A 144,179-nucleotide genomic window follows, 5' to 3' on the forward strand; every position below is an offset into this window, starting at 1 on the left:
TTGAATAGAAAATGGCTGCCTTTGGATTAAAGTTTAGGATTTGGAATTTTGACAATTTAGGCTTGATTATAGCGTTTATGCAAAAACCACGATACGGGTTTTGTTAGAAATGATGTTTAAAGGGTGTCGGAAGTTGTAGGGACCGGCGAAACGCCTGGAAAATAGGTTTTCCGGGGCTGTGCGTGAGCTGCACTCGGTGTGCGATCGCACACCGAAGTGTGCGATCGCACACCGAAGTGTGCGGACGCACACTTGAGCAAGTGTGCGGACGCACACTCCCAAGTGTGCGGACGCACACTTGAGCAAGTGTGCGGACGCACACTTGAGCAAGTGTGCGGACGCACACTTGAGCAAGTGTGCGGACGCACACTTGAGCAAGTGTGCGGACGCACACTTGAGCAAGTGTGCGGACGCACACTCCCAAGTGTGCGGACGCACACTGAAGTGTGCGAGCGCACACAGTGGGTCCGCAGGGACCTAATTAGGCTTTTAGCCCTAATTGAATGGGATTTCGATATTTTTGAATATTAGACCCTAAAAACGATCAAGGACCCTGATAAACTAAAAAGTAAAGTTTTAGCTCGACGTTTTACGTGAGCTATGATAATGAGAAATGTCAAAGAAATTATACATTTCTCGAATACGAGAAACAGAGTTCGAGATATCGCAATTATGATAAAGGAATAATGAGATCATAAATAACGTTAAAAATAAAACTAAATCCTAAAACTTAAAAGTATTATACGTATAGGAATACGAGATTCACGTCTAACTATTAAACGATTTATCAGACGTGTCAGCGAGTGGTGGAGTCAGTAGAAGCGGACTAACGAGAGCGTACCATCAGATCGATCTTATTATTACTTGGATTGCGGTCACTGTGAGTTGCATTTTACTTTCGTGTATTATATATATAAAGGTATTTTGTATAGATATATATACTGTTTATACGCATCGCATTATATATAATTGATCGAAATGTTATATGCTTTATTAATTTCTATATACGAGAACTAGTATGCGATCCGAAGAAACTAGCTACCTATTGGGTGTCAATAGGCTGTGTGATCACCAGTATCGAGTCAGTCTAGTATGTTTTCATTTGAGAAATGACTTGACACAGCTGGGAGCTGATGATGATTATAAAATTTACGTGGCTGGGCCACTAGCGAGTTAGACTCGCGATTGATATATACGATTGGGTTTTTGATACGAGTGAGTACTCGGCTACGGTGTAGTCTGGAGTCCCCGTATCTAGTGGCTGGGCCACCAGCGAGTTAGACTCGCGATTGATATTTACGATTGGGTTGAATGATAATGATTATTCGAGAAATATGTCGCATGCTAGGATATTACTTTCGTACGGATCAAATACATGTTTATATGTTTTATATTATTGTTTCTTGAATGTGATGCTATGTTTTTATGCTAATACCGTTAGTAAATGCACACTCACTCAGCATTTTCCCAAATACTGATCCTTCACCTTTGATGTCTTTCAGGTGCTTAGTTTGTGGATCTAGCTAGAGGCCAGTTTTGAAGTCCAGAAGTCAGCTGTATATGTTAGTTTCTGACTTCTGTGAATGTTGCAGTAGTGGTCCTGTGTCGATAGAATAGTAGCCTAAACAGCAGTTCATTTTGATTGTATACATTAACTGTTGTCATTGTTCTATATGCTTTTGATAGGCTACGTGTTATATATATGATCCACGGCCCCAGATGCCGGTGAGATGTTTTGAAACACTAACTGATGTATATAGTACCGCGAGGCCAGTTCGTACAGGGTACGGTAACTAGAGCCCGCGAGGTTTTGAAGCAGTTAGTGTAAATGTTTATATACGTTATATATTTGCTTCTGTTGTGTTACGCTGTTTGTTTATATTATTTGCAAAAAATTAATTGTGATTTTAGGCTTGCTACGGGTTCCGGAGCTACCACTCCCGTTCCCTAGCGCCGGTTGCGGCTCAATATTTTGGGTCGTGACATGCCCAGGGAAATAATTTTGTTTAGATGAGCTTTAAGCACTCTGATTATGCCATATTTGGATTCCTTTTTCGATTTTATGCGGTTTTAATACTTTTGCATGAGAAACGGACTTGACACGAGTGAGAACGAAGCAAAACAAAACGACCTCTGAACCTGCCGACGAACCGCCACCGCCGCCACTGAAATCGACGGCGCTGCCGGAATAAAGTGGCTGCACCACCACTATGAACTGTCGGCGCCGCTAGATCAAACCGGCACCATGTTCTTCATCCTCTGCTTCCCAGAATCAGACTTCCAGATCTTCCAGACTTCGATCCAAACTTTCAGACGTGTTTTCGGGCTCATCTAGACTCTGGATTAGGCTTAGTTTGATTCCAGAAATATTTGTTTGTAATAGTAGATGGGCTTAACCCGATAATTTTAGGGCCTAGAAGCCCGCTATGGTAACCTGCCTAGTCAATCGAGCCCATCGAACCAGATCCGATATAACCAGCAACTTTCAGACCAATTTCTGGGTTCAATCGGATTCCGAATCAACTCCTGTTTGAACCAGTGGTTTTGTATCGACGAGCCGGTCAACTTCCGCGTTTTGACCGAGAGCCAGATCCAGCCGGACTGACGGTCAAATAGATCCGAGTGCCATGCACTCAAAGTCAACGAGGTTTAAAAGTATTCCTAACCTTGTATGTGTATCCAACTGCCCCTAAGTATGCCTGCAATGTTTAGTGCTTTCCAAAAGCATTCCAAATCCAATAATAACCGGTTAAAGGACTAATCACCTTAAAATTGGCCCATTAATGCATTTCAGCCCATCACTTAGACATCGTAGGACTACCACGAAAAAGTAGTTAATGGTTGTATAGGTTTTTCAAGATCACCTAATAAAATCAATTAATCACACTTATACATCTGGTTTTAGACTTTGTGCATGTAATCAATCCATACCAGCCAGACTTATGTTATTTGCTAGAAACCTCTAAGGTTAAATGAATGTTTAGGAGTACCTGCTATTGTCTCAAATGCCAGTCCAGATCGAGTCATGTGCGCGACAAACATGTTTGCTGCTTTCATACTTGTTTATTTACAGCTTTCATATCATGTGAACTGAATATACTGTTGAGATGAGATATAAAACGAATATGTCCAATAAATAAAGCCGGTAACAGATAAGCCGAGCACAAGAGTCTCGAGAAGGTCCACGAACCCTAATCTTTGGTCCAATGCACGATAGTCTTACCGGAGGAGAGTAAGGTTATCTAATCGGTTAAAAGGCATTTTCTAGTCGAACTAGGTGGCGACTTCTCAAACTATTTCTAAATCGAGAAGTCAGCCATAAGCCTTGGGCGAGCGCCTCCGAACCCCGCTCCGCTCATAGTACTCCATTCATTTCCGAGTTAAATTTACTACGGTTTGAGGTCCATTCTTATACGTGAAGTAGCCTTCACAACTTGATCTATGTTATTTTCAGATTTTTTACTTTCAACTCACTACCTATTTTAATCAACCCAGCCATATTTACTTGTTCAAGTCCTAATCTGACTATCACATTTCACTCTCTGTATATCCCTTATGATACTAACTTCAAGAAAATTACGTCATTACTTTTAACTCGATCCTACATCCAAAAATTCCATTCTCGGCTGGTCAGGGACTGCTCAAGTAGTCCCCATCAAGGACCAAACTCTGCTCATGTGAGCAGAGTTTATTCTACTCTTTTGAGCAAAATATCGCTTGTCGGTACCCATTCCGACAAGCTTACTTGACAGGTAATTTGTTCCTAAAATATTAATCAACACAACACTTAGAAACCTCACGCAAACATCAATATATATCTCATATTTACAGCCACAAAACCAAAGCAGACAATCATTCACTTGAACTCAGCAAACATCAATTAAATTTCAACCGAATTGAAAACTTTAAGCTACACCTTGAGTCTGTGTGTGTTGGCTTTGTAACAAAGCTAAAATTTCTGCAATCGGTGGCCGGATGATTGAGCTTAGGTGATTAGTGTGGTGATTGCTCCAATTTGATGGTGAAGATGATGAAACCTTTCGGCATTTTTTTATGAACAAGGGTTTGAGTTTTATTCTTTATCTCTGATTTTGATATGTAAAGGAAAATAAGGAGGTGGAGGGGTATGAAGTGTCTTCATCAAATTCATTTGAAGAGAACAATTTAACATGAAATACTTTAAGTAGGAACCTCTTGCAATTCAATCCTTGGATTTTTAATTCTTCCAATTTAATCCAAATCGTATTCATAATTACGCGGAACTTTGACGATTATTCTTTATCGATAAATAATGGACTCCATCGTATTATTTATTTATTCGGGTCAAAATAATTTATTTATATCCTTTTCCTTTTCCGATAATTAAATTCCGTTTAATTAAAAATCCTTTCGTCCAATTTCTATAAAATTTAATCTTATCTCCTTAAATTTATTTTACGAACTTTATCTTAAAATTTATTAACTCGGGACTTACCACTAATGTAATTTCAATTTATTAATTTTTCCTTAGTCCCGCTAAAATTCCATTTGTCGAATAATAATTTATACTTAAATCACTAAAAGCCAACATAGAATGTGAAAAACATGTGTTATTGCATCGTTTCTTTGGGAGCAGAGTTTCATTTAAATCATCACTAATAAAAATAGTACCCATGAAATCCAGTAAGTGACTAAACTCCTGTCAAAACAATAACCTCTCTGAAGCCACATTACTTGCATTAATCAAAATATGATGATACGTAGAATTTTCAAAAATAAAATTTAAGGTCATCCATATAGAACCCTTAGTGGCCGAAGCATTACTAATAATAGCAAAGTTTCTAATAAGAACTAAACCACCCGGAGCACTAATAGACGGGATTCAGTCAAATCCAAAATTCAAATTTTCCCACAAAAGTCTAACAAGAAAATTATCCACAACTGCTTCAGAAAATTTACATATTAAATGTGGGAAAATGAACATCAAATACTATTTCAGTTTTTCTCACAAAATCTTGAACGAAAATACGCAATCATATTCTCATCGTTACAAATTGGTTAAAAGAAAGAAAAGTTAAATATATCTTCAAATCAAGCGATTAAACTTTGACAGAAAAACAAACAAACAATGAATACATTTCGTCTCTTATTATAACGAACACACAACAACTTACGAGTAGAAATTGACATTTATTCAGCTCGATCCAAATATTTTCCTCAGCTGTAAAACAAAGTCGTAAATTTTACAATGGTCGGGAAGAGAAGAAGAAACGGTCTCCTTGAGCATGCATTGTTGGATCCATGCAATAAGGTGAGGGCAATGAGGTTCAATGCTGAAGTTGGTGAGGACCTTATAGGAATAAAACTGTCACGACCCAAATTATTGAGCCGCGACCGGCGCCATGGAATGGGAGTGGTAGCTCCGAAACCCGTAGCAAGCCTAAAACCGTTATTAATTTTTCGCAATTAAAAACATATTATTATATATAAAACGTTTTCAGAAAGCTCGTTTAAACATTTTATTAATAAACATCAGAATCTTATATTACTCATTTGAAAATCTTTACAACATGATTCGCCATAGCTAGGGTCTTACAGTGCGATATCCCATATCCAACACTGCCCTGCTTCTAGTCATAATCACTACCAATTCCACATATGGTAATTGGTTGACGAAATCAAACGGTTAAAAACATTATTGTTACAAACAACTTCTTATATCAGAATTCACATTTCAAATACCGTTTGAAAGTAAACGTAAATCTCAAATAGACACTTACGGACTACTGCAGCTCTAAAGAACAACGTGCTTTGTGCAAGTCAAATGACTTCCAACACAAAGGAGATGGTCTGTCTGATCCGACTCCGATAACTTGAAAATAACAATGGTGAGGGGTCAGTATTTGGGGAAATACTGAGTGAGTTGACATTTACTAACAGTATTAATATAGAAACATAACATCGCATCTCAAGAAAACAATAATATAAAACATATAAACATGTATTTGATCCGTACGAAACTAATATCCTAGCATGCAACACATTTCTCGAATAATCATATATCATTCAACCCAATCGTAAATTTCAAGTTGTGAGTCCAACTCACTGGTGGCCCAGCCACTAGATACGGGGACTCCGGAGTACACCGTACCCGAGTACTCACTCGTATCAAATCATATACCCAATCGTAAATATCAATTGCGATTCCAACTCGCTGGTGGCCCAGCCACGTAAATTTCATAATCATCATCAGCTCCCAGCTGTGTCAAGTCATTTCTCAAATGCAAACATACTAGACTGACTCGATACTGGTGATCACATAGCCTATTGACACCCAATAGGTAGCTAGTTTCTTCGGATCGCATACTAGTTCTCGTATATAAAAATTAAATAAATATATAACATTCAATCAACTATATATAATGTGATGCGTGTAAACAGTATATATATCTATATAAAATAATTTTAATATATAATACGTGAAAGTAAAGTGCAACTCACAGAACCCGCTATCCAAAACCGCATTATTATAATCCCGTAAACGTAAGCTCCATGCGTCGTTCTCATAGCTATTCCAGCTCGTCGGTCCGGTAGCTTGTCGATATATCAATTACCTATTCAAGTCACGCGTTCATAAACGTAAACTTAGTATCAACATCCTAACCATATTCTTTATGTTCTAAGTCCATGTTTCACGTTTTCGGAGTCCGTAAGTAAAAATCAAGTTGAAACACTTCGCGTTGGACCTCGGGACACCATTCCCATTTTAAGACAGGCTTGGCATACCTTGCCAAGCCTTCCTCACGTCGTGAGGGGTCCCCTCACGTCGTGAGGCTTGCCCTCACGTCGTGAGGTATAGCCTCACGTCGTGAGGCACTCCTTCACGTCGTGAGGAGCATCCTCATGTCGTGAGGATGTGTTTTCTGACTCCAATTACGATACCGACGTGTTTTCAACTTACTAACACATATCCATAATCATAACAATACTCTAGACAACCAAAAACGTGATAATAATTGCTCAAACGAATCGAATACGCGAATTCAATGAAACCGCTCGATTCAAAACCTAGGCAGAAACTAAATCCTCATATACAGCAACCAATCATTGGTTCTTACCTTATTTTTATGCTCTAAGATGATAGATAATCCTCTCCTCTTTCCAACGCAACGAGAATCGCTCAATTCCGAGTCCGAACGAAGAAATTACGTCGATTGCAAGTTCACTCGCTTCGCAAGATTGTGTCTCACGTCGTGAGACATTGTCTCACGTCGTGAGACATTGTCTCACGTCGTGAGACACCCTTAAACAGTCCCAAATGTCGCCTCGATATGCTCCCGACACCCCTAACTCATTCCGACATGATTCTACATCAATATAACACAAAATTCAACTCAATAATCATCAAAAACGTCAAAAACAACGTGATTACGGTTGATATGATTCGATCTCGACATGGCAGCCCTATATTCTTCAATTTCAGTACTCAAAACAACAAACTTACCTTAGTTTGAAGCTTGAGGAATATAGAGAATTGAATTCCGAACAAATCAATATAAAGAACATGCGATTTGGGCGAGAAACGGCGAAACGGCGACAGATCGTAATCGATCGTCGAATTTCTCTCGCTCTGTAACATTTCTTTCTTTCCTTTCTCTGGATGGTTCCATCCCCTTCAAATCATATACATATATTTGGCTAATTAGCCATTTTGGTCCTTTAACTCTTTAACTTAAACCATTTCTCTTTTAAACTTTCTAATTTAACCAAACGGTTAAATTATCCTTTTAACTTAATTACTTATGTATTATTTTTATCCATATAAATAATACTAACTAAAAATTATCATTTTCCGACAATTATCTCTTAATTGCCATTCTCGAGGCTTCATTGGCTAATTTTCACTTTAATCCTTAAACTTTTCAAAAGTTGCAATTTAGTCCAAAACGTATCCGCGTCCAAATTTTAAAAGGTCTCCGATTGACCCGAAACTTTTACCACATATACTATAAAACATTTCGCGGACCTTGGCGAAATAATTTCCATTTTTGGACTTAACTAGTTAAATTACCAATTTAGTCCCTGAACCCTAGTTTGGGACTTTTCCTGACATTTTTCCTTTCAATTCCAATTCTGACTTTTATAATTGAAATATATTAGTAAATTTTTCGCCATTATCTTTTCCCAAAACCGACCTACTAAAACTTATTTATCTTAATTTCTGAGAAATTACTTCTAATATCGCCACTCTGGCGAATCAGAGCTGGACACCTGGTTCACTTAGATACTTAAATATTTTGGGGTATTACATTCTCCCCCCCCCCCCCCCCTTATAAAAATTCGTCCTCGAATTTTCATATACTTTCTTGACTTATCTTAGACCTTTAACATCTTGAACTTCATTCATAATCGGTACACCATGTTCATTTCATGATGCCTATTGATGCGTGGAATTTATTATTCCAGTTATGTACTTCTTGTACAATAACGTCATTCGTCATTGACGACCTTCATGTCATTACCTGCTTTTATCGTGACGTCAGTTGTATTCTTATGCCTCGTGATCCCTTATATCTAATCTCTTCACTTTAACCTTATATACATGACCTTTTTCTTCCGTTCCTTGTTTGACATTCAATATAATGGACTCTTATCCTTGTAATTGAACTTTCAGTTTATTATTGAAGCCTAATGATAGTTTATCTTAATGATGTCTTATCACTAAAGACGACAATCCATTATCTCATCTATCCATTTGTGCCCTCGTGTTCTCATGGAGATCTTTGTCTATCCTCCTAGCAAGTGTAACCATTCCTTACGACCTTTGAGGCATGCTGATCCTTATGATCATTACTGTATTCAAATCCTTCTTGCCATATTTGGCACTTTACAATCTCTTCACATCAATCTCCTCTTGATATCAATTTCTCCTTTTAGTGAGTTTCTCACTATGCGTCTCGTCATAATCCATCCTTTGGAATTCCGATATTAACTTTAGTATTAACTTTTAGCTTATACTCGTCCTTAATTTCTCGTTTACCTTTTCTTTTCATCTTATCTATGTTCTTCCTTCTTTCGTCGTCTTCTTAACGTTGATCGTCTTACGACCTTTAAGGATACTTTTAGCATTTATCGTTATGATCCATTATTCTTTTTCCGTTCTTCCTTTCAACATCGTATCTTAGTTTGACCTTTAATTCCCAAACTATTTCTCTTTTCCATATCATGGTGTAAGGTTTACTCTTTACTGTCCACGATCTTGTTATTTTCACTTGTTACTCTCTTAACTTCTTATTTTTAATTAACTAATAGGATTAATAGTCTTAATGCTATAACCTTATGGTACCTTTCTTATGTTCCATATTCACATTCTTATCATATGCCTCGATTGTCTTCTATTGCATTCTTGTTATTCTTCTTCATTATACCTTGTATTTATTGTATTTCTTGTTTTAACATCTTTAACCTTGACTATCAATAGAGGGTCGCAATCTATTCTGTTCAAATTACTCGACGTGTTACGCTCTCGACCACGCGCATATCCACTTATTGTACTCTTACTGACAACTTAACTGTCAGTGGATCCAATCCTATGTCTCTTTCCTCTTTATCCTTCTTTGTTTCTATGTGTCCGCGACTACATAGAATTCCATTTCTCTAATCTCCTTGTCAACACTCCACGTGAGTTTTCTCTTTTCTTTTCCTTGATCACTCTTATCGAGTTCCTTGCGACATACGCAGGTTGTCCGTACTTTCTTAATACTTATTACCTTAACTGGTCTCTTATTATCCATGACCTGCTTTTGAATCCTTATATCTTATTATACATACCTCATCCCTCCTTCTACATGGATACTTTCTTGTGGGTATCTTACTTCTACCTCTTGTCTCATATTTCGATCTATCTGATGTTACTTTCTTTAGTATAGCCCAGTTCTGACATTACATATCCTCTTCACATCCTTTCACGCATTTCAATGCATGAAGTTTCAATCACATACGAAACACGTTCGATGTTATATAATGTATCTTAATCCTTCATATAGTGTCTACGTCCTTACTAAAGGATTACTATTAATTCTCCAAGTCGATCGCACTATGCATTTCACCTTCTTATCATTCGAGCTTGAAGTTTGAGACTCTACACTTCATATACGTTCGTTACGTTTATACCTTTCTTGGTTTTCTAATCCGCTTCATAATTGCAATCTTGTGATGGAAATCCCAACTCCTAATTCACTTATTGCAACTCTTGTCGTTTACCTCTTGATCTTTCTTATCATGCTTCTCAAATCATTAAATTCTATGCAGGCTTGATGTTAGCTATACTTAATTGATCCAATTCCATGCTCCGTACTTCATATTCTTGTCACTCGTCTACTTGGCTCGTCACTTTATCGATATATATCCATTATCGATATTCTTATGAAATCTACTTCACGTTTTCGGTTTGCCGATCGTAACGGTTACTGCTTAGGTAACCATCTTAGGGACATCGTGTCCCAATAAGAACTCGATCTAACGGTCCAATCAGAAGTTATCACAGTTTTACTAACCTTCACGATTCGTTAATCATATCTATATCTTATCACGTCGATGCATAGTAAACTATGCATGTTCCTTGCACTTTAATATGCACCCGTCAATCTTTCAATTATATCTTCTTATATTTATATCGCTGTTTAACATCTTTGACATCTCGTCAAAAAGATAATTACTTTCCAGCCTACCACTAATCAGGTATGCATCATTTTCCAACACATTTATGATTTTAACTATACTCTAGCGCGTCAACTCGAAACTAAGTTCATATCCTAGAAGCATAACTCCTATGTTCTCGCAAATATACGTATTCATTCGCCTCGTGGCCTTGATTGTAGCTTGCTCGCGAGCACTTACTTCTGTCACAGAGTTCTGGTCTAGGTATACTTACATAAAAACAAAACTCTTTAAAACCTTTTTCAAATAAAATATCTCATTTCGAGATTTAAATCAAAATTCCATTTAAATCTTAGCAAAATTGTGCACTAGGGTGATGACGTCTCTCATCCCCAAAGAGTTGCCACAACTCACCTTTTCGTCTAAGCATAATGCATATGATGCATGTACTATTAATGCATGTCTTCATTTATCATTCTCTTTATTAATTATGTATGTAGTGATGCATTTCTATCAAAGTCGTGGCAATCACACATTTCTATATCGGGTCTAGGCACAATTATGCTTTCAAAATCGTTTAAACAAATACTTTAGAAAGTTATAAACTTTGAGTTTTGTAAGCTCTCTAGACCTTGAAACTCTGTATCCGGAAAGTTCTCTCACCTTTGTAGCTTTATACTTCTTCGTTGTCCGCCTTCTAGCGTTTCAATTGATCATTTTAATAGTTTCTGGCCTAGACATGCCAAAACATGAACTGCTTCATCATAGAATTTCGCCTCCTCAAGGTTCCATCTGGATATGCATATAACGTATGCCTATCTTATCGAGAATAAAATACGCGCATATATCTCATATACGTGTGTCGCAACAAACAAACAAGCACTTCACAAACCAATCAATTATACTTATCGCAAATAAACAAAGCAAACTACCTGGATCAGACAAAACGTAACTCTATAGCTGCAGTAGTTCCTAGGTCACTTAACCGAAAAAACACATATTAGCAGAGGTAACTGGACCAACTGCTCTGATACCACAATTGTCACGACCCAAATTATTGAGCCGCGACCGGCGCCAGGGAATGGGAGTGGTAGCTCCGAAACCCGTAGCAAGCCTAAAACCGTTATTAATTTTTCGCAATTAAAAACATATTATTATATATAAAACGTTTTCAGAAAGCTCGTTTAAACATTTTATTAATAAACATCAGAATCTTATATTACTCATTTGAAAATCTTTACAACATGATTCTCCATAGCTAGGGTCTTACAGTGCGATATCCCATATCCAACACTGCCCTGCTTCTAGTCATAATCACTACCAATTCCACATATGGTAATTGGTTGACGGAATCAAACGGTTAAAAACATTACTGTTACAAACAACTTCTTATATCAGAATTCACATTTCAAATACCGTTTGAAAGTAAACGTAAATCTCATATAGACACCTACGGACTACTGCAGCTCTAAAGAACAACGTGCTTTGTGCAAGTTAAACGACTTCCAACACAAAGGAGATGGTCTGTCTGATCCGACTCCGATAACCTGAAAACAACAATGGTGAGGGGTCAGTATTTGGGGAAATACTGAGTAAGTTGACATTTACTAACAGTATTAATATAGAAACATAACATCGCAACTCAAGAAAACAATAATATAAAACATATAAACATGTATTTGATCCGTACGAAACTAATATCCTAGCATGCGACACATTTCTCGAATAATCATATATCATTCAACCCAATCGTAAATTTCAAGTTGTGAGTCCAACTCACTGGTGGCCCAGCCACTAGATACGGGGACTCCGGACTACACCGTACCCGAGTACTCACTCGTATCAAATCATATACCCAATCGTAAATATCAATTGCGAGTCCAACTCGCTGGTGGCCCAGCCACGTAAATTTCATAATCATCATCAGCTCCCAGCTGTGTCAAGTCATTTCTCAAATGCAAACATACTAGACTGACTCGATACTGGTGATCACACAGCCTATTGACACCCAATAGGTAGCTAGTTTCTTCGGATCTCATACTAGTTCTCGTATATAAAAATTAAATAAATATATAACATTCAATCAACTATATATAATGCGATGCGTGTAAACAGTATATATATCTATATAAAATAACTTTAATATATAATACGTGAAAGTAAAGTGCAACTCACAGAACCCGCTATCCAAAACCGCATTATTATAATCCCGTAAACGTAAGCTCCATGCGTCGTTCTCGTAGCTATCCCAGCTCGTCGGTCCGGTAGCTTGTCGATATATCAATTACCTATTCAAGTCACGCGTTCATAAACATAAACTTAGTATCAACATCCTAACCACATTCTTTATGTTCTAAGTCCATGTTTCACGTTTTCGGAGTCCGTAAGTAAAAATCAAGTTGAAACACTTCGCGTCGGACCTCGGGACACCATTTCAATTTTAAAACAGGCTTGGCATACCTTGCCAAGCCTTCCTCACGTCGTGAGGGGTCCCCTCACGTCGTGAGGCTTGCCCTCACGTCGTGAGGTATAGCCTCACGTCGTGAGGCACTCCCTCACGTTGTGAGGGAGCTCCTCACGTCGTGAGGAGCATCCTCATGTCGTGAGGATGTGTTTTCTGACTCCAATTACGATACCGACGTGTTTTCAACTTACTAACACATATCCATAATCATAGCAATACTCTAGACAACCAAAAACGTGATAATAATTGCTCAAACGAATTGAATACGCGAATTCAATGAAACCGCTCGATTCAAAACCTAGGCAGAAACTAAATCCTCATATACAGCAACCAATCATTGGTTCTTACCTTATTTTTATGCTCTAAGATAATAGATAATCCTCTCCTCTTTCCAACGCAACGAGAATCGCTCAATTCCGAGTCCGAACGAAGAAATTACGTCGATTGCAAGTTCACTCGCTTCGCAAGATTGTGTCTCACGTCGTGAGACACCCTTATACAGTCCCAAATGTCGCCTCGATATGCTCCCGACATCCCTAACTCATTCCGACATGATTCTACATCAATATAACACAAAATTCAACTCAATAATCATCAAAAACGTCAAAAACAACGTGATTACGGTTTATATGATTCGATCTCGACATGGCAGCCCTATATTCTTCAATTTCAGTACTCAAAACAACAAACTTACCTTAGTTTGAAGCTTGAGGAATATAGAGAATTGAATTCCGAACAAATCGATATAAAGAACATGCGATTTGGGCGAGAAACGGCGAAACGGCGACAGATCGTAATCGATCGTCGAATTTCTCTCGCTCTGTAACATTTCTTTCTTTCCTTTCTCTGGATGGTTCCATCCCCTTCAAATCATATACATATATTTGGCTAATTAGCCATTTTTGTCCTTTAACTCTTTAACTTAAACCATTTCTCTTTTAAACTTTCTAATTTAACCAAACGGTTAAATTATCCTTTTAACTTAATTACTTACGTATTATTTTTATCCATATAAATAATACTAACTAAAAATTATCATTTTCCGACAATTATCTCTTAATTGCCATTCTCGAGGCTTCATTGGCTAATTTTCACTTTAATCCTTAAACTTTTCAAAAGTTGCAATTTAGTCCAAAACGTATCCGCGTCCAAATTTTAAAAGGTCTCCGATTGACCCGAAACTTTTACCACATATACTATAAAACATTTCGCGGACCTTGGCGAAATAATTTCCATTTTTGGACTTAACTAGTTAAATTACCAATTTAGTCCCTGAACCCTAGTTTGGGACTTTTCCTGACATTTTTCCTTTCAATTCCAATTCTGACTTTTATAATTGAAATATATTAGTAAATTTTTCGCCATTATCTTTTCCCAAAACCGACCTACTAAAACTTATTTATCTTAATTTCTGAGAAATTACTTCTAATATCGCCACTCTGGCGAATCAGAGTTGGACATCTGGTTCACTTAGATACTTAAATATTTTGGGGTATTACAGAAACAAAGAGAAGAAAGGGATCAGAGAAATATCCACATAGCCGAAGCTTTCACCTCCAAAATAAGGCTTCTCTCCGAGCTCTACTTCTATGATTTTGAAGGCTTCTATCAGTCCCTACTTTCTTCTTCGCGCTCTTCTTCTATCCCGAACAGTAACTTACTCCCTATTCCATATATCTACATCATTTATACAAGATTAAAATCTTATTTCTTTCGCACTTCTATTTAAGGATAAATATATTTATCTATTTATAATTATGTCTCGTTTGTTGAAAATATTATAATTTCAAAATTTTACCAGTCTGGTCTATTATTTTTTTGACTTTTGTCATATATACACATAATTTTTTAAAAATGATAATGGCACAATACTGTATGTATACCTATATAAAACTTATCCTATATAACATTTATAACATAACGTCACGTCAAATAAAAACTTATAGATCACTCTTGTTTCATAGTATATTTATTAGATCAAACTAGCAAAACTTAAAAACATAGTATATTTAATTAAGATACAACATGCGGATAAATAAACACATTTCGCCCTTGTTTAAACATGTTGGAGTTAATAAGATTTTTGTAAATATAAATTAGATTAAGTAAAAGAAAAATTCTAACAAAACAAAATTATAATAAAATAAAAAACCTCGCACCTTAAGAAAAACGGCAGTGGAGAACAATATGGATACTTGTAAAATGTCGTTTATTTTAAGAAATCGTCAAATAAAGCTTTAAGAATTATGAACTTATGAAGATTTGACATCAGTTTGATTTTTCATATTTATGTTTCCATTTTTTTAACTTTTATATTTATTTATATATGATTCAATCTCTCAAATTTCCGCAATACGCTAATCTACAACTTGGATAGCTAGAAAATCAATTACCCGATATTTGTCGTCATTCATATCATATTTGAACTTATTTTTTTGTACTAAATTAGATCAAATTTATTTCATCAAATTAAGAAGAAAAATCACTGTTTGAATTTAGGGATTTTGAAGGAATAAAATCTATTAATTTCACACAATTCATAGATTTCACCGGAGTCCTTTGTTTGATACGAAAAAATAATATGGCAATATATGAATTTTTAAATTCTCTCATACTCCAAAATCTCTTAATTAAATTCCCATCTAAAAAGTGAGAAAGTTAAAATCCATTATTTTTTTTATGAATATTGAATTATATTAATATTGAATTATTTTAAATATATCCATATGAATACGTGTATTTTATATACATTTGAAACAGTAGAATTTGTAAATTCATAAATTTAATATTTTATTAATTTAAAATTCATGAACTTAACCATCAATACAAAGGGTACCTATCAAATTTAAAATTCGTCTTTAGAACTATGAAATATTGAGAATTTATTACAATCATCATGCATGGCGTAACCTATCATTAACTGATAAAAAAAAGTTACATCGAAAAATTACTCGGCATTGCGAACAAAGTAAAGTTGCTTGGTAAGAATTTTTTTGATGAATGTATTATTCAAAAAATTCTTGTTACTTTGCCTGAAAAGTATGAGTTTAAAATTTTTTCATTGGAAGAAACAAAAAATTTGTCTGAGTTTAAAATTTTTTCATTGGAAGAAAAAAAAAAATTTGTCAGACATATCTTTGTTACAATTACTAAAGGCATTACGAGCTCAAGATATAGCAAAGAAGAATCTTGAAAAATCAAGAAATTGAACACACAACTGAAGGAGCATTAATAGCTAAAACATCATGGAAGAAAGAAAAATCTCAGTGTGGTCATTGGAAAAAAAATGGTCATAAAGAAAAATATTGTTGACACAAAGGCAAGCCTCAATATTTCAACTGTACGAGATTTGGACATATACAATAATATTGCTGGTTTAAAAAAAGAAGAGTATGCAAAATGGCGGGATTCAAAGAAGTAATTTTATTATAATTTTGTTGGTGAGTGTGCACCAAGAAATAGTTTGGAGAGAAAGTGCACCTACAATAAAAATGATGAGATGTGCATCGATAGTGAAGAGAAGTGCTTCACCAAAATTGAAGATGAGAAAAGTGCTCATGATATTTTAATTTTATGTAATTTTTAATTAAGAAAAAATGTTAAAATAATTAAAAATTGAATTGTTAGTTATCATTTAAATTTAAAATAAGTCAATAGTCTATCTAAAATAATTCTATTATCTCTAAGTTAAAATCTTTTAATAGTTTACTAAGATTTTATTTGTTAGAAAAATTACGGTTATGTGTTATTGTAAATTAATAAAAAGATCAGTCTTATTTTCAATTTTTTTATTTTTCTTAAATTTTAACGTACATAACTTTAAATACAAGCCCTTTGGAATAACATGATGTCATTGAAGTATAAAATCAATAAATGAACTTGGAAAGCACCAAATCACATCAATCCTTTCATAAACGACCATAAAATTGTGGAACCCATAAAATAAATCAACAATTGCATCTTTCATTAGCGGGTCAATCTCTCCAATAAAAATAAAAGTTGAAACCATTAAGACCCGATGCCTTTTTCTCTCCATAAGAACAAATAGTATCTAAAATTTCACTTCCCTCAAGTTGCTGAATCAATAAAGAAGCCTAAGACTCCGTGATTTTTGAAAAATTCAAAGCCGACAATCATATTGTACTCTCTCCCTTTGACTATAAAGACTGTTAAAAAAAATCTCTGATGTGGAATCTAATATTGTTAGACTCCAAATAAACCATATCCTCCACTTGGATAGAAGAAATGTGATTGTTCATGTAATTAGACGAACCCACATTATGAAAGAATTTAGTGTTTTCGTCCCCTCCACATTCCATTTCAGTCTGGACTTCTAAACCCATATTAAATCTAATCTCTTCTCCGCCTCCCATAAATTAGATTTAAGCCTTGAGATAACAATTTTTTTCTCAGACAGGATATATACTAGACTCAGCTGCAATTTCCTTCATAAGGATCTCTTGAGAAAGCTCTTTTATTCTGTAATACCCCAAATATTTTAGAATAATTAAGTTGTGCCACGTGTCGTGAATTCCGATAAATTAAATTAAGAAGGATTTAATTTAATAATATCGGGAATAAATAATAATAGTTATTGCGCGGATTAGCGGGAATTCAGAAAATAACTTAGAAAATTAATATAAAATAAATTATAAATTCCGAGATAAGAATTATTTCGCCAAGGTCCGCGAAATATTTTATAATGTTTGTGATAAAAGTTTCAGGTCAATGGGAGACCTTTCAAAATTTGGACGCGGATGCGTTTTGGGTTAATTTGCAATTTTTAAGAAGTTTAAGGGCTAAAATGTAAATTAGCCAATTAAGCCTCAAAAATAGAAATTAGAGGATTATTGACGGGAAATAATAATTTTAGAATCGTATTATTTATTTGGATATAAATAATACGTACGTAATTGAGTTAAAGTAATCGTTAAGTTAAAATAGAAAGTTTAATAGAGAGATGGTTTAAGTTAAAGAGTTCAAGGATTAAAAGTGACATTTAATCGGATTATATATCATTTCCTTCAGATGAAGGAATCACCCAGAACATCTTCTTCTTCATCGCTTCTTTCATTCAAAACGGCGACAACGTACGGTTCGTCGCGCGGTTTCCGTTTCTCGTCCGTTTCCGACGTTTAATAGCTCGAATTGATCGTATTCACGAGGCGAATCACGGTAAGCTTGACGTTTTATCGTTTAAATGGATATATTTTGAGTTATATCGATTCAAAGTTTTAGGCCACGAAACAATTTTATCGTTTTATCGAGTATAGAATTGATATATAACATTTTGAGCTTAGAATACGCGTTTTGGTTGAGTTTGGAGCGTTTTTACGTATATAGCAGGTCGGAAACCCCGGAAATCGATTCCGGGGGATCGTGCACGACAGTACACGATCGTGTACTTGTGGTACACGAACGTGTACCATCAATGGTACACGAACGTGTACTAAGGTACACGAACGTGTACCATCATATGGTACACGAACGTGTACCTCCCTGCACGAACGTGCACCCTCCGATTCTCGCACCCCGATTCTCCGTACCTCGATTGAATTAATTGAATACGCGTATTGAATCAGAAATCGAATAGTAGCTAATCGATTAATGTGAATAGTTAACCTAACGAGGTTAAAAAGGGAATTGATTTAGAAATGATGTTCGATCTGTAAACGAGTTAAAAACCGTTTATCGGGATATACGTGGAAAGCACGACGGTTAATGAATTTAGCGTGTAATATCTCGAGTCTAGAGTCAATCTTAGAATAGGATTCTGACGTGAGTCAATTATTTTTTAAAATAGTTTTAGATCCGGCGAGGCAAGGAGCCGCTGGACCAGGAGCTCGGGAAGCTAGGCATTTCTGAGTACCAGAGTATTTTTGAATAAGCAGTCACTGTGAGTTTATACGATTTGCTTTTAAAGTATTTACTTAAGCAATTATTTTATATTGCTTATTATTTAAACTGCATGTTTTATATGCGAAACTTTTATACGAATTGCATATGCTTGATTTGAAACTAGTATCGATCCGATGGAACGTGCTACCTATTGGGCGACAATAGGACTGTGTGATCACCAGTTTTGATATGCCTCAGCTGGGAGCTGATGATGAATATGAAATTTACGATTGGGTTATGATTTCGATACGAGAGTGAACTCGGCTACGGTGTAGCCTGGAAGTCCCCGTATCTAGTGGCTGGGCCACCAGCGAGTTGGACTCGCAATTGATATTTATGATTGGGTTGATCGATTGATTATTAGTATGTTTGAGGATTAAGGTTTCAATCGGATCCTGTACTTGGCTGCACGAGGTTTGAACGTTATTGCATTGTTTTACGCTTTATGTTTTATATGGATACTTATTAGTAAATGTATAGACTCATTCAGTATATCCCCATATACTGACCCCTCACAGTCTTTCTTTCAGGTCAAAGCGATTTAAAGGACGGACTTCCTTTCCTTTTTCCGGAAGTCTATGATAGTAAAAGAATATGTCAAAGGATGTTTTCCTCGTAGAGCTGCAGTAGTCGGTAGATGTCTGTATGTAATGTCAGGTTTAAATCCAAACGGTATATTTAAATGGGCAACTCTGATTTGAGATAAAAGTATATATATATCATAATTGTTTATAAAGAACGTATTTTAACCGTTTGATTTCGGTAACCAATTTCTATGAGTGGAATTGGTCAAGATGTTGATTAGAGACAGGGCAGTGCTGGACATGAGATGTCTCTCAGTAAGACCCTAGTCTATAAAAGTAATTCGCGATAGTTTTCAGAAAGCAATGAAGATATTTTGATATTTATAATAATAATGTTTAAAAAGATTTTCTGAAAATGTTTCATATTTTAATAATATATTTAATTCGCGAAAAATTTATAGTGATTTTAGGCTTGCTACGGGTTCCGGAGCTACCACTCCCGTTCCCTAGCGCCGGTCTCGGCTCAATAAATTGGGTCGTGACAATTGTGGTATCAGAGCAGTTGGTCCGGTTACCTCTGCTAATATGTGATTTCAAACAGTTGGTTCAGGATACCACTGTTTTTTGTGTGTGTCTACCTAGGAACTACTGCAGCACATAAGGATTCGAGTCATGTCTTGATCAGTTTTCGTTTAATTTTAAGATTTTAACTCTCCTCCCTACGATCTGAGTCTGTTAGTACGATCAATAGGATTGTTAGACAATATACATATGCGAAAGTGTTCTGCTTACGTAAGAATGATCGATATATTATATGATCGTTGCATATGATCACGTACGAGATGGACAGTCGAGATTATGCAACGCGATGACGTGGCTAGCGTGCTAAGTATCATATGGTATTGTGATACCATCAGAGTTATGCGATATAAGCGCTAATAGATGATCGATAATGAAACGTGGATTCAGAGGAATGGAAGAATTTCCCAAGTTACAGAGTTTAAGGTTTGGAGAACTTACAAGGTGAAAGATTTGTGATTTATAAAGATTAATTGTTTTAATGATTTTGAAAGTATAATTGTGCCTAGATTCGATATAGTAATATACTATTGCCATGACATGAATAGAATTGCATCACTACATACACATTAAATGAAAAGAATAGAACTGAATTCATACATTAGTAGGACATGCATCATATGCATTATGTTCAGATGAAAGGTAAGTTATGGAAACTCTTTGGGGATGAGAGACGTCATCGCCCTAGTGCACAATTATACTAATGCTTAAAGAATTTGAACATGAATTTTATAAAAGAGTTAATTTCTTTGGATCTCAAAGATTTCAAAATGGTTGCAACCATGATTGTTTTAAATGTGAGTAGACCTAGACTAGAACTCTGTAACAAAAGGGGAAATGTTCGAGATCTACCTACAAGCAATTCTCGAAGGTACAAAGAACGCATATTAGAACACGAACAAGAAGTTATGCTTTGGGAAGATACGAAGATAGTCGTAGGTCTAAGACCTATTATAACATAGAAAAATAAGATACGTTTGAATGATGAAGTGAAATTCATTGACTAGTAAATTAAGGTGTCACTATCTTGGAACGAAATGATCAGAATTTTATGTTATAAGATGATAGAAGTGTGAGAAGTGATTATTAGCTTAAACCAGTAAAGAGCATCAATATACAAGTATGAAAGTTGCGGATAAAGAAGGAATCTATGGTAATAGTTCCATGAACGAGTTAGTTCGTAAGAAGAGTACACGTGAGTAACAGAAGGAGATATGAGTTAGGAATATTCGTATTAGTTTACCTTAGATACGTGGCAAAAGTTTTAAATTCGAGGACGAATTTATTTTGGGGGGGGTGAATGTAATACCCCAAATATTTTAGAATATTTAAGTTGTGCCACGTGTCGTGAATTCCGATAAATTAAATTAAGAAGGATTTAATTTAATAATATCGGGAATAAATAATAATAGTTATTGCGCGGATTAGCGGGAATTCAGAAAATAACTTAGAAAATTAATATAAAATAAATTATAAATTCCGAGATAAGAATTATTTCGCCAAGGTCCGCGAAATATTTTATAATGTTTGTGATAAAAGTTTCAGGTCAATGGGAGACCTTTCAAAATTTGGACGCGGATGCGTTTTGGGTTAATTTGCAATTTTTAAGAAGTTTAAGGGCTAAAATGTAAATTAGCCAATTAAGCCTCAAAAATAGAAATTAGAGGATTATTGACGGGAAATAATAATTTTAGAATCGTATTATTTATTTGGATATAAATAATACGTACGTAATTGAGTTAAAGTAATCGTTAAGTTAAAATAGAAAGTTTAATAGAGAGATAGTTTAAGTTAAAGAGTTCAAGGATTAAAAGTGACATTTAATCGGATTATATATCATTTCCTTCAGATGAAGGAATCACCCAGAACATCTTCTTCTTCATCGCTTCTTTCATTCAAAACGGCGACAACGTACGGTTCGTCGCGCGGTTTCCGTTTCTCGTCCGTTTCCGACGTTTAATAGCTCGAATTGATCGTATTCACGAGGCGAATCACGGTAAGCTTGACGTTTTATCGTTTAAATGGATATATTTTGAGTTATATTGATTCAAAGTTTTAGGCCACGAAACAATTTTATCGTTTTATCGAGTATAGAATTGATATATAACATTTTGAGCTTAGAATACGCGTTTTGGTTGAGTTTGGAGCGTTTTTACGTATATAGCAGGTCAGAAACCCAGAAAATCGATTTCGGGGGATCGTGCACGACAGTACACGATCGTGTACTTGTGGTACACGAACGTGTACCATCAATGGTACACGAACGTGTACCATCAATGGTACACGAACGTGTACTAAGGTACACGAACGTGTACCATCATATGGTACACGAACGTGTACCAAGGTACACGAACGTGTACCTCCCTGCACGAACGTGCACCCTCCGATTCTCGCACCCCGATTCTTCGTACCTCGATTGAATTAATTGAATACGCGTATTGAATCAGAAATCGAATAGTAGCTAATCGATTAATGTGAATAGTTAACCTAACGAGGTTAAAAAGGGAATTGATTTAGAAATGATGTTCGATCTGTAAACGAGTTAAAAACCGTTTATCGGGATATACGTGGAAAGCACGACGGTTAATGAATTTAGCGTGTAATATCTCGAGTCTAGAGTCAATCTTAGAATAGGATTCTGACGTGAGTCAATTATTTTTTAAAATAGTTTTAGATCCGGCGAGGCAAGGAGCCGCTGGACCAGGAGCTCGGGAAGCTAGGCATTTCTGAGTACCAGAGTATTTTTGAATAAGCGGTCACTGTGAGTTTATACGATTTGCTTTTAAAGTATTTACTTAAGCAATTATTTTATATTGCTTATTATTTAAACTGCATGTTTTATATGCGAAACTTTTATACGAATTGCATATGCTTGATTTGAAACTAGTATCGATCCGATGGAACGTGCTACCTATTGGGCGACAATAGGACTGTGTGATCACCAGTTTTGATATGCCTCAGCTGGGAGCTGATGATGAATATGAAATTTACGATTGGGTTATGATTTCGATACGAGAGTGAACTCGGCTACGGTGTAGCCTGGAAGTCCCCGTATCTAGTGGCTGGGCCACCAGCGAGTTGGACTCGCAATTGATATTTATGGTTGGGTTGATCGATTGATTATTAGTATGTTTGAGGATTAAGGTTTCAATCGGATCCTGTACTTGGCTGCACGAGGTTTGAACGTTATTGCATTGTTTTACGCTTTATGTTTTATATGGATACTTATTAGTAAATGTATAGACTCACTCAGTATATCCCCATATACTGACCCCTCACAGTCTTTCTTTCAGGTCAAAGCGATTTAAAGGACGGACTTCCTTTCCTTTTTCCGGAAGTCTATGATAGTAAAAGAATATGTCAAAGGATGTTTTCCTCGTAGAGCTGCAGTAGTCGGTAGATGTCTGTATGTAATGTCAGGTTTAAATCGAAACGGTATATTTAAATGGGCAACTCTGATTTGAGATAAAAGTATATATATATCATAATTGTTTATAAAGAACGTATTTTAACCGTTTGATTTCGGTAACCAATTTCTATGAGTGGAATTGGTCAAGATGTTGATTAGAGACAGGGCAGTGCTGGACATGAGATGTCTCTCAGTAAGACCCTAGTCTATAAAAGTGATTCGCGATAGTTTTCAGAAAGCAATGAAGATATTTTGATATTTATAATAATAATGTTTAAAAAGATTTTCTGAAAATGTTTCATATTTTGATAATATATTTAATTCGCGAAAAATTTATAGTGATTTTAGGCTTGCTACGGGTTCCGGAGCTACCACTCCCGTTCCCTAGCGCCGGTCTCGGCTCAATAAATTGGGTCGTGACATATTCTTTTATTCTCATCACCAAAAATCTCCAAATTCCAATTTTTAATTTTTTGCTGCAACGCTCTTAATCTTTGAATGCGATTAGAAGAATTAAAACAAACCGAACCCCAATTCTCAGCCATAAAATTACTGAAATCCTCATGCTCCCACCAAGCATGAATAGAGAGAGACGGCTTAGGACCCCAGTCAAAAATATTAGCACTGTGGAAATAAATAGAAACATGATTAGACTGATAAACAAAGCCAATAAAGACATATGAGGCTAATAGAAATGGAAGCAGCCACGATCAAGCACTTATCAATATGAGATTTGGAAAAAATAATTTGCCAAATAAAAAATCTTTCCTGAAGTGGAAGATTAAGGAGCTTAGAGTAATTCACAAAATCACTAAAAGCTAACACAGAATGTGAAAAACATGTGTTATTCAATCGTTCCTTTGGGAGCAGAGTTTCGCTCAAATCACCACTAATAAAAATAGTACTCATGAAACCAAATAAGTGACTAAACTCCTATCAAAATAATAACCTCTCTGAAACCACATTACTTGCATAAACCAAAATATGACGGCACGTAGAATTTTTAAAAATAAATTATAAGATCATCCATCTAAAACCCTTAGTAACCGAAGCATTACTAATAACAGCAGATTTCCAAACAAGAAACTACCAGAAGCACCAATAGACAAAATTCAATCAAATCCAAAATCCAAATTTGTCCACAAAAGTCTACCAGGAAAATTATCCACAATTTTTTCTATCCTCAACCAAATCAATAAACAATAAATTATGAGTAGAAGCCAATCTACAAATAAATTTTTGCTTTCTACTATTAAATAAACCACCTCTACAGTTTTAAAAAACAAAATATAAAGGGGTAAATATGAACTAGGAAAAAAAACTCAAAACTCAAAAGTTTATTTTTAAATATTTTAATTTAACACGGATTAAAAAATTGGTAAAATTTGTAAATTTAACATTAAATTTATACATTTACTTTAAATTATTTAATCTTAGTGGGCATCGAACTAGTTGAAGAAATTAGGGCTTTTTATATGAAATACTATCTTTTCTCCAACATTTATTTTTTTACTACCCCTTTTAAATCTTTACATTTCATACCAACTTTCTTTTTTTTATACTATTTTTTGACAAAAACTTTACTTTTTATATTAGCTCCCATTTTTCAACATTTTCTTTCATCATTTTTAATTTTTTTCACCATTATATTCCTGCACTTAATATTTATCATATATTTTAATTTTAATTGTTTTTGATTTTTTTGATATTTTTGATTTTTTTTGGATTTTGACTTTTTTTTACTGTTAATGTTTTTCGTCAGTTTTAATATCAACATGAAATTAACACGAAATCAACATATGTAATAAACTAACTAATTTAAATTTTTCAATCTTTTTATACTAATTTTTATTTTTTCAACATTTTTTCAATTTAATTTCAATTTTTTTTATTTTATTTTCACATATAATGTGTTCTTTTTCGTTAATGAGAAAATCAACTAAATATCAACATAATATTAACGCAACATCAACATAAGATCAACATTGTAACACTATAATAATTTAACATCATTATTTTCTTTTTCACCAATGCTAAAATCAACAAAATATCAACCGAAAATTAACACAATGTCGACACTATATCATTACAATAATTCAACTTCATTATTTGTCTTCTTCCCTGATGCTACCATATCATTATCTAATCTCAATTTAATTTAATTTAATTTTTTTCGTTTATTTCACAGACAATATTATCTAATTTGCCAATGTTAAAATAAAAAAAATCAGTTGATATCAACATAAAATCAACAACACTGTGAAATTACAATAATTCAGCAATCAATCTGTTAACACGAATTTCTTGTCCTGAAATTAGAAAACAAGAAAAATATGCACAAATGTCAATTGAATTTAATCAAAAAGCGAGCACAATCTCTTTGGGGTGATTTCTACACGTATAGAAATTAAATCCTTTGATGCTTTCCTTCAATATTTGCGGATCAATGGCTTTTGAAGCTTGTTCTTGAATCCGTTGTAGAATCTCCTTCGATTTGGTGAAGGAAATAGTTGAACCGTTGACGAGTGATGAACACGCCGTATGAAGATTCGAATATGGAGACTTGATTTGATATGCAGTCGTTTGGTTGAATCTTTGACGGGTGATGAACACAACGTATGAAGATTCGAATATGGAGGCTTGATTTGATGTAGTCACTTGTAGAAATTATGCAGAGCTTCTTTATCGCTTTATTTGCAGAGTTTTCACGACTTGAGAGTGATGAGTGTGTAGTCGCTTGAAGAAATTATGCAGAACTTCTATGTTGCTTTGTTTGCATAATTCCGGCGGCTAGAGAATTATGTATGTGTAGTCGCTTGAAGAAATTATGCAGAGCTTCTATGTTGCTTTGTTTGCAGAATTCCGGCGGCTAGAGAATTATGTGTGTGCAGTCGCTTGAAGAAATTATGCAGAGCTTCTATGTTGCTTTGTTTGCATAATTCCGGTGGCTAGAGAATTATGTGTGTGTTTGTAGACATTATGCAGAGCTTCTTTATCGCTTTATTTGCAGAGTTTCCACGACTTGAGAGTGATGTCTTATGTCCTCTTGTGAAGGCACTCCTATTTATAGGAGTGTAGAGAATATGTATTTATGCACATATCTCTATATTTGGAAAGAATAATCAATTTTATTCTAATTAGTTAAATGAGAATATTCACTTAACTAATAGGAAAAAATAGCATATTTTTTAATATTAGGTAAGTATGATTTGTTGACTTACCCAAAATAATTTATTTAATATTAATTAGACTTTATTTAATAATTAATTTTAAATTATTAAATATATTTGAAAGTCTAATAATACTAAGCCCAATTTATTTTATGGGCCAAAATTTCCGGGTCAACACAATCATCATCAAGAAATTGTTCTGCAGAATTAAAAAAAACGCAGAAACACAAGAAAAATGTAGAAATAACAAAATTTTATTCCATAAAATTACAAAATTATTCTACATAACATGAAATGAGTATTAGATTCTCTAAAGATACTCTTTTATACATGTTTAATGGTAAAAAAACAGTAACCAATTAACAAATTACAGATCTGAAAATGAAAAAAAAGAACAAAAAAATTCAGATCTGAAATCAAAACGATAAAAGAAAGATGACGGCGAGACGAAGATGGAACGGCGGAGGCGAAACGGCGGAGATGGAACAATGGAAGAGAAACGATGAAAATGGAACGGCGTAGGCGGATTGGTGCGAAGAACAAAAGGTGAGTTGAGAGAGAGAAAGAAGAGAAAAATTTGAGGAGAGAAAATTATTTACTTTATGAGGGTTTGACTTGGAGTAGTATATATATTAGTTCCGTATAAAAGTAATAATTTCCAGCATGGATGGTAGTTTTCATATTGAAAACTCTTACCCGTATAAAAGTAATATTTTTGCAAATGCTAGATATTTATGTAAAAAGCCCGAAGAAATATTTGGTCATCAAGTATGTTGTTCTATTAAATGAATAAAAAAAGGAAAGAAAACAAAATTAAACATGTGTGATCCGACAATCTTTAGAAAATTGACATATTAAATTTGCGAAAATGAAAATGCTATTTCAATTTTTCTCACGATATCTTGAATGAAAATACACTATCATATTCTCATCGTCACATGCACATTGATTAAAAGAAAGAAAAATTAAATATAGTTTCAAATAACACAATTAAACTTTGACATAAAAAACAAACAAACAATGTATACATTTAGTTTGCAGTCTCTTATTATAACAAGCATGAAACACAACATTTTACGAGTAAAATATTGACATTTTACTCAGCTCCGAATATTTTCCTCAGCTGTAAAACAAAGTCGTAAACTTTACGATGGTCGGGAAGTGAAGAAGAAACGGTCTCCTTGAGCAAGCATCGTTGGATCCATGCAATAAGATGAGGGCAGTGAGGTTCAATGCTGAAGTTGCCGAGGACCTCGTAGGAATGAAATAAAGGGTAGAAAGGGATCAGAGCAATATCCACATAGCCGAAGCTTTCACCTCCAAAATAAGCTTTCTCTCCGAGCTCTCCTTCTAAGATTTTGAAGGCTTCTATTACTCCCTTTTTTCCTTCTTCCACCTCTTCTTCTTTTCCCCACAATATCTTACTCCCTATTCCATAGATCTGCATCATTTGTGCAAGATTAAGATCTTATTTCGTCCGCACTTTTATTTAAGGCAAAATATATTTATCTATCTATTACTTATGTCTCGTTTGTTAAATATATTATAACTTCAAAATTTACCATTCTGATCTATTATTTTTTCAAGTTTTGCTAAATATATCCACAATATTTTTTAAAAAATGATATGGCGCAATTTTGTACGTCTACCTATATAAAACTTATCCTATATGACATGTATAATATGGTGCCCGTCAACTAAAAACTAGATATAGTTATAGTTGGCAATACTTGAAAAGTTAATGGATCAAACTAGCAAAACTTAAAATCATAGTATATTTAGTTAACAAGATACAGCATGTGGGTAAATAAACAAATTTAGCCCTTGTTTAAACATGTTGGAGTTGATAAGATTTTTGTAAATACAAATCAGATTAGTAAAAGAAAAATTCTTGCAAAACAAAATTATAAAAAAATAAAAAAACTGGCACCTTGTCAACAAAGTCACCCCAGAATAAAGCTTGAGCTTTAATTTCAAGTAAGGATCAGAAGGCAACAATGGAGCCTTATCGTTCCAAACTTCGTCGATATACCGAACAATATTAAGAGATTCGCATACGGGTTTACCATTATGGACGAGAACTGGAATTTTCTTATGGATAGGGTTCATTTGTAAGAGAAAATCACTCTTGTTTCTCAGATCTTCTTCCCTGTACAGTACTCATATATAATCCCTTTCTCTGCCAAAGCAACTTTAACCCTAACGCCAAAAGGACTTGCCCATAAACCTAACAAAATAACCTCATCGCCCATTTTTCTCCCAATCCAAACAATGTTTGTGCAAGATCTAGTCAATGCTAGTTATACAAAATGGGCTCCTACACATGAATATTTATACATGTTATTTTTACGCAAAATACTCTGTTGTGTCGGGGAAGACTTTGGACACCATTTTCTACATTAGATTTATGATATTTTATTTTATTTATCAGTTTAATATTTTTAGTATAATGTTTTATAAAAATTAAAAAATTATATGATGAAGTAGAATCTAGATTCCTTAAAACATAATCCTACATTGCCTGATAATTATGCCGGACTCGTGCATTATTATATCTTTCTTCCCTTTCCATTGTCTAGCTCGATCGTCTAATGAATTAACTCGAAGGGCAGTTCTTGTTATCCATGTCCACTGATATATATATATAGTGGTCTCTCTGATAATTAATATACATGGTGGATCAAAAATTTATTAATTATGAGAATTATTAATTTATTGAATTTGTATAAAAAAAATTATAAAATATTTTAAAGAATCTATAATAATAGACCTAATATTAATAGTATATTATAAAAAAACTAACTAAATACACTTTACAATCACTTAATTTTTTTAAAAAAATAATTTAAAAAATATCAATTGATATCAAACTAAAAATAATTATCAAGAAGTTGTATTTATAAAATAAAATAATTTTTAATATCTTTTTATACTAGAGATGCTTAACTTACTTTGACTTATTAATCTAATAACTTCACTTGAAATTTCTCAAACGAATAAAAAAGTCATAGGTATTTTAGCTTCCACTTTATAAATTAAAGTTAGTATTGTCTCTAATAAATCATCAATTGTTATATATTTTTTTAAAAAAATCTCTTTAATAATTAATATTCATATAAAATATATTTTAAATTTTATTAATTATTAAATAATAGAATTATTAGTTATCCGACGTAGAACAAAATTGGTTCTCTCAATTTTTTATTAATAATTAAAATTATTAATTTATTGAATATTAACTATTAGAGGGTCGACTGTACATATATTTTAGGTTTCATCTATACTATATATAAAAGCACGGATGGGGGGGGGACAGGCAAATTTACTGAATAATCCTTTTCAGTTTACTACTAAATAAAGGTTTTATAGTCATTAACTAATTAGTTATTTAATTAATCACTATTATAATTAAAGTCCTAATTATAATATGTAGCTAAATTATCTCCAATTTAATTTTTAGTATGTAAAAAACAACTAAATTGTCTCCAAATTAGTAGGAATACCTATCTTTTAGTTTGATTGAACTACAAAATTAAAATACTATATTTGGTCAATATATTATTATTTAAATTTCTATCTTATTATTTTTAAAGATATTATTAATAAAATTAAGTTAATTATTTAATTATGATTACTATAAAACCAAAAAAAGAATAAATTCAGTATGAAAAAAAAATTAATAACCAAATATATTATATTTACTTTTACAAAAATTCTTAACTAATTTAATATTAATTATAAATAAAAATTAATATAATTATAATAAATTTACTAATATTTTCATTGAGTAGTTACGTTACGAGCCACGTGCATAGCACGTAATGCGAAACTAGTACCTTAAAACGTGTATATATATATAGGGACGGATACAAGGTAGAGGCCAGGCAGTGCCTGGGCCCTACCTCGATCCAAAAAAAGTCAAGTTATTACTCTTAGGCCTTAACCCAAGCTGTTAAGTTTTAGTCTAATTTCTTTCAACTCTTTTTTTTAATTCACACTCCACATGCCTTTTATCCAAATAGAACTTCTAATTTTAAATATTTTATCAATTTAATTCTACATTTTAAAAGGTCAGTGATTTTTATCTCTCACTATTTCAATAACAGTATCAATTTTTATTGCTATTTTAGTTTATTGTACATTAAACTTTTAAAACTAAATAAAATAATTTATATGAAATTTGTATATTATAATTTAGATTTTTTTATGTTGAAGATTTAAATTTGACGTGGAACATAAACCTTTTTTTTATATGTGAAACTTATTAGTGCTAGAGCCAAATAAAAGTTATATTACAAGTGAAATATTAAAATTGATAGATGAGTAATGCCAAATAAAAATTCATTGTGCAGCGATACAAATCTATGTCTAATCGTGTAAATTTTTCAATATAATTACCAGATAAGTAGAAATATTATTATGTCTGAATTATATGATAATATATGAGTTTATACTTTATTTAATAATGTATTGATTAATTATTGTGGAGTTGGAATTTTATAATAGTTAATAATTTTTTAATAAAATGATTACGATCCTTAATTGAAGAATCCTGTGGTATTTTGAATAAATCAAGAAAGATATATACCAATATAGTGTAATGTCGATGATATCATTCATGATTATGGTGAAAGTAAGCTTATTTGTCCATATGATCCTAGTATTAGCGATGATGTTTGTACGGAATATTTGTTTATTCAAGGGATATAATTTCTAAAAAGACAATTTAGAAAAAAAGAAAATAAGTTATAAGGAGTAATATAGTGTTCCTAAAAATAATGAGCTAACATTATATATTGAACCAAAAAAAACATTATATATTACTCATCTTTTCAAATAAGTTTAATTGGGCGGAATGAGTTTATTTTTTAATTTTGTACATCATTTTGACTTTCAGTTGTATTTTCACATGATAAAAATTAATAACTTATGTTTTTTAATATATATTTGTGTGGTTCTAGTATTCTAATTATTATTAATTAATTTGTGCCCTACCTCAATTTTAGCTCTGGCTATATATATATATATATATATATATTAATTTTTTTGGCCACGTGCTACGCACGTTAACGGTATCTATATGACCTGTTATTTAATATTATAATTGTATATTTTATTAATAATATATTATTATTTAAATTATTAGACTTGTTTTTTTTATTTGCTTTTGTTTAATTATTTTATAAAAATTTATTTTTTTATTGGAAATGTTAAAAAGTTAGAATTAAGTAATAGATTTAATTTTTGATATTGTTGTTATTAAAAAATAGTAATATGATTGAAGCAAATTTATATTATTTTTCATAATAAATAACTAATAAATATCAAAAATATCAAAACTTTAATAAAAATATTATAATATAATTATTTAATATTAATGAAACTCGTCATATTCTTTTTATATATAGTGATATATCTGTGCAATTCTTTTTAGGATTAAAAATTTAACACATAATAATAGTTGTTGCACAATTCCTTTAAGGATTAGAAATTTAATACATAATGGTGTAGCTACTGCGATAATTATTTTTAATATGTTTGCTTTATGGATTAGGAATGTCATCTTTCTACTTGTTAAGCACAAATATTCTTATATGTTATAATAAGGAATATCAACTTACTGATAGTTGTTGCACAATTCCTTTTAGGATTAGGAATTTAATACATAATGCTAGCTACTGCAATAATTATTTTTAATATGTTTTTTTTATGAATTAGGAATATCATCTTTCTATTTGTTAAGCACAAATATTCTTATATATCACAATTAGGAATATCAATTTGGATAAAATATGTAGAGGGCATTTTTGTCCGTGAATGGAAGTGTTTCCCCCGCGAATACACTTTTATATTTATTATAGATAGATGTATATATATATTGAATCATTATTCACATTTCGTGTACAATAAGGTACAATATACTAATACTAAACACGACAAAATAACAATTCAAAGCTCAAATTAAACGTAAATATAGATTATATAAATGAGTTAATCATTCATAAGACAATGTTCTTTTTTTTTTTTTTGACAAGCTCCAATTTTATTAAACCAAAATATACAAGTTTAAAAGGAAGGAATTAATTTACAGCCAAATTAAAGCCTTAGCGCCTTAATACCCCCTCATACTAAGCTAAGATTGGATTAAACAAAACAAAGAGCATTATGAGAAAAAAAAAAAAAACATGCTAGACGCAGTAAAGGAGGAGCAACCAGGCTGCACAATGTTCTTTGTTATATATAATTAGGCCTAATTACTTAAAAGCCACTCAACTTATAATTTTTTTTCATTTATATCATGACCTAGGAAATTTTCAATTGCACCCTGTTTTTAATTTTTATGTTTCATCTCTACCCTAATGAGTTGAATTGACTTATTTATTTTAAAAAAGAGTTAAATTAGTCCTTCATTTTTAACCTATATTCTAATTAAACGTTAACGTTTTAAATTAGTCCTTCATTTTTAACCTATATTCTAATTAAACGTTAACGTTAATCATTTATGTATCTTATTTTTAATATTTTTATCTTTAAATTAATTAAATTATCAAAAAATTTATTTTTAGGGTACAAACGAAACATAAAGATCGAAAATAGGGTACAATTAAAAATTTTCCTAGGTTATGGTATAAATGAAAAAAAGTTATAAGGTGAGTGGTTTTTAAGTAATTAGGTAATTAATTCTGAAGATCACTGAACTTTCGATTTTTTTCATTTTAGTCATTAAACTATTTTTTTTTTCATTTTGATCACTGAATTTTCATTTTTTTTCATTTTAGTATTTCAGGCCAAAAATGCTTAGGTGGTAGCCGGAAGTTGACATGTGACAACCGGATTTTACAAGTTTTACCTTGAAAATTTATCACACATACATAATTTCACTTTGAAAATGACTTTTTGGATCAATTATTGCATATATGGCAAGTTTTCAGATTAAAAAAAATTAATTTCGGCTGCCACCTAAGCATTTTTGGCCTGAAAATACTAAAATGAAAAAAAATAAAAGTTCAGTGATTAAAATAAAAAAAAATAGTTTAGTGACTGAAATGAAAAAATTCGAAAGTTCAGTGATCTTCAGGATCAATTACCCATATAATTACTCTAAGGCCATTTATGTTTATCATAATCTATAATTTGATATCTCTTATTTGAAAATTAAATAATTTTTTATCTCAATTTTGAACAGAGGCATTATATCTCCATATCAGTCTTTTTGTTCTAGATGTTTTGAAGCTGAAAGAGGGTCCCATAGGCAATATCATTCTTCACTGCCGTTTTGCTTGGTCTACATGGAATTCATTATTTGTTATGTGCAATTTCAAATGGGTGACTCCTAATTCCATTCTTGATTTCTTCCATTTCTGGAGTTCATTATCTCAAAGAAAATACCATTCATTATGGCAAACGATTTGATTCTTTATCGTTTGAGAGTTATGGAAATCAAGAAACGCGATGGTTTTCAACGAAGAAATCGTCGACACTGATCAAGTTTTGATTCAAGGAATTCGCAAAGCGGTGGATTTCTATAAGGATAACAATAAGGGTTTTAGCTATTCGGATTTGGATGTTTATAGAAATTTACTTTTCTTTTGTAAATATTCGGATCTTTGCAAGCCTTTTTTAAAAAAAAGGTTTTGCCAATCACTCATTTGTGATTGTGCTAATATACCCATCATTTATAAAAAAAAAAATTGATTCCATCAACAACTAGGGGCTTTTATTAGTTCGGTTAATAATTCAATATTTTCATTCAAACGATTTGGTACCTCACTTTCAATTATATTAATGATTTGATACTTCATTTTCAAACGATTTGGTTCCTTACATTTCATTCTGTTAACGATTTGATTTAATATAATGTTATAAGTATATGCAAAATCAAAACTGAAGTAACAAATCGTTTTATTTTCAAATAAGGAATATTGTTAGAGTTTGGATTGCAATAATGTGCATACATACTTATAGATATATATATAAACATGTAGACGTACATGTATTATAGTTAATAATCATATACATATTATTATTATAAAGTTTAAAGGACCCAATTGAGATGATATTATTTTATATAAGGTCAAAGTCATCTAAAATAAAGCGCGAGAATTAATTTAAATGTGTAGAATTCCTGAGGTGTAAATTATTAATTAATAATGGCCAGATTAGTAATTTACACCATTAGTTATTTATGAAAGGGTATGGTCCCTAATTGATGTGTCTATTGAGTTTGTTGGCTAATAATCACCCATGGCACCTCAACTTTAGGGGTACGGGCGCTAAACCCCCTGATGTTTAAAAACGGGCACTAAACCCCCTAAGTTTTGTGTCGGCGCTCACTAAACCCCTTTTGGACGAAATATGACCAAAATACCTCTGGCGCCGTTTTTTCAGTCAACTGACAATTTAAAAAAAATTCTGACACTGTCATATCATCTGACACGTCAGAAATATATCTTAAAAATTTCAAACACCCAAAATACCCCTAATTTAATTTAGAAAAAAAATCAAACCAACCCAATTTAATATAAACCAATCTGTCAACCCAAAAACCGACCCAACCACCACTCCACCAACCGACCCGCCACCCGATCACCGCCGGAAAATTTTCCGGTCATCCTCTCCATTTTAAAGATGACCGGAAATTTTCCGGTCATCTTTATCTGTTCCTCTGAGGAACAGATCGCGACGGTCTATTCCTCAGAGGAACAGATTCGCGATCTGTTCCTCTGAGGAACAGATCGCGACGGTCTGTTCCTCAGAGGAACAGACCGGCGTCTGTTCCTCAGAGGAACAGATGCCGCTCTGTTCCTCTGAGGAACAGACCCGTTCCTCAGACCCCGGAAAATTTTGGTGACCGGAAAATTTTCCGGTCATCATTCACTCGGAGAAGATGACCGGAAAATTTTCCGGTGGTGGTGGAGTGGCGGCGGTTAGATCAGTGGCGGTTTGGATTTAAATGGGTGGTTGGATTTTGGGTTAGGTTTTTTCATTTTATCAGATATTATATTAAGGGGTGTTTTAGATATTTTCATTTTTTTTGTCTTTTGATGACATGTCATCTGACACTTGGTGCTGTCAATTTTTTTTTTCTGTTTCAAAAGACAGCCGGCAAACAAAAGACGGCGCTAGGGGTATTTTTGTCCAAAAGGAGTTTTATGAGCGCCGACACAAAGTTTAGGGGGTTTAGCGCCCGTTTTTAAACATCAGGGGGTTTAGCGCCCGTACCCCTAAAGTTGAGGTGCCATGGGTGATTATTAGCCGAGTTTGTTTAAATAGGCTTCTCATTTGCCATTTAGATATATGTACAAAAACACAACACACTCAATTAGAAAATTATTCTCCCTACTCTTCTTCTCCTTCAAGTTATCAATCATGGATTCAGGTATGTTCCGCATTTAGTTTACTCAAACAATCTTCTAAACAAGAACTTAAGTACTTAATTGATTAAATTTTCTAACATGTCAAACTATAAATTATGCCAAACGTGAAGAGTATTAGAGTAATTTACTCTAAATTAAATTCAATACTATATATATGTATTGCTGAAGAACTTGTAAAATGCCGTTTATTTTAAGAAATCGTCAAATAAAGCTTTAAGAATTATGAAGCTTAATTTTTGTACACTTTCTTTTATAATTCATTAAATTGACACATAAACTTATGAAGATTTGACATCAGTTTGATTTTTCATATTTATATTTTCATATTTTACTTTTATATTTATATATATATATATGATTTAATCTCTCAAATTTCCGCGATACGCTAATCTATATAATTTGGATAGCTAGAAAATCAATTACCCGATATTTGTCACTATTCATATCATATTTGATCTTATTTTCTTTTGTACCAAATTAGATCAAATTTATTTCATCAAATTAAGAAAAAAAAAAGATCACCTTTTGAATTTAGGAATTTTGGAGTAACAAAATTTATAAATTTCCCACAATCTATAGATATTACTGGAATCCATTGTTTGGTATGAAAAAACAATATGACAATGAATGGATTTTTAAATTCTCTCATATTCCAGAATTTCTTATTTAAATTTCCATCTAAAAAGTGAAAAAGTTAAAATCTATTTTTTTATGAATAGTAAATTATACTAACATTAAATTATTTCAAATACATCCATATGAATCCATGTATACATTTTAAACGTTAGAATTTAAGAATTCATAAATTTCATATTTTATTAATTTAAAATCCATAAATTTAACCCTCAATACTAACTGTACCTATCAAATTTAAAATTTGTCTTTTTTTTTTGACAATCAAATAATTTTTTATTGATAATAAAGAGCAGTTACAGGTGTAAGAATTCAGAAAGGGTATAACCGTTTCTAATGACCTGACATGGAACAAGATATAAACCTTGATTCGCAGATCGCCTTACAAAACAAAATCAAAATTACATAACCGTTCCAATCCTTTTCTGTTTAACAGAAGACTCACAAACTCTTCATAAAAAACAACAAATCTTTCATATAAAAAGAACAGCAAAACTTTCAAAAAAGAAAGACAATCGCTGTAAAATAGTTATAAAAAAAAACTAATATAACCTATAACGATTTCATCTTCAATCTTGAAAGGGCTTAATCCATCTCTGATTTTTTATTTATATATCTATTGAAATTGATGCGCCTCGTTGATAGATTTACCAACAAAAATGGAAAAGATGAAAAGGAGTCGGTCATTTATTTTATTCTAAAGCAATAAAAAAGAAATGGCTACCGTCAACGGTAAAAATAAACCATTGACGGCAGCCGAAGCGAAAAACAAAAGAGAACTAGGAAATATTGAGAATTTATTACAACCATCATGTATGACGTAACCTATCATTAACTGATAATTTCGGGTTATCCTCGCAACCAATTATCGATAGTAATTAACTAGAAAGTCATACTAACACAATGCAAAGTTGGACATGTCTTCTCCACTATCCAGTATCTATTCTCCACTGTAACCCAATCTTTTTAAAACACTGAACGATCTGATTTGAATTCTAAATTAAAATCAATATTTGGTTGATTTGGAATTGAATATTAAATTATTAATAGAATTATTATAAGTCACTAATTGTTATTAAAAAAAAGAATTAAAAGTGATAGCCATTAAATACAATTCTTAAATAAAATATATCAAATTATAAATTATAGTATATGTAAACAATTTCAAAGTAATTAATTTGTTCAGTCATCAAAAAAAAATTGTTCAAGTTTTCTATTAGAGAAAATTTAGTTTAGAACGTTCATCTGATTATAAATTTATAATGTTTCTATGACATCTATTCTCTAATAATTAATATATAATAAATTAAAATTTTATTAATTATTAAAAGTTCTGAATTTTTAAAGAAAAACTATAAAAACTATGAAAACTAATATGTTTTAAAAGATTCTTATTTATGGACTTAATATTAATATTATATTTTAAAAACACTAAATAAATATACTTCACAAATACTAAAAATTATTAATTATTAATTTATTTGCTTTGTTCTCCACCAACTTGATAAATTTACAAAAAAAAATTATTTTAGTATTATAACAAAATAAATATGAACACTTTAGTGACGATCAATATTCATATAACTAATTAGTGAGTAATAAATTACTTTATTTAATATATATTTTAGAAAATATCTCTAATAATTAATATTTCTACATAATATATTGTAAAATTTATAAATTATAAAATATTAAAGCTATTAATTATCCGACACATTACAAAGTTGGTTTCTTGAAATTCCATTGTATAATTGGATAATTTAATTTATTAAATAATAAAGAAAAGAAAATCGATTGTTATATGTATATTTATTTTAATATTTAAAATTAAAATAGACCACATCCATTGGTGAATTTTTGTAATAAGAATAACAGTTTGAGGTGCAGAGGTCAAAATAGGCATCCTTGTAACAAATGAATTCGTGTTGAACCTTCCCAAGTTATTCCTCAATTTCCTTGAAGTTTCATTGTACCATTTATTTTTATTTTTTTGATAATATATAGTACCATTTATTTATTCCACATCACATGTAAAATATCTCAACAAAAATATATTGAGGAGGAAGTATTAGAAGAATAAAAAAATGGCAAAATTGTTCATTAAGCAAGCAAAACAATATGCAGAAGGCAGGCCAAGTTATCCGCAAGATTTGTTCCAATTCATTGCTTCTAACACTCCAATTAGAGATCTCGCATGGGATGTTGGCACCGGAAGCGCCCAGGCTGCTCAATCTGTGAGTCCTCTCTCTAAATTTACGATTTCATCATAGTTTGATGTCATCTATAGCCAAATTTTATAATGTTAATTTCAATTATATTCCGTCACTAAAGTCCGTGACCATTTTCTGCCTCGAAATCATCACAAATGGCCGTGAACAAAGGCGGAACTAGGATGGAGTGAGGTAGGGTGGTTGCGCCATCCCGATTCTAAAATATTAAAAATTGATGAGTACTAAATAATTATTTTAATGAAGATTGAATTATTTTTAAAAAAGTTTAAACCAAAATACATATGTTGTTTGATTTTTAAAAAAATCGAACGACATATAGGTTTAAAAAACATGTCGTTTAATCTAATTTGATTTTAACAAAAAGTCAACTATCAAATTTTAGGCCGAATTGTGTATCTTTCGAATAAAAAACTGCTCCACCTAAATAAAATTACTGATTCCGTTAATGGCCATGAATTTCCAGCTTGCTAGGATGTACAAGAATGTAATAGCCACAGACACAAGCCTAAAGCAGCTAGAGTTCGCACCGAAAATCTCCAACGTTCGATATCAATGCACTCCTCCGGTCATTCCGATGAACCAATTCGAAGAATTAATTTCATCGGAATCCAGTGTTGACTTAGTTACAGTTGCTCAAGCCCTCCATTGGTTTGAACTCCCCACATTTTATGAGCAAGTGAAGTGGGTACTTAAGAAGCCTCATGGAGTCATTGCAGCCTGGTGCTATACAGTGCCCGAAGTTAACGACTCTGTAGACTCTGTTTTCAAACCATTTTACACCGTTGATTCCAATCCGTATTGGGATTCAGGCAGAAAATGGGTGGATGATAAGTATACAAATATCGAATTTCCGTTTGAGCCGGTGGACGGATTTGATGACACTGGGCCGGTTAAGTTTGTGACTGAAAAAATGATGAAGTTGGATGAGTATTTTACTTATTTGAAGTCTTGGTCGGCTTATCAAACTGCGAAAGAAAAAGGTGTTGATCTTTTGAGTGATGAAGTGACTCAAAAGTTTAAGAATGCTTGGATTGAAGATGGGCAAGACAAGAAAGTTGTTAAGTTTCCTGTTCATTTGAGGATTGGTAAGGTGGGGAATTTGTAAGAATAAGTGTATTATAGTAATATAAGACATAAAAGAACTAATGAACTAAAACCTAATAAGACTTGCGGGCGTGTCTGAGTATCTTATGATCGAATGCGACTTGGCATTCGAGTAGTCTGACATCAAACTCGATTCAATTAACATCAAATTGGTTTTGAGTATTGTTCGAGTCATTTCGAGTATTTTGCGAGGTAATGCAACTTGATTACATTCCATTTTGCGGGTTTGTAACATGCATCGCGCATTTGTAAAGAGTAAACGTGGATAATTGTTCGTTGCGAATAATGGAAATGTGCAACTCTAAATCCTTATACATATATGTAAAAGCTATGCAGATAGAATCAAGATCTATTTTGATCCTTTTAAAAAAATATATCAAAATATTTAAATAATTTTATTTAATAACAAAATCAAATGACAGTTATAACCTTTAGTTAAAAATAAATATTTTAAATTTAAATAATAAAAAAACAAGATAAATATAATTTTTTTAAACCACCGAGTGTAAATTTTAAACACATAAGAGCATTTCCAGTGCAATGCTATTATTTTATTGAAGCTTTTACTCCCAAATTTAGTGAACTCTCTGCCATCTCTGGTATGAATCCTATAATATTTGAGAACTGCTCCTCCAAGTGAACATTTCCAGCAGAACCTCTTCTGATTCTGGCCAGCAACCTTTTTCTCTTAACTTTTTTTTCTCCAAACTAGGACTATTTCCTTTCCAGGTTAGCTTATTTCTATGAATAAAACATGCTTGCAGGGTTTTCTCAAAAACCATAGAGGTCACAGAGTAATTTAATTCTACGCTTTTGATGCAATGCACATGACTACTTAAAATTCTGCCATTTAGCGACGGATTTTTCCGTCGCTAAATGGCCAAAGCGACAGAATTTGTCCGTCGCTCAGTAGTTTGTCGCAAATTTTTGTAGCGACGGAAGTTTCAAAAGTTAGTGACGTATTTAGCAACGGATTTGAATCCGTCTCTAATTAAAAAAATTAAAAAAAAAATATTCTTTTAAAAAATTAAATCATAAAATAAATTATTTATTTAATACATCACCCACCCGAGCCCTCCGTCATTCATCCCCCGCGACAGGTCATCCACCAGCACCTATCTGTCGATTTTTACAAACTTCCTAATAGGTCACCCATCCTTCCTATTGCTCCCACTCAAGACTCTCTAATCATGTAGTTCTCCCGCGTATAGCGCCACCTTAACCAACTCAACCGTACAACTTGCAAATTGACCCATAAACTTTTAAAATATTGCAATTAGTCCAACTTTAAGAATCAAATTACAATCTCTTTAGATTTTTATGGCTATTTGTGACTAATTACGTTTTAATCCTTAAAATTTGCAGCTATTCACAGATTACGCCTGCTTAGATTCCAGCAAACAAATTAATAGCTCGTCACCCGGACAGATTTCTCTGGAAATCACATTAGACGCTTCAGTCCCTTATCATTTTTTACCTGTTTGGAAAATAGGTGACATGGAGCAGTTGGAGCTTCTTGAGCGTCTGAAAATGATGGAGTAGACACTAGAGCGGTTGAAAAGTTTAGAGCGGTTGGAACATCTGAAACTGCTAGTTGACAGATGAAATTTATAGATCAACGCAAATAATTTGTGAGTTGGAGTTTAATTTTGGTTAAGCAAAATTATATATAAATGGCTTATTAAAGTCATTCATATATAAGGGGCATTGTTTATACCAAAATTAAAATTGCCCAACGTCCGAAAGCCCAAAAGAATCAAGGAGATGCTGAAGTCAAAGAAGTCTACAACCCATGATCTTAGCTCAGGATTTGCAATTTTTGGTAGCTCAGGATCTCCAATTTTCTGGTGGCTCAGCATCTCCCATTTTCGGTAACTTAAAATCTCCAATTTTCGGTATCTCAGGATCTCCAATTTGTCGATAGCTCAGGATCTCCAATTTGCCTACAACTCAAGATCTCCAAGAAGCTTACAGCTTAAGATCTCCAATTTGTCGATAGTCCAGGATCTCCAATTTGCCTACAACTCAAGATCTCCAAGAAGCTTACAGCTTAAGATCTCCAATTTGTCGATAACTCAGGATCTCCAATTTGCCTACAACTCAAGATCTCCAAGAAGCTTACAGCTTAAGATCTCCAATTTGTCGATAGCTCAGGATCTCCAATTTGCCTACAACTCAAGATCTCAAGAAGCTTACAGCTTAAGATCTCCAATTTGTCGATAGATCAGGATCTCCAATTTGCCTACAACTCAAGATCTCCAAGAAGCTTACAACTTAAGACCTCCAATTTGTCGATAGATCGGGATCTCCAATTTGCCTACAACTCAAGATCTCCAAGAAGCTTACAGCTTAAGATCTCCAATTTGTCGATAGCTCAGGATCTCCAATTTGCCTACAACTCAAGATCTCCAAGAAGCTTACAGCTTAAGATCTCCAATTTTAGCATATGTTGACAGTTTATCAAAGTGACAATTTTTATGAAAGTGGAGAAAATGTAGAGTTGGAACGTGGGGAATTAATAGTTTTCTGAAAAGCACTATAAAAGACAAACGAGACAATGATTACAACCCAAATAAAATCAACCAAAAACTCAAAAACTCCAAGGAGAAATCAATGTCAAACACTTTGGTTTTATGAAATTATTTGTACTGCAATTATACTTTTTTTATTTTTCAATATTATTTTCAATATCAATTTCAAATACATCGTCAATTTCACTTTTTAAATTACATGAGTTCTCTTTCAATTTTTAAACGCTTTCAGAAGATTTATTTAAGAACTTTTGAGGGTTTTTACGTCCTTTATCGCTTGATTATTTTCAAAATCTTAAAAATGAAAGAGATGATTAAAATGTTAACAGAAACAAAAAAGAAAGGACCATACCGTTAAAATTTTAAATAAGAAGGATGGAACTCAAAATTAAGATAAATATAAGGAGTGTTAAAGTAATTTGCTAGTAATTCAAAACAAGTCCAGTTAGTTAAATATGTGCGGGGGGCTCTGAAACTGTGGAGCACAAATAAAGCCGAAACACTTGCGCGGCTTTAAATATACAAAACACTAGAAACTAGTGAAAGGTGTGTTTGTTTCCTGAGAAAAATGGAGTTAATTCCGATTCCAACGGAAACATACAAATTAGGGTTTATAGGAGCTGGCAAAATGGCTGAAAGTATAGCAAAAGGCGTCGTTCAAGCAGCCATTTTACCTGCTTCTCGCATCTCTACTTCTCACTCCAGACCCAATCGCTGCTCCGCCTTCCAATCCTTCGGCGTCAAAATTCTCCCTCGCAATCAAGATGTAACTTTTTATTTTTAATTTGTCTGTTATTTTCAATTGGATTTGATTCTATTTCTGATTTTCTTTTTAAATTGGATTGAAAACAGGTAGTTGAAGAGAGTGATGTGGTCATTTTCTCTGTAAAACCTCAAGTTGGTAATATTCCCCTGCTGATTTTTTTGAATAAATTTGTTTGTTTTGTTATTGTTTTTTGAATATTTTATTTGTTTTTGTTTGTGTTGTTGATGCAGTTAAAGATGCGGTGTTGCAATTGAAGCCACATCTCACAAAGAAGAAGCTTTTGGTTTCAGTTGCTGCAGGAATTAAACTGAAAGATTTGCAGGTTTTGTATACTACAATAATATGGCGTTACTGTTTTTTTTTTTACAGCATTACATGCTTATTGATGATTCTTCATTAATTAGACGCATTAGAGCTGAATGCATTGCTGTGAAAGACGGGGTAACGCTTAATAATAAGTGTGAGATAACCAAAGATTATGCTCTTTATAATTCTAACTCTCGATTAGCCTGTATTTATGAGACTAAGAACTAGTACGAAGATTTAGTTTGTGAATGCAGCCCTGTGATATGAGGTTCTACAACCCTACCGCTTATGTCATTCATTTGTTCGTTGTTTCATTTTTTGTATTGAGTTTCATCTGATTAGTAAGTCTAGGCACAACAAAAGTTGGCAATATTTCCTATGGATCTGTATGCTTGGTGGAGAGTCAGTGGGGAGAAGAATAAAATAGGAACAACAGTTTGGTGTTTGCCCATTTATATAAGTTTGATTGTCTTTTTACTAAAAAAAATGGTTATCTTTTAGGGGATATTTGGTTTGAGAGATCTAAGCTATCCTTGCAATAATGTTCCCCTTAAGTCAAGTATGATTCTGACTTACATAGATTAATATGATGAAATTTAGTGGTTGCTTACCAACTTATATTATTTGTTAGCCTACACTGTTTAGTAACTAAGTAGCTGTAATGGCAAACAACTTGGTCATGTCACTTGACTTCATTTTTCATTACTTGATGTAAATATCATGTTGTCATTAGTACTCAAATGTTCATTCTTTCTATAAGAAAACTTGAAGCTAGTTTTTCTTAGTCCTCTGTTAAGTTATTTCCTACACTCAGCCAAATGTCTAATGAGAGGTTCTTGTACAACGAGGATTTGCCATAGTATTCCTAAGCAGATCATGAATCAACAGCTCCACTCATCCCCTTTCTAAACAAATAAAAACACAAAAAATAAAGAACGGTCTCTATTTTTTTTAATTTAAGAACTTTCGTTAAGCCATATCATAAACAGTAAAGAAGTGATCAATGAATTTCTGCTCACTTTATATAGAACGAGATGTTTGAGCAAAAACATGTGCAACGTTGATCACATATCGCCTAATAAATATAAAATTTAATTATATAATTGCTTAGTTAGAATAGTACAATTAAGCTCTCTTAACTCTTTTACTTTTATGAAGAAAGACAAAACAAACTTCCGTTAAGAACTTTCCATTAAGAAAGACAATGGTATTCTATTTCGATTTCTTTTATAACTGTCTTCTAATTGCGTCAGGTTACGTCGGGTACAGAGAGGTTCTCCGTGAACCAATCGCCTCTCTTCTAATGACAGAAATGAGTCAGTATAATAAATTTCCAAATAAAGAAAATAAAGCTATTGCGAAAAATGTAATATATGTTTGACCAAATATTTCAATCTATATTGTTGATACATCTCGATCTAACTTTTAATATAAATCCATACTTGAAAGATGGAGTTAATTCAATTATTATTATGATTAAAATAAATAAAATAATGATAAAAAATACTAATAAAAGTTAGAAAATAAATTTGAGATTAACTAGTGACTACCATCAACCGTTGATTATAGCCAAGAAAATAAAATGTAATATATGTTTGACCAAATATTTCAATCTATATTGTTGATACATCTCGATCTAACTTTTAATATAAATCCATACTTGAAAGATGGAGTTAATTCAATTATTATTATGATTAAAATAAAGAAAATAATGATAAAAAATACTAATAAAAGTTAGAAAATAAATTTGAGATTAACTAGTGACTACCATCAACCGTTGATTATAGCCAAGAAAATAAAATGTAAAAAAGAACTCTAGGGGGGCTAGGATTTTTTATGAGCACCAAAAGGTAGGATTTTGGAGAAAAGGAGGTTTAAGCAGCAAAGAATTTTACAAAACTAGTGTGTTGAAAGATCTCTATTCATTTCTTGCCCTTGTGTATTTCAAATTTTTGTTGGCCATTTATCTTGAAAAATGATGTTGAATTCATGTGGTTCGAAATGGATGTAATCTGGGAAAGATGAAAGAAAACAGAAGAGGAAAGTGTTAATTTTTAGCAGTCTTTCCTTGTGACTTTTCAATCTATTGTACCTTCTTCAATTTCACCCATTTTGTTTTTGTCCATTTTGAACTTTACTTAGTGGAGTGGTAGACTACTGTTATTTCATGCAGACCATTATGATTTTGTAATTGATGGCTTTAATTTACTTCATTTTGTCCTTATGATGAATTCAAATTCACGTTTTATTACATTTTGTCCTTTGGACTACCATATTTTTCAACTAAGTATCATTTGCTTTTTGTTTATTATAGGAGTGGGCTGGTCACAGCAGATTTATTAGGGTGATGCCAAATACTCCGGCTGCTGTAGGTGAGGCAGCTACAGGTATGGTTCTATATTTTATGGTTATATTACTTTATCTTGTTATTGCAGAAACATTACACATATTGCTTAAATGGAACTTATTGTTATGAGCTGCCAATTTGTACATGTGCTCATACAGGCATTCTCCTTATAATATTATATTGATAAAATTTCTTTTTTCAGCAGTTCCATTAATTATTTTTATTTTTAACTCTTTATATGACAAAATAGCTGTTATTAATGTGCTATGTTACTCCAGAGGACTTTGTTTTTTAAAGTTTAGAAAGGGGGAATGCATTAAATTATTTTTAGTTACTGTATTTCTCAAATGATTATGAATTTATAATAACTGGCTGAGAGTTGTATGTGGTGTTTCGTGATATTTTCAGTAATTTCTGATTCTGCAAAAAGAAATGCAAGGCTTGTATGATAATGCACAAAACTATTGCCTTATTTTTGTTGTTCTAGACCTAGTGATTAAAAAAAATTCAAATTTATCATGATTGAAATTAAATGATCACAAGTTTGCAAACAGTACACTATCGTAAATTGCAGTTTGCAATTTTACAATTATGTCCAATGCTTATATTTTGTAATTAAAACCAAATTTACAAATTTAATTGCAATTCTAAACCTGGAAAATTAAAGGAACTTTTTTGATTGCATTTTATATATTTCTCTCCCAACTTTCTGTGTCAAAAGATTTCCGGTTCCTTTCAGTTTGCGTTTTTTACATGTAATCTCGTCTTGACTCTTGATATATTGCTTGAAAGTGGTGGTATCTAATTAACTTGTTTATGTTCAGTAATGAGCTTGGGTGGAGCTGCAACTGAAGAAGATGCAGAATTAATAGCAAAATTATTTGGATCAATTGGTAGTATATGTAGAGCTGATGAGAAGTTGTTTGATGCAGTAACTGGCCTGAGGTACAGTACTTCATTTTGGAATAGAATAACGCTGATCAATGTTCATCATATGGAATTCTTTTTATTTTCTTGGTGCTCTAAAATAAGGTTGTGGTCCATATTTTCAACAATGGTTGATATTATCATGTAGGCACACATCACGGCCATGTCTATTTATTGGTTCTCTAGACGTAATAAAACTGGCTTTCGTTCTGTTTGGATTTAATAATTCTGTCTCCTTACAATGAACAGTGGCAGTGGCCCAGCTTATGTATATTTAGCAATTGAAGCTTTGGCGGATGGAGGAGTGGCTGCAGGTCTACCGCGAGAACTTGCCCTTAGTTTAGCTTCTCAAACTGTAAGTTATCTACACTTTCCGTTATTTGTGCAAAGAAGTATATTTTATTGATGTTTAATGCATATACGATTTCAATCATGTTCACATGTGTTACAACTGTGCTTGCTTCAACTCATTTTAAAGAGAGGAAATTGAACAAATTAGGAGTAAATAAAAATTTGTACAAGGGCAACAGCTCAGCCAGATAGCAAATAGATAGAATGCCTAATAAACTAAGTAAACTCCTTTTTAGTCACTAGAGCTAGATATTTTGTATTAGCACCAATTGCAGAGATCATTGAGGCTGTATTGCTTAAATAATACACTTCTATTGTTGGAGGGGAAGTCGAATAGACTAAACATAGAAAATGAAGTTTACATGAAAACTTTAGTGGAATAATAACTATTTATTTGTAAATTTGTTTGAGGATTAGTAAGCTAATGTATTTGGCTTGGTGGTATGCCCTGAAGCATTTACTATGTGTCTATTGGTAACTAACAGATGTGCGTTATAATTTCTGTATTTTTATCAATGTAAACAAAATTGCATGAAAATGAGTGCCTTGTAATAGGCCCGAAGAGAGATTCTTCAGAAAACCCGATTTCCTGTCCTGTCTTAAGAACCTGACGCCGACCTCAGAAAACAAATCACAAAACATTCATATTGCTTAAGATTATGAGCTTGGCTGCTCTACCACCTCCAATGAAAAACTTGAAGAGCTTTATCTCCAATTAACTTTGAAAAGGCTGTCGATTCAAGTAGGGGTTAGCTAAAAGTTGTGGCATCTTTGGCAGGTTTTAGGGGCAGCATCTATGGTAGCAAAAACTGGGAAGCATCCAGGTCAGCTTAAAGACGATGTTACATCAGCTGGAGGGACAACTATTGCCGGAGTTCATGAACTGGAGAAAGGCGGATTCCGAGGAAATTTAATGAATGCTGTTGTTGCTGCTGCTAAACGTAGCCGGGAACTTTCCTAGACCTGAAAAATTGTCCATAGTACCCAACATTTAAGCAGTAGGCAATGACAAAGGTACTAAGCCCTACATTTTTGAATTATTCGCATTGCCTTAATAAGATAAATGGAGCTGTTAGCAATATTTCCTTGCTTTTGCCAAAAGTGTTTGAGGTTTAGGATTTCCCGTACATTTATTCTACCCTATGTAGCATGGAAACGGAAACACCAAAAATGAAAAACAGCGTCACAATATTTTTTGTAAAAATAGATTATTAATAAGGAGTTTCTGGAAATGGAGACGGAGCGCTGAAACATAGGACTCGAGATATTTCTGTGCAATGTAAGTTCTACATTGGACTTGGTAGCTCAGCATAGAATCAGTATAAAGGTTTAGTAGCGGAGGGATAGAATCCAGTAGAAATGAAAGTAAAATTTATGAAATTTTCCGTGATGGTCCTTTACTTTGTGATGTTAATTGGTGATGAGCAATCAAGTTTATAAAAGGTTTGATGGTAAACCTGATCTATGAGCTCTGAAGAAAACCATAAGCTACTAAAAGTTGTAAATGACCAAGAATTTTAGGAATGAGTATATAGCCTCACCAACCCAGTTATTACATTTCAGTTAAATGGAACAATATCATGGACGACCGTCATTTTAACCTAGTCTCGGGAGGATGATAGTGCTTATCCTGTTAAATTAACACCTAAAGATACAAGAATCGATTAAGAGCATGGGACAGTGTTCGTTTTTCTGTGCGAATGAGGAAGACGAGTGCTCATTGTTTGCTATGGAAGTTCTTAACTTGGCGCTGTAGCCACTTTATCGTGTTGTCGTATCAGTGTCGTGTTGTATCAGTGTCGTGTTGTATCAGTGTCGTGTTGTTTATCCGAATTTCCACGCCTCGTAGCCAATATTTGTGTTAGACTTAATTAGGAAATTCCAGTAAAATCTTATTCTTAACTTGCAGTAATTATGAAAGCATTAAAGTTTACCAAATTCTTTCCTAAAAAAGCTACTTAGTACATACCCAAGGCACAAATGAGGGAGTTGCATGATTTGTTTATGAAAGAAAGTGTAACGTCAAAGCAATTTGTACCAAACTTGAGATCTTTATACTGTTTAGATGCTAGCTAGAAACTCTTATTAATCTATAATATTGTATAAACTATATAAAGTCTAGATGTTAGCTAAAATATATATTTTGATAATTTTAAAGTAAATAAAATATGGCGAATATTTTATCTCCTTCGTCCAGGTAAGCAGAAATTCATCAAAAAATCATTTAGTGACATGCTGTTGTTGGTAAATGAGTTTTTTTTTTTTTGAAGAATTGGTAAATGAAAGCTTAGTTATCACGATATAACAATTTTAAAGTCGGTATCTGTTATGTAAAATTGTTACCACAATTTTTTTAACCCTATTCTAAACTTGCAAATTTTCAGTGATTATTATATGCAAGCATTTTATCAAAGAAAAATATCCATAGCTTCTTTGAAGTACATTACTCAAGGCACAAATGAGAAATTTTATGATTTAATTATGAAAAAGTTTAAACAATATATACTAAGCTTCAAATCTTTGTAAAGTTTAGGTGCTATACAACGTATATGGACACTTAGAACTTTGGCTATATATGATCTATAACAGTGTTGATAAAGAGTCTTCAATTTCTTAACCAAACACAAAAACAGAGATTAATTAGAAAACTCCATGAGCAACCTTTCGGTTTTGAAGGACGCCTTGAACAATTACAATGCGCAAGTCGAAGCCGGAACTGAGAAACCACTGATACGAAGAGTTCCCTTCATGATGCGGGATAAGCTGAAATTTGTCAAGTGGTTCGAGCCAAGGGCAATATCAGTCGGTCCTATACACTATGGTAACCCTAAATTCTCGTCTACAGGGCAAATCAATCTTAGACTAGCCACACAATTCATCAATGAGAGTGGCAAGACGATGGAATCATTGTACCAAATCGTCAAAGAAAATATCGACTGCTTGAAAAAATGCTATGCGCCAGAGGTGATAGAATACTTGGACGAAGAACTACTTGCAACCATACTCTTCGTTGATGGCTGCGCAATCCTGCAGTTTATACATTATGCAGCACAAAATCGGGATCAACTTGGAATAAGGAGCGACGTTGCAGCACTGATTATGCAAGATTTGTTCTTGCTAGAGAACCAGCTTCCTTTTACGTTGCTTAAATTGTTAATGAGAAGTTCTGGAAATAATGGTAAACGGAGGAGATCAATCAAACATATCGTAGACATAAATGCGCATATGACAAGCGAACGCGTATATTACTATCCAAGAACGAAAACAAGAGATTTGACTTCAAAATAGATATTAGAGTACGTAAAAATCAGATTACAACATTTCGTAACATCAAAGAGCTCAAAGCTATAGGAATACATCTCAAGCCGAGTAATTCAACTAGTTTATCGAATATTACATTCAAAAAAGCTTCTACTTATGCTTTATCGATTCGCTTATCAACGAAGCCGAATATGTGAGGGAGCTCAAAAAGGATAGGGTGTTCTTAAATTTGCTCGGCAGCGATGAAGAAGTGGCCGACGTTTTTTAACAGAATTAGTGCGGATTTGGTGCCGAATAAAATCCGAGATTGCTCAACATTGTAACAAGAGATGGTCGATTATAGCGACTTGGATAGCTGAAGCTATTAATATATATTTGAGTACCCCATGGGCTCTTTGCCTTCATTGCTGCTGTTTTAGGACTTGTCATGACTTTCATCCAGACTTGGTTCGCTATGCATCCCGACGATTCATGCAAAAGGTTTGCATTAATCGTAGGGTAATCTACACAAATCCCTCAAAAGTGGTCTTGTCTAATGTTTTTACCTCAGCTTTTTAATTTTTGCAGTAATCTCTCAATAAAATAGAAAACATTTCACAATTCCCTCAATAACCAAATATTAGCTGTTTTACAAAAATATTGGACAATTATGCCCCCTCCATCAAAGTGTGCTAGAGAAGAAGTTGCAGGTCTTGGATACCTATTTAACAGTGATTTTCATTTAAAGCAGCTTTTTTATGTGTAATTAAATTCAGAATTAGGAGTTTTATATAAGATTCCGGCAAGACGATGACAGTAGTGGTGATGGGAGGATGGATGGGAGTAGGTGTGGCGGCATTGACATGGCCAAAACTAAAGAAACCGTTAAAAAATCACCGGAGAAGAAGCTCCACATAAGCAGTTAGCAACAAAAGCAGCCAAAAAGTCTGCTCCGGCAACCGATAAAGAGAAGAAGCCACACAGGTTTGGATCCGGATCTTTCGCACTACGTGAGATCCATAAGTAACATAAGAGCATTGAATTTTTTTATCTAAATTAAGCTCCCGTACCAGAGATTGGTTTGTGAAATTGCTTGGGACTTCAAGACTGACCTTCAATTTCAAGTGTCAACAGATGCATACCTCGTTGGAGCTTTTGAGACTATAAATTTGTGTACGGTTCATGCCAAGAAAGTGACAATTATGCCAAAGGCTATGCAGAAAACAAGAAGAATTAGAGGAGAATGCCCTTAAGTGGATATATTCTGGTTTTTCAGTTAAGTTTATAAATTAAGTATGTAATAGTAATTGTATTATATAAATGGAAATTCAAAATGTTTCTTTTAAATGATTTTGCTCTTATCTGGTTTATTTTGGTTACACATATCTTTGCATTTCAAATGCATAACTTAATGCCAATTTTGAAATATTAGAGAAATAAATTAAACATAACGTGAGAATTTATATATGGTATATGTCTATGGTATTAAAAATTAAATCAAGGCAATCAGTTAATATAAGTTCACATTCAGTTCATATCAAGTTGATTTTTAGTTTTAAACACTGTCAAATATATTTCACTTAAAAGAGATATTCAATTTTGATTATACTAAATTTCAAAATTTTCTCTATATAAAATGTCATTTAAGATTGTAAAGAGCAGTAAGACAAATTTTATTAAAAATTGAATTAAGATAGTTCAGTTTATATAGATTCCCATATGGTTCATATCAAGTTGATTTTCGGTTTTATAAACTGTTAAATATATTTCACTTAAAACATGTATTCAATTTGTTATTACACTAAATCTCAAAATTCTCCCTATATAAAATGTCATTTAAGATTATAAAGAGCAACAAAAAGTTTTTTTTATTAAAAATTGAATTAAGATAGTTCAGTTGATATAGGTATACATCCGGTTCACATCAGGTTGCTTTTCGGTTTTATAAACTGTTAAATATATTTTACTTAAAATAGATATTTAATTTATGTATTGCACTAAATCTCAAAATTCTCTCTATATAAAATGTATTTAAAATTATAAAGAGCAGCAAGATAAATTTTATTAAAAGTTGAATTAAAGTAGTTCAGTTGATACATCCGGTTCATATCATGTTGATTTTTGGTTCTATAGATTTTCAAATATATTTCACTTAAAAGAGATATTCAATTTGTAGATTACACTAAATCTCAAAATTTTCTTTATATAAAATATATTTAAGATTGTAAAGAGCAGTAATTTTTTTTATTAAAAATTAAATTAAAGTAGTTCAATGTTGATATAGGTTTACATCCGGTTCACATTCGGTTCACATCTTATTCAAATTTTATAGGAGGCAGTTTAAAAACACCATTCTTGACAAAATTGAGACTCTCCATCCTATAAAATAGCTCTAAAATTAAGCTCAAAAGCCTTAATTTCAGAAATAAAACCACAATCAATTTTAGCTCAAAATGGAACAAATTAGTATATTGAAGTATTTAATTTTGAATTTTGAACTCATCCTTTTCTCCTTTCTAGTTTCCATATACAGATATCTAAGCAACTTGCATCAATTATCTCCATCACATTTATAATTTCTCAAATAGAACACATTCGATGCTTAAAATTCAATTATATACAAAGATGAAATTATGAAATGAATCATTACCATAAATTACAATCTGAGAAACAAAAAATTTTGGCCTCTATGCAAATTTCAAATCATTCATCTTTTCACTTCTTTAGCAATTTCTGCATCGGAAACTACCACTGAAGAAATTTAACCAAAATTGGCAATAATAGTTGATATAGGTTCACATCAGGTTGATTTTTACTTTTATAGTCTGTCAAATACATTTCACTTAAAAGAGATATTTAATTAGTTTATCACACTAAATCTCAAAATTCTCTCTATATTAAATTTCAGTTAAAATTGTAAAAAGCCGCAAGATAAATCTTATTAAAAACTGAATTAAGATAGTTCAGTTTATATAGGTTCACATCAGGTTCACATTAGGTTAATTTTCGGTTTTTAGACTGTCAAATACATTTCACTTAAAATGATTATTGTGCAGGTACGAAATTACGAATTTGTTATTCTATGCAACAACCTCTATCTAACTAAGTTATCCTAATTATAACAGCACATTGGATAGCCATCTGAGGTCACATTGTCTCATTAAATATCCATCTAAAATCACATTATCTCACAAACCTTAACTTTAAAGCTTAGTTTCTTAATATGTATTACATTAATCAACTATAAAATGTTACAGTTCAAATAATAAAAAAATTCATCTATATTTCAAAATTTAACAATATAGTACAATTATCTCTTCAACTTTTGTTTATGGGATAAGCAACTTTTTTCCCTTTGTTTCATATGACATTCCCCAGATAGGAGCCGCTCGTCCATCGATCTTTGTCAGATAACCCCATTCTTTCTGCGAAATCACCGACATTTCTCCAATCTGTCCTAATTTTTTTAGCTCAATCCCTGCAATCAAATCCCAAATACAATTCAAATTAAGTTTAAAAAAATTTCCAATTAAAAAATATAAATGAAAAGGGTACCTAACGAAGATAAGTAGTTTTCTCCTGCCAAACAGCTCATGCATTGCTTCAATTATGTTAGTCAAGCTAGCAAAGTAGAAGAATCACAAGCAGAAAATAAAAACAATAGATTTTTTTTTGCCTTTTAGCTTAAATAGAAAAACGAAGGTGGCAATTAGAAGAAATTTATATTCAATTAAGTGGTGGGCTACATTGTGAATCGGATTATGGCGGCGGCGGCGACGAAGATGAAGAACGAGAGTTTGATGGAGTAGGTGATTATTGTACTGTTGATAATGGGAAGTGAAGAAGATAATGGGGCAAATTATTCAGTGTAAGAGAAACATAATAAGAAACATATACCATAGAGAGGGATAAAATAGGAATGACAAATATAAAAAGGTAGGCATGAAAAGAATGTTTTAAAATTGAGAGATTTTTGCAAAAAATAAAATTCTGAGTCACTAACATAAACATTTGAGATTTTGGGGGATTCCATGTAATTTTCTCTTAATCGTACACGTTAAATGGAGTTTAGTTTTTCTTTAATGTATAGTTTGGCATTGCTATGTTGGTATGTTCTTAAGTTTTCTTTAATATTATTTTTGTTTGAGGGTATTAAAAAGGTTTAATTATTAAAAAAATCTCACCTTATAATATTTTTTCGTTTATACCCCAACCTAGGAAAAAATTCATTTGCATCCTTTTTTTTGATTTTTCGTTTTCAACTATGCCCAAAATTTAATTTTTTGATAATTTAATAAATTAAAGGATGCAAATATTAAAAATAATAAAATAAAAGGGTTATATTATACTTTTTTCTATTTATAAAAATACAAAATCGTTTTAAATTTTTTTATTTAAACTTCCGACCTACCATTGTATTTCTTCGATTTACAAATCCGCAACCAAAATCTGATAAAAAATTTACAAAAAATAATTTTATTTTATTTTTTTGGAGGAGCTCCTACTTCATGGAGGAGAAGCAGATTTGCTCCTCCTTCATGAGCAGGAGCAGATCACACTCCTCCATGGAGGAGAAGCAACTGCTGCTCCTCCTACATGAGGAGGAGCAGCGATTTGCTCCTCCTCATCGCTGCTCCTCCTCGTAGAGGAGGAGCATCGATCGACTCCTCCTCCATGAAGGAGGAGCAACTCCTCCTCACATGAAGGAGGAGCATATTTGCTTCTCCTCCATGAGGAGGAGCAGATTTGCTTCTCCTCCATGAGGAGGAGCATGTCTGCTACTCCTCCTCCATGGTGAAGGAGCAGCGGGCTTTTTTTTCGACGGAGAGTCGGAAATTATTATTTTTAATTAAAAATTATATATTTTTACGGTTTTGTATTTAACAAATTATAAGTTTAATTTTATAAAAAAGAAGGTATTTTTGTACTATTAATAATATTAAAGTCTAATTAGAATATAGGTTAAAAAATGAAGGATTATTTTAAACTTTTTTTTAATGAAAAAAATTCAATTTAACTTTGGGGTACAATTGAAAATAAAAAATCCAAAAAAGAGTACAAATGAACTTTTTTCTAAATCAGGATATAAACGAAAAAATATTATAAAATGAGAGTTTTTAAGTAATTAAATCTATTAAAAAAATTTGCTGATTTGCTTTCTTTGTTTTCTCATTATGTATTGTGGTTTGCAAAATTGCACCCTTGTATATGCTTGAAGAATTATTATACGTCGACGTTATTTCAAGAATAAATTGATAACAATTATATTATGTATTCATCGAGTTTTATCACAATGAGAAACATAGCATAAAAGTAATAAGAAAAAATTACAGAAAAATACTAATCACGTTGATTGTTTATAAAAATACTAAATTGTCTAATTCTTTTCACTAAATGTTAAATTGCCATTAACATTTAATAGCTTAAAACGGAAATAATTTACACTATTTATGTAGTACTTAATTCTAACCCTAGACGTGGCGAGCTAATTGAAAAAATAAAATAAGGGCACACACATGCACATTTTTATTAACTCACGTGGTCCCCCTCCTCTCTCTCTTACGTGGTCTCTTTCTCTTTCTCTCTCTCTATATATATTTTGGTTTTTCTCCACACTCTATCTCTGTCCTGCACCATTTTTTTTCTCTTTTTTAAATTTTTTTCAAATTGTTTCACTAACTACCATTGTTGTCTCTCTCTCACCATTTTGGTTTCTTCTCCACATTCTATCTCTGTCTCTCACCATTTTTTTTCTCTTTCAAATTCTTTTTAATTTTTTTCACTAATTAGCGTTGTTGGTTATTGGCTATTTTCTAAATTCTACTCATGATTCTGACAGTTTTTTTATTTATCATTTTCTATTGTGTTATATATATAGCTATATATTCTTTGTATAAAAAGCGAATTTAACCCCAATAGTTGATAGAAAAAAAATCTAAAGCTATGAAGCGTAAATTAGTTAAAAAAGAAGAAGTGGAAGTAGTGTTGATGGTGAGAAAGACAAAATTAAGGGTAAGTGTGTGGAGATTGGTGCTTCGAAAAAACAAAATATTCGATGCGGGTTCAGCTGGTAAGGAGGCAAAGGAAGTTGTTATACTCAAAAGCTAAGGGTCCTACTCCAATTTGAACTGTATGGAAGGAAATTGATTCAGAGAGGTCAACCATGTTGTGAAGGTAACTTCATTTTCTCTTTTTTTTAATATTTTTTATTTAGGTGTTATTATGATTTTATATGTTTTTAATATTTTTATAATTTATTTATATTTTATTACATCAAATAGATCTGTTATGTCAACATTATGTAGTTACAGTTTCTTGCTATGATTTACTTTTTTTTTTTTTTGACGAGTGCTATGATTTACTTAAAATATATGTTCATATAACTCTTTAAATAAGATTTTTATTATGAATATGATTTTTTTTTATGTTTTGGGGTATTGACACATATGTTTTTTTTTTGTATAGTTTATGTATCACAGATGTATCTTTCAAGTTAAATTTTCATATTTTTTAATAATTATTTAAAAAATTTGTGTGAACTAGTTTTTGTGTATTTTTAATATTTTTAATATATCTATATTATGTATCTTTTCATATTCGTTGCTAACCTTGTTTTTGTTTTCTTTTGCAGAATTGGGATTACTTGCTACTTCTTGAGAATAATTATAGTTGTAGAGTAATTGTTGGTACAAGGTTCACAATAATTGAAGATATAAAGAAATGTTTATCTGAGCCATAATTAGAACTTTTTAGCAGCACTTTTCTTGGCCATTTTCTAAACTTGAAATCTAAGTTTAATCAGCCACGCAATTGAAAAATGAAATGTATATATGACGTATCCGAAATGTATCTTATATGTATTTGTTAGATACACCTTTAATATATAATTTATACATATCGAAAACAGCTCAAATGTATTTATTTTTAAATATATATTAATTTATTAGATGTGTTTTGACATGTTTCTTACTTGTATTTGTTAGATAAATCTCTAATATTTAATTTATACATGATATATATATATCATCTCGTTAATGGTGGTATCTCATTACCTTCGAGATTCAATTTAGATACATATCAAATACATCTCCGATACATATTTGAAATAGCTCAAATATATGACGCATTCTAGTTATAATTTAATTTATAAGATATGTATTGAGATAAGTTAAATATGTATGCGACAGATACATCATTGATACATAATGTATAAAATATTTAATATAATAAATGATATATACTTCCTTGATACATAATTTATACATTGTTTAACACATATCTTTTGATATAATATATGCTATAAATACATTTCAGATACATGTCATATATTTTTATAGAAATATGGGACACATAATGCTCAAAATATATTAGAAATATCTTATACATAATAATACACATAATGTTTATTTGATGCTTCTCATAACTATATTTAAAATGTATATCAGATGTATCTATAGTACTGATTCATTAACGCGTTGGCGCTTTGATTGATGCATCTGCATGCGTTGATTGATACATACATTATTAATACGTGTTTGAGATGCTTTTAATATGAGATACGTTATAAAATATTTTAAATACATATAATATAAAAATCGGCTCATTTAATCTGTTTTAGCATATTGGGTACATTTACGAGTTTTATCAGTTATATGCAAACTTTTAAAAATCAGCTCATTTAGTCTGTTTTAGCATATTGGGTACCTTATGTATCCATTTTCTGAATTGAACTGAATTTTTTATCAATATGTCAGCCACGTCACAGTCAATTCACCAAATGGGTGGCATGACAACATTCGTCATCCAACTAAACCACATGATAAACCACATAATAATCAAAAAATTTGACAAAAAATTGATTTGATTTAAAAAATGGTCAAATATGCTGAAACGGGCTAAATGGCCGAGTTTTTAAGGTTTGCATAATACTGATAAAACTCGTAAATATTAGGTATTTTTTGGTGATTAAACCTTTAATTTTTCACGTTTATATACTTAGTTGTTTGATTTCTGTAAAACGAATCTCTGCCATGGAAGTGGTTTTCTCAAAGGGATTCTAGTGGCTACTTTCATTTAGCTACTCAGAGGAAAATGAGCATTTTATGCAGAATGAGCAGCCTAATCTTTAGCTAATTTACTCCATTGCAAAATGAGACATAATTAGAAATTAATTAAGCACAATTGAGGATTACAGCCATAAAATGTCAGAATTTGGAAAACGGCTAAATCAAGAAATACAAGCTCTAGCTAGACTATCTCCATTAGCCAAAATGGGGGTTGAATTGTTTCCCTTCATTCTGATATCTCCATTACAGAATGATGCCCTAAAAACCATCAGTAATATAGTATAGGCAAATGCCCATCAGCAACTAGCTAAACCGGATTCTGATTTTTCGGCATCCGGCTCAAAAAATGCTAGTGTCGGGCTACCGATCACTCTGCTTCCAGTTGCAAAAGCCTATAACTTAAGTGTGAGGCCTATGGGACAATGATCACTACCAACAACATCAGGAACAATGTAGGAGTCGTGAACCTGGTCCGCTATAGATTCTGAGACAAGGAAGTAGTCGAGCCGCCACCCTGTTTCAAATTACAATGACTAATGCGATTAACAAGCGAAAACAGATAAAGGGGCTGCACAGTACAATAGGTATAAGTTGTTGAACTATGTATTGAGATGGCATTCGTAGTTTTTGAGGAATTCTTTGCAAATTTTATCAATTGTTAAAAATATTTTAAGGCAAAAGACTATCACTAGCCTTCTTCGACAATAGGTTCACAGTTCACTAGCAACATCACTGCTCTTTTATATATTATGTTAACTATTTATTTACTTTCTATAGTAGCGAGCTTTATTTGTATATACATATCATTGATGGAAGCCAAATAAGAAAATTTCAGCATCAAATTTGTTATAACTCAGAATAAACACACGAAATTGTTATTAAATTGCAAAATACCTTTATTAGTTTTCCGCCCACCATGTCGATAACCCCAGTAAGTGTAGCCAACAACATCAGGATGTTGTTTTCTAAAAGTATCTACATATCCCCTGGACAAGAAATTCGTTTCAAACGATTGTCTTTCTTCATCTGTAAACCCAGCACTTCTTCTATTTCCCTACACATTGGAACACAATTAACTAACACGCATACTAGTGTAAAAAACATGCAGCAAATTTGAAAAGCTGGATTTGTTTCAAAACAATACGACACTATTATCATCGATCAATACAACCTTCAGAATGTAGAAACTAAATCACAATAAGGAAAAACAACACTTGCATAATATAATGTACACAGCCTAGATGCATACACATGGATCACGTATTTATTTTAAAACGATTAAAAGAAGCTAGTAGGCATGTTGGTCATTGCGCCACTTTTGTTTCAAAGGCAATATTATAGTACTGTTTGGACATAATTTTGGGACGCCCTTTTGGTTACACAAACCATAAGACAATGTTGGGATACAATAAAATTATAAAATGAACCAAATTATATAGGAACATTCAACACCAATATTTAGTTAGCAAAAAATTAGGAACCATATCAGTAAAATAAATAAATCAAAATTGAAACAATCCATTTATTCATTATATATTTTCTCCACAAAATGAAGCAAATTAGGCTTATCCCCTTAAAATCCCCCACCTTTTACCCCCAATTCGTTTGCACCCTCACGTTGTAAAACCACCAAATATACCCAAATTACGACATTTCACTTTCAATTGCACCCTCAAGCATTAAACTGACCTCTTTTCACTTGAAAAATGTTCAAATCAATACTTTAAATTTTAGCATATATTTTAAAATAGGACTTAATATTTTATTTAAAACAAAAATAAACCTATTTTTTCAAGTGAAAAGAGATCAATTTAATGCTTGAGGGTGCAATTGAAAGTGAAAGGTCGTAATTTGGGTATATTTGGTGGTTTTGCAATGTGAGGGTGCAAACGAATTGGGGGTAAAAGGTGAGGGGTTTTTAAGGGGATAAGCCAGCAAATTATAAAAACTGATTAGAACAGGTTAGCATTCATCTGATAATTCCAAATTGCAACTGTGACAACATGCATCTCAGACAAAAAGCCCACGAAAACATCAATAGGCTTCATAAAAAGCATTCATTTATATCACTTACAGCAGGATTGAAAATATCTATCTCTTGATGAGCACAATTCAGATCACCGGTCAAAATGACTGGTTTAGACTTTTCCAGCTCCTGCATCATGCAGCAAACGACCATTAGTAGTAAATCACTTCTGCCTAGTGGACATACCTAAAGATACATATTTAGGAAAAGATCATGCTGCACCACAGAGAAACACTAACTTTATTCCAAGACAAATACAACACAATGCATAAAGAACTTACTGAAGAATCTCATGCTTACTTTCATGTAGTTGCTAAGAGAGGTATCCCACTGCGACACCCTGTATGACTACATTCAGATACAGATCCCTTAAGTGATAGATAATGATGAAAAAATACGAAAAATAGATAATTACTCAAAGGATGATAAATGCTAATGTTAATACCAGCCGTTTCAATCCATCTCCAGAGTTAGGAACATATGCATTTAATAAATAGAATGAATCAAATTCTGCAGTCACAAGTCTTCCCTCACTATCATGATCTGCTATTCCAAGACCATAGCTGACAGAAAGTGGCTTTACCTGCCACAGGAAGTGCCAACATTAACAAGTTATACAGCGGAAAATAATATAAACAAGCTAAACAACAAAAATAAAGATAAGAAACAATCTGTGATATAAGTTCCCAATCACATTTAAGGTTTCTTCATGAAATGGCACTTAAGATCCTAAGCCCAATGGTGTGCCAAATGCAGAAGAGATAAAACAAAAAGAAAGAAAAGCTGAAATATTAAGCTACCCGAGAGACAATTGCAGTGCCTGAGTAACCAAGTTTGGAGTGGCTACATGTCCAGAAACTATTCTCGTACCCATCTATCAAACTTTGTTTAATAGATTCAACATCCTTCTCCTGTTACAAATTTAGTAAAGACAGCAATAAACTGTTATTTATCAATATAACTCAAGTAACCAGATACGATCAGGAATATTAGTCTAGTCCACCAATGGAAATTTCTTGATTAAGAAAAAAGTGCCCACTTACAAACCAAAAGAGAGAAAAAGTGGAAGCCAGTTAAGCAAGAATTTACTTGCCTGTAGTTTGGTCTCCTGGAAGCACAACACATCAAAATTTTCTCGTTTGGCAAGTTCCACAGCTGAGAATCCCTCTAACTTTAGCAATGCTCTTAACCCATTTACATTCCAAGACATTAGTTTCACAGACTTGGTATCCTCAGCAAGAGGTGGAGGTCTCATGGTTCTCGGATTGTATGAAATCCAAGTCTTCTGAGGCTTCTTGTGAGCAAGAATTGTCCATGGTTCAGCAAAAGGCATCGAAACCACATTTTCAGCAGATGATATTTTTTTTCTTGTCTGTAAGGACGTCCCAACTAGCAACATTGACCGCATAATAGAAGATTGTTTCAGAAGATTGTAGGGATGTAAAAAGAAAAAGTTACGCTGAGACCTTAGTTGTTTTAATTGAAACTTGAAAGTGGCAGTATATAAACATTACTAGGATAATTATTCAAACTGCTTTGCATAATACCTGAGACCTTAGTTGTTTTAATTGAAAGCCTCTCTTCTTTGGTGGCAATCTGACAATCAAGTTTGGCAATTTCATCCTTAGCATGAGATTCTTTCACTGTTTTCTTGGTATGTTTAAGTCTTGAAACTTCTGAAACTGTACCCGTTGTTTCATAGAGTACGTTACTGGCCTTGTTTTCAAGCAAAGTATCTTCTGTGTGAATAGAGTATGCACATTCTTCTGCTTCCTGAGAGCTTTCACCTGCATATACCAGAAACATCAGCTCAGAATAAATGGCAAATTCAAATTTTAAAATTTACTACAAAAACTCGAAATGATATCCTCTAAGATACAAAAGAAAAAGAACATAAAGTTTGTTCGTAGAAACAAGATTGATTACCATTCAAGTGCTTGCCCACAAAGCCCTTTAAAGAAGATAAAAGCTCTGATTTACGACCTTTCGCAGGCATACCAACATTCCTGAACATTAAGCCATGTATAAAACATAACACTGGGAGATTTACAATTGAAAGATATATTAATTAACCAAGCATATAATCATGCTGACTCAAGAAATCTGACCAATTTAAGTCAGTTACAGACATAATATAATTGCCTTGCAGCTCTTTTTCTTACAGCGTCATAGAATTACAGAAGCAATCGAACATGTGATAAAGACTAACCATATAGCTTCTTCAACAATTTTTCATATGCTAGATATCCCTTACTTGTGGATAGAACCGAAATAAACAGAGCCTCTAAGAAGTAAATTGTAGAAATAGTGAAGTCATACATATCCCTTTGTTCTAAGGGTTATTTGCAAAAAAAAAAAAAGTTTCACCTTTTTAGCATTTTGAGCACCACATTTAAAAAAATTAATACTAACACCACCTTTTCATTTTTTGTCATTTTTGGTCCAACACCATAATCAGGCAGCATTTCCTTCATTACAAAACTGTCGAAACTGCATTGTTTGGTGGAGGAAAAATGCTTTTAGTTTAGAAATGCCAAAAAATGAAAGGTGACGCCTTTAGTTGCCAACTTTTAAATGTGGTGCTTAAATAACTAAAAAGATGAGGCTTTCTTTTTTGCAAATAACACTTGTTTTAAATAAATCATGAACAATATTTAAATTCAATTCTATTCCTGAAAATTCATGTCAACTGTGTTGCTCAAATGTCACTAATCTCAAAATGCAATGTTTCTTTGAAGTATAAAATACTAAAATTCTACCCAATAACGAATTTCCGGGCATAAGAATTGACTAAATAGATTGCAATGCAGTTCTTGCATTTTCAGATAAAGACTATGTTCTTATTTCTTTCTTTCTATGATTCAATCCAACACAAATATTCATTTTTGTTCGTCGTACCTCAACATTGCTCGAAGCTCTTGAACAGTCATTTTCTCGAGTTTCGAAGGATCATCCTTTATACTTTGAATATCAAATGATTCATTTTCCTGTAAATAATATTTCCTCCAATTAATGAATAAACTAATACTCACTCACTCATCATCTGTATGATTAATTACTACTAACATAACAGCATTCAACAAAGCATTACAATAAGTAAAAACAATAATTATCTAACCTTGGCAACAGAATTAGGGTTAATTTCTGCTTTAATTAATCCTTTATGTTTCTTTTTATATAAATTATCGTCCTCGACGATTGATCGTGATGAGCTGCGTCGTTTAGAAACCATAATTAAGCTCAATGTCAAAGGAACAAGCTGCTCAATCTTCAACTGTATTCTTGACCTAACTGTAAAACTATAATTATGAAACAATGGAATTCAAAATTATGCATAAAACAGTCAAAATTGAAACAAAAAAAAGGGTTTAAAAGATACCTGGAGAGATTAGTGAGAGTTCTGAAACTGGATAGCAATGCCTGCTGATTCATTTATCAAACGAGTTTCGTTTTTGCCTCTCAACTCAGTTTCTTTATAGGTTAAACGAGCTAGGGGGGAAATGGCGCTAAAGTAGAGGCCCAGGCAAGAATCAATGGTTTAAGAACCGAACCGAAAATCAAACCGGCTTAATGGTTTGATCGGTTAATCAATTTAAACTAAAAGATTATATATTATAAACTCTTATAATTGTAAAAAACAAATCACAAAAATACGCAAAAAAAAACTCACCAATTTCACACTTTACAAACAAATTTAGAGCATCTTTATTTATAAAGAGAGACAAATTAAATAGCGTGCAACAGGCTCTTTCTTTTATAGATTAATTAAAGCCGGCTTAATGGTTTGATAGTGTGAACGGCGGAAGCCAAGGAGCAGAAATCGTGAAAAATTTCTTTCACAGTTCAAAAGAAATCGTGGAGAACAAGAATGATTGAGAGAAATAAAAAAAATCGTATAAAAGAAAAGAATTTAAAGTAGAAGTTATCAAAGTAAGAAAATGAGGTAGGTAAAGTAAAGATTTGGGTTGGGCCGTATACAAGAAAAGAAGAGAAGATTAGGATAATACTCTATTTTCTAAAATAATTTGATTTCCTACCTCAATAAAAAAAAGATAGAGAAAATACCTCATCATTCTAATGCTTTTATTTTTTTACTCTAAAGCATGTTTATATTATGATTATACCTACTTTTTATTGGTTTTTTACTCTAAGTATATATTTTTACTATTATCATATGACACCTGTCATATTTTTATTTTTATTTCTTTTTTTTCTTTCTCTCTCCTCTCTCCTCTCTCCTCCTCTTCTTCATCTTCTCCGTTCTTCGTCAATTTTCTTCTTCTTTTTATTTCTTCTTTTCTTCTTCATCTTTTTCTTTCTTCTCTATCGTTCCTTCATCGCTCCGCCGCCCTTTCTTCGTCGCTCCACCGTCGCTCCACTGTTCTTTCATTTTTTATTTTAGCAAACTTTTTTTAAATTCATGGTGATTATTGCGATTTTCTAACATTCAGATATAAATAAATTACTCTTGATTTTTTTTTCAATTTTAGATCTAAAAATCTGCATGAAAAAACAATATTATGATGAAAAAAACGATTTTCTGCACAAAAAACGATTTTCTGCAAAAAAAAACAGCATCTGATTATCATATGATTATCATAACACTGCAAAAAAAAAAGATTTTTTATAAAAAAAAAGTCTCTGATTATCATATGAGTATCAATGTATTATCATAATGTTATCATAACACTGCATAAAGAAAGATATTCTACATAAAAAATTGATTATCATGTTGTTATCACTGTATTATCATCTCGTAATCATAATATAATCATATGATACCGAGATGATAATGTATTATTGTACCTAAATGATAACAGTATGATAATATGATACCTATATGAAAAATATTACATAAAAAAAATGACAACGAGATGATAATGTGAAGAAAATAGTATTATAATGAAGTATAATAAGGTCATGTTATCATACTATTATCATCACCTTATCATCTTATTATCATAATTTTTTTGTAATTGTTTTTCTTATACATGTATCATATTATCATACTATTATCTTCACATTATCATCTCGTTATTATAATGTTTTTGTAATTATTTTTTTCATACAGGTATCATATTATCATACTATTATCTTTACATTATCATCTCATTATCATAATTTTTATGTGATTTGTTTATATATAGGTATCATATTATCATACTATTATCATAACTTTATTATTTTATTATCATCTGGTTATCATACTGGTGTCATGAATCTTTTTGTAATTCTATTTTCACGTACGTTATCATCCAGCTATCACAAACTTATCATAGTTCATTATCATCTAATTATTATACTCCAATGTTATGATAACGACATGATAATCAGAAACTATTTTATCATACATTATCATAAATATTATCATATATGTACCATAAATATTATCATCTCGTTATCATACGATAAAACATTATCATATGACACTATTTCTGTAAAAAAAATTTCATGTAAGTATCATATTATCATACTATATAAGCTTATCATTATATTACCATAAAAATATTATTGTACTATTATCATTATCGTACATGTGTATTATCATAACCTTATCATAATCATATAATGTTATGATAACGATATTTTAATACAGAGTTATTCATATGATAATCAGACACTGTTTTTTTAGTAAAAAATCAATTTTCTCTGCAGTGTTATGATACTTACATGATAATGCAGTGATGATACTCATATGATAATCAGAAGCTGTTTTTTTTACAAAAATCGTTTTTTTGTGCAGAAAATCGTTTTTAATACATATTTTTAGATTTAGAATTGGAAAATTTCAAGAGTAATTTATTTTAGATCTGAAAGTTAAAAGAAATCGTATTAATCACCACGAGTTGAGGAAAATCGCTAAAATCAAATATGAAAAACGGCGGAACGACGGCGGGATGATGGCGGAACGACGACGAAGCGATGAATTAACGATGAAGAATAAGAGAATAAAAATGAAGAAGAAATAAAGATAAAGAAGAAGAAGAAGAAAATGAAGAAAAAAATGGCGAAAAAAAAGAGCAGAGAAGAAGAAAGCCAATGGAGAGGAAAGAGAAAAAGAGAGAGAGAAAAGAAAAGAAATGACAGCTGTCACTTATAAATCCCTAATAATATAGTTAGAGTAAAATAATAATAATGAATAGGTATAATTATAATATAAATAGGTGTTAGAGTAAAAAAGTAAATATATAAAATAGTGAGGTATTTTCTCTATCTTTTCCTTATTGAGGTAGGAAATCATATTATTTTTAAAAAGAGAGTATTTTTCCTAATTTTCTCAGAAAAGAATGGCTGATTTCTTGTATTTTATATAAAAAGCCGAAAGAACTTCTTTTTATACCCATTCTTCTTTCAATACCCATCTTTCTTTCAATACCCATTCATCTTTAACTGCTCCAGCATACATAACATTTATGAGAAAAGTACTAGCAAATATATAAAACACATGAGAAACAAATTAGTAAAAGAAGCTATAACAAACAAAATCATAATTTGGAAAAATTTAAAGCTACCAAAGCATCAATTATGGCATTATACTTCAGTAGTTTTTAAAAGAAAATACTGCAAAAATGTCCAGGCATGTAAGATATACACTAGACTACTACGACCATTAGTTCTATTTTATTATGTCCTTTTTGGTATTACAGTAAAATACAATAATTGACAAAATCGTTTTTTAGGTACTTAATCAATCTATAAATGATCTCAAAAAAAAAATCAATCTATAAATGATCCAAGAACTTGTATTTAACTATAATTCTATGCTAAGCAGTGTCAATAATTTAATAAAAAAACAATAGAAAACTTTCAAACACTCATAATAAAATAGAATATTTACACTATTTACCATAATAAGATAAAATATTTACAAACATGCTATCTTATACTTTTTCTTATAAAAGTGTTTTTCATATTTACAAATATTCCACTTTTATCTTTTTATTAACAAAAATGCATTTTCCCTTTTTTTCTTCATCTTCTCCATCTAACCCTAATTTTTTTTTCTCTCTTTCTCCGTTAACATCATAACAAAATTTCATCTTCAAGCCACACACCCACCATTCTTCTTCCGACCGCCGCTCTCCCTCACGCACGCCGCCCTCCCTCGCTGCACACATTCGCCGCCGCCGCCGCCCTCTCTCACTGCTAGCAATTCCCACTGCCGCCGCCCTCCCTCGTTTCCTTGCTGCTCGCACTAGCCGCCGTCCTCCCTCACGTGTAGATCTATGATTTGTATGTGTAGATCGATGATTTGTATGTCTAGATATATAGTTTTTTGTGTTTTGTATGTATAGATCTAAATTTATTGTATATGATTCGTGATTTGAATTTTCAGTTCGTCTTCATCTTCATCTCCTTCGTTTTTCAGACCTGGAATTTTTATTTTTAGATCTGATTTAAAAAAAAACGTATATAATTTGAATTATATACGGATTATATACAGATAATATACAAATTGAATTTTCAGATCTGATAGATCTGAATTTTCTTTTATAAAAACGTATATAATTCGTATATAATTTCTATTATATACGGATTATATATAGATAATATACAGATTATATGTGTATACAAAAAACTTGTATTTTTGTAAATATTTTTAAAAAATTTGTATTGCTGTAATTATTTTTTATATTTCTGTTAAAAAAAATACATGTTGTATATTTGTAAATATTTTTATTTTTTCCGGTATTTGTAAAAAAAACTCTAATAAAATTCACATTCTAAAATATCGAAAAAATAATTAAGAACCGAATTTCTAAACCTCTATACAAAACTAAAAACATCATCTGAGTTTGAAAATTCGGAAATTGGGTTTGAATTAATATCAATAATTTCATCTACAATAGCCTTCCAATTCATGTTCATAAGTAAAAAGATGACTGGACAGTAAAGAAAAAATAAAGAAGATGAAATTTATTTGTTGACAGGCACGTTCAAAATTGCTGAATGTGGAGATTTGTTTTCTAAAATTAAAGAAAGAGTGGAGGAAGTGATAATTAATATATGCACGTTGTTCTTTTAAGAATAAAGAGTCGTATTGGCTCTCTAGATGTAGAGAGCCAATATGACTCTTTATTTTTTATTTTAATTATAAAGAGTCTATCGGAGTAGTTTTTTTTACAATTTAACTCTTTAAAATAAAGAATTTAGACTTATAAATAGTCTATTATGGATGCTCTTACATCCACAACCAAAAATTTCAATATTACCATTTTTTCCGACATTAGTATCTGACGTAAGCGTCAGCAAGTGCACCGATTTTAGCTGAAATGCGGGTCAGTATTACATATGTTTTTTTTTTAATAAACATAAATTATTTATGTATTTAAAATCTACTATTTTATCAATAAAACTATATCAATAAAATTAATTAATATTTTGATAATTATTAAAATTAGATGTTCACTTCTTAAAAATGCCAAAATTATTTTATTATTCTACGTCACAATTTTTTTTAAAAAATCACAATTTTTAGAAATTTTTTATAATATAAAAATACATCTATGATATATAAATATAATACAAATAATAATTTTAATTTAAAAATATAAATATAAATAAATATATTAAATTTTTAAAATATAAAAATATAAAAATGCATGATACACAAATAATACAGTTTTAAAAAATTTCATTTTATAAACAACTTATTGGATATATTATTGATACATATCAAACGCGAGCCTGATATATAAATAATATATCTATTATGTATATATTGTATCAGAGATATATCTGTTAAGTACATTTAAAAAATATGTATAAATTATGTAGTAAAAATTGTATCTACTATATATAAATTATGTATCGGAGATATATCAAATATGTATCGGAAATGTATCAAATATGTATAAAAAATATATGTACTAAAACTAAAAATATATATATGTCATGTATAAATTATGTATCAGCGATGTATCTATTAAGTACATTTAAAAAATATTTCTATCATTTTTTTTTTATAAATAGCACGTATAAATCATATATTGGAGATATATCACATATGTGTCGGAGATGTATCAAATATGTATCAAAAATATATTCATAATATAAAATTTTGACAACCATTTATTTGTAATGTAAACTACAAACTGATAATAGATGATTGTATTAGTAGGTTGATTCAATTAAATCAATAAAAATAAAAGATAATAATTTAAAACAATATATCGTGTATAAATTATATATCGGAAATGTATCAAATATGCATAAAAAAAATTATATAAAAAAACTACAACAAAAAATACGTATAAAAAACAAGAAAAAAAGTTTGAACGGTCGAATATGGATCGGAGGTGTATCAGATATGTATCTGTTATATAAAATTTGATGATGATCCATTTAAATATATTTTTTCAAGTTCCTTGTTTTATGTTTGATTATTTTTAATTTTTTTACATGATTAAATTCACCACATTGCTGTTATTATTATTTAAAATTTATTTTTTAGTAACTTAAATGTTTTAAATTTAAAATATTTTTTTTAATTAAAATAAATATATCATACATCATACATGTATCTATCATATAAATTGCAATAAAATAAATGTATCATACTTTTGAGAAAATTTCGAGGTTTTTTTTTGTATATTATGCCTATTATTAATTAATAATTTTATAATTAAAATATTTTAAGCAAACTATAAATTAAAAACGGAATTTTTGAAAAACATAGCTATTTGTTTTCTTTTAATTCTTATATTTAGATATAAATCAATCAGATGGACCGATTCATTTACACCAAGCTGAACCAATTGATTCAAATGGTCTGATTCATTAGCCCACCCGAGTGCCTAATACTCAAATTCAAAAGAACAAACTGAACCAGTTGAGAGCAAAGTAGAACCAAAAAGGCGAAATTCCATATTCCATGTATAAAATTTTCTCTGTAACTAAACAAATTTCTCAACTTTGATAAATTTATTGATCTGGGTACCTCATATTTACAACTTCCCTTACAATTTTGATCCATCTCATACATCTTTTCCATGTCTATACAAACACAAATTTCTTGATTTCTCCGACAACAAAATGGAGAAGGTGAGAATTGGAGCAGAGATGTGATGAAGATGAGAAAAACAAGATTATTTTGAATAATTCACACCCGCTCAGCTGGATTCCAATTATGGATTCAGATTATAAATAACAAATCAAGAAATTTTACTAATAATCAATGTGGTTAACTGTGAATTATTTGTTCTAAAAATGAACATAGGCCAAATATGTATTTGAAGTAACCAAGGCTACGCAAAGGAAAGGTGACAAGTAGGTGTAGGTAGGGCTGGTAAGAACCGAATTAGATCGAAAAATCAAACTAAACCAAACCATAGTTTATTGTTTGGTGTGGTTTTTGGTTTAAATGGTTTTCGGTTTTAATATGTTCTTCAAATCTGTTCTTAGAAGAACAGATGTTCAGGGCTAGAAGACGACCGGAGGGCGGCGGCAGTGGCGGCTGTGGCGAATGGTTTGGGTCAGCAGGCGGCAGTGGATAGGTTGACCAGATGGATTTGGTTTGATTGAGTGTGGTTGGATTTGATTGAGTGTGGTTAAATTTTGATTTGATTAAAATTTTTTAGAGGTATTTTGGGTGTTTTAATTTTTTTTGGATATTTGATGACGTGTCAACTGACACCTGGCGCCGCCATTTTTTTTCCAATTATAGCCGCCAAAAAATAAGGGGTATTTTCGTCCATAAGGGGTATCATGTTAGATGAAATGATTGCCAGTGAGGATGTAGAGATTAAACAGATGGATAAGAAAATGAGAGAAAAGTTTAACAATTACTGGGGTGATGCTTTAAAAATGAACAAATTGATTTTCTTCTCTCATATCTTTGATCCTACTTATAAATTCAAAAAACTTTTTATTTTCTCTATGTAATCTGTTTGGTAAGGAGTATGGTTTTATGTTGTTTGACACTGTTAAATATGAATTAAATGTGTTATTTGATGAGTACTAAATACATATTTGAGTGGTATATCTGGAAGTGAAAACTTTCAGTTTAGCTCTAGTCAACCTGAGAAGAGACTTGTTTCTAATCAAGTGTCAATCCTACCTATGCCTCCTCCTACTAAGAGGCATACATTATTGATGAAAGCCAAATTTGTTGAGCACAATTGTATGCATTTATTTTCCGTACATGTAAAAAGTGATAAGTGACTGAAGCGTATAATAATGATTTTTCAGAAAAATTTGTCTGTTATCACTTTTCGATCTGTAAAAAAAGAGACATGTCTATAGTTTGCCCCCTCTATGACGATAATTGCCAAAATAGGTCAATTCTTGACAAATAACGAGGCTCACTGTTTAACAAGTGGCCTAATTACTTAAAAACCACCCACCTTTTAACTTTTTTTCATTTATACCATGACCTAGGAAAATGTTCATTTGTACCGTATTTTCGATTTTTATGTTTCATTTGTACCCCAAAATTAATTTTTTTGATAATTTAATTAATTTAAGGATGAAAATATTAAAAACAAGATACATAAATGATTAACATTAACGTTTTATCAGAATATAGGTTAAAAATGAAGGATTAATTTAAATTCTTTTTCAAAAGAAAATAGGTCAATTTAACTCATTAGGGTAGAGATGAAACATAAAAATCGAAAATAGGGTACAATTGAAAATTTTCCTAAGTCATGATTTAAATGAAAAAAAATTATAAGGTGGGTGGTTTTTAAGTAATTAGGCCTTAACAAGTAATAAGAATACTTTCCAACTTTAGAGCTGAGCTGTTTACTCACCAGCGGTTTAGTAATGCCCTTATCTGAACATTACCAGTTGAGGTGTTCGGTACGGATTTCGTGTCCCATGTTTATGCCTACTCTGCTACGCCTAAAAGTAGTATTTCTCAGCCGTTCTAAAAGTCGCCTGTTGAATCTGAACTACCCAAAATTAGCTATATTCTTATTTAATTTATGAGAATATAGAAGTAAACCTTTTAAAAGATTGCAAGTTTACTTCCAAATTTTTAATTTTTTTAAATCATTCCAACAATATGAAGGATCAAAACTTACTACCAATTGAAACAAGAATTGAGTTTTTCATGTATTAACTAGCTATATGTTCTGTTATTTAATATTAATTTTACCACAAAATATCTAAAAGGACCTAAAATTTCATATATTTAAATAGCATACAATGGCCATTCTTAAAAAAATGCTTCTAAAGGACTTGAAAAATGATTATGGGTACTAATCAATGCACTGGTCTGACACATGAAGACAACATGTGAGAAAAGCCTGGAACATGAAGAACCAATTTTTAAAAAACAAAGATATATGATGTAAGCAGAATTTGATAACCATAGCTGGGAATGATAATATCGCATTTCCCCTCTTAAAGTGTGTGAAACAACCATTACAATGGCAGGATTTCTAAACTACCAAGACAAAATTTCATGAACACGTAATCAGAATCCCGCTCTACGCCTCTCGTTTTATAGAATCTATTATCTACTTCAACTGTACAGCAGCGCTTGGGTAATGATCGGGAAGATCCCAACGAAACTGAACACTAAAATGCCCCACCACCAACAGCCTAAGCCGCTTCAAGGATCTCTGCCGTCACCAGTATTTCTGTCAACTCAGTTGCAAGGAACCATACCAAGGAGGTCGGGGCTTCTGTGGATTTAGTGTCACTGTATCACTACCTGACCAGGAGGAGATTGTGGTGGCACAGCTGATGGAAGAGAAATCTCGTCATCGCCAACCTGCAAGACCCTTCTGGCAGTTGCCTGAAATTCTTCTTTTTGACCAATCTTTCTTGAAGATATCATCACTCCTGATTTAGCTGTTTCAGAAGAGTTGTTATTCTCAGGCGATGTTAGGTTCGCCTGTGCCATCGCTATAACATTGCTAAACACGCCAGCTTCTCTTAGCCCTTGGACAATGACCTGTGTACATTCAATTAACAAAAGGTTTTCTAGAAGTGGCCGAAAGACTCTCCACACATTCACTTAAACTAAACTTATCAGCTGAAGGAGGGGTTATCGAAAGTTACTTTGTTTTTTTCAAAGTAAAACTTGTTCACTTTTTACCGTTGGATGAATTACTATCACTTTCAGCCAATGGTAAAAATAACAAAGTAAGCTAAAAACAAAGTAACTCTAGAAAAAGCCGCTAAAGAAACCTTAGCAAAAAGTGGGTACCATGGGAGCATAAATGCGATTCAAGATGCCCTTTCTCATGAGTTTGAGGTTCAGTTCTTTGTCGGTCCACACAACACGTTCCTGGTACCTAATACAATAATAATTACATCAGTGGCAGTTAAGATAGAAAATTTGACAATTACTTCACTGGATCTATTCAACGTTCAAAACCCTTGATAATATTAATCATTTCATGAATTTTTTTATTCATTTTAACAAAGCTCTGAAAGAAAAATCAATTATCATCACATTGATGGCAACAGAATCTATATATGCTATTGGTGGTCAGTAAAAAACTAGAAGAGCAACATGTGTTGCCATAAACTCTAATTTGAATTAATCAGCAAAGGAACATAGAAAGAGTCTATTACCATCGGAGCATTTCATCCTCTGTTGCAGTTGAAGCAATTATGAATGCCTGCTCATCATAACACAATAGGAGCAGAGTGGTAAGTTAAATAATTCATAATCAAGTCTCTACATATCATATGGTTATTGAAATTTAAAATTTATAGCCAGTGAATGTCTGATGTGAAAGGAAAAAAAGAAAAAAATAATGAATGTCGTCACTTTAAGCAGAGTTTATTAATCCAGGGCCAAAAGAGATGCAAAGTTTACCATTATGATTTGAATAAAACCTAAATTATATATTTCATAGTTGTGTAAGGAGAACTGGTCGGAAAAGGCATGCTATTAAAGATAATAAGTTGAATTTTATAAGAGTCTGATCAGGGGTAATATAAACTTTGGTGTTTAATAGTACAAATGATAACTGCTATGCTGAAAACATCACAAAAGAAAATGAAGAATATTAATCTTTTACAGTATAATTATCCCTTGACTTCAGAACTTCCCAAAAATATAATAAAGAATCAGTAGAGTGATCTTCTTTATTGACAAAAAGACAATGGATAATCTAATGGCTGCTATTATACCCAACAAAAGTTGAAAATCTACAGAATAAGTTTTGAGCCAATGCCCTATTGCATCTTAAAAAAAAAAACCTGAGTGTTAAATAATATATAAAGTAAACAACTAAACAATACGGCATATTCAATATTTTTTTAAGAAATAATAGGAATAACTATAAAGGTTCATAAGCAAAGAGAAGTACAAACATAAACATCATTTTTCATATTTTGGCCAATTATTTTACTTTCAATCAGCTATGAGTCCGTAGGTTTTCAATAAAACCCTACAGTTTGCACGCCATCAAAATCCAAATTAATTCATGAAGTTCAGTATTACTTAAGACAGTAAGATGTGAATATTGCTGACGTAGCCTCTACATGGAATTTAAAAACAGGAGATAATGACAAAAGGGAGACAGATGCCAAAAAAAGTTTATTTCCCTCCCTGCTTTATTAAAAATCTCACCTTCCAATTCTATTGCATATTGAAACAAAAATAACGCCACCTAGTTGTTCTAACTAGAAACTATCTCATAACTGGATGATAAGTTGAGATGAAAGCCCCACAGTCTTCTAAGTTCATCGCACTGAACTAAAAAAGTCAAAAGAACTAAATCGAGATACCACCTAAACACTTTCTTGTTCATAGATTACTAAATGAGTGTGTTTATGCATGTGTTGACAATTACAAGGGAAAAACAAATAGTAATAAGTGGAATAAAAGAAACTGAACAATTGTCTTGAACTAGGAAAGAGAAGACAGTCAAACAGTATAATAGACTGAACATGGATCATAACTTACAGCTCTGTCGAATTCTAACATAAAGCATCTTTTGACATCATCCTTTGTTGGCTTGCATCCACATCGATCACGTCTGGAAGTCAAGTCAGAAAACTTGGTGTATGTGTAATGAAGAACAGCAGCTTCATCCAATTTAATTTCACTGTAATAATTTACACGGAAAACATTTAGATGCTTGTCAACTCTTTCAGAATGAATTTCAAAGCTTCTTGTGCTGAAATGAACTCAAGAAATAACTAACATAAAATTCACTTAATGATCATGAATCATGATAGCATAACCTTTAAAAGTTAGACTACCAGCAGCAACATCCACATAGTTGCATGTAATGAAAAATACTCGATCAAGCATAATTAATGTAGTTACTAATTCAATTACCTATCAATATACATGCAGAAATGAACATCATCGACTAAATAATGACTATAAATACAAGGGAGAAAATGTACACGTAATTATTATGACTTGAACAGAATGACCATACTTTGGAGTCTTCATATAGTTATGCCATCTATGTGCGCCGTTAGGACGTAGATGATCTTGAATTCGAGCAGCAGATTTTCCATTTCCATATGTCAAAAAGTAGTTTGGATTACCACGAGTTGCTTCTCTGTAGTTTCCAAAGTATACATCTTTTGGAAGATGGTCAAAGTTATTCTTGAACATTGAGACCTATGCCAATGAAAAAGAAAAAAACATTATTATGATTAATAAAATGTTTTCCTAGTCCATATGGACAAATTTCAACAACCCAAGGATACAAAAAACAAAATTATAGGATTAAGTTAGCTCCTGGTCAAACAAAGCTAACATATGCAAACCACAAAAATGAAATTGTAAAGAACAATAAGATATTGACTAGTTGCGTCATACGAAATTCATCGTTGTTTTTTTCTCAACCCATCAGTTCTATGCTAAATAAGCACAACTAACAAGTTGAAGAAGCTCAAACAGCCATAAAATTAGGGTTACAGAAAAATGGATTACAAATTTCATGAACTTCTAAGCACTCCAATTCAAAGAATTCAGTAGTTCCCATTCCCAGATGTACATTTAAATATAACATTTCCATATTACCAAAATCCTTCAAAAGCAAAACTCAAATTCTTCATTTTTAAATGAAACTAGCTACGGTTGTAAAATAAAATATTAAATAAAGAGATCATAATCATACCTCGCTAAAAGGCTCCTTGATGTCATCTCGTTCAACACTGCTCTCCTGAGACATAAAATGCTTCCATTAATTTACAAAGCAGAATTAACCGAAATATTTGGAAAGCAGAGAGCAGGTAAGAGGATCAAATTTATCGTACATCTCAAGGAAGCAGTTCCACTTACATAATTTGGAAAGATAACCATATCAACATTTCCAGGAACATCTAAAAGTAATTGTCGCAAAGAATATTCACGAGCTCCGGCAGGGTGTATAAGTTCATCAGTATCAAGATGAAATATCCAGTCCATACCAGCCTCCTAAAGTTTAAAAAATCATAAAATTATACGGTTGAGGGATTGCTTTACAAAAAGCTCAAAATTACACGCTGAAAAAAAAAATGGCAGATGCTCATGAAAACATAATAACCATACCCTTGCCATAACAATAGCCATTTCCATGTTGAGGGATTGCTTCACAAAAAGCTCATAATTACATGGTTTGTAAAAGAAACTTGCAAGCCAAGTCTCATTCCAGATCCGGCTGAAAACCAAATAAGGAGTATTAAAAAAAACAAAGTATTATAAATCATAAAATTCAAAGAGTAGATAGCAGATGCAGAAGAACAACTACAATGCAACTTTCTTTATCTTGAAAAAGTATGTTGTCTATCTCTGTTTAATTTAATTAATTTTACATGATCACATATTATATTCATACAAAAATATCAAAACGATAATTGAAAAGAAAAAAGAAAAAACACCAATTCCAGACACTTTATCAGGTTATAGCATCGATGAATATAAGGATCACATAATCCAAAAACAAATAAATGGACGGACGGACCTTCTAGCTTGTTGTTCTTCTAATTCTCTCGTCCTGTATATAACTTTAACACCCTAAAAAGATGCACATAAACCACTTATAACAGTGAATTTGATATAACAAAAAATATTCAGCAAGTCGTCGAATTATAAGAAGACACTTACAGGAATTGTTAGGAGAACTCTGGAGATCTCAGGAGTGGCAGCCTTGCCTTCAACAAAAAGAAAAAAAGTAGAAACACCAATAACCTTATGATAAAATATCCATGGTAATGTCTGTTCTAAGCCTGCAGATGTGCTTGTAGTTATACATATCTGCCACCAACAAATAGCAAATTCAATAAACAAGTAATCCCATGTGAAACAAAAAAAATCCCAATCATCAACATTTTCCAGAATCACATATAACAAATAATAATAATAAAATAAAGGCTTAATTGCTTAAAAACTTTAGCATTTTAAAATGAACTTTCAATTTTGGCAATTTAATACATAAAATGTCATTTGCAATTCTAGACACTGAGCGAATTTCCATCATGCTGATGTGCACACCGGAATAAACACTGTTCCGGTGTACACATAACGGAAAATTGCTCCGTGCTTAAAATTTCAAAAGAAATGAAAGTTGGTCTAAAGTTGGTGTTTTTCTAGGCAATTAAGCCTAAAATAAACTGTGAAAAGGTGCATAATTTGAATTCTTAAAGTGAAATACAAAAAAAATGAAATAAAATATTCGAATGATCCCCACAATTTAACACAAACATCCCTAAAATTGAACTAATAAATCTTTAACAATAACAGTATCATAAGGGATGGGATCCAATTCCAAATACAAACCCGAATAAACCCGAAAAGAAAGAAACGGACCTTAGGTTTAAGATCCGACGAAAAATCAAAATTCCAGTTCTTGTAATAGGGGAACGAAGCGGAACGGCTCCGACCCAAAAGATCGGAACAACCCGAAGAATGTCCACCATTCGAGGAGCCACGCAAAGAAGAAGAAGAAGACACACTAGGATTATCCATACCAGGGAACTGATGGTGGTCGGGCGACCAGCGAGTAACCGGGTCGGTCAGCCCGCCACGCCATTGCAGAAGAAAAGCGAAGAGCGCGAGAGTTAAAGGAAGAAGAGTTAGGAGTATTAAGAGACGCGAAACGAAGGACGCAGAGTGTTGGTGCTGGAGTGAAGATTTAGCAGCACCCGCCATTGCAAAACTGGTGCATCTGTGTAAAGATTGTGGGCGAATTCGTAAAGAAAATGAAATATATAGAGAGAGATTGAAGAAAGAAACTGAAAATGGGTGGAAATTTAATTGCTAAAGAAGCCGTTTTGTCGTTGGCTTTGTAGTTATTGCCGTCCTGCAAAGTTATTCAAGAACTATTCTATTTTAACAAATACACCCCTCAAATTATTGTAATATTTCGCTTAGTCCATAATGTTTCTGATTTAACACTTTTAATCCTTATTATTCTTTTTCTTTTATAATGATTTTTGTTATTTTCTCCCTCTCAATATAGAAGTTTCACTTTTTCTTTATTCAAATCTTCAATTTTTTTGAATGTTCTGTTTTTATTTTTCAATAAGGTTTAAATTTAAATTATTTATTTATGCTTATTTTGTTATTCAAATAAAATATCAATGTTTAGAACTCAATTTACAAATTTACAAGATGTCGTTCGTAGGACAAATAACTAAAGGTGAAGATAATTTATTTTTTAAAAAGTATAAAATATGATAAGACTTTTTTTAAATGAGACGGAAAGAATAGTATATTTGAAAAAAAAAATTATAATCTACATTTTTATACACTTTTTTCTTTTATTGTAATGTTTCATTTGTCCAACATTTTTTTTAAAGTGTATTATTAGAAATAAAAAAAATTAAATCTATCTATTTTTTTAATTTTCACGTCTAATGGTACAAATACAATAGAGAAAGTCATAAAAAATGAATTATATAACATTATTCTTATTTTTGATTGCATGATTTCCAGGAGATTTAAGAGATCTATGGTGTGAAAGAGTTTTATGAATTTTATTAAGATAATTTCAATTTAATGGAGATTTGTGAAAATGGAAGAAAACTAATTTTGAGGAGAGATTAGGGGTGTAACTGAGTCGATTTTGCCCGCGAACTACTCAAAATTTTAAGATTCGTTTGCCAGTTTTAGTGGTATTATACCTAAAAACTCGCGAAAAAAGCTCGTTTATATATTTATATGCTAATTTGATATGTTATTATGTTAATTTTGAACCTTAAATATTTGATTCATATATATTTTTATTAAAAAGTAAATATAAAATAATCAATTTAAATTTATTTATGTGTTTAAAGAAATATAGTATTTAATTTTTTTATTAAATTATTAAATAATTAGTTTTGATTTAAATTTATAAAATAAAATGAGATTTGATTAAACTCATGAAACTCGTAAGTTTTCAATAAACTCGAGAAACACTCGATACATAAACTCAAAACTCGACTCTAAAATAAACGAGTCAATCTCAAAATTCTCTATACTAGACTTAACTAGATTTATTTACATTTCTAGAAAAGCCTCTCTATTTTCTATATCAGTACATTGTGATTCAAAAACTATTCTACATATGATGTATTAAAATAATTAAACATGACATTTTTTGTATTTATAAATGGTATTGTTATTATTATATAGTTTATTTGAAAATCTACAATTATATAATTTAATATTTCAAATTCATATGAATATTTTTCCAATCTTATCTTGAAAAGAGAATTTAACAACGAATAAAATGCTAAAAAGGTTTGGAAGACAATTGTATAATTAATTAGCCCTAATTAGAATTTGCAATTGGAAAGACTGCAAATCAAACTAATTTAAGAAATTAATTAAATTATTTTTAAGGGGAATCCATTGAACTATGAAAAAAGAGTAAGTGAGATTGGATATTTATGGTATGAAGCTTATTAGTTTTGTATATGATTTTATGTGCTAGCACATTGTATATAATGGATTACTTATAATGCTTTTTTGCATTTAAAATTTAAATGTTTCCTTTTTTATTTATTTTCTTTTTCAATTTTTCATTTCCAGTAAGGAAATGAATCCATGAAAAAGGCAATATTTCTGTAGAATTTGGAAAGCTCATTTCATGAATTTAAAAAATTCAAATATCTAATTTCATCCTTGAATTTTACTGAATAATCTCTAGGGCTCTTGAACCTCTATTTTCTAGCAATTTGATAGACCTGGCAATTCGTGTTTGCGGATTATAAACGGGTCAGACCCGTTTAGACACGAGAACAGTATGATTACTAATCGGATTTGATATAAAAACTCAAACACGACATGAATATTACATGAGCTACACGGCACGAATATTATATGGCACCACACGACACATATAAACACGTTTATCTAAACATATTAACAAATCAACTCGTTTATACTGACATGTTTGAACTTATTTAATTATTTAAATACTTTTTAAATTTATTCTATATAATACTAAAAGAACTATTATTATATTTTGAGATAAATACTATTTTAATTATATATAATATAAAAAATTTAAATAGAATAAAAAATGTAATAACATTTAAATTATAAAAAATAGATAATGTTTAAATAAACTAGTTAACCGTATTTAGACGGTTTACACGTGTATACCCCATTTACACGTAAAATTAATCATGTCATAAACAAGTAGACCCGTTTATGATCCAAACCCGTTTACATCAAATCCAAACCCATTTAATTCTGTGTCATGTCGTATCATTTAATGGTATCGTGTCTAAAATTAGACATTTTAATTTGAATTTGTGATCTTTTATACCCTTGAAATTTTATTTTAATCTATTATTCATTTGATTTCTTTTATCTTTAGCAATTCTAATCTATTTTCTGTGTCTTTCAAATTTTAAAGTTTATACTTTACCATATAATTTCTTTTAAATCAAAATTGCAGTAAAATAAAAAATTATAAATATGTAAAGATAAATTAATTTTTTTTAAAAGGACAAATTGAAATGAAAAATAATTTAATTATAAATAACCTGCACGACTTAAATAGAAATTTCCCCCCTCAATCTATAAGTAATGAGCAATTAACATATAAATTAATTTTGTGGGCAAATCAGTACACGAAGTTGATGATTATAGGCAATTAGTCCCATTTTGGAAAATTACCTTATAAGTTAATGGGGCAAATTGCCAATTGAGAGGAATTAACTTACAAATTAAGGGGACAAACTGTCAAAATGAAGCTAATTGCCATAATTATCAAATTCGTGTATTGATTTACTACAAAATTAATTTATATGTTAATTGTTCATTACTTACAAATTGAAAGACTATATTGCCACTTAAATTTAACTCGCACATAGGTGACTAATTTAAATATTATATTTTGCCCCATGTATATGTAACATGGTGGAACAATATCATTAAAAGTTGGTATGATATATGTAAAAGGTGTAAATTAAGGGCACAACAATAAAAAAAATCTCAAAGTGATTTTGGTTACAAGAAAAGGATATCATATTCATTTATTTTATATTATTGGACAAATGATATCATATTTATTTGGAAATTGTTTAATGGATTTTGTTTTTTTGGATATTAACTACATGCAAAATACTATTAATCACAATTTAACTTACTAATCTTTACTTTTATGCAGTAGAACCAATTCCACTTATGCGCTAATACATCTAGATAATCAGTTTACCTTAATACATTTAGGTAAAATTAATTGGTGTAAAAGGTTCATTCAACACACAAAAGTCATAAGATAACAATTTTCCAAAATATCTTAATCTCTTTAACTCAATAGGAATAAAAAAAGTCTACGAGTTGTTGAAGTAGTGATCTTAACTAAAATTAATTATAGATTCATTAAATTAAAGTAACTTAAAGCTATTACTTGGGTTATTAATTTTGAAAGTTAATAAACTTTGCCCGAGTTGCACTAATGACTAAACTTCAATTCGTTATAAATAGTTACTCTATTATATAAAAGTTGACTTCGGATGGTTTCTAAATAATTGAATAGTTACTCTATTATATAAAAGTTGACTTCGGGTGGTTTCTAAATAATTGTCGGACGATTGTTTCCTACATGATTGGCAGATGCTGAATCGCTCCTTCCCTTTTTGCTGTGTCATTCTACAATTTTATAACTGCTAGGTTGCCACGTCAAAATTTTCTCTCTCATATCCTCCTTCTTCCTAACAAAAAACTTGCATTATAAAAAATCCAGAAAATTTCTTCTATTTTTTCTCTCAACCTCACAAAACTCTAACTTCCGGTCTTTGCCAGTGTCCTCGCCGTCACCAGCCCTCAACTGTTGTTGACGCCAATGTCCACCCCCAATAAGTGCCAACGCCGCAGGCATCCTGTAATACCCCAAATGTTTTAAAATAATTAAATTGTGCCACGTGTCGTGAATTTCGATAAATTAAATTAAGAAGGATTTAATTTAATTATATCGGAAATAAAGAATAATACTTATTAAGAGGATTAGCGGGAATTAAGAAAATAACTTCGGAAATTAATATAAAATAAATTATAAATCCCGAGATAAGAATTATTTCTCCAAGATCCGCGAAATATTTTGTAGTAGTTGTGATATAAGTTTCGGGTCAATTGGAGACCTTTTAAAAATTGGACGCTGATGCGTTTAGGACTAAATTGTAATTTTGGAAAAGTTTAAGGGCTAAGATGTAAATTAGCCAATTGACCCTCAAGAATAGAAATTAGAATATTATTGACGGGAAATAATAATTTTAGAATCGTATTATTTATTTGGATATAAATAATACGTAGATAATTGAGTTAAAGTAATCGTTAAGTTAAAAATAGAAAGTTTAATACAGAATTGGTTTAAGTTAAAGAGTTTAAGGATCAAAGTGCAAATTAAACGTTTATATATATATAAATGAAATGAAGAGAAGAAGGAACCAGAGCCTTCTTCACCTTCATCAATTTCTTTTTTCTTTCCTTCGACGCTAATTTACGGATCCGTCGCTCGATTCCGTTTCTCGTCCGTTTTCGACGTTTAATAGCTCGAATTGATCGTATTCCAGAGGCGAATCACGGTAAGCTTGATGTTTTATCGTTTAGACGGATATATTTTGAGTTATATCGATTCAAAATTTTAGGCCACGAAACGATTATATCGTTTTAAACGATATTAGAATTGAATTATAGCGTTTTGAACCTATATTATGTGTTATAAGTGTGTTAGGAGCGTTTTTGGATCGAAAGCACGTCGGAAAATCGTTAATTTCCGGGACGGTGTGTGCGGCACGCCCGCGTATGGCGGCGGCACGCCCGCATAGGCAGGCGTGCGTCCGCAACCCGCTCCTCGGGGCGTGTGTCCGCCGCCCGCACGAGTCGGCGGCTCACCCGCAAAGAAAATTCGCCGATCGACCTAATTTCGAAAAATTTATCGTACGCGTATATCGAGATTTAAAATCAATTGGTATTCGATTAATTATCGAATAGTTTGAGACATTAATCTAACGAGGTTAAACGAGAATCGATTTTAAAGTAATATTTAATCCATAAACGAGTTAGATACCGTTTACCGGAATATACGTGGGAAGCACGACGATTAATAAAAGTAGTGTGTCGTGTCTCGAGTCTAGAGTCAATCTTAGAATAGGATTCTGACATAAGTCAATTATTTTTAAAATAGTTTTAGATCCGGCGAGGCAAGAAGCCGCTGGACCAGGAGCTCGGGAAGTTAGACGTTTCTGAGCACCAGATTATTTTGGAATAAGCGGTCACTGTGAGTTTATACGATTTGCTTTTAAAGTATTTATTTAAGCAATTATTTTATATTGCTTTATATTTGAACTGCATGTTTTATATGCAAAACTTTTATATGAATTGCGCATACGCTTGATTTGAAACCAGTATTGATCCGATGGAACGTGCTACCTATTGAGCGGCAATAGGACTGTGTGATCACCAATTTTGATTTGATACAGCTATGAGCTGATTATGAATATGAAATTTGAGATTTGAGGTATAGTTCGATACGAGCGAGTACTCGGCTACAGTGTAGCATGGAGTCTCCGTATCTAGTGGGTTGGACCCACCAGTGAGTTGGACTCACAACTTGATATTAATGATTGGGTTGCACAATGAATGATTAATATGTTTGCGGATTAGGGTTTCAATCGGATCCTATACTTGGCTACATGAGGTTTGAACGTTATTGCATTGTTTTATGATTTATAAAATACTTATTAGTAAATGTATGAACTCACTCAGTATATTCCCATATACTGACCCCTCACAGTCTTTCTTTCAGGTGAAAACATTTTGAAGAACGGACTTCGTTTCCTTGTTTCGGAAGTCTACAATAGTGAAAGAGTATGTCAGAGACGTTTTCTTCGTAGAGCTGCAGTAGTCGGTAGATGTCTGTATATAATGTAAGGTTTAATTCAAACGGTATATTTAAATGGGCAACTCTGATTTGATATAAAAGTATATATATTATTTATTTATAAAGATCATATTTTAACCGTTTGATTTCTTTAACCAATTGCCATAAGTGAAATTGGTTACGATTATGATTAGAGACATGGCAGTGCTGGACACGAGATGTCGCTCGGTAAGACCCTAGTCTATAAGAATGATTCGCGATGGTTTTCAGAAGGCAATAAAGATATTTTGATATTTATAATAGTAAAGTTTAAAAAGGTTTTCTGAAAGTGTTTTATATAAAATAATATATTTAATTCGCGGAAAATTTATAATGGTTTTAGGCTTGCTACGGGTTCCGGAGCTACCACTCCCGTTCCCTAGCGCCGGTCTCGGCTCAATAAATTGGGCCGTGACACATCCTCTCGTACCAGAGCCACCGACATCTTTGTAGTTCTAGAACCGACATCCTTGTTTTTTCAGAGCCAACGTCGCTGACATCCTCATTGTGCCCGAGTCGATGCCTCCACTAACGTCGTACATGTTCCAATGTTGATCCTGCCTTCGACATACTTCCTGAACCAGAGCTAAGATCCACATTGGTTCCTACTAATGAACTGAAAGAATTTGTTACCTTCAGATTTTTGTCACCTAGAGTTTCCCTGACATGAGTTTTTCTGGTAGTTTTAGTACTGTTAGTGATACTAAAACTTTTCTCCTCTTTATTCTCCTTAGACTCCTCCAAAGGGGAAGTGTTAATAGAATAAAAATATGATCCTCCTGGTCTTCCTTTTCAGAGTTCTCTACAGCCTGAATTGGATTCCAACAAGTTTAACTTCTTCTAAAGCTTTTTTCGTGTTTTGCACCACTCTGCAGATATTCTTGGATTGTCCTATTCTACAACATTTTTCACAGATCAAAGGTTTTCATTTATAATGAATCTTCTGTCTGAAACTTCTCCCCTTCTCATCAACCATTTCTACAGTCTCTGGGAAGGGACCCATTGCATCTATTTCTACCAGCACTCTTGCAAATCCCAGTTTTATTCTATTGATAGTGCACTGATCACAGTATAGAGGAGTTCCACAATAACTCCCTATTCTGCTCAAAATTTCTGGTGACCAGAACTCCCATATGAAAGATTGGATCCAAATGGGAACAAATATGATTTCAGTGGGGTCCATGAACATCCTTAGATGTCATTTTTTCAACATCAATGACTTTTGATCAAACGTGTACGGATCAAATCCCAGAACTTTGTTGCAATCCTTCTCTGGCCCAAACTCAAAAAGGAACATTGAAGAGTTTATCCTTATAACATTTCATAACCCTAATTTGTCCATCTATTCCTCACAAAGGAGTTGATTCTTTCAAACTTGGGATATAATCCATAAACACAACCCACGATTGAGTACTTTCATCTATCTTCCTCCTTTGCAATTTCAGAGGAATTAAAATAAACAAATCGATCCCCATCCTTCACCACTGGCGGAATGAAATTCAATTCGATAGAGGCACTTCTTGCCCTATTATCAAACAACGAAACCCATTTCTTAGGTTGTGGAACTCTTTGGCCATTTTCTTTTGTAACTAATTCATTGATTTCTCCTTTTTGGGATGCAAGATCAACCCGCTCCTCAGCAACACTATCATCTTTCTCCTGAACCAAAGCAACTTCCTCAATCACCATTGAAGAAACAGGGATCTCCTCTGGTACAACAACATTCTCTTCAATCAGTTTCTTCGCCGAAATCACAGTCAGTTTCATAGTCCTTCTCCTCGACATCGCAGCAAGAGCGTAAGTTAGCAGGACTAACGTGCGCTCAAAGAAAAAAGGAGCAGAGAGAAACATGACGGTTAAAAAAAATTAACATTATTAACAATTAAATTCCCGAATGTTCAATTTAAGTCAAGTAAATCTTAATCGCAAAATTAATCATAAGATTGTTTCGTTTTCTTTAACCCCCATGATTTTGGATCAAATGATCTAACACCTTTATATCGTGTATTAATTTTTATCGCTCGTAAAAAGAATTAATCCCATGATCTTAGCAGAATATTGATGAACACTCGTACCATTTGAGCTACATAATTCATTGGTTGGTATGGGTAGATTTAAAAATGCATTATTATCAGCTTTATTTGGTTACTGACAAAAAAACCCATTATTATCTACATGATCACCACCCACTTGAATCAATGAACCTTTATATCCACTTCTATAAAACAAAGGTTTGCTTATGTTTTTAGATAATGTGATTAGTCCAATTCCATTAAACTGCTCTAGATCTAATCACTTATATCTTTTGAAATGTTTTTCAAGTCTTTTCTTCAATCATTTAGTCCATAACACCACTTTGTTTATGCCACTTAAATCAAACTATCACCAAATGTGTATTTAATCAAAAGTTTGAATTTAGTGGATGTTCCCTTTCTTCTCCATACTTATCATTCTCTGCTAGTTTTGTTCAAACAACTCGACTCGACCGAGTCTTAATCTCAAATTACCACTCAACGCGACTTTATGTCTTAGTCTCGAACTAGTTCAGGCCGAATATTAATTTGTCAATTCTGCATATTAGTTTGCAAAATACAACAATCCGATATGCTGTTGGGATGAGAGCTTTACATTATAATAGAAGGCTCATCTTTAAATCCTACCGAGTAAGTTCAAGAAGCTACCAAAAGAAAGAAAGTTATCACATCGTGCAACCAATTTTTCAGTAAAACAAATAATTGAAAACTTAAAAAAAGAAAAAGAAAAAGCAGAAGAATTCCACAAACAATGATGATATTTTAAATAATGATAATAACAACATGTAACTTGTTTGAGAGAAATATGGTGTTCGGAAATGAAAACGGGAAACACCAAAATAGAAGCAGCATAATGATATATTTTTTTAAAGAATAGGTTATAAATAAAGAGTTGCGAAGTTTCAGAAGCATTTTCAGAAACAAAAACAAAATGCAGAAACATAAAATTGGAGAAGTTTCAGAAGCATTTTCAGAAACAAAAACAAAATGCAGAAACATAAAATTGGAGAAGTTTCCATGCGATATATGAGAGAATTAACTTGATTTGCACTTGAACACACTTAACCGCGTATGATATACCTTGGCCGCTCTAAAAATGGTGGTAAAAATCAATGTGTGAAAGAATGTTATTGACAATCCCAAGCCTTCTAAGTTTTGTCATGTCACCTGACTCATCTCTTTAACAGCTTTAGTACATCGCCAACCAGATGTAATGATCCAGTTACAAGAACCTGAAATTCCAAAGAATATGCTTGGTCAGAGCATGCGTCTTCAAATAAACTGTTTACGACGCACATCATATTTATAGGTAAAATTTAATACTCCCTCCGTCCTGAAAGAGTTAGTTCTCTTTCTCTGTACCCTTCAAACCCACTAATGAGCTAGTATTTATTGCTTTCTATTGAAATATATAACTAAATAAAAATTAGTGACTATATTAAATAAGGATATAGTAAAAAAAAGTAAAAAAAAGATTATAGAAATTTATAACATCAATTGTATTTTCTTAAATTGAATGATCATTATAAAGTGGAAAACACTATTGGGACAGAGGGAGTAAACAAAAACAGAAGTCAAAAAGAAAACTCTTTCTTCTCTTTCAAAGATTCTTATTTAAAACTTAAGAGCCAAGTACGCGTACTTTACATGATTATTCAAATCTATTTACATTTTTGAGAAACCTACTGAAGAATAAGTTAAAAAGGAACACATCATGTTGTAGAGTATTCTTATGAAAGTTATATGATCCGATTCCAAACTAAAGAGATGAAAATAGACGCTTCTTGCTTTCGCACAGGCCAATTAAACACAATTTATAGTTCAATGACAAGGGACCACAAAGCATATAAAGCAATTTGTAAACAAGTCAGCACTAATTATCTGAAATATTTTAGTTACCTGCACTCTCAGGGTAGGATTTTCTCTAACACAATTCCTAAGCCATTTTATTGTCAATGGTAATGTAGAAATGACCGCGCTGCAGGCAAAATTTCCATCTGTAGGACTACAACGTGAAGCGTCCTCATAAAGAAATTCACGTGGTGGTAAGTTCATTGTGCTATCAAACTTGGAGCTTTTGTCAAGAGCTGAATCTGCCACTGCATGCAAAAAATGATTCCCATTGCTGTCTTTTACTTGATGACTCATTTAACCACAGCAATGCATTACTTTGTAACTAAAATTGTAAAAGAAAACGATTGGTATTTCGCTTCAATGAGCTCTTTGTTAGCCATTAATGATAACGGATTATGACACGTTCATTAGCACTAACATTTGACAGGCTAAATTCCATTATGAAAAAAAGAAAAAAAGGTGTTATGTTTTCCTATATGTTAAGCCCAAGTGTCAGACTGTCAGTACACTATGGCAGTTGATAATGCAACCACACATATTCTCAACCTATAAATATGTATCTCATTTTCTATCATGAATTTTTTACTTTATGTCTAAATAAAGGAGGGAGTGGGGGGTAAAGATAATGATGCAGTCTATGTAGCACAATCCTCATACCCTATGTGACACGAAAACAGAAATGCTGATGCGGGAAATGAATCACCGAAATGTAAGACTCAAGAAGTTTATGTGCGACATAACTCACACCTGGCAATGCTTGTCTAGCATTTGATAACAAAAAGTTGGCTTTTATAAGTCATGACTGATGATTTTAGACTCCAGGAGTGTGGGAAGGACACAAACACAAAAAAGTATTCAAAATATGCAAGCTTTTCATGAAGCCAAAAAAGAGAACCTGTGCCATGTTTAATCTTCTCCCAAAGCCTCTGCAGGCTGAATTGCCATGACAAATCCCGACTAGAGGTATCTGAAGGAATAGCCGAGGCACCAGAGGTAACCTTGTTGTATCTAGACATGCTTGGGACAAAAATAGCCTTTGAGAAGTGGGTACCTGAAAACATCACATGAAGTCATACGCAAACAAATTGTTCTCATATAAGCAGACGATAAACAAAAAAAATGCATGCTGGAGGATTTCTCCTCTGAAACAAAATCCTTTCACAAAATTCTCATGACATAAGCTCCTGTTCTGACCTCATTCAATATTGAAAGTGAAAGAGCTTATATAAAGCTTCACTCGTGTGATCAACTAGAGTCACTAAAGCCACACATGCGGTACAAGCCATACCTCAAGCACTAGACATAGATGAGTTGCACGCCTTAGGAAAGAAGCGGTATCTGCGCCTCTAAAACACCTTATTTTACAACTGTCATTTTCCCCCTTTACATTTTTTTTGAAACTTTCACCCCTTTACTATAACCTTTTCATCATCTGTAAATCTCCAGTACTGATCTGAATATGCGGATTTACAAAGATCTCATGTATGCCAAACCAAATTAAACAGCTAAGAAAGAAAGCGTCCGATGTTGCCTTAGAACAGACACAAACAATCTAGAAAATGGCAAGGAAACATTGCTGCCAGAGTTTCTCTACATCACCAAACTAGGTTTCTCATCTCATCTTTCTCCATCATCCTCTTCATCTACCTCTATGTAATAAATGTATACATAACTACCAATCATTTGTTTGTCCACCATAAATCATATTGCATTACTCAATTTGCAACGTTAGGTCAGAGTCATTATGGGTCAATTCTTGTTCCCTTTTCATTTTTTTTTCTTTTATTTTTATTAGAATATGAAAATATGAAGAAGTAATATATGTCGATCCATTAGCATCCTTGATTGTAGTGATTTAGTCAACAAGGAAAACTTCCTACCCTAGTGTATTTAGAGTTGTATAAATACCTTGTATATTGTCGAATGATATGTAAGAAAATATACTCACATTCTCTAAACTGCAATTCTAACATCAGCCTAATACAAAAAAGTTACAATTAGGCCACGCTAGATGAGGCATGTGCCAACTGCCAAGGGACCTCATCTGTTAACATGGATTTATGGACTGCGTTTTACGTATGTAATGTGAATAACATTGCTGACAATTTAAAGTTAAACTAATATGATACTAAAGAAGTTGATAGATATTCTAAATACCGCTTTGGATTTCAAAAACGCAGTCCATCAATCATAATATTATTATTCACAAAATATAGACTACGCCAACACCTGGGATGACTTCGCACACTACCTCTAGGCTATCTACATTTGTATTACAAAGGACTGGTCATAAATAAAACATAGAGCCAAATTAGGATTTCTTTTTGGTTAGAGCTAATTTAGGATTTTTATTGTTAGATCCGGTTTAGGATTGCAGTAAAATCCATCTGTTTTTTCCATTTTTCACATTTTTTACAGAATCAGATGGAGCTAACAAGTAAAAGAAGAGAGAGCAGAGATTTCCATGACTGTTTGTTTGATAATAATTATGGCTTCACCAACCAGAACAAGTCAACATCATCAAAGTTGGGAGGCAGCCAGATTGCATTCAAAAGACTAAAAGAACGAATCAATTAAAGTAGGAAAAAAGGAAAACAACCTAAAACAGCAAATACCTGATGAACCACATGTATTCACAAGCTGTGGAAGCAAAACTTGAGGGTCTCTTACCTCCATGCAATTGAATAAAAGAATCTGCAATGAAGAGAAAAGATGTTACATGAGAAGCAAAATAAAATCATAAGGATTAACAGTTCAAACGCTTTGCAAGTACTACAATCAGAATGACAGGAGGACTAATACAAGTGATCCAGAATAGATTTAAAATCTTCAGACCTATGTACTGAACATCAATGATAATAATAAATTTTACCTTCTTTGATATTTTGTTAGACCCTTCAGAGCTTCCAGTTTCCCTTTGGATGTAACCATTTCCCATAACTTCTTTCATACATCGAACATCATTAGGAGAAGAGAACAACTGTGGTAAAATTTTGTTTTCTTGAACAGCACTAGAGAACCATTTGGCACAGGCCTCCATGCTTTCTGGACTATGAGCTCCATCCAGGTAGAAGATTAATTCTCCAGAAGCGAGGGACCTTGAAGATGAATCATGGATTACTTGAGCCCTCCCAGAAAGACGTGCTGTTACAAGACCTCTTAGAAAAGCCTCCGGAAAATGAGCTTCCTGGTTATCCTGTTATTCCATTTTAAATGCTGACTGGTCAATAAATTAACCAGTAATTTCAGACAGATGGAAGGAACAAAAAATGTCTATACTAAAGTATACAAACTAAAAGGAGCTTAAAAAAACACATACTATTATAGGCTTCCATCAGAAATAAGAAAATAGAAGTGGCCAAAGAATGATCACTAGGATCTATCATCAACACAACAGTATGAGAATCTGCTGTCAACGGATGACACTGGAATAATAAGCTCATGTGTCCGTCCATACAGACAGCTGAGAATAAAATTATACATCATAAAAATGGGCATGCACAAACATATGCATTTACATATATACAATCGCATTAGTGCAAACTATGAATCTCTTATAATCACATACTGGATAAGATAATGTTCCTCTTCAAGCAAACAACTAGGAAAGATGGTAAATACCGGACTAAAAACCCACATTTTGGAAGACTTTTCCCCAGTTTCCTGTCCTTTGAAGCCAGCATTCACATAGGGAAACAGCAAGACCAGCATTACTGAATTGATGATCACCGGATAAGCTAAGCTTAATTCCCTCTAGCTTTTTCTGATCAAGAGGCGCCACTACTTTTAGAGGTACCTGAAACAAGTAAGAATAGATAAATCAACAATGCCCCTGGACATTCAAGAATCACTTCGTGAATGAGCATGCCAACTTCAAACTATTCATTACTTAATTCACAAAGCAATGCTGTTGAATAATGAACCTCAAAGAAATAGAAGGATGAAAAACAATTTCAAGTTTAAGATCTAAATTAAATAGATAAAAAAAAAACATTTTTGATTGGAAAAATTGTCACTTATCATAATGTGACCTGTTATGACTTAATACTAAATTAGCATGGATGTTCCTACAAAAAAGAATAATTGGGTTTGTGATGTTACACTTAAATTAGACAACGTCCCAACATGATATAGTGAGCACTAGATTATACAAAGGAATTATTAGGCGAATCAATGTGCATATGTTATAATAACTACGGAAAAATACACTATAATGATTGATGATATAGAGCCATAGCGAGTACCGTCAATTCATGGGCCTTCTCCTGAAGAACATCCATTGCTTCAGAAAGTTGAGGTACCGTAAATGCAGGAATTTGAGGCTTCAGGAGACATCAATGATCAACCCAATTCAGAAAATACTTGAAAAAGAATACTGCAAATTAGAATGATCGGAACAGAAATACTACTATAAATAACCTTCATCAATGAAAATGACATTCTGCTACTTTTAGCTTTTGACTTATGAGTTCAATACCTTGAAAATTCCAGCCTTGTGTGATGCAATTTGTCCAAGTGTGTTACCTGCAACACAATAAAATATGTATTTTATTTTAAAAAACCATTCACCTCTTACTATACTCGGTAACATATGATACACTGCGCTAAAGAGTAAAGAAAAATGCATAAGTGTCTGGAAATGGACTCAAACCCCATCCCAGCTATTACTATAAAAAAGCCACCTAACAGAAATCTGCAACTACAAATAAAAGATAAGACACGAGAAGATAGCACACCTAATAACTCTGTATGATCCATCCCCAAAGATGTGATGCCACAGACAATAGGTTCTTTAATCTGCAACAATTTGTTGATAAAAGTGCATTACTAACTAAATTTCATCAAATACTGACCTAGTTCTCTACTTCGTCTTAGTATCTTACAATCATCTTAACAGAAGCTAAACAATATATGAATTTTCTATGCTATTGCATTTTTCATGGAACCGTAAGTTCGTCAAACATAAAAAAATTGACATAAACTCCACTATATTAAATACACTTAGTTCTAGGAGGAGAGTATACCACATTTGTTGAATCATTCATTCCTCCAAGACCAACTTCAATTACAGCAACATCTACCTGAATAAGAAGAAGGAAAAAATTGAATGATTGAAAAGTAAAGGCCATGAAGGGATGAATTGCTAGGCAGGTGTAACTAGCAAGGACATAAATTTTATAATTGTGCTATCATGATAACGAGAAGTTTCAAACGATTAACAAAAGAAACATCTGTGTTTAATATGGTATTATGACAATCAAAATGAATGCATGCACAAACAAAAGTATACATGAGATGGATAGAGACACATATACTAATAGCATTGCCAAGTTGACAATGACAGCCATGATTGGAGAAAAAGGAAACACCACTTGGAGGACTAAAGTGATTTCTGGGTAGCTCTGTACATTCTAACTTTAAAGATAGAGAGTAAATTAGTGTTGGCTGAAAGGGAAATCCAAAAGGATATTGAAAATTACTACTGTTTGTTAAGAGATGAAATCTATCAGAAGCCATCATGCACTCTTTAATCTGTCCAACTGGCATATCACAAAAAAAAATCTCTTACGTGACCTTGTCGTATAATTGTAACAGGGTTTTAGAATTTTCTAAAGCACATAGAGATCTCTGTCATTGTGAAGCATATATACATATATATAATAGTTAAGCTGTCTGGTTGTCTCAACTAAAGATGAAGAAACTTGAAAAAAAATCATTACATTTTGAAGTATTTAACTGACCTGTTCGCTGATAAATATTTTGAATGCCAAAATTGTGAGGAATTGAAATAGGGGAGGCATTGGGAGGTTCTCAGTTACCTGTTCCTGAAAATCAAATTTTTAACTAAGTTACAGGTATTTATAGCTTTCATAGTCATCCAACAACTATTAAGAAGTTAAAGAAATAGTACCTTCAACCGATTCCAACAATCCCAGAAGTATAACAAAAATTTATCTTCAGATATATCCAGGCTGTTAAAACAATCTACAGTTATAAATTAAACAATTTACAATGTTAAATAACCAATTCATCCAAAAGCTCAACATGTTAGGTGAGGCTCCAACTATGGTTTCATTAACTCTAACACATCTTCGCATGAAAATGCTCATTGAACTTGGGAGCATGAACAAATACAAACTCAGTTTACCTTGTACTCATGTATTTAATTAACCAAAAGGAGGTTGCCAAGGATTAAGCTCCAGATCTTTCGATCATAGAGACTTTGCTACCATGTCAAATAACCAATTCACCCAAAAATTAGAACTGTTGGGTTACTCCAACTATATCTATGGTTTTATTTATTCTAACAGGAAGCACAAAAGAAAGAAAGAATAAGAAAGTCAACATAGAAGCAGGGAGTAAAATCAAATAAAGTAAAATTCCAAGTGATTATTTCTTTCAAATTACTGTAATTGGAATTTAAGACTAGGATAAAGCCTATAACTAAAGTTAATGGAAACATTGAGAAGAAAACTAAAATGTAACAGAATTTGGAGCAACCATCATTGACTTAAGCGCAATATATGTTAAATTAAGAGAGTGAATAGTTACGCAAACGCACAGCTAGGCTTAAATCTGATTCATATGAATGAATTTAAACTTCTTTACATCTCAAAGGACCATGAATGCACCTAGGGACCTCCTAATAAGAGGATTGGCAATCAGTGAAACTAAAAAACATGCAGTACCAGTAAATCAAAACTAATAATTTTAACATCTCAAATCTGTTAATCAATTATGAAGAAAATGGTTTCTTCTACAATTCCATAGAACACTTCTCCTTCTCATTGACACCGGTTAGAGTCATCTGAAACCATCAGAGACAGCTCAAGAGTGGAATCACCACAGATTATGGTGGATCGTTTTATACAGCCTTTAAAAACAAATCTAAGCATTTGATATCAATCTTACAAGTGTACTTTGTTGTCAATATAGAGCCTATGACGCATAAAAAATTTAGACTCTTTTATTTTTCCTTTGATTCCTCAAGGAAGACAAAGTAGAAAGATTTTTTGTCTGCATATTATGCTATAGAAATACAATAGCTATGAAATTCAAACACTAACCCATCTATACGGAATCTTTCTCTCACATCAATCAGATGGGGTGAGGTAAAAAGCCCCGTTCGAAAGCCACATTCTCGTAAAATACCTTCACAGAATGCGCAGGTTGAACCCTGAAATGTAAATTCATTAAAGGAAGACAAGTTTTTGTCAACACCAAAGTTCGACCAAAATCACAACCTGTTTCAATACACTTATAGTCACATAACCCTCAAAGAAAAATCTAATTAAATAGAAGTGGGTGGAACATCCAATTTACTGAAGTCGGACTCTACACATTTCCATCTGAATGCTTACATGGACACTTAAGTCATATTTCAGAAATAAAATAGATTGAGTTGAGATACACTACGACGAAATGATATCTGAACTTTAAAAGTAAAATTAAACGAAAGCCCAACAGGGCGTGAATAATGGAATACAAGCAAACAGACTTATAAAGATCTTATTTTATACTGGCACCTTACCTTCCCTTTAGTTCCTGCCACATGGATAATCTTGAGATCAGCTATATGCTCTTCCAAGTCCAGTATCTGTAGAGTGTAGAGTCAAATATGCATGGCCAATTTCAGAAAAAAAAACGCTGGATATTATATTTACGAAACTTCAATAAACAGTTCTCCCAATTAAAACCAGGAGATAGGTTCATAGTAAATATGAAGGATAACTGACGCACTTGTATTACATAATAGGTCTACAAAAAGAAGATGGAAGTGCAAAGTCTTAGGATGGTAAAAAGAAAGGATTAACTCATACAGTACATATATTTCTCTTCCAAGATTTTCTGGAAGAATGTTACTGTGTTTACCTTAAGATACAACCGCATCCTATCCAACTTTTCAAATTTGTCTACAACAGAGGAGAGGCTTCCACGTTTTTGACGAGTAATCAAAGAGGAGAGTGCTTCCATTGCAGTTTCATAAGAATTTGAAAGAGCCAGGTCTTGCAAACAATCTTCGTCAGCGACATTGCTTTCAATTTTATCCATGTCTTGAGATGACGCCTTGTGATAATTGAAGCCTAAATTGTTAAAACAACAAAGATGTTTTAGAAACTCATAGCCATCACTTCATGCCCATCACCAAGAGCAAGACTAACTCATATCATCTTATTTCAGGTGGAAGTTTCTTTGTACCACTTATTGCTCGAGTAGCAAATCACAAATATAAGAAGTACGCAATTTTGTTTTTACCTGTTGATCGGAAACGGAGTTTTCTATGCTCAGTCATATCGTTTGCATCCACATAAGCTGGTTTTAAGGAACAGTTCCACGGTGTTTTGAGAGGAAATAGACATTCTCTTTTCTTGTGGAAGTGTGAAACTCTAAATATCTCACACATTACGTAACTGCTTGTATGAACAAACATAGGAAACATCAACCCTGATAGAAAGACAGCGATCCGTCGATATACTCATTAAAAGACAAGTGAGTAGAGATTCAACCAAGTTCAAAAGGCAATAGGTAGAAAATGATTCTCTGACATATCACAATCAAATTACACACTCCATCCAGTTCCTACATGGTCTAGTATGAGATCAGATAATACAAAATTAAGATTGGCCAAACTTTTAAGGGGGAAAAACTGCATTATAAAATCATATAGCTCAAACATTATACAATATAAAATCATTACGAAATGTGTTAGCGCGCATTCTATAGCTCAAACTACATTATAAAATCATATGGTAATCAAAATTAAGATTATTCGCCTTATAAACTACACTAAGACTGGCCAACCCAACATTTTAAGGCGGACAATTGGCATCGTACATTCTATAGCTCAAATGGTATTAGCGTCGGACATAATTCCACTAAGGCCGTGCATTCAATTCCTCTCACGAGCGCTCCCCTCCCGATAAATAACAAAAATTCAAGCAAAAACAAGGCTGCGGCAGACAGAATAGAGACTTACAGAGATAGGCATAATAGATAGAGAGAAGCTTGAATTGAGAGTTAACTGTGTAAAGCTTGGATTTTACACACTCTACTTTCGTGGCTGTTACTGCTTCACTACTATGATAATTACTGTTCAAATCCGGTGGGGCTTGCTTTATAAACTTCTAAACCTTCGGTCACTCCGTCTATTTGGTCCCTCGTTTTTTATTCTGTCAGTAATTTAGTCCCTTCGTCTAATTTTTGTGTTAGTCAACCACATTAAAAGACCTAACGGTAAATTAATTTCAAATTTAAATGAAGAAATTATAGACAAAAATAAAAATAGAGGACCAAATCATTTTTTAAAATTAATTTTTTTATTTAGTCTTCTAATTCGGTTGACTAATACCAAAAAACTAAAAAAATGATTAAACCGTTGATGAAAACAAAAATAAGGAACCAAATTTTTTGATTTTCAAATAAGAGGGATCAAATTATAAATTATGACATGTTCGAGGGGCATTAGTATAATTTGCTCAAAATTAAATTTTAATAGTTTTAGAGGTATTTTTGATTTTTAGAATTTTAGAATTTTTTGATGAGCTAACAGGCGATGTTGAGGTGTATAATTTTTTTAAGTGACAGCTCATCAAAGTTAACGATGTTAACTTTCTTTTGGACGAAAGGGATTTCTTGAACGTCATTATAAAGTTTAGGTTTTTTTTGAGCGTTTTAAAAGATTAAGGGTTTTTTGTAAGAGTCCTAAAGTCGGGTCCATGTGTAATTATTAGCCTTCAGGCTTCAGTTATAAAAAAATAACAAAAAATTACAATAGTAGTGTCTCAACTGTTTAAAATCTTCTATTTAAGTATCTATACTTTTATCTTGTTTATTTAAGTGTTTGAACTTGTTTATTTTACATCAAACTAGTGTTTGTAACTTACTATAACGGCTTTTGCAAGTTAAACAAAAATGTATATATGAATTTATTTTCAATTTTTATAAATTATATTTTAAAAGTTAATTAAAATTATTTTATGTTAAAATTATATTCATAATATTTTGATTTTATTTATTTTTTTAATAAATACTATACAGTAATTTTTTAAAATTAAAAATTAAACTAAAATTAAAAAATAATCTGCATAATTATGTAAATTACATTTTTATACAATTACCAAGCGATCATTTCGATAAAAGAAATACATTATAGTTTTTTAGCGACTTCATGAGTGATCTAATTCAATAAGAATAGTATAATGTATTTCTTTTGTCCGAACAGTCGCTATAAGCATACAAATTCACATAATTATTCTTATTAATATTTTAAATAAAATAATTGTAAATTATATAAATTATTTAATTACGATCGAGTCTTTTGGCTCATGACGATGATAATGATAACGACGATATCTTCGATGAAGAATACTATTAGAGACCCACACTTGCATTTCATTTATTTAAATCAAAATTGTATATTTTTTGCCAAAATTGATTTGTATAGATGTGTTTATGTGATTCTTTCTAGCAATAATTTGTATTTTGTCCTTACTTTTATGACCAAAGGGTCAACGCGCTCCCTAAACTTGTGTTACGGGGTCAACTAACCCAATATATACTTTTTTGAGCAAATAACCCCCAAACTCTTCATTTCCGGGTCAAGTAACCCCATAATTGTATTTTTAAAACGCGTAAAATACAAATCGGAGGTGAGGGATGCAAAAAAGTAATTAGATACTTCCCTAATTGTTGCGATAAAATTACCCTAAATCTGTTTTTTAAAATAAAAATATAAATTATGGGGTTATTTGATCCAAAAATTAAGAGTTTTGGAGTTAGTTGCTTAAAAAGTATAAATTAAGCTAGATGATCCCGTGTCACAAGTTCAGGGGGCGCGTTGACCCTTTGTTGTTACTTTTATTATTAATGAAAGATTGCTTTATGTTTCTATTATTTGTAATAAATCAAAGTGCTTTGTATTTTTTTTACTTTGTCAAATTGTTTTTGGTATTTTTTTTGTTTGACATGCCTTTTAACTCTTTTTGTTTTTGACAAAAAAAATATTTACCTTTAATTTAAAATTCTTTTAAAATTACAAATTTTACTAAATGCCTAAATTTTAAAAATTTCTTTACTTTATATCATTAAATTATGTTTTGATTTTTAGTACATAAAGTGAAGCGGAGTTAAAGTTCATTTGAATTCCATTTAACTCAGCTATTTAAATAAATTGATTGTCAAAATTTAAAAAAAAAGGAGATTGTTGGACCAAATTCCTTTTGATCCCTAATTTTAACTGCGATTATTAATTTAAAAGTTATAATATTGTTTATTATTGTGTAGAAACCTACCAAAACCATCGTGGATCGATTCAGAGTCTTCTAACGAGAATTGAAATCTTGATTTTGGAGAAACAACAAGGTTTTTTTGCCCGTGATACATGGATGTCGCGGGCGCGAAGCTTGCGCGTGACTATTCTGGCTCACGGGCGTGAATCCAAGGCTTACACTTGGGTGTCACGCCCGTGTGAGCGGAACAGGGTTCAGACATATTTATCTTTATGTTTATTTTTAGTGGTTTTTTTTTTGAATAAGAGATTGAATCTCATTAGGATTAGGACTCTTAATTAGAGTTTTTTCCCCTATAAATAGCTAGGTTTATTTATTATTTTTCATCAACACATCATTAATCTAAAACCAAAACTCATATTTTTCATCCTCAATCTCCTGATTGAATCTTAATTTAGTTGTAAAATTGACATTAATCTCGTTTGAATCTCCGGATTTTCAGATTAATACTAGTAGTTTTATTGAACGTTCGATAACGTCCTTCACAATTTGGGTTATGTCATTCAGATTCGGGGTACGTCATTCGAGTTTGAGTTACGTCATTCGAATCTTGTTTACCTCATTCGAAATCAAACCGGTTAGAGCACCGTTATTTAATGTTATCCATTTATAAATTAAAAGGTTCGAGCGTTAGTGTGAAAACCTCGCAGACACAATCAAAAATAAATAATACATTTCAAAAAGAAGAGAGAAGAAAGAAAGTCCACTTAAAATGAAATTGTTAATTGGAGAGAAAAATGAGTCGCTCACGTGTTTGACCTATTTTGATTCATATTTTAGGACTGACGTCATGCGTGACGTGCCACGTTTTAATTGGAAAGGCAGTTTTACAATTTTTCCTATTTATTTTTGTGGTGCTGTAAATTTGCGAGGTTGTAGCATGTTTTATGTAAATATAAGCATTTTTGGACAATTATGTTGTTTTTTTTTAAATTATTGTTTGATGTTTTTATTGGTCGCTACTTTTTTTAAAACAATTAATAGAAAGTAGAGCAAATTTTTTTAGAGGCATTTTTTACACTACACTATTTCTTATTTTATTTACAACTTTACATTGTTCTTTTATCCTTACTTTTCCTATCTTTTTTTTAACCAAAAATACCTTTGTTTTTAATTTCACAAAATAGCTTTTTTCACTTTTTACTAATTTAATTTTTTTATCGATTTTTTTTCTGGTGTTTTTTTTATACTTATCGTGTTTTTAGTGTAACTATATAGTGTATTTATAGTGTTTGTATTGTATTTTTTTAGTGTAAATATGGTGTACATATATTGTAATTATGGTGTTTTTGTTGTGTAATTATAGTGTATATATAGTATATCTATGGTGTATTTGTAGTGTTTTTATGGTGTATGTCATAAAAACACTGCAAATACACCATAAACACTGCAAATACACCATAGATATATTAGAAAAACGACAGAAATACACCAAAGAAATATAAATACACCGAAAAATACTATAAATACACAAAAAATATGTTATAACGTAAATACATTATAAAAGCACTGCAAATACTCCATAAATCATTTCGTTCTTTATAAAATAAGTAGTATTACAATAAATAAAGAAATCTATGAATAAGAGAGATAAAATAATTATACGAATAATAGAAGAATTTTATAAACAAACAAATCGTAGATCTAAAATAATTTATTTACAAATAAATCATCACAAAAAATCTAAAAAATTATAAAAAAACTAAAAATAATGTTGAGAAATCAATAGCGCGAACGAAAGAGACTAACAGAAAAACGCGAATGAAAGAGAACCGAAGAGGCGAACAGAAAAGCGACCTGAAGAGATGAGAAATTCACCGAAACAGACGAACGGAAAGAGAACGAAAGAAATAAACGAAAAAATAACCGGAAAAAACAAATGGAAAAGTAAATGGAAAAAAAGAAGAAAAGAATATAACATTTTGAGGGAAGGCGAGAGAAGGGAGAGAAAAGAGAATGAGCTATGCAAAATTTTAAACTAAAATGAAATAAAACTTTATATATAGTACTCCATCCGTCCCACTTAATAAGGGACATATCTTTTTGCACATAAATTAAAAAAAATAAAATTACTCTTAACTTTTCTTATTTTACCCCTAATAATTATTATTTTATAGTTTGTGTGTAGAGTATTGTCTTTAATTATAGAAAGAGAAAATGAGGATATAAGAGAGAATTTCTTATAAATGGCACAAAAATCATGATTTGGCCTTTTTATATGGAACAAAAAAATTGAGATATGTTTCCTTTTTAACGGGACGGAAGAAGTACGATATTTTATAACATACACCATAAAAATATTTATTACCTTTTGAAACTGTAATTGAAACTGTTTTTTAAAACGGTTTCAAATTATTTTTGGAGTATTTTTATTAGTATATAGTGGGTATTATGGAATGATGGTATAAAAGGTAATAAATATTTATTACCTTTTGAAACTGTAATTGAAACTGTAAAAATATAAAAAATACAGTTTTTGAAACTGTAATTGAAAAGGTAATAAATAAACTGTAAAAATATAAAAAATACACCATAAACACTGAAATTGAAGTATTTTTGAAAAGGTAATAAATATTTATTACCTTTTGAAACTGTAATTGAAACTGTAATTGAAACTGTTTTTTAAAACGGTTTCAAATTATTTTTTAAAAAACGGTTATAAACCGTTTGAAACTCAATTAAAAACCGTCTTTGAAACGGTTTATAAATGTTTCAAATTTTATTTTATTTTCTGAAACCGTTTGAAACTATTAGAAACTGTATATAAAATATTTTGTAAAATAGTTTCAACTTATTTTTTAAAAAACAGTTATAAACCGTTTGAAACCCAAACTGTCTTTGAAACTCTGTTAGAAATTGTATTTGAAACGTTTTGTAAAACAATTTCAAATTGTGTTTTTTGAAACTGTTTGCAACTGTTTGAAACTGTGGAGTAAAAAAATAAACTGCAAAGTAAAAAAATATATTTAAATTTTTAGGTACGTTAATAAATTTTCAGTTTTGAGGTATTTTTGACAAATATTTATAGTTTTTGAGGTATTTTTGTAAATCACCCTTAATGATTTATAAAAATCAAAAAAGCCCCTTAATTGACTGTAGCTTACAAACAACTCATCAAAAAATTTATTTTTTTGTGCCATAATAAACAGTACGCAAATTTACCTAATAGAATTTCATGTTTCTATTCAAGATATACATTTCCTAACTATTAACATCATAATACTCTTGGGATATTTTGATAGTTTAATGCTCAACTATTTTGTATCATCATTACGGGACAAGCAAAATAGTTGTTTTTTTATATTTATTGTGATTGTGACAAGCAAATTCTTTTAATGTAAATCATATTTTCTATCAAAATTCTTACATTATAATTATTTATTTCTATAGAATTCAAAAAAAAAAATTATTTATTTCTATTTTAATATTTAATAAATTAGTCATTATAATAATATAGATCTTAAATTAAAAAACATAAATTTTAGAATAAGGAAAAAAAGATACTAACATAATCTTAACATTTACCTTAAAAATAAGTAAAACACCCAAAGTTTTAAAATTTCTCAATTATGCCCCTCTATGAAACGGAGGGACCGTTGAAAGAGCGGTTCATTGAGACATTTTAAAAACTTTAAGGTGTATTTCGGACAAAAAGTTCAAAAGGATGATTTAAACTTTTTCCTTCTGTAAATCAGAGAACCTTTTACAATTTTCTTGTAAGCATCATATATCATGATAACTCATTCAAGCTCTGAACTGACAAAATTTTGACAGGATACTTCCGATTCTCTTCTAAGATAATATCACAGCAAACACATTGAGGGCCAATGTGGGCCTAGCTTGGTTGGCTAAGGCACCTCTAAGTGCATTAAGAGATTGTGGGTTTGAATCACGTTTCCGTAACTAACAAACTAACAATTGACACTCGAAAGAGTCGACCATCTTTGACAAAAAAAACACACAGAGGAAAAACAATAATATATAACAATTGCCTATTCAGTTTGTACATCTACTTTTAATATGAGCTCTAATAAGAGCTTCAATATTTCCATCCAAAATAGAGTTTAAGTCGGGCAATTGGATGCCCGTTTTTACATCTTGTACTAACTTGTAAGGATGAGAAATATACCTCCTGATTTCTTTATGGCACGCTTCTAAATCGGAATCTTTGCTCATATCGGAATTCTTTTCCTCTTCCGCAATCACGAGGAGTTTAGCTTTTAATCGGTTAAGAGCCTTTATCTTATTCGCCAAGTAACTTCTCTCACCTGCAAATTACAACATTCATTTCTACACTTCCTTGCAAGTAACTAATAACACACAGAAGTTGCAGAATAGTATAACTAAGACACCTAAGCTGCCTAGAGTTATGAACTAGTAGGAAGTTTGTAAATTTTGCATGGAGTAAACTGCATTATAATTAGGATATTGGTACATAATATTGTACCTGAGGATTGCACCGTTATGCCGGTAGGAATATGCTGAATGCACACTGTTGGTTTTGTTGGGGTCTTCTCCTTGCTAAGCAAAGGGGGTGAGATGATTAACTCATCGTCCTTGATTTTCAGGTCATACATTCTTCCGAGGAAAAGAGGAATTACATCCACACATGCTGAGCTTACCTGTACATTTTCCAATTTTAAGTGAAAGATGGTTGCAGTTTACATACTATTCTTTATATTACAGTGGTGATATATCCAAATCTCTCTCTCCAAATGTTAACAACATGCATCAAGAGGTACCAAAGTTTCGTTAATCAGTGTACAAGCAAGTGCGTTCGATATGCAGTTCAGAGCAAGATAATCAATCTGCAACTACCTAGCAGTAAACTATGTAAAATGATAAAACTCGGTCGAAAAAGTTCATATAGGGATGAGTTCAATCACTGTCTTCCCATAAACTTATGGTCTGATAGCATCTTAATGTGCTGTTTTTATAGGAATGTTATGAAGCTGCTAATCCAACTTAGATTTTGGTGACCATGGATTAGTCTTGTAACATGTTAACTTTATAAAATCGAGATTGCTGAGCCAGTACCTGAGCATTGCTTGTAAAACTCTAGATATATATATATATATATATATATATATATATATATATATATATATATATATATATATATATATATATATATATATTTATAATTTATTCTTGTAAAATATGCAATTTCAAGGTTTCCGTATCAGCGTTTCCTTTTTCGTGCAGCCTAGACTGTAAATAGAGGATTTGGTTTATAACTCTACTTCACAAAGGACAAACATTGCAAGGTTAAAATCGAACAAGTCAACGATATTGGTAAACATATTCTGGTAATTAGAATATCCAAACATATTTTTTGAAGAAATACATTACATGCTTTAGTCTACGGTTGCAAACATGTCTAAGAGATCGGTCTAAATAGATTACCTCATTGTAAGCAGAACCACTCTGCAAATTTATCATGTTATGAATACCCTTCTCTCCTGAAAGATAGCCATAAGCACACTCAAATTCAAACTCAACAGTCGCCAACTTGATACCATCGTAATTAGATATAGAAGGATGCTTCTCAACTAGCCTGCTTCTGCAACCTAGCTTTTTGGCCCATTTGACATACATGTTCAGAAGATCTTTTGCCCACATCTAAATACGAAAAATGATGCTACCATGTTAGTCAAAGACAGTAACTGGACTTAAATTACATGTTATTTACACTCAATCAAACCTACTTAAGTTACATGTTATTCTAACATTTTTGTCCTGTTTTGCCAACTGCAGATAATATTATCAAACCTCCGGTTTAAGACTATTGGATTCAGCTTTAATTATCAAACATTGATGGATATATAGCTTGAAAGTTGAAGACCATTATAATTCATCTTAAGGAGAAAGATATTTCAAACATTTTTATCGCGTATGGTAAGTTCAAAGAATATGATCAAACCTCAGCTTTAAGGCTTTCGGATCCAGCTTTAATAATCAAAGACGCTCCCTCAGTGTCATATGGCCCCTTAAGAAGATTCACCATCTCATACTGACCCCATATTTTGTTTACAGCTAAAGATGCACTATAAGCTTGCTTAAGAAGTGAGTAATTGATGCCTTCCACATCTGCCAACTGTGAAATCAGCTTTGCCTCTTCAGCCTATATAAATATATAAAACTCATCACAATCTACACTGTACGTCAAGCAATCTGGGAATGAAATAATCAACAAAACATAATTGAAATATATGTCTTTTGATCGATGTTTATGAAGACGATCTAAGTCAGATTAAGAAGTTGGTATAAGTAAGATACACAAGTATGCATGTAGCATTCAACATATATGTATGCACGCGTAACCAAAACAATTAGGCTCAATCAATTGGCCATCAAAGCAGGCTCAGGTCTCTCCAAGGCATTGAGTGCTGCAAACCTGTTAATGGGACGGACTTGGACGGGTTCAGACAAGGGCAAACTGGGCATGACTCTTTCAAATGCAAGTCCAAATCCTCAGATTTGACGGCTCATCCAGCCATTTATAACTGTCCTAAATGTTTTCTCCAATAATATTTTGTATGTAGTTCATTATAAGTTTATAACTAATGTCAATCACTTCACCTTATACTTTAGGTCTTTAAGAGCATCAACAGCTTTTGCACTATGAGCCAGTTTACCAAGAATTTCACTAGATTTGACAAGGTCATCCCAAAGGTCACTCTCACGCATCACTTCTTCTTGCCTGATCCATCTAGCTTCCTCAAGATCCAGCGCTGGCCGTGCTGAGTTCTCAGCCCGAAGAACAGCATCTTCAATCTTCTTTTTCAAAGAAAACAAACCTAAGCAAATTGAGCACAATTCCAATGTGAAGTTAAATGCTGCAAACTTGGGATGCAGTAAAACCTACAACTAATGTTGTCAAATCCATAATTTTCAATTAGTTTATTCACCTCTTACAAATAACAAAAGTAGCACATTTGCCTAGTGTGTCCTAGCAGGGTCCATATCAGTTTCTTTTCTAATACTAATGTAACCAAATACAGCCATTTTTCGCGAGAAAGAAAGAAAATATGGTCATATGAGCAAATTAATGAAAAACGAAACAAAAATTGACTGCTTACTAAAGAACCTGCTAACCAAAATGCATTAGAATATTAGCTTCATGCAGTGTACTTTATTCGCCATGTTCAGGTCATGGAATGAAATAGCACGGAATGGAATAGCATGGACTAGAATAAGATAAATAGTCATTCCACAAAATCATAAAATAGCAATTCCATAGAGTTGCTATTCCATAAACCAAGTCAGGGATAGGTATTCTATACGGAATAGTTAATCTATTCCGAAACTATTCCAGGAACCAAATTTGAATACCAAAAGATAGAAACATATAACTATATAAGAGTATTAACATATACCCAATTGTTTGTAGAGCTTGTGGTCATCATCCATGAATTGAGAAGCATGAATTCTGAAAAAGTGAGCTTGGTTGCTACTTCTTTTGGTAGTTAAAGATTGAAATTTTAAGCAGAGAGAAGCTGCTCTTGCTCTGCTTACAAATGCCGCCATTTTCTTTATTTGTATGTTTGTTTTTACATCGCCCACATAAAATAGTACCAACAATAAGTTGAGATTATATGATGTTTTTTCAAGAAACTATCATTTAATTTTAGCCATCAATATTCAAGAGACCATGTGGCCTAGTCCTATGCCTTTTCTTTTCTTCTTTTTGGGTGTATTTCTTTGTTCTCTGTTTTTTTTTCTTTCAAAACCATTATCCTCAAATAACGGATAATTGATTCTGAAAATCACTGAACTTTTAAGTTTTTTCATTTCAATTACTAATTTTTTTTTTCATTTTGATCACTGAACTTTTATTTTTTTCCATTTTGATATTTCAGGCCAAAAATACTTAGATGGCAGCCGGAAGTTGACATGTGACAACCGGATTTTACAAGTTTTACTTCGAAAATTTGTCATACATACATAATTTTACTTTAAAAATGAATTTTTAGATCAAAAAATGCATATATGGTAAGTTTTCAGTTTAAAAAAAATTAATTTCGGCTGCCACCTAAGCATTTTTGGCCGGAAAATACCAAAATAAAAAAAATGAAAGTTCAGTGATGAAAATGAAAAAAAATGATTTAGTGATTAAAATGAAAAACTCAAAAATTTAGTGATTTTTAGGAAATTACCCTCAAATAATAGTAGCAAGGTGTTACATTTTAAAGAAGATTATTGCTTAATATCTGTAAATCAAATAAATTAGTACCCGATGATATTTGAATTAACTCAACAAATGGACAATGTTTAAGAGACTTAAACTTTTTTTTCATCGAAATCTATTTATAGACAATTCCATCGATCAAGTATTTCCATACATATCAAGAAGTATTGAGTGTTTATAATAGCTAAGCTAGATAGGTGGTTTAAATAATTTGGCATCCATGAAATTCATATACTATTTATAACAATTTTTTTAATGATAAAAATAAATGTTTTAAATTACGCTATTTGATACTGCCTCATTAAAGACTTTATTAAAAAAAATCAAGCGGGATAAAAATTTAGTTAAAAGAAGAGTGCAATGCGTAATTTTTTACTCCAATCACAACATTAATAATCCTTCCGCAGATAGCACATTCCAATATTATAAGGCCAAATAACCAAAAAAGGACCAAACCTTTGAAAACAGTTTCACAAAAGTTTAAATTTTTCAATTTTATTCAATTTGTCCTGAAAAACATGATTTCGCTTCAATTTTGTCTAACTCTCAATTTTCAATTGATTTTGCATATGTGGTGCTGACGAGGCATTGCCACACGTCGGCCACCTTGGAGAACACAAGTCCAAATAAGTTCTTAATTTTTTGAAAAAGAATACACAGTCAAATTTTAAATCGTTTCAACTGAATTTTTAAAATTTAATTAAAAAAAATAAATCAATCAAATCCAAATAATTTTATTAAAAAATAATTCAATCGTTTTCTAATCGTAGCCCACTACAGATACCATTTTCGGCTGCCTCAATTTTTCCAGCCGCCTCATTTTTTTCTGGCTACCTTTCTTTCCACGGGAAGAACAACATTTTATTCTTCCTATTTGGAAAGAATAGATCTATTCTTTCCAAATGGGAAGAACATGTTAAGCATTTTCCATTTGGGAAGAACTTTAAAATCGGGACTAATCCAATTTTCAGCTAAATTTGAAAATTGGAAAAATCCAGTTCAAGAACCCAGCTGATGACGGGTTCATCGGAGAAGATGGGCCCAGTTCAACTGAGTTTATTTTTCATTGTATTATTGTTAAAAAAAATTAATTTCTTTTATTAAATTACTAATTGAATTTGATTTTTTTATTTAATTGAATTTTCAGCTTAATTAGATTTTATTAATTGAGAAAATTAATTTGACAACTTTAATTTTTTAATAAAATTAATTAGTTCGGTTGATTAATCGGAAATTGAAGTATTTAATTAAATTCTAATTGGTTTAATTTAATTTTGATTTATTTAATTTGATATTTATATTAAAAAGATGGTGAAATGTGCTAAAAACAATTATAAGTATAAAATTGGTAAGTTTTTTAAACATTAAGAATTTATTTGCACTTTAACCTAGTAATTGCCATCGTGACACATTGCGTGGCACGCCACATCAGCGCCACATCAATAAAAGCGTGTATTAATTGAGAGTTGGGAAAAATTGAAACGAAGTTATGCGTTTCAGGACAAATTGGATGAAATTAAAAGGTTTGTACTTTTGTAGAACTTCCTTCAAAGATTTGGCGTTTTTTGGTTATTTGAGCATAGTATAAACATATATCCTGAAAATTGTCATAGAAAGTGCATTGATGTAGAGATAAGATTAATTGTCATTTGATCGAACATATTATATGCAGAGGCAGAACTAGAAATATTCTCCACCCGGGAAGTTCACCTTCTCAATTTAAAATGAAAAATTAAAAGAGTTTAAATTCCCGGTTTTTAATATAAACATCTATAATAATTCAAATTTTAAATATTTTCATTTAACCATGAAAAATAATCAAATTAATATCAGATTAGGGCATAAATTTAATCAAAATTTATTAATTCGGTTGATTGTTTTTTAATTGCAAAATAATCTTCCATGGGGTATATATTACCTAAAGAAAGTGAAAAACTGCTAACACGATTAGTATAAGATAAATAAAATAAATTTTTTTATTTTTTTATTAAAGAAAAAAGAAAGATTGTTGTTTTACAACAAGTGGAGTTGAACCCTTTGCCCATACAAATGCCAAATAAGTTTTAAGTGAACTGTTAGTAGTATGTGCACTAGGGCCATTTTGTATTTATACTTGTATAAACAAATCCCATTGGCAATGATATATATGTTTTATTTGAACTAAGTGCCTCATCAACTAAGTGTTTATTTATTGCATATTGTCCTTATCACATTGTGATAGAATCTATTCTTAAGGTGTTGAGAATATGAGTGACAGATTCTATTATACAAGTGATCTAAATAACCGTTCACGATCGATGGGGTCCTACGAATAAGGGCATCGCATTATCCCGGAAAGATCGTCACCTCTGTTTATTATCCTGATTAGTAAAGAGTTACTAATTATAGGAAGCAGTGAGTCTCACACTACTAAATGGGGATCAGAATAAACATATGGACACTCAAAGGGTTTGAGTGAGTCGAACAAGTGACGCTAGATGACTTATACATGGTATTTCATCAAAGTCAATTTAATGTCATCTATTTCATAATTGTACATATGTCCTTTGACTTGCGGTGACACTATCTTGTATATAGGTGATTAGAGTTTGATACTCCTTATCCCTAGATCTTTCATGAGCTAGGGCCGCGGGATGTGTTGGCTCTAGTTAGTTGTATATGGAGATAGGGGTTTAACCAAGAGAGGATTTATCACTCCGGATGAACGGAGAAAAGATTCTATGCTATCTTAAATTGTTCTTGATGGATGACAAAATCTGCGCGGGTGTATATGACTTACTTAGAAAGTTGTTTCTAGAGGAAGCCATATTTATCAAGAATAAGAATTGAGATGAGATCATATGATTAAGACAAACAGTGTTTGACTTAATCTTGACACTAGTCGAGATCAGAATCTTAGATGAAGGGAATTTTGAGTGTACGGTAATTATGAACATTGGTTCATAAAGAATGCATCGAAACATTCATATCTATTTGGGGGTCGTGATATGTTGCTAGACGTCACTCACGATCTACGAGAATTAATAATTAATGGGATTTAATTATTTAATATAAGAAAGGCGTTTCTTATGACTCTCGTTGCCATATAGATGTGAACCTAGTTAGTCACACACAATAGGGTGTGCAACCGATTGAGTTTACGAGAGATCGATTTCATATAGATACTAGCATATCTCAGAAATTAATCTAAGATGAAAAACAAGTATAAATTAGGGACTAATTTGTAAGAGTTATAAATTAGTAGGCACCTAATTGTATTTTATCCAAGTTAATGTGATGATGTCACGATGATGTCATGTGATGATGTCACGATGATGTCATGTGATGATGTCACTATGATGTCATGTGATGATGTCACGATGATGTCATATGATGATGTCACGTGATGATGTCATGTGATGATGTCATGTATGTCTCTGTGTGTGACACCTAGCATCCGACGTGTCAGAAGGTGGCAACACCTATGCTTGATGTGTGACACCTAGCATGTGATGTGTCAGATGGTGGCAACACCTATGCTTGGTGTGTGACACCTAGCATGTGAGGTGTCGAATGGTGGCAACACCTTTGCTTGGTGTGTGACACCTAGCATGTGAGGTGTTGCATTCTTAAGAGAGCATATTTGAATGAGTTCAAGTAGTCATCAATCACATAAAAGCTTGGAGAAAGTTTTTCATACATCCCAGCAAAGACGTAATCGAGGCGAGAGTTTGAGCTTAGGGTTGCTCGGCAAGAGAAACTCTTGCAGATTACTTCAAGGCGAGGATTCAATCGGACGCATACTCGTGTGGACGAGCTTGAGGTCGCCGTACTATCGGGACTACAAGAATCGTTGGAGAATCGACATAGGTATTCTTCTTGCGGTTTCTAGATGTGTGCTTTAATTACTAGATGATACGACGATCCATTTGTTATTGATATGATCAATTTCTGGATCCGAATTGTTGGAATTCCAATTTTGAATTGAAATATACGATTCAGACCCTCACGTCCCGCTGCACCAACAGTGGTATCAGAGCCACCGTATCAGCAAGTATTGAAGCTTTACGATTGAATGCATGTATTAATAATCATGGACTTAGGAATTATTAATTGGCATGAAATTTATAATTCCGAGGGCTTAGGTCTTGTTTGCAAAAACAAGCAAACGGTATTGTGACATTAATTACATTTGATTAAATTCTGTCTAGGAGATTGGTACTTAAGTGGTCCGCTCGTGACCCTCCAATCTATCCTGGGAATTTTTCTAATGTGATTATTTAACACAATACGTGACTCGCTTGTGCATTATGTTGTCGTCGACAAAACATGCGGTACAAATAATAGTTTGCTCATTCTTTTGTGGCTAAAGAATGAGACCTAGGAAGTCCATGATCATACATGTGTGATTGCATGATTCATTTTAGCTTTAATATGTATGAGATGCATGCTAAAATGTGTTGTGGGCTTAGTGAGACCGGAATAAATTAAACCCCTAAGAAATTTTCCTAAAAGTAAAAAGATTAAGTTTATATTGATTAATAATTAAATTGATTTATCAATGGCTCTCCATTGGAGCAATAAACTAACACGCTTTGAGTTATCATCTTGTCGGCTATGGATACATAGGGGTGAGATGATATCGTCAAGAGATGTTGTCGAGTTTATTGTTAAGCATGCGATGTTGCGGGTGTAGTCGATATAATATACGGCGAGAAAGGCAATTAGGCGTACCCGAGTCGTATATTATTCAAATCGATACATCTTAGTTGATTCAATGGGTTAAACTTAACTAATGTGGAAACCCAAAAATAGCATTAAGTACTTGAGGGTGAAAGCATTAGGAGCCGGGAATGATTGAACCTCATATGAGATATGATGAACAAGTAGTTGTTCACTTATATATCATTTTGATCCCAAGAATAGCATTAAGTACTTGAGGGAAAGATAAATGAGTATAAGAATTCAATCACCCGCTTGAATCTTTTTCCAACAAAGATTCACGTTTCCTATTTTGGAAGTGTAGGATTCGAAAAAGATAGTGGGAGGCCATTTTGATAAAGACCAAATCATTATGGTTTAAATATACAAGACAATAATACTAATTAGAGATCTTTGCTTTCTATAGGTTGATAAGATAAGATGAAATCGAATCCGTTAAGTAGCATTCTCGACAATAATCGCTTAGTGGGTCCTAACTTTGTTGATTGGTTAAGAAATCTCAAAATAGTTCTTGCAAGTGAACACATAGCATATGTTCTTGAGACAAATGTTCCGGGACCATTGCCGATTGAGGCACCTCCCGAGGAACATGAGGCATTGCGCAAGTGGAAGTTAGATGACGAACAAGCCAAGTGCTATATGTTGGCATCTATGAATAACGAGTTGCAAAAGCAACACGAGAAATATCCGGGAGCTCGCGAAATATTGTTTCACTTACAAGAGTTGTATGGTGAATCAAGTCGTTTTGCTAGATATGAGATATCTAAGCAATTATTTCGGGCAAAGCACTCCGAAGGAAAGGGTGTTGGAGAACATGTGAACATGATGATTCGATGTATCGAACGGCTAGAGGGTCTAGACTTCATCATGGACTTCAATCTCCAAACGGATATGATCCTTCAATCCCTTCCGGAATCATATGGTAATTTCATCACGAATTACTATATGAATCAGATAGAATGTACACTTGCCGAGTTATCAAACATGTTGATAACTGTTAGCAAAAAGCCAACTCGTAGTACTCGACAAGTCGAGGTCGAACCCACAAGGACTAGAGGTTTAAAGTGAAGGAAATTGATTGTGAAATCCAATTTGGAAAGCAATAGAAAGATTGGTTTTGGGTTTCGATTAAAACGATCAAACAAACAACTATTAATCAAAATGCTACTTAACTAAACAATCAACTAAACAATCCACTAATTAACACAAGATTTAAATCAATAAGAGTAAAAGCTTAGAGGTTGCTAATCATGCTCAAGTAATAACTAGGCGGTTCAGGTCAAGGTAATTGGATTCTAGGTCGGGTCAAGCTATTCTACGGAACCAATTCCGCTCTCTCGAGGCGGAAGTGAACGAGTCGAATCTTGATTAACAATACCGAAGTCTAATCCACTCTCGTGCTCATAGACTTCGATAGAACTAATCAAGTCAACTAATCAAGCAAACTTCACAACCGAGATAATCCTAAATCACGCTAGTGCATCTAGGATTAAACCTTGTTCTCCCTTAGGTATAATCTAATTAGTTAGCTCTCGCCCTCCTAATTAAATCACAAATTATAGATTAAGAGATCACTTTAATCTAAGCACTAGGTCCAAGGAGCACAACTACCAACTCAATCCAAAACCCTAACCCTAACCTCCTATCAAAACAACATGGCAATCATAACAACCCCTAAACAAAGGGTTTAGCCACTAACCATCATCATAATACAATTAATTAAACAATAACAAAGATTAAACATAGAGTAAAGATTTAGTACCTTGGAATAATAAATGAACCTTAAAAGCATGAACTAGATAATGAAGCTTCAATGATTAAAATAATACTTGTATTGAATAACTTTCCCAAAATAGCAAAATCTAGAAATAACTTTAAGAACACAAAGAACTATGATGATTTCTTACTACAATTAGGAAGAACAATAAGAACAATACTAATAATTTCAGAGAAAAGTTGTTGCTACAATAATGAAGGTGACAATGATTCTCTATCAAATCACACTTAACCTAAAAAGGAGATAAAATGTTTTATATAGTGTTTACAAATGAGGAAATAGGAGACAACCCATAAAAGTGTGCTTGGCCAAATGAGGAAAACATGTGCAAGTGTTGATAAAAAGCTGAGATTCCTCCTTTCTTCATGTCTCGAATCGAGACATTCAACTTAAGGAGTTGTCTCGATTCGAGACATTCCCTTAAAAACCTACTGCCACCTCTTCTAGTTCATCTCGAATCGAGATGGGCTTTTAAGTTGGGTGTCTCGAATCGAGACACCCTCTGAGATGGGGAAGAAGTCTTCGCTTGCTTCCGACTTTCGCACTCGACTTCCGCTTTTAACGATTCTTCACTCTTTTGGCCTCAAAACACTCCGCAACGCTCTTGATTCCCTGAAACATACACACACGCTATAAGGTATACATTTTTATAGAAAAGCGAGGTGAAAACATACAAAAGCATACGAAATAGCACTCTAATTATAGGAGTATTTCACTCCTATCAAACCTCCTCACACTAAACTCTTGCTTGTCCTCAAGTAAGAACAAGACTCACTTAACTACTAGGAATCAAGAACTTAGCAAAAACCGACTACTTGTCAACAAATATACTCCCAACCGATGAAGATGCAAATGCAATCGTCTAGTGTCAACAACTCATGTTCCATGCAAACAAATGAAGAATGCAATAGAGAAGACATATGAAGATGGCACTCACGACAAGTCAACAATTTAAACAAATCTTTTCAACGGCAATCACGAGAGTACTATCACTTAAGGGACATGCGAGCATTTGGTCAATCTTAGAATATGAACACAATGGCAATTACTCATAAGCATTAAACATTAGCAAATATTTCTCACAAGATTTCGCTTTCACACTCAAGTGTTTAAGGTAAAGAAATGAAGCACACAAAACACGGAATTCCCATAGGTTCGCTTTCACACCAATTTTTTAATAAAAGAAGAGTGCAATGCGTAACTTTTTCCTCCAATCACAACATTGATAATCCTTCCGCAGATAGCACATTTCAATATTATAAGGCCAAATAACCAAAAGGTCTAATCACTCAAAAATCCCTCACCTTTAAACCTTTTTTCAATTCCACCCCGAGATTGAAAATTTGTCAATTTTACCCACTTTTAAATTTTTCATTTTCAATTGTACCCCAATATTTTAATTTTTGTTAATTTTTTTACTTAAATGATGAAATCATTCAATTAATTAAGTCTAAACATGAAATTAAATTCTTTTTAATTCAAAAAAGTACAAGTATGTCCTTTATTTTTAAAAACTAACTAAAACCCATAATCAAATTAACACTAATTTAAATTCTTAATTAATTTAACTAAATTTAAATAAATTTTAAAAATATACAATTAATATATGCGAGACATGGAGAATGTTTTAAACAAATTTCCAAACGCAAAAGACGTTAATTTAATTTTTCAGGGTACAATTGAAACACAAAAATGCAGAATAGGGTAAAATTGACAAATTTTCAACGTCGGGGTATGATTGAAAAGGGGCTGAAAGGTCGGGTTTTTTTTAAGACATTAGGCCTAACCAAAAAAAGACCAAACCTTTAAAAACAGTTTCACAAAAATTTAAATCTTTCAATTTTATTCAATTTGTCCTGAAAAACATAATTTGGTTTCAATTTTGTCCAACTCTCAATTTTCAATTGATTTTGCATATGTGGTGCTGACGAGGCATTGCCACACGTCGGCCACCTTGGAGAACACAAGTCCAAATAAGTTCTTAATTGTTTGAAAAAGAATACGCCGTCAAATTTTAAATCGTTTCAACTGAACTTTTAAAATTTAATTAAAAAAATAAATCAATCAAATCCAAATAATTTTATTAAAAAATAATTCAATCGTTTTCTAATCGTAGTCCACCACTACTAGAAAACAGTCGATTTGCGACGGATTTTAGCGACGGATTTGAAATCCGTCGCTAAAATCAAAATTTGCGACGGATTTAGCGACGGATTCAAAATCCGTCGCTAAATCTTAAAGAAAATTGGCGGGATGAATCCCGCCAATTTGTTTTTCACTTTTAGCGACAGATTTTGTAATCCGTCGCTAAAAGTAATACATTTAGCGACGGAATACCATATCCGTCGCTAAATGCTAACTTTTAGCGACGGATTACTAAATCCGTCGCTAAAAGTATTATTTTTATTAAAAAAATTATAATTAAAAAATATATTTATTAAAAAATATATTTATTAATAATATAATTAAAATATATATTTACTAAAACAAATATTTATTAATAAAAACAATATTAATTATAAAACAATTTATTAAAAAATTATTTATTGTAATTATTTATTAATAAAATAATTATTTATTATAATTATTTATTTAAAAATAATTAATTATTTATTATAATTATTTATTAATAAAATAATTATTTATAACAAAATTATTATATTAGAATGTGGGAGTAAAGTGTAATATTAATAACTTGTTGTTTTTATTTAAAATAATTATTAAAAAATAATTTATTTTATTTAAAAATAATTAGTATGAAAAAATAATTATTTTATATAATGTGGGAGTAAATTGCGGGAGTATCTTTTTGTTATATTTAAATATAATATACATAGATATAAAACAAGAATCTGAGCTGGATAAGTTGGAGTCACGCGCGGGGGAACTACAAAGTTAAAGAGGAGTGGATGAGAGTAATGTGAAGGATGGGTGACCTACTGGGAAGTTGGAAAATTTGCGATATTTGCGGGTCAGTACGGGTGTGTGTTGTATAGCCAGTGGGTGTGTGACGGTGGTTGACCGTTTAAATAATATTTCATTTTACGATTTTAATTAAAAAATAATTTTTTTTTATTTTTAAAAATTTGCGACGGATTTAAATCCGTCGCAAAATCCGTCGCAAATTTTTTTAAATCCGTCGCAAAAAAAAAGTATTCGGTCGCTGCAAAATTGGCGACCAGATATTTAGCGACGGAATTTAGCCATTTAGCGACGGAAAAATGCGTCGCTAAATGGCTGTTTTTTAGCAGTGCACTACAGATACCATTTTCGGCTGCCTCAATTTTTTCAGCCGCCTCATTTTTTTTTCCGGCTACCTTTCTTTCCATGGGAAGAACTGGGAAGAACAACATTTTATTATTCCTATTTGGAAAGAATAGATCTGTTCTTTCCATATGGGAAGAACATGTTAAGCATTTTCCATTTGGGAAGAACTTTAAAATCGGGACTAATCCAGTTTTCAGCTAAATTTAAGAATGAAAAAAGTTGGAATTTACCTAAAATAAAGAAATAATAGGACTTTATACCTCAACACGGAAAAGATGGCAAAAATACATCACTGTTTTGACTTTTTTGTGATTTTACTCTTTAGTTTTGAATATTTATTATTTTACTCTGACACACACACATGACACATGCTCTCTTTCTCTCTCTCTTTTTTTTTCTCTCTCTCTCTCTCTCTTTTTACGTGCGTACAGGTCTTCCACAATATCTGCATAACCATTTTTCATTCACTTCTCTTTTATTCATTCACTTTACATTCAATTTTTTTTTTCATTCAATTTTCTTTAGGTCTTCCATAATTATGCAGAACTATTTTTCATTCAACTTATTTTTGTTCATTCAATTCTTTTTTGTTCATTCAATTTTTTTTTGTTCTTTTAAATTAACTGGAGATTATAAATTTCATTTCCATTTTTTATGAATATTAAATTTTAAAGCAAACTTATCAGAAAATTAAATGAGTGTCAAAAATCTATTTTATTTCTATTTTCCATCTTATTATCATGTTATTACGAGTATCATTTATAGCAGATTATTATATGATAATGTAATCATATTGCTAGATAATATAAGATACAAGTACAGTATCACATTATCATATGATTATCACTGTATCACCTTATCATATGATTATCACAGTTTCACCTAAAATGCAATTATCAATGTATCATATTGCATTTTAATTTTATTATCATGCCATTATCAGTATCGTATGTAGCAGATTATTATCATCTCATTATCATAATTTTTTTATAATTTTTTACATGCAAGTATCATATTATCATACTATTATCATTTTATTATCAATAAGAACCTTATCATAATTCACATTATCATCTCGTTATCATTATTTTTATGTAATTTTTTCCCATAGATGTATCATATTATCATACTATTATCATAATTTTATTATTTAATTATCATCTGGTTATCACTGATATTATGATTTTTTTGTGATTATATTTTCACGTACGTTATCATCCAATTATCATAACCTTATCATACTTCATTATCATCTAATTATCATAATTTTTATGTAATTTTTCTATATAGGTATCATATTATCATAACTTTATTATTTAATTATCATCTGGTTATCACTGATATCATGACTTGATTTTGTAATTATATTTTCACGTACGTTATCATCCAATTATCATAATCTTATCATACTTCATTATTGTCTAGTATCATATTATCATATGATTATCACAGTATTACATTATCACATGATTATTAGAATTTCACCTTATCATATAATTATCAATTTATCATATTGCATTGTCATCTTATTATCATGCCATTATTAGTATCATATATAGCAGATTGCTATCATAATTTTTCTATAATTTTTTTTCAAGCAAGTATCACATTATCATACTATTATTATTTTATTATCAATAAGAATCTTATCATACTATTATCTTCACATTATCATCTCGTTATCATAATGTTTATGTATTTTTTTTTATATATATATCATATTATCATACTATTATCATAACTACATTATTTAATTATCATATGATTATCTCTGATATCATGAATTTTGTTGTAATTATATTTTCACGTAGGTTATCATCCAATTATCATAACCTTATCATACTTCATTATCATCTATTTATCATACTGTTGTGTTATATAATAATGTTATGATAACAACGTGATAATCATATGATAATCAGACGTTTTTTTTTATAAAAAAATTATTTCTCTTCAGTTTTATGATAATGATATGATAATGCAGTGATAATTATATGATAATCAGATGCTGTTTTTTTTTGTAAAAATCGTTTTTTTATGCAGAAACTCATTATTTTCATCATAACATTGTTTCTTATGCAGATTTTTAGATTTAAAGTTGAAAAAATTCAAGATTAATTTATTTAGATCTGAAAATTAAAATAAATCGTATTTATCACCACGAATTAAGAAAAGAATCGCTAAAATTAAATATGAAAGGACGACAAAACGATGGCGGGGCGACAGAGAAACAACGAAAAAAAAAGAATAAAAATAGATAAGAAAAGAAAAAATAAATAAAAGAAGAAAAAAATGGTGAAGAAAAATGAACCAGAGAAGAAGAAGAAAGAGAGAAGAAGAAGAAAGAGAAAAAAAAGAGAAAAGGAGAGAAGAAAGAGAGAAGGAGAGAGAAAAAAAGAAGAAAAATGACAGGTGTTGTTTAGAGTAAAATAAATATGATTAGCGTAAAATAATAATAAGGAGTAGGTATAATTATAATATAAACATATCCTAGAGTAAAAAAATAAATATATTAAAAGGGTGGGGTATTTTCTTTATCTTTTCCTTATTGAGGTAGGAAATCATATTATTTTCAAAAAGAGAGTATTTTTCCTAATTTTCTCTTTAAAAATTGGAAAAATCCAGTTCAAGAACCCAGCTGATGACGGGTTCATCGGAGAAGATGGGCCCAATTCAACTGAGTTTATTTTTTATTGTATTATTGTTAAAGAAATTAATTTCTTTTATTAAATTACTAATTGAATTTGATTTTTTTATTTAATTGAATTTTCAGCTTAATTAGATTTTATTAATTGAGAAAATTAATTTGACAACTTTAATTTTTTAATAAAATTAATTAGTTCGGTTGATTAATCGGAAATTGAAGTATTTAATTAAATTTTAATTGGTTTTATTTAATTTTGATTTATTTAATTTGATATTTATATATGGTGAAATGTGCTAAAAACAATTATAAGTATAAAATTGGTAAGTTTTTTCACTACTAGAAAAATCTGTTTTTGCGACGGATATTTGCGACGGACGCAAATTCCGTCGCAAATTACCCCATATGGCGACGGATTTGGCGACAGAATACTATTCCGTCGCCAAAACCCCCATTTTTTGAGGCGGGATAGCTCCCGCCAGTTTTGCGACGGGCAGTCCGTCGCAAATCCGTCACTAAATTGGCGGGAATAAGGAGGGAAATGGAGGGAAATAAGGGCGCCTAATTTTTTGCGACGGATTAAAACCATCCGTCGCAAATTGTCTTCTGCACAACAACGCTGCGTTTTGGCTAACAAAATTTGCGACGGAAGTTACCGTCCGTCGCAAATATTGTTAGACGAAACGCTGCGTTTCATTTAACACAATATTTGCGACGGAAATCGTAGTCCGTCGCAAAAATTGTGTTAAATGAAACCGCAGATCGGTTTCTTCCCCATTTTTTCTCTTTATTTTTTTTCCGCCTCCTCCCCATCTTTTCCCTCCTTCCGCCGCCGGTTGTCCTTCCCCCGCCGTTTTCCTCCTCCGCCGCCGTTCCCGTCCTCCCCCGCCGTTTCCCTTCTTCCCTGCCGTTTCCCTCCTCCCCCGCGCGTTTGCCTGCTGTTTCCGGCGCCAACTGCCGCCGTTCAGAGCAACCGCCGCCGCCGTTCATTTTTCCCAGCCGCCGTCCGTTCCTCTCCTCCCTGGTAAGTTTTCTGATTTTTTTTATATTTAAATTTAATTTCAGTTTTTTATATATAAACTAATTATATAAATTAAATAAAATAATTTCAGTTTTCCCTCCACCGCTGCCACCGCTGCCTCCGCTGTCTCCGTTCCCTTTTTTGGTAAATTTCAATTTTATTGTTTATTATAAATTTGGAAGATTTATTAAATTTATTTAATATATTTGGTTAAATTTCGGTTTTATTGTTTTTTTAGGTTTATTATAGGTTAAGTCAATTATTAAATTAATTATAGGTTTATAATAAATTTGGTTATTTTAGTTTTAGGGTTAATTTTTGTATTTTAGGTTAATATGGTTAATTTTATGTTTTGAAAATAATATTAGAATTAGGCTCACTTGATAAATTGTTAAAATACTTGGTAATATTTGATTAAAATTGTTAGTTAGATATTTCTAGCTTTAATTGTTTAATTTGTTGAATAAAGTAGATTGTTAATATTTTTATAAATATTGGTTGGTTAAATTAGGCTCATTTGATAAATGTATTAATTATATGTTGTTTAATTTTAACAATTTTATTAGTTTGTTATTTAATATTAGTTAATTGGATTAGATAATAATTTAATCTAATAAATTACTGTTTATATTATTTTCGTTAAAATTGGTGGTTTTGTGTATTGTGATTTGATTGCAGGACTTCCCTGAAAAATGGGTGATGCTCATTTTTAGGGGAAATGCTGCCGAATTTTTATTAATTTTTTTTATTAATACGTGTTTTGATTTAGGTCTGACAGTCGCTGATAGCCCTTGATAGCCGCGCACCGTTGTTCCGAGTGATCCGGGCGTTTCACCTTCTATTTGCGGTTCTGCCTTTCAACAAGTAGGTTTTATCGCTTATTTTGATTTATTTTAATTGAAATAGCTTTTATTTATAATATTCAACCTAAATAAACCTCGATTTTATTCCCACCGAATAAAATCGTAAACCTAGCCATAGAGTTCCCGTCCCGTGTGTTCAAGAGATTGAACAACACGGGATTGTACAGTTTGTACAGTTCGCAAAACTGGTGCTTCCGTAACTCGATCACGAAAAACCATATATGTCTAGTAGCGGTAGAAAAATATTCGGTTGTTTTCCAGCGTTTGTTCTCCGGGTGGATGTATAGTATATGTTTTGTAACGCTTATTCCTCGAGGAATATATAATTAGCGTTACAACGCATATACTAAATATCGCACTAAAGGAGAACGACGCCGGAAGGCTGCCGAATATTTTTCTCCGTTGCTAGGCATATATCGTGGCCGAGTTACGGGGCGCCTGTTTTACGAATGGGATAGGCCCCTACCTTTTCAGCTGCCAATTACATTGACTTTGCTTATCTCGAGTGAAAACCCCACCTCTAATTATCCGCGCTACAGAAATGGAGACAGACCGCAGTTGGATGTACAAGAGCCACACAAACGGGCTACTAACCACAGTGTATAAGGAGCATGTGAAGGAGTTTGTCCGGTTTGCATTACGGCATCCGGCTTGTATGAGTGGGGTACAGATAAAATGCCCCTGCCCTAAGAGAGGTTGTCGAAATACAAGCTATCGGGATGTCGATGAGGTGGAATTCCATCTATTGAAGAATGGGTTCGTGAAAGGTTACCAAGTATGGGTTTTTCATGGCGAGGGGAGCGTTTTGAACCCCCCTCCCCTTGCACAGTTACCAGAGCAGGATGTTGAGTTCGACTATGAAGATGAGGGGCCAGGTGAGTTCAGTTCCGCTCAAAGAATGATTCTTGATGCGGCCGGTCCAGAAATAACGTTTCCTGAAGATGAGCTCCCGAATGCTGAAGCTCAAAAATTTTAGATATGATGCGTGCGGCTGAAGAAGACATATGGCCTGGGAATAGCAGACATTCTCCATTTTCTGCATCTGCTAAAGTGATGGAGATCAAGTGTCGACATAAGGGTTCGGTAGCTTTAGTTGACGACGTATGCGGATTGATACAGGAGCTGCTCCCGGAGGACAACAAGATGCCAACGAATTTTGCTAAGATTAAGAAGCTGGTCAAAGGTTTGGGGTTGCCGGTTGAGGTTATTGATTGTTGTTTCTATAACTGTATGATTTATTGGGGGGAGGACGCGGATCTAACGCACTGCAAAGTTTGTAATTATGCGCGGTGGAAACCTGTGACCCAAGGAAAATCCACAACAAGAAAGGCTAACGTGCCATATAGTAAAATGTTCTATTTTCCAATAACTCCGAGGCTACAGAGGTTGTACGCTTCGAAAGCCACTGCTCGGCATATGACCTGGCACGCAGACCACGAGATGGAGGGTGATAAGATGTGCCACCCGTCCGACTCTCCGGCTTGGAAACGTTTTAGTGAACTGCATTCTGAGTTTGCCGATGAAGGGAGAAATATCAGATTAGGCTTATGCTCCGATGGGTTTCAGCCATTTACCAATTTTGGGCAGCAGTATTCCTCGTGGCCGGTCATTTTGACGCCGTACAATCTCCCCCCAGGCATGTGCATGAAGGATGAGTTTATGTTTTTAACGGTTTTGGTACCAGGGCCTAGAAACCCGAAACACCTAATGGATATCTTCCTACAGCCGCTGATTGCAGAGTTGAACCAACTGTGGGAATGTGGAGTCCAGACATATGACGTTCATAAGCGTCAGAATTTTCAACTAAAAGCGGCTCTTATGTGGACAATAAATGACTTTCCCGCTTATTCTATGTTGTCTGGTTGGAGCACTGCTGGTAGAAAAGCATGCCCGTACTGCATGGAAAACACTGATGCATTCACACTGGATAAAAGCGGTAAACAATCGTGGTTTGATTGCCATCGCAAGTTTTTGCCTCCGAATCACCAATTCCGTCGAAATGTTACTGATTTCCGTAAGGGGAAACGAGAGGTCGGCAAAAGGTTTGCAGGGGTGAGAACTGGAGATGAACTGTTAGCAGAGATTGATCGACTGGGGTTTAAGAAGGCATTTGAGCCTGGTGCGAAAGTTACTAATGCATTACTGTCAAAAGATCATGGGTGGAATAAAAAAAGTATCTTTTGGGATTTGCCTTATTGGAGAACGAATGTAATACGTCACAATCTCGATGTCATGCACATTGAGAAAAATGTCTTCGATAACATTTTTAATACCGTTCTCAATATCCCCGGGAAAACAAAAGACCATGCAAAATCTCGTGAAGAGTTGAACGACATCTGTGATCGGCCAGGGTTAGCTAAAGATCCGGCAACTGGGAGATTTCCAAAGGAAATGTATGCTTTGGATAGGGATTCAAAACGAGTTTTGCTTGAGTGGATTCAGAAAATAAAGTTTCCAGACGGGTACGCGTCAAACTTGTCTAGATGTGTTGATCTAAAGGGGTTGAAAATGCATGGAATGAAAAGTCATGACTGCCATGTTTTTATGCAACGACTTCTGCCAATCGCCCTTCGGGAGCTACTTCCGAAAAACGTGTGGGAGCCTCTAACAGAGTTAAGTATCTTCTTCAGGGAGTTAACTTCCACGTCACTGTCACAGGAAGATCTAAACCGTATGGAAACTGAGATACCAAAAATCCTGTGTAAGTTGGAACGTATATTTCCACCCAGCTTTTTTGACTCTATGGAGCATCTCCCCGTGCATCTTCCGTATGAAGCTATGATGGCAGGACCGGTTCAGTATCGCTGGATGTATCCATTTGAAAGGTAATCAATTAGTCATGGTTTTTTCTCGAATCGATCTGTTCAATAAATATATGATTATAGAAAATGCTTACGAATATTAATATCCGGTTACAGATATTTGAGGAAATTGAAAAAAAAGGTCACTAATAAAGGCAGGGTGGAAGGGAGCATTAGTAGTGGATATCTGCAAGAAGAAATCGCTAAATTTGCATCCTATTATTTTACCGAAGGTGATCCGATGTTACCCGTGCGTTTGGGAAGAAATGAAACTTGCGATATGGATATCGATGACGATGCCGACAGACTGGGAATTTTTAAACCTAAGGGAAAGCCGTTGCGTGGTAGCGGTAGGAGATATCTTGAAGACGATGAGATCATCGCTGCTCGGACCTATGTTCTTCTGAATTGTTCCGAAATCGAAGAGCATCGAAAGTAAGCATTTAAATATAGTGTAATATTTCACATATTTGCTAGAATTTGATGTAGTTTGGGCCTCTACCATTTAAAGGGTTTTTGTAGCCGGGTTGCGCGAAAGGAACAGTGGCATAAGTGAAACAGAAATTGAAAGAGTGCTGGAAAGTGATTTCGCCTCTTGGTTCGAACAATATGTACGTATCTTATAACAATGGACTTTCATTTTTATAATAAGGTTTATAAATTTTACAAATTTCTAACTCCCCACAGGTGAAAGATCCAACTGTCTGTACAAATCCGTTTATTCTGAGTCTCGCAAAGGGACCGTGTAGAAAGGTCACCACATATAAGGGATACTATGTAAACGGCTTCAAATTTCTTACTCAGGAATATGGGCAGGATCAACTTACAATGAATAGCGGTGTCTGCGTAAGGGGAACAGAATATGTTGAGGGTGAAAATGACTTTTATGGAGTGTTAACGGACATAATTGAGTTAGAGTATCCAGCTCTACCAATGAAGCAGACCGTCATTTTTAAATGCGAATGGTTCGACCCTACGGATACAGGCACAGACACTACCAATCGATACAACTTGGTAGATGTTAATCACAGACACAGGTATAATAAATACGAGCCGTTCATCTTGACAGAACAGGCTGACCAAGTTCATTACCTTCCATATCCAAGCAGAAGACGGGACAAAGTAAATTGGTGGGCAGTTTGCAAAATTAAGGCACGATCAGAACTTGACATGCCCGATGCGATTATCCCGGCCTTTCAAGACGACATTGAAGAAAATCCCCTTATAGTTGAAACGGACGACAATCCCACAAATTTAGTTGACCTGAATGACGTGGCAGACGAAGATGCGTTGCAAATCCCTCCTGTTGAAGATGAAGAAGAAGAATATCCGCCATCCTCATCAGACGAAGATGAAGAACAACTCGACTGACGTTTTGGATATTTTTTGCAGTTTTAGTTGTATTCATTTATTATTGTACTAATAACAATTTATTTTTTTATAATGTATTTTTCTATAATGTTTTGTTATAATGTATTTTTTAACAATGTATTAAATTGTTATATATGGAACGAAATGTATTTTAATGTCTGCAGGTATGAGAGGGCAGGGTGGTTCAGGTGATCCGACTAGAAGTCGGGGACGTCGGGGTAACCCAACTAGAGGTCGTGGTCGGGGTAACCCGGCTGTGCGTGCCCCTATTGAGGACGTCCCTGTTCAGGGTCAGCAGCAGGAGGTGGAGGCGGCACCCCCTGTTCAGGCCCGACAGCCAGGAGAGCCGCCTGCAGAGCTGGATGACCAGGGGAGGGCACTGTGTTTCCCAGACGCCAGCAGGTAAGAATGTAAATTTTTAGTTTAATTTTTTTTATCGTTTTACTATAGAAAGTAAAAGTTTGCTGTAACCTCGCAGGGAGAGGCTGTTGCACTCTGGACCAATCTCCCGGTCTATGCGGGAGATCTTTAGAAAGTGTTGGTTCGAGAATGGGCGAGCCTGGAGGTTTCTGACTGCAGAGCAGACAGATTTCTATTGGGAGGAATTTAAGGTAATAAATTGTTAATTTTAAAGTTTGAATGTAGACTAACGCAAAATTACTAACTCAAACTTGGCGTTTATGTTTTGCAGAAGGAATACTGGTGGGATACGGCGGATTACAGCGACGACGTCATCAAAAGTGTATTCATGGCGCATGCTGCAAACCGATATAAGGACGTTATTCATAGGATGAGAGAGAAGGACGAAAAACATACCTCGATCAGCCAAGATATCTGGGATTCCTGGAAGGCCGTCTGGGCGTCAGAAGACGAGAAGAAGAAGTCCGATGTAGCTCGCGCTAATAGGATGAGTGAGCTTGCTGGAGCTGGTTCCGGACCAGTACGCCATACAGGGGGATCCCGTTCCGCCATCCGACATATGGATGTGTTGGTTTGTTTCTAGAATTCTTTTTTATTTACAACTATCTTTTATTTTCAGATTTTCTGATGAACTAACAAATTGTTTATTTTTCTTTTAGGCTGAAGAGCTCGGCTGCAAGCCTACCGCAACGGAGCTGTATACTCGGATGCACTCCACGAAAGCTGATAAGGGTGTCATGGTAGACAAGAGGGCCCAGAACATGAGTGTAAGTCATGAACCTATATAATTTTAGTAGTTGTTTTACTTTACTCGAGTGTTAGATTAAATTAGTGTAAAATGTGTTTTAATGTAAATTCTAAATACTAGATTAGGTGTGTTAACAGCCGGTGGGTTGTATATGAAATGTATATGTTTGCAGGATGTCCCTGAAAAATGGGTGTTAATCAAATTATAGAGGAAATGCTGCCGAATTTTCGTTAGAAATTATACTTACATTTCATATGTTATACGTTTTTAACCGTTATGTGATATGTTTTTCTATCTTTTTGTAGGATGCAATTGCTCAGAGACTTGCTGCTGCATCGCAGCCGCCGACCGATGGGGGTTCTTCTAGCACAGCGGAAGTCGACGAGACCCAGCTGTTTCTGGATATCGAGGGCGTTAACAAGAAGCGTCGTGTTTACGGGTTGGGTTCAGCGACTAGTGCGTACGTGGATACGACGACGTCTAGTAGGGCGAGGACCAGGTCCACACAGTCACAGCGAACTGAGGAGGAGATCGAGCGGCGTGTGCGGGCGGGGATCCAGGACGGACTGCGCCAGATTACCACTGAGGTAAAGGATCTCCGTGCGCACCAGGCGAGAGCCAATGAGAGGATGGCCGAGATTATTCAGGCTGAGATGGCGAAGATGATGCAGACTCTTCCTCCGCAGTATCGCCCACCTCCACCCCCAGGTCCTTCAGACGATGACGACACTCCGACTTTATAGTGTCATGTTTGCGTTTCTGACATTTTGTATTTTGTCACTTTATACATTTTCTATTTTTTTGCTTTATACATTTTGTTGCGTTATGTAAAATATAATATGTTTTTATATGAAAGCGTTCTTTTCCTGAAATTGAGTTTTATTAAGAATTGTAAATAGTAGATTTTACTGGTTATAATCGTCGTTAATAAAACAGGGAAACGGACGAGAAAACGGAAATTTTCCGCGCAAATTGTTTGTGATTTGCGACGGATTGGATCCGTCGCAGAGTTTGTAATTTGCGACGGATCCAAGCCGTCGCAAATGAATGAGATTTGCGACGGAATTGCTCCGTCGCAGAGTTTATAATTTGCGACGGATCCAATCCGTCGCAAATGAATGTGATTTGCGACGGATTTGATCCGTCGCAAAATCCCTGTCGCACAGTAAAATAAAGTTTGCGACGGAATATATTCCGTCGCAAACTTAATTATCCGTCGCCAAATTCGTCTCCCTTTTCATTTTTTAGGAGACGAAATTGGCGACGGTTTGTTGGATATGGCGACGGGTGTTCCGTCGCCATTTTTGCGACCCCTTGGTCGCTAAAACTTTAGCGACCAGACAATTTGCGACGGACAGATTCCGTCGCAAATCCGTCGCAAAGTGCTATTCGCGACGGATTTTGCATAGTTTGCGACGGAATAGTCCGTCGCAAATTGCCTGCTGTACAGTAGTGTTTAAACATTAAGAATTTATTTGCACTTTAACCTAGTAATTGACATAGTGACACATTGCGTGGCACGCCACATCAGCGCCACATCAGTAAAAGCGTGTATCGATTGAGAGTTGGAAAAAATTGAAACGAAATCATGCGTTTCAGGACAAAGTGGATGAAATTGAAAGGTTTGTATTTTTGTAGAACTTCCTTCAAAGGTTTGGCCTTTTTTGATTATTTGGGCATATTATAAACATATATCCTGAAAATTGTCATAGAAAGTGCATTGATGTAGAGATAAGATTAATTGTCATTTGATCGAACATATTATATGCAGGGGCAAAACTAGAAATATTTTCCACCCGGGGTTAAAGTTCACCTTCTCAATTTAAAATGAAAAATTAAAAGAGTTTAAATTCCCGGTTTTTAATATAAACATTTATATTAATTCAAATTTTAAATATTTTCATTTAACCATAAAAAATATCAAATTAATATCAGACTAGGGCATAAATTTAATCAAAATTTATTAATTCGGTTGATTGTTTTTTAATTGCAAAATAATCTTTTAACTTTAATTATTTTTAAAAAATAATTAATATAACATAAATATTTATTAATTTTTATTAATATATTACCTAAAGAAAGTGAAAAGTTGTTAACGTGATTAGTATAAGATAAATAAAACTAAAACTTTTACTTTTTTATTAAAGAAAAAAGAAAGATTGTTGTTTTACAACAAGTGGAGTTGAACCCTTTGCCGATACAAATGCCAAATAAGTTTTAAGTGATTTTACTGCCGAGCCAAGCATAATATTAAGGGCTTTTTATATGAAATACTTATTTTTCTTCAACATTTACTTTTTTACTATCTCTTTTAAATCTTTACATTTCATACCAGCTTTTTTTTCTTTTATACTATTTTTTTAAAAGAAAATTTACTTTGTATATTAAACAAAACTTAGCTTGGCATAAAAAGGTAGCAAAACTAGATCTAAAACATTGAAGGAAAAAAAAAGTCGGATAACCAAATGAAATTATCATCTGGTAATGATATTTCTGATTCCAATACTGGTGTTTATGTACAAATATAAGTAGAACAAAAAATATGATCCACATGGATATTTGACGGTGGAATTACGGTTCAACTTTTTTATTTTTTTATAAGAACGGTTCAATGGATTACTCGTGTGATCTTATTGTTTATGGGACTTGTTTTTTTTTTTCTGATTTGTTGTCTCACTATATTCATTTGCTTACGTCATCGCACTTCGAATACTCAAAACGATGAACATAATGAATTAGAACACGTTCATCGCGACATTGAAAACGACGCTGCAGAACGTCGAAACATCGAAGAACGGCGAGAAAGAACATTGACATTAATACAGTTGTTCAAGAAAGTTGTTTATAGTAAGAACAACAAGGTGTCGAGTACTGGTGAGGAAGATGATGACGTGTGCCCTATTTGCATAGAGAAATTCAACGATGATAACGAGTGTGTGGTGCTTCCTTGCAGTCATATGTTTCATAAACTGTGCCTGCAAAATTGGCTGAATAAAAATACTTTATGCCCTATTCGTCGAGCTGCAAAATTGGAGATTCATCTTGCAAATCAAGTTTAATGGGATTTGACAAATATTTCAAAACCCTAACTCTAATGGGATTTGGCAAATATTTCAAAACCCTAATTCGATTATTAACTTAGTTTGGGTAGTGAATATGAGTAATGAACGGGGTTTTAAATTTTAATTAGTGCTAAATGTTTGACGAGAGACTAGCTAGCGGTTTAATTGTACTATCTAAAGTTCTTTTGATTTTTTTTTTCAAGTAATCATATTTTGTTTTAGAGAATTAACTCCTATTTTTCAACATTTTCTTTCATCATTTTTAAATTTTTTTCACCATTATATTCCTGCACTTAATATTTATCACATATTTTAATGTTAATTTTTTTAATTTTTTTAATTTTTTTAATTTTTTTTTGGATTTTAACTTTTTTTTACTATTGATGTTTTTCATCAGTTTTAATATCATGAAATCAACACGAAATCAACATATGTAATAAATTAACTAATTTTCAATTTTCAATTTTTTTTGCACTAATTTTTATTTTTTTAACATTTTTTCAATTTGATTTCATTTTTTTTATTTTATTTCACATATAATAAGTTCTTTTTCGTTATTGTTAAAATCAGGTAAATATCAACATAATATCAACACAATATCAACGTAAGATCAACATCGTAATATTACAATATTTAACATCATTACTGTCTTATTCACCGATGATAAAATCAACAAAATATCAACCGAAAATCAACACAATATCAACACTGTGACATAAATAATTCAACATCATTATATGTCTTCTGCTTGATGCTAACATATCATTATCTAGTCTCAATTTAATTTAATTTAATTTTTTAGTTGATTTCACCAGACAATATTATCTTATTTTTCAATGTTAAAATATAAAAAAATCAGTTGATATCAATATAATATCAACATAAAGTCAACATAAAATCAACAACATTGTAACATTACAATAATTCAGCTATCAGTCATCATCAAGAAATCGTTCTGCAGAATAAAAAAAACGCAGAAACACTAAAAAAATGCAGAAATAACAGAATTTTATTCCATAAAATCACAAAATTATTCTACATAACATGAAATGAGTATTAGATTCTTTAAAGATACTCTGTATACATATTTAATGGTGAAAAAACAGTAATAAATAAACAAATTACAGATCTGAAAATTAAAAAAAACAAATAAATTTCAGATTTGCGATGAAAGAAAGATGACGGCGAGACGGAGGCAAAACAGCGGAGGCGGAACGACGAAAACGGAACGGCTGAGGCGGATTGATACGAAAAACAAAAGGTGAGTTGAGAGAGAAAGGAGAGAGAAATCTGAGGAGAGAGAAAATAATCTTATTTATGAGGGTTTGTGCTATTAGGATTTTATTTGTATGAATGGTATAAAAGTAATAAATTCTTTTTTGTATGATAGTTTTAAAATGTCAAATATGAGTCAGTATAAAAGTAAATCAAACTTGAATGTTGGTTATTTGAGTAAAAAGCCCTAATATTAATTAGGCCTAATTAGTAAAAAAAATCCCACCTTATAACTTTTTTTCGTTTACACCCGTATTTAGAAAAAAAAATCAATCGTACCCTAAATAAAAAGAGTTCAATTTAGTGCTTTAGGTAGAGACAAAATATAAAAATCCAAAATAGGGTACAATTGAACTTTTTTTTAGGTGAGGGTATAAACGAAAAAAAAGTTACAATGTATTTTTTTTTTACGTAATTAGGCCTATTAATTATATTTCATTAATAGTTTACTTATGGATACTGAATCCTATCATATGTAATGTAGAGCCGAGTCGTAAGAGATCCATCGTCAGACGATATCGGACTCCCGCCCAAAGGGCTATAAGTTAGACGAAACTAACAACTGAATCCATGAATTGACTGGAATAATACTTCAATTTACAAAGATAAGACCGAATTCCCTGAAGACTCGGACAAAGCGTGTCGATCTAGGGATTCAGCCAATCGGCCAGATCTACAAAGATTCGTAAAGATCTTTCCTATTTGGATACAAACTCCAACTTAGTAAGATAAACTCCAGTTTAGGAAGATGCGACTATTTATGAAGACATTCCTAAACTCATCTGAATAAGGAATCCCACTTCTAATCAGGGTCAAACCCTACTAAATAAGACTCACTTTCCTATTCCAAGACTACAAGGTATTCAACCACTATATAAAGAGCTTGAGGTATGCCTAAACACACAATTACATTCATATACTCAAAACGCTGCTAAAAAACTCAATACTGACTTTAGCATCGGAGAGTTAATCGGATAACCACCGTCTGGTTAGCTTCTACCTTGTTTTATAGGTTAATCCACTAGATCAGAAGGAAAACTCCATCAATTGGCGCCGTTTGTGGGAAAAAGCTCCAAAACTTCGAACAATAAGAAGCTTTTTTTAACTCAAAAACAAATATTCATTGAAAAAGATGACTTCTGACGGATCAAACCTCAAGAACTAGCTGATTAATACACCGTGCTACCCACCGGAGAAAAACCAAAGACGCAAGAACCCTACTACCACTAGTAACATTTGATGATAAAGATTTCAGAAGAATCAATCAGACCCATATTGAGGCTCTAGTTGTAGCCATGATCATTGAGAATTGGAATGTGGAGAGGATATTAATCGACGAAGGGAGCGCGATTAGTCTGATGACAAGAAAAGCGTATGAAAGCCTCGGAAGAGTTCCTGCAAAATTAAAGAGAAACGCTACCCCAGTAACGGGATTTGGCGGATCTCCCATCAGACATATAGGAACAATTATTATGGACGTCAAGTTAGGAAGAGAAAGGAAAGATGAAGAGCTACAAATACGATTTAGCATCATGGATATTGAACTACCATACAACACAATCCTGGGGAGACCATTCCTCCATGATCAGCTGCTGTAACGAGCATAAAAGCTCTGACAAAGAAGATACCAACAAGGAAAGGAACTGTCACGGTGCAAGGCAACCAAACCAGTGCGAGAGAATTCTATGACAAGGCAGTAAGTGAATCCTTCGAAACTATGCCAATCAAAGAGATCGTGAACCACAACATTGAAGAGAAGGAAACCGCCCCTGAGGGCGAGATGAAGAAGCTGGAATTAAACGAGGAGAAAAAAGTGAATTTAGGGTAGGCACAAGCCCTAAGTATGAAGAGGAGATCGTAACGATGCTGAAAATGAATATCAGAACATTCGCCTCCAAGGCTTAAGAGATTGCGGGAATAGACCCCCACGTTATAACCCACGAACTAAATGTAGCCGAAGGGGCGAATCTCGTAAGACAGAAGAAAAGAAAATTTTCGGAAGAGAAGCAAAAGATAATAACTGACAAAGTAGAAAAACTCAAGAAAGCATGGCTCATCGGGGAGGTACATTATCCTGAATGGGTAGCCAATGTGGTGATCGTGAAGAAAGCAAATGGGAAAAACAGGATGTGTATAGATTACACAGACTTGAACAAGGCATGCCCTAAACAGAGTTATCCACTGCCCGATATTGACCAACTGGTCGACTCGACCGCCGGACATGCGATGTACAACTTAGCCGATTTTACCCAAAGCTATCACCAAATACCGATGAAGGAGCAAGATCAGGAAAAAACGTCATTTATCACTGAAGGCAGAACTTACTGCTACACGGCGATGCCTTTCGGATTGAAGAATGCAGGAGCAACATACAAAAGGCTTATGAACTTCATGTTCAAAGACGAATTCGGAAAGCGAGTCCAATTATACATTGACGACCTAATCATCAAGAGCGAGAACATGGAGAGCCACGCGAGAGATTTAGAAGAAACCTTCAATATTCTGAACAAGTTCGGAATGAAGCTGAATCCAGATAAATGCGCATTCAGAGTACAAGGAGGAAAATTATTGGGATTCATGGTATCCCAAAGAGCAATAGAGGCGAATCCGGAGAAGATCAAAGCAATCATGGACATGAAGCCACCCAGAAACATAAACGAAGTCTAAAAGCTCTATGGGCAAATCATTACACTCGGAAGATTCATGTCCAGCTCAGCAAAAAGATGCCTACGGTTCTTCAAGGCCTTAAAAGGCTCACAAAAATTCAACTGGAATGCAGATTGCCAAGAGGCGTTTGCGGAGTTGAAGAAATTTCTAACCTCACCACCATTGCTGAGTCGACCATTGAAGGCGGAGATGTTTTACCTATATATTTGTGCAAGAAAAGAAACAATATGAACGATGCTAGTGAGAGAAGAAGACGGGGAATTAAAACCAATTTACTACATTAGCTGAGTATTAAAAGAGCGGAGACCAGATACCCGGAGATAGAGAAAATGGCGCTATCTGTTGTAACTACAGCAAAAAAGTTAAAGTATTACTTCCAAAGCCACAACGTGGTAGTAAGAACCAACCAGCCCCTATGGGCGAATCGTCCATTGGTCCATCCAATTGAGTGAAGACGACATTTGATACGAGCCTCGCCCAACGCTCAAAGCACAAGACCTGGCGGACTTTATAGCAGAGATTACCCCCGGCGAACAGGAAAAGGTCAAACCCGATTTCCTGTCGGAATTGCATGTAGATGGAGCATCAAACAAAAAAGGATTAGGAGCCGGAGCCATCCTTAAGGGACCCATAAAGATTAGAATCGAATACGGAGTAAAAATTGGATTCAACGCAAGCAACAATGTCGCTGACTATGAAGCTCTAATTGCCGGACTCGGCTTAGCGTTGGAAGTAAAAACAGAAATCTTGAAGATCTACAACGACTCTCAGCTGGTAGTGAATCAAGTCAAAGGTGAATACCAAGTTAAAGGAACAAGAATGATGGAATACTTGGCGAAAGTCATGAAGTTACTCCGAAGATTGGAAACACAAGTAGGACAATGGGAAATCATACAAATCCCACAGGAACAAAACACTGAGGCCGACGCTATTGCTAAGTCAGCCTCCGAACTCGGATATCTCTTCATGAAAATGTAGCTAAATAAAACACTTGAGCAACTAAACATCAATGAAGCAGAGATAATGGCGACCAATGAGGTTGACTCTTGGATGACTCCAATAATCAAATACTTGGACCAAGGAGAACTACCACCAGACAGAATTGAAGTTGTCCGAATTATTTAAAAATCGGCTAATTATTCATGCTATAACGAGGTCCTCAATCGAACCTCTCTAACCCACCCATGGGCGAGATGCGTCTCGACGGAGATTGGGAACCTAATCCTGATGGAAATCCATGAAGGAATATGTGAGGCTCATGAAGGCGCAGTTACGATCGCAAGAAAAACAATGCTTCAAGTATATTACTGGCCGACCATCAAGGAGGATGCAAAAGCACTCGTGAAAAATTGCGACAAATGCCAAAGACACGACAATTCAGCCACAGACCAGCAATACCCCAAGGATCTCTAGAAAGTCCTTAACCTTTCACCACATGGGGGATAGACATAGTTGGACCTTTCCAAAAAGGGAGAAACCAGATGAAATTTTTAATCATAGCCATCGAACACTTCACAAAGCGGTTCGAAGTAGCACCAATATCAACTATAACAGCAGCTAGAGTCGAAGAGTTCTTCAAAATCAAAGTAATATGCCGATTCTTTATACCTCACACCATAATAGCATATAATGGGAAACAATTCGACTGCAAGCGATTCAAGAAGTTTTGCAAAGATCTGATGAGAAACTTAAAATTTACATCAATGGCGCACCCCCAAACAAATGGCATGACTGAAATGACCAACCAAACCATAGCGCAAGGGATCATGAAACGACTAGCTCAATATGAAGAAAATTGTGGGGATGAACTCTATAGTGTCATCTGGGCTTATAGAACAACCCCAAGAAAGGGAACAGGCGAAACACCCTTCAAACTCGCCTACGGGACTGAAGCAGTGATACCAGTTGAAATTAGAATACCAGGTATTAAAGTGAACTACTTGGAAGAAGGGACAAACGAAGTAAAAATAAGGTTATGTTTAGACTTATTAGAAGAACGAAGAAATCAAGCGGGAATCCGAGCTGCAGCCTACAAGGAATAGGCTGCCAAATATCACAACCAATGGATAAACTCAAGGGAATTCCAGGTGGGCGATCTCGTCCTAAAAAACGCGGAATTCGGTAGAGGAAACACTGGAGTAAAGAAGCTGCAATCAAACTGGAAAGCACCTTACATAGTCGAAGAAGGCACAGGAAAAGGAGCGTACAAGCTTAAAACGATGATTGGATCTATGATCCCGAGATATTGGAATGTAGAACATCTGAGAAAATACTATCAACAAACTATTTTGTAGCATGTACCGAGTTTTATTTATAAAATAAAAATTCAGATTCGACATACAAAGGATTTGCCTGAATCTAAATAAATTCAACAAGCTCGTTTGAGCTTACGTTAAAATAATAGAGTCGCTTGAGTCTAAAGAAAAAGTACAATGGGTTCGTTTGAATCAATAAAAGTAAAGCTCATCTGAATCGCAACTAGATTCGCGAGACTACATTCATGAAGTTTAAACTAACTTCAAAAAAGCAAAAAGCGCAAATTAAAGAACGAGTTTAAAATAACTCGGGAAAATAAACAAACACAGACAGGAAAAAATAGAAATATTTCTATTAATAATTTGTAAAGATTATAAAAAGGATTATAAAAATCCAATACACATAAATAAATAAATACACAGACATCAATACGCTTTCTTGAGGGCTTCAATCTTCTGTTTATCAAGTTTCTCCTTGACATCCTTGGCAAGCGAAGTTGGATCCAGCTGATTCACCCCAAAAAGATCAACGTCAGGATTCTTCTCCCGCAGTTTTGCCCCAATAAAAAGTCCCAGACTCAAAAAGGCGACGGCAAAATTGTTCTGCCTCCTTCTTTATCAAATCCCTCTCTGAGGTAAGGGAAGTTGAAGAAGTCTTTATAGACTGGATCTCCTCAGATAAAGTTTTGATCCGAGTCTCCAAAATGGAGATCTCCTTCTCTTTGGAGGTCTTGGAGGAGCGCAACTGCAAATTGAGAGCTTCGGCCTCATTCAAAGACTGCTCTAACTTTTCTTTCTCGGATTGCTAGGACTTGCAATCCATCTTCGGTTGCTTCAGCTGGTCAACCGCATCCTGGCAACGTTTTTCCATAATAGTGATCTCCTAGAATACTTGCAAAAAAAAGAGGAAATGAGAAAAGACAATCATAGTCGATATGCAAAAATAATGAAATAAATATACAAGAGATAAACTAACCGAAAAACCGCCAAGACAGGTGAATTCAGCAAGATCAGCGCCATACTCGCGATCTATGGACTTAATGTCGCCCTTCACGAAGATATTCTCCATGCAAGCACAGAGAACTTTGGCATTAGAAAGCAGAGGCGGGTCCTGCCTATCCGCCCATTCAGCAAAACTGAGCGCATCGCCACTCGGGGCCTCTTTCGAAGGCTTCCGCCTCTTCAACTACTTCGATAAAGGACCAGAATGGTCCTCATAAGAATGTATTTTCTTGTCGGAGGCCAGTGGCTCTTCCTGAAGAAATTCAGGATCCTTTGATTGAGGCAAAAAAGCCTCTGATCCCCCAGCCGGGACTCCTTCAGCAATAGGGCTCGGAACAGCAGTGGAGCTCGGACTCGGGTCAAAAGCTGGAGGAGGAAGTACCCCACTAGTCACCTCGCCCATATTTACAGACATGTCCAGAGAAGTTTTTCAAGAAGATGGTCGAGCGAAGTAGACATCCTACAAAATGATAAAATGAAAGAGTTAGAAAAATACCTTCAAAAGGAAGATCCGCCAAAAGAAAATCATGGCGACTCAAGTACGGCTCTAAAAGAACGTTGTACTTAGGCTTGTCAGCTCTGCAGCCTGACAAAAGAGATTGGGCGAAGTCCTTCTCTTCGTCAGACAATTCCGGAATAAAAGAAAGGGGAACTTTACTCTGAGTAAAGCTCCGAGGAAGAGAAGAAAAAGAGGAATGCTGAACCAAGAAAAATTTAGGAGTCCAACCTTTAAGCGAAGAAGGAAGAATAAAAAGGGATTGGTTTGGCCGACCGCCAGCAAAAATGAATTCCTCGTCTTTTCGACGAGAAAAGGAATAAAAATAATGGAACAACATCAAGGAGGGTTCCTGACTACAAGACCTACAAGACTCGATGAAAGAACAAATAATACGAATAGCATTAGGATGAAGCTGCCCAATTGGAATACTTAAGTTTACACAAATATCTACTACTAGAGACTCCAAAGGAAAATAAAAACCAGCTGAAAACTATTCATGAAAAACAACAATTTTATCAGACGAATCTGTACTTTAGTTCCCCCGAAATTTTTACGCTGGTTTTATAATTTGAAAGGACTCGGGAAAATCAAAATTTTCAGCAAATTGTATTATCTGCTCAAAAAACAAAGAGCTTCGAGTGTGTTCCAAGTCATCATGAACACCCCGAGACCCTTCGCCTCTTTCTGACAATTAAAAATTAAAATGGGGGAAACAAGGAGAAAGAAAGAATTTTGAATGTGAAAAGATTAAAAAAGGCAGAATGCAGAAATAATTGAAGAACACGAAGAACAACAAAGAAAAATTAAGAATAGAAAATTGAAGTAATCAAATGAAAACAAAAATACCTCGAAATCAAGTATGCGGGATCAAACGAAAGGTAAGCAGAAACCTTGAAGCGAGGAATCTTGGAACGATAAAGCAAAACAAAGCGCAAAGATAATAATGCAAAAAAACGAAGAAAAGATTGCAGAAAGGTGGGGAAATGTTGAAGAAAAAAATGAGAATGGCAAAAAAACAGTATATATACCCAAAAATTGGGACTAGGAAGACGAAAATACAGAACTCTAAGGGTCATCCCAGATGAACGACAAATGCGACAAAATAAGACACTTGTCCACGATCTAAGTAAAGACAATCGCCGATGACTAACACATGGCAAAAAGATAAAAAATGGAGATCTTGTTGAACAAGTGAAACGACACGTCAGAATATTAACCGACTCCCCTCAAATAGAGCTAATATTTATCAGGGCATCAATACCATGACTTCAGCTCACTTGCCGGGGGGGGGGGGGGCGATAATGATGGATACCAAATCCTATCATAAGTAATATAGAGCCGAGGCGCAGGAAATCCATCCTCAGACAATATCGGACTCCCGCCCAAAGGGCTAGGCTTGACGAAACTAACAACTGAATCCATGAGATTCGCCTTGATTGGAATAATAATTCAATCTACAAAGATAAGACCGAACCCCCTGAAGACTCGGATAAAGCGCGTCGACCTAGGGATTTGGCTAATCAACCAGATCTACGAAGATCCGTGAAGATCTTTGCTATTTGGATATAAACTCCAACTTAGTAAGATAAACTCCAACTTAGGAAGATGAGACTATTTAGAAAGATATTCCTAAATAGGACTCTCATCTGAATAAGGAATCACACTCCTAATCAGGGTCAAACCCTACTAAATAGGATTCACTTTCCTATTACAAGACTACAAGGTATACATTCAACCACTATATAATGAGCTTGAGGTATGCCTAAAGACACAATTACATTCATATACTCAAAACGCTGCTCAAAGCTCAATATTTACTTAAGCATCAAAGAGTTAATCGGACAACCACCATCCGGTTAGCTTCTACCCTATTTTGCAGGTTAATCCATCGAATCAGAAGGCAGACTACATTTTTTACCTATGTGATATGTTCAGCCTGTTAGAGCCTATGCTAGCCTGGTTGTAGTCCTGCCAATGATTATATGTCGATTTCATGGTTATTTATGAGTTTTTAAGTGTATGAATAGCTCACGTTGGGTGTCCAAACCGCTTATGTAGAAGCGTTTGTTTACTAAGCAAAACCGGTATTGGTATAGTTCACAATACCTTCTACCACTTTCCTTTACACTTCGGGTTGAAATCGTAACCCGAAGGTATCGAATATTAACTATCTTCCGGGTCTCCGTTAACTGCTTGAATAGGCTATTATTGGGCTTATGAACTAAGCATTCAAATAGTCTTATCTGAATAACTTTTCATATTCTCATACCTCATCTTCTTGTCTACGACTTTCATCTAGGGTTGAATCATTTTCGACATCTCCTTAGCCTCCTTAGGGGTTCACTTCTACTTTTCCTTTCCTGTTGAGTATAAGGTTTATCTTTTATCTTATCTTGAAGCTTACTTCTTTGCAGACTTCTTATCTCATGATGTGTTATTACTTAACACATATACCTTGTCCCAAACTAGGGTCTTTTCATGTCTTATGCCATTTAATCATTTGCCTCTTTCAATACTCATGATGAACTATTATCTGATAATAGTTCTATAGATCCTTTGTTGATCGTCTCTTGAGACCTTAACCTTAGTCTTAACGTTCCAATTGTTAGGTTATATTAATTCTCCATGGGTCTCTTACTTCACTCCTGGTTCCTATGGGTTCTCGAGTTTATTGAAGTCCAATGTCATCTTTCTTGACATTTCTCTTCTTCCTCGTACTCTATCACACTTTGTCACGTATGTGATTACCTTTTTCTTTTCTTGCTTTCGCTGCGATACTCTGATCATTTATCCACTAACTATTGTCTTTATAGTTAGACATATATAATCTTTCACCCCACATTCTCACCTATGTCTTATGGTCAATAGGAATGTCCTTTCCTTTATGACTTGTCACATACCTCATGGTTTCCTGAACTCATGAAGTTGAATGCCTACTTAGCATTGCTCGATATATATCGAGTCCTTTCCTTTATTATGTTCCTTGATCACTTTATACCTCTTACTTTACATCTTCCAGCTCTACTGTCATTACATAGTTGGAAGTTTCTCTTTCATACTCATCGAGGGGTTACACTTTTGATCGTGTGCTTACCTATCTATCATGCTTTTACTGATAGCTCCCCTATCAGTAAGGTTTATCTTATACTTAGATCAACTCTACCTTTCCTGAGTTCATGTGTTCACGACCACATAGAAGTTTACTTCCCTCGTTACTTTTCAAGTAACGCCTTAATTCCTTCCCTCAATTACTCTTATCGAATGTTATCCCCTACCTTAAGTTGTTTAAACCTTCTCTATATCGACTATCCTAGTCGATCTCTTTATATCCTTCATACATCCTTGGTGCTTATATTTCCTTGTACTTGAGTGCCTTGGTGTAAGCATCTCATTCCAAGTACTTTACCTCTTATAAGTATCCTTCAATGTCCTTCGATGCTTACCCTTTCTTACACTTAAATGCAAATCTAGGGGTGTCTTACTTCAAGTTCTAGTTCTTATCTTAATTATTTCGACAACACTCTTGTGTTGTAACTCAACTCTTTTGTTGAGTCTTTCCTTTACATCCTCTTATGTTCTTCGATGTCTATATCTCTTACTAGCCTTATCGACTATTTACTTAGTTTGCTTCTTATAAGCGTTGTCGATCCATGCCTTTGTTTCCCCTTTAGGGTTTATGTATTCGCATATCGCGAATTCACATTATCATATCCATCATCTATACCAATCATCCACTTTGGTACCGATTATCTTGATCATACATTTAAATGTCGTTATCTAACGATCATCGCTGCTCCTACCTATCTCGAGGTGACTTACTTGTCATATACAATTCATATTCTCGTAGATCTTACCTATAAAATGTGAACTATGTTCACTATAAAACTATACCTACATCACCTCTATGTTCTTTTATGTTTGTTATTGCTCTTTATTATAGTTTGACATTGGTGTCACAAGAATTTCTATCTGGTTTTCTTACGTTTCAAATCCATTTTCCGTTGGCCGTCGGCACTTTTCAAAAAGTTTTCCTCTCAAATCAAATATCATTTTAATCATATTAACCTTTAGTATAATTACGCATCAGAGTGATGACACCTCTCATGACTAAGGAGTTGCTATTTCAAATCATGTTTATTGCTTGTATCAGCAAATGTATGAGAAATCATGGTTTTATATGAAATGTTTGTACATATGTGCTGATACTGCAATGTATTTTCAACCAAGTATTTCATGCTTCCTATGGCATACTAGATGCGCGGTCTGCGCACAATTATACTTCCAAAAGAAATTTCAAAACTTTATTTCTTTTATAAACATCGTAAGTTTACTCAGATCGGGATTTCTGTAAATTTTTAGCTTGTTTTCATTATGGCTTCATTACCATTCTTATTGATGTACTTTATTCGCGTTCTCTACCTTTCTATCATACACTATTAAGCTATGTTAAGGACATAGCTTATATCATTCGGGCATATTGGACATTTTGTAGAGTATGTCGAACTCTTTTTAGTGTATGTTCAATGTGCATTCTATATGTTATGTTTCCTTTCTAAGGAATATTTTATGTTATGCACCTAGGTTCTCAAGCATCCTAATGCGTCCTCTATGTGACAACCATCTATCATTCATATGACACGTCTATATTCTAATGGTTGCCTTATTGGCTAAACCATAGCTACTATAAGCGACATGTTAGTGTAAGGCACGCGCATCGTACCTTGGGGTGCCTGACTAAACTCGCCTCGTTCTCGGATCGTTATCCCTGATTGGCAACCTCTGATTCACTTCGGGCAACCCCCTCGTTGCTGTCACTGGATTGAACTATCCACTTAGTTCAAGAACGTCCAACTGATGTTTGGGTAATCGTGCTCTTCCTCGATGATAGAAGAACGGTTGAGCAGAATTACCCCGACGTTCGAGTGCGTCCTTGATCTAATTAGCTTCACCAGCTATATGGGAATGATGCTCGAATACTTTCTTGAGCAATCCACTTAACTTGGGTCCTAGACCCCTTACGAACATCCATCTAACCTTTATTCAATATCAGGAATCCTTCGTGACTTCCCAAGAAACTATTCTAATATTCGAGAGATTCTTCCTCTCCGCTTTATATAGTATGTGACTATGCTCAATCTTACTCAGACATGCTGAGCAGGAGCAACTTATTGTGAGAATTCACCTCTCACAATTCCTTCTACTTATGCAAATTGCATATGCGTACCTTATTGTACATGAAACATGCACGACCTACTCATTTATGCGTATCCCTACAAACAAACTATATTCACAAAAAAATCGATCATACAAACTTGCATTCTATTATAGAGGGTTATAAGTTTGACAAAAAAAGAGGACTTTATCAAAGATATAACAAAGAGGTTTGATAAGTCCTCAAGTTCTATAGTTGCAGTAGTTCCTAGTTTAACCTAGTGACAATGTCAAACCTAAGTTCAAACAAACACTGATCACATATGAGCAATGACCTATGAATCTAAAGCATTACTCTAATACCACCTTTTCACGGCCCGAAATCTCAGGCGAGACCGGCGATAGGGAATGGGAATGGTAGTTCCGAAACCTGTAG

At 33.0% G+C, this 144,179-nt stretch overlaps 10 protein-coding genes and 3 pseudogenes across 13 annotated transcripts; 8 read left to right on the top strand and 5 right to left on the bottom strand.

The window, feature by feature from the left end:
* Positions 1–27,778: 27,778 nt before the first annotated feature.
* Positions 27,779–29,020, bottom strand: LOC126677892 (probable glutathione S-transferase; annotated as a pseudogene).
* Positions 29,021–38,704: 9,684 nt separating this feature from the next.
* Positions 38,705–40,313, top strand: LOC126677891 (uncharacterized). Its single transcript, XM_050372712.2, has 2 exons — positions 38,705–38,926; positions 39,387–40,313. Exons 1-2 carry the CDS (start codon positions 38,777–38,779, stop codon positions 40,026–40,028), a joined length of 792 nt encoding a protein of 263 aa, XP_050228669.1. The 5' UTR covers positions 38,705–38,776; the 3' UTR covers positions 40,029–40,313.
* Positions 40,314–43,047: 2,734 nt separating this feature from the next.
* LOC126677890 (pyrroline-5-carboxylate reductase) lies at positions 43,048–48,334 on the top strand. The gene is made up of 7 exons (XM_050372711.2): positions 43,048–43,324; positions 43,411–43,459; positions 43,555–43,646; positions 45,945–46,017; positions 46,802–46,922; positions 47,154–47,259; positions 48,034–48,334. The coding sequence occupies exons 1-7, from the start codon at positions 43,127–43,129 to the stop codon at positions 48,214–48,216; spliced, it is 822 nt and encodes a 273-aa protein (XP_050228668.1). The 5' UTR covers positions 43,048–43,126; the 3' UTR covers positions 48,217–48,334.
* A 1,552-nt stretch (positions 48,335–49,886) lies between these two features.
* On the top strand, positions 49,887–51,082 carry LOC126678362 (uncharacterized; annotated as a pseudogene).
* A 246-nt stretch (positions 51,083–51,328) lies between these two features.
* LOC126677893 (histone H3.2-like) lies at positions 51,329–51,842 on the top strand (annotated as a pseudogene).
* A 6,803-nt stretch (positions 51,843–58,645) lies between these two features.
* LOC126677888 (DNA-(apurinic or apyrimidinic site) endonuclease, chloroplastic) lies at positions 58,646–64,157 on the bottom strand. 3 transcript variants are annotated; one of them, XM_050372707.2, is made up of 12 exons: positions 63,967–64,157; positions 63,706–63,799; positions 63,486–63,574; positions 62,514–62,593; positions 62,135–62,374; positions 61,681–61,976; positions 61,388–61,498; positions 61,033–61,170; positions 60,888–60,935; positions 60,636–60,716; positions 59,456–59,615; positions 58,646–59,075 (listed from the first exon to the last, which is right to left on the bottom strand). In XM_050372707.2, the coding sequence occupies exons 1-12, from the start codon at positions 64,017–64,019 to the stop codon at positions 58,954–58,956; spliced, it is 1,512 nt and encodes a 503-aa protein (XP_050228664.1). In that variant the 5' UTR covers positions 64,020–64,157; the 3' UTR covers positions 58,646–58,953. The 3 variants fall into 3 exon arrangements, with proteins under 3 accessions (XP_050228664.1, XP_050228662.1, XP_050228665.1); XM_050372705.2 differs by having other exon boundaries at positions 63,706–63,886; XM_050372708.2 differs by having other exon boundaries at positions 63,706–63,878; positions 63,967–64,077.
* Positions 64,158–72,828: 8,671 nt separating this feature from the next.
* LOC126677889 (glycosyltransferase-like At2g41451) lies at positions 72,829–78,765 on the bottom strand. The gene is made up of 11 exons (XM_050372710.2): positions 78,304–78,765; positions 77,602–77,751; positions 77,459–77,511; positions 77,047–77,155; positions 76,798–76,932; positions 76,634–76,678; positions 75,944–76,131; positions 75,460–75,601; positions 74,118–74,164; positions 73,747–73,834; positions 72,829–73,491 (listed from the first exon to the last, which is right to left on the bottom strand). Exons 1-11 carry the CDS (start codon positions 78,643–78,645, stop codon positions 73,234–73,236), a joined length of 1,557 nt encoding a protein of 518 aa, XP_050228667.1. The 5' UTR covers positions 78,646–78,765; the 3' UTR covers positions 72,829–73,233.
* An 8,961-nt stretch (positions 78,766–87,726) lies between these two features.
* Positions 87,727–97,843, bottom strand: LOC126677447 (folylpolyglutamate synthase). 2 transcript variants are annotated; one of them, XM_050372066.2, is made up of 17 exons: positions 97,718–97,843; positions 96,997–97,151; positions 96,613–96,824; positions 96,272–96,337; positions 95,808–95,917; positions 94,652–94,712; positions 94,482–94,565; positions 93,765–93,821; positions 93,477–93,537; positions 93,218–93,264; positions 92,985–93,062; positions 92,378–92,536; positions 91,613–91,936; positions 91,356–91,434; positions 89,636–89,791; positions 88,786–88,985; positions 87,727–88,118 (listed from the first exon to the last, which is right to left on the bottom strand). In XM_050372066.2, the coding sequence occupies exons 2-17, from the start codon at positions 97,142–97,144 to the stop codon at positions 88,059–88,061; spliced, it is 1,902 nt and encodes a 633-aa protein (XP_050228023.1). In that variant the 5' UTR covers positions 97,145–97,151; positions 97,718–97,843; the 3' UTR covers positions 87,727–88,058. The 2 variants fall into 2 exon arrangements, with proteins under 2 accessions (XP_050228023.1, XP_050228022.1); XM_050372065.2 differs by having other exon boundaries at positions 96,997–97,185.
* Positions 97,844–103,989: 6,146 nt separating this feature from the next.
* On the bottom strand, positions 103,990–107,612 carry LOC126676424 (peptide chain release factor PrfB3, chloroplastic). Its single transcript, XM_050370625.2, has 6 exons — positions 107,408–107,612; positions 106,611–106,828; positions 105,952–106,152; positions 105,435–105,650; positions 104,476–104,650; positions 103,990–104,296 (listed from the first exon to the last, which is right to left on the bottom strand). Exons 1-6 carry the CDS (start codon positions 107,556–107,558, stop codon positions 104,025–104,027), a joined length of 1,233 nt encoding a protein of 410 aa, XP_050226582.1. The 5' UTR covers positions 107,559–107,612; the 3' UTR covers positions 103,990–104,024.
* A 15,421-nt stretch (positions 107,613–123,033) lies between these two features.
* Positions 123,034–125,443, top strand: LOC126678363 (uncharacterized). Its single transcript, XM_056105495.1, has 3 exons — positions 123,034–123,367; positions 123,469–125,285; positions 125,378–125,443. The coding sequence occupies exons 1-3, from the start codon at positions 123,034–123,036 to the stop codon at positions 125,441–125,443; spliced, it is 2,217 nt and encodes a 738-aa protein (XP_055961470.1).
* A 1,375-nt stretch (positions 125,444–126,818) lies between these two features.
* Positions 126,819–128,575, top strand: LOC126678364 (uncharacterized). Its single transcript, XM_050373266.1, has 5 exons — positions 126,819–127,066; positions 127,143–127,275; positions 127,356–127,655; positions 127,744–127,851; positions 128,138–128,575. The coding sequence occupies exons 1-5, from the start codon at positions 126,819–126,821 to the stop codon at positions 128,573–128,575; spliced, it is 1,227 nt and encodes a 408-aa protein (XP_050229223.1).
* A 1,892-nt stretch (positions 128,576–130,467) lies between these two features.
* On the top strand, positions 130,468–131,051 carry LOC126678365 (E3 ubiquitin-protein ligase At3g02290-like). The gene has a single exon (XM_050373267.2). It carries the CDS (start codon positions 130,472–130,474, stop codon positions 130,889–130,891), a length of 420 nt encoding a protein of 139 aa, XP_050229224.1. The 5' UTR covers positions 130,468–130,471; the 3' UTR covers positions 130,892–131,051.
* Positions 131,052–135,859: 4,808 nt separating this feature from the next.
* Positions 135,860–136,249, top strand: LOC126678368 (uncharacterized). Its single transcript, XM_050373268.1, has 2 exons — positions 135,860–135,943; positions 135,992–136,249. Exons 1-2 carry the CDS (start codon positions 135,860–135,862, stop codon positions 136,247–136,249), a joined length of 342 nt encoding a protein of 113 aa, XP_050229225.1.
* Positions 136,250–144,179: the final 7,930 nt, after the last annotated feature.

Source organism: Mercurialis annua, linkage group LG4 (genome assembly GCF_937616625.2).
Source record: "Mercurialis annua linkage group LG4, ddMerAnnu1.2, whole genome shotgun sequence".
NCBI classification, from domain to species: domain Eukaryota; kingdom Viridiplantae; phylum Streptophyta; class Magnoliopsida; order Malpighiales; family Euphorbiaceae; genus Mercurialis; species Mercurialis annua.

Bases quoted from the DNA above. Each gene is read 5' to 3' on its own strand.
- LOC126677891 (XM_050372712.2), top strand. From the start codon at position 38,777: ATGGCAAAATTGTTCATTAAGCAAGCAAAACAATATGCAGAAGGCAGG. The intron at 38,927-39,386 runs GTGAGTCCTCTC...ATGAATTTCCAG, and splicing joins GCGCCCAGGCTGCTCAATCT to CTTGCTAGGATGTACAAGAA.
- LOC126677890 (XM_050372711.2), top strand. From the start codon at position 43,127: ATGGAGTTAATTCCGATTCCAACGGAAACATACAAATTAGGGTTTATA. The intron at 43,647-45,944 runs GTTTTGTATACT...TGTTTATTATAG, and splicing joins TTAAACTGAAAGATTTGCAG to GAGTGGGCTGGTCACAGCAG. The intron at 47,260-48,033 runs GTAAGTTATCTA...CATCTTTGGCAG, and splicing joins TTAGTTTAGCTTCTCAAACT to GTTTTAGGGGCAGCATCTAT.
- LOC126677888 (XM_050372705.2), bottom strand. From the start codon at position 64,019: ATGAATCAGCAGGCATTGCTATCCAGTTTCAGAACTCTCACTAATCTC. The intron at 62,594-63,485 runs GTACGACGAACA...CTTAATGTTCAG, and splicing joins GAGCTTCGAGCAATGTTGAG to GAATGTTGGTATGCCTGCGA. The intron at 61,171-61,387 runs GTAGCTTAATAT...TTCCTGTGGCAG, and splicing joins GCACTGCAATTGTCTCTCGG to GTAAAGCCACTTTCTGTCAG.
- LOC126677889 (XM_050372710.2), bottom strand. From the start codon at position 78,645: ATGGCGGGTGCTGCTAAATCTTCACTCCAGCACCAACACTCTGCGTCC. The intron at 77,512-77,601 runs GTAAGTGTCTTC...GCATCTTTTTAG, and splicing joins GAGTTCTCCTAACAATTCCT to GGTGTTAAAGTTATATACAG. The intron at 73,835-74,117 runs GTAATAGACTCT...TTATTGTATTAG, and splicing joins GAGGATGAAATGCTCCGATG to GTACCAGGAACGTGTTGTGT.
- LOC126677447 (XM_050372065.2), bottom strand. From the start codon at position 97,180: ATGTTTCCTATGTTTGTTCATACAAGCAGTTACGTAATGTGTGAGATA. The intron at 96,825-96,996 runs GTAAAAACAAAA...TTAACAATTTAG, and splicing joins ACTCCGTTTCCGATCAACAG to GCTTCAATTATCACAAGGCG. The intron at 94,566-94,651 runs GTACTATTTCTT...TTTGATTTTCAG, and splicing joins ATTGTTGGAATCGGTTGAAG to GAACAGGTAACTGAGAACCT.
- LOC126676424 (XM_050370625.2), bottom strand. From the start codon at position 107,558: ATGGCGGCATTTGTAAGCAGAGCAAGAGCAGCTTCTCTCTGCTTAAAA. The intron at 106,829-107,407 runs GTATATGTTAAT...CAATTTGCTTAG, and splicing joins CAAGCTCTACAAACAATTGG to GTTTGTTTTCTTTGAAAAAG. The intron at 104,297-104,475 runs GTACAATATTAT...TGTAATTTGCAG, and splicing joins CATAACGGTGCAATCCTCAG to GTGAGAGAAGTTACTTGGCG.
- LOC126678363 (XM_056105495.1), top strand. From the start codon at position 123,034: ATGGAGACAGACCGCAGTTGGATGTACAAGAGCCACACAAACGGGCTA. The intron at 123,368-123,468 runs GTGAGTTCAGTT...CAAAAATTTTAG, and splicing joins CTATGAAGATGAGGGGCCAG to ATATGATGCGTGCGGCTGAA. The intron at 125,286-125,377 runs GTTCAGTATCGC...ATATGATTATAG, and splicing joins AAGCTATGATGGCAGGACCG to AAAATGCTTACGAATATTAA.
- LOC126678364 (XM_050373266.1), top strand. From the start codon at position 126,819: ATGTCTGCAGGTATGAGAGGGCAGGGTGGTTCAGGTGATCCGACTAGA. The intron at 127,656-127,743 runs GTTTGTTTCTAG...TTTTTCTTTTAG, and splicing joins TCCGACATATGGATGTGTTG to GCTGAAGAGCTCGGCTGCAA. The intron at 127,852-128,137 runs GTAAGTCATGAA...ATCTTTTTGTAG, and splicing joins AGAGGGCCCAGAACATGAGT to GATGCAATTGCTCAGAGACT.
- LOC126678365 (XM_050373267.2), top strand. From the start codon at position 130,472: ATGGGACTTGTTTTTTTTTTTCTGATTTGTTGTCTCACTATATTCATT.
- LOC126678368 (XM_050373268.1), top strand. From the start codon at position 135,860: ATGGCGACCAATGAGGTTGACTCTTGGATGACTCCAATAATCAAATAC. The intron at 135,944-135,991 runs GTTGTCCGAATT...TGCTATAACGAG, and splicing joins TACCACCAGACAGAATTGAA to GTCCTCAATCGAACCTCTCT.